Source organism: Rousettus aegyptiacus, unplaced genomic scaffold, assembly GCF_014176215.1.
Source record: "Rousettus aegyptiacus isolate mRouAeg1 unplaced genomic scaffold, mRouAeg1.p scaffold_m13_p_4, whole genome shotgun sequence".
NCBI classification, from domain to species: Eukaryota; Metazoa; Chordata; class Mammalia; order Chiroptera; family Pteropodidae; genus Rousettus; species Rousettus aegyptiacus.
This window is the reverse complement of record NW_023416307.1, coordinates 91797669-91916562: the sequence shown is the minus strand read 5'-3', so window position 1 is coordinate 91916562 and position 118894 is coordinate 91797669. Positions and strand designations below refer to the sequence as shown.

At 45.9% G+C, this 118894-nt stretch overlaps 1 protein-coding gene across 2 annotated transcripts; it reads left to right on the top strand.

Annotated features, from left to right (window-relative positions):
* Positions 1 to 17759: 17759 nt before the first annotated feature.
* Positions 17760 to 109874, top strand: NUP210 (nucleoporin 210). Of its 2 annotated transcripts, XM_016135572.2 has the most exons (40): positions 17760 to 17950; positions 33703 to 33839; positions 35130 to 35261; positions 37791 to 37887; positions 40697 to 40847; positions 42693 to 42825; positions 47963 to 48121; positions 48702 to 48770; positions 50720 to 50826; positions 51878 to 52018; positions 52923 to 53060; positions 53877 to 54032; positions 55582 to 55780; positions 58560 to 58705; positions 66756 to 66977; positions 68764 to 68937; positions 74395 to 74587; positions 75109 to 75215; positions 76284 to 76388; positions 76481 to 76582; positions 80405 to 80533; positions 81600 to 81727; positions 81822 to 81957; positions 83398 to 83460; positions 83688 to 83867; positions 86418 to 86498; positions 87591 to 87722; positions 89008 to 89166; positions 92038 to 92129; positions 93792 to 93966; positions 95370 to 95545; positions 97589 to 97809; positions 99018 to 99154; positions 101199 to 101322; positions 102423 to 102569; positions 104950 to 105200; positions 106151 to 106367; positions 108139 to 108234; positions 108315 to 108398; positions 109621 to 109874. In XM_016135572.2, exons 1-40 carry the CDS (start codon positions 17775 to 17777, stop codon positions 109722 to 109724), a joined length of 5676 nt encoding a protein of 1891 aa, XP_015991058.2. In that variant the 5' UTR covers positions 17760 to 17774; the 3' UTR covers positions 109725 to 109874. The 2 variants fall into 2 exon arrangements, with proteins under 2 accessions (XP_015991058.2, XP_015991060.2); XM_016135574.2 differs by lacking the exons at positions 17760 to 17950; positions 33703 to 33839; positions 35130 to 35261; ... (1 more) ...; positions 40697 to 40847; positions 42693 to 42825 and adding an exon at positions 42839 to 44567 and having other exon boundaries at positions 109621 to 109724.
* Positions 109875 to 118894: the final 9020 nt, after the last annotated feature.

The window sequence follows — 118894 nt, the reverse complement described above, 5'->3', positions numbered from 1 at the left end:
ATATGACTTATCTTTTCAGTATTAGTTCTTCAGCTCTCCACAAATTGACTCAAACACCATATTCAAGTAATTCTAATTTTCAGCAGGTGGACAGTTTGAGTTTATCTTTACAAACTTACCTTCTTTCCCTGAGGTAATAATGGTAGGAGGGAAACTAAGAAATTTCAAATAAGGGTGATTTCTGCCTTTCTAGAGACAAGAAGCATTCAGGGCTCAGTATAAAAATGGCAGAAAAAGATTTATAACTCCCTCCCTTCAACGAATTAAATTTTGAGCTCATTAAAATTTCTAGTGGATGCTAAACCATGAAACCTAAATTATCTAGTCAAGCCAGGTTATGACTTAAAGCAGCGGTCCCCAAATCCCGGCCATGGGCCAGTCCAGTCAGTGGCCTTTTAGGAAATGGGAAGTACAGCAGGAGGTGAGTGGCAAGAAACTGAAGCTTCATCTGTATTTGCAGCCACTTCCCAGTACTAGCATCACTGCCTCAGCTCCCCGTCAGATCATCAGGCATCTTATAGGAGCACTGGTGCCTGGTGCCAAAAAAGTTGGGTACTGCTGACTTCAAGGATTTTACAGTTTGCCAGTCTAACGTATACCTATATGATAAAGATATTGAGACAGTGTCTACAATTTGGCTAAATATATTATTACTTGGCTGATCACTTAACTGTTTAACCTAAGTAAGCATGCTCCATGGGCAGGGAGGGAGACTGGAGCATCTCATAGAAAGAAAGTCATCCTCCCTCTGACGGAAAGTCTCAGCAGGAAGCCAAACCAGGTGCAGGCTGCTGTAAGATCAACAGAAGAAAAACTGCGGCTTCCTCCTTCAGTGAACATAATGGAAAATAATGGGAAACCCAAAGTTCCTCTTGATCACTATGTTGGTGAGGCTGTGCATGAAATGAAAGTTTCCTGATATGTATTTTGTTGCCTGAGAATGAATTTTTATTTATGTTTAATGTATATCTGTTAGTTACATGTAATTACTCACCCTGAATGAAAGAACTACACTCAAAGTGAAGTGAGTAGAGTATTCTGGTTCCATCTTAATCAGAATGATCATTTTCATTTGAAGTTTCCTTTGCTGTTACAAAATGCTTTTATATTAACTATAGCCTTTGGTGTTTTTTATTACCTAAAGTGAAAATTGTTGGTTTCATTTGTCAGTCCAGAAAAGTTATGCTCTGAGAAAAATGATTTTTATTTAATTCGCCTAAAGGGGAGGGCTAGGGAATAGGCAGAAGATAAGTTATAGATGGGTCTTGAACAGGGACTACATTACCTGCCAGGCCCACCAGGTTGGCAGGTAATGGAAACTGGCATGCAATTGAAGCTAGCTGGGAGTCACAATAGGGAGTGGTAAAGACTGTGGCAAACTGAAGAGGTTTTAAAAGGTGGCTGTCACTGATTCTAGCATATCACCGCCATTTGGGAATATGGGCCCCATGTTGCCAGAGCCTCCAATTTTTCTAGAAAAATTATAAATCCAGACTTTATGTAAATACCCTTATTTTTAAATGTTGGTAAATTATTCAAATTAAAGATATCTGAATAGGTGTTTTTGTCTGATGAAAGGTGAGAGTAATAAACTCCTAGTAGAGTGAATACTTGAATGCATATGTTCTAAGGACTGCCCTATGTATTATTAATCAAATCCTTGTCCCAGCTCAGTGAGTTTACATGCCATATGCTGATATCCAAGTTTTAAATGAAAATTTAACTAATTAATTTTCTCAGGGTCACACAGTCAAGAGGTAGCAGAGCCAGGATCTGGCCTTCATTTGCAAGGGCAAATGAACAGCACCCGAGGGTAGATAGTGGGAGCAAACTGCTCTAGGTGCCGGCAGTAAGGGCACATTGCCAACAGAGAATTTTAAAACAGTAATAAAATAGACTGAAGGTTGTCTCTTATTATCACAGGCAATATTAAACAATGTCAGTGTGTATGTATTATTTATCGCATGGTGATAAAATATAAAAATTCTGAAAAGTGTTCGGTAGGTCTGAGTTCTAAGGAATTGCTGTGACTACTGTTGAAGGTTTTTTAAAATCTTTGTTTGTCGTGGTAAAATGCACATAAGATTTACCATCTTAACTATTTTCAAGTGTACAGTTCAGTGGTGTTAAGATATCCACATTATTCTGCAACCAATCTCTAGTTTTTTTCATCTTGAAAAACTGAAATTCTATAGCCATTAAACAATAACTTCCATTTATTCTCCCCTGACCCAGCCCCTGGCAACCACTATTGTATTTTCTGTCTCTATGAATTTGACAACTCTCTAGAGACTCATGTAGTATAATCACATGGTATTTGTCCTTTTACGACTGGATTATTTCACTTAACATAATGTCCTCAAGATTCATTGAGTTGTAGTATGTGTCAGCATTTTTCTCTTTAAGGCTGAATAACATTCCATTATATGTTTACACCACATTTTGCTTATCTGTTCATCCATGGATGGACATTTGGGTTGCTTCCACATTTTGACTATTGCGAATAATGCTGCTATGCTGCATCCAGTAAATGGTAAATCCTGCCATGCCCAATGCGGTTCTGGAAAATATACCTGAGTGGGAATGGTGGGAGATGAAGAAAAGAAAGAAGACAAAAAGCTGGAATCAGGAGGTCCACTGGTGGTGGAGCAATGGCACAGTTTTATTTTTGCAAGCTGCTTTTATACAAGAGCATACAATTGCTGGCTAAGATAAGATCATCTTCTGTACAATCATCCAGCCCACACCCTGCTATGATCTTTTGCAGTTCTATCTGCTTGTGGCTATGAGCATACTTCCCTGTCTCAGAGCAACTCCGCATTGTTCTCTGAACAGTTCATACTTCCCATTCTTAGGAGGATTCGTTGAGGCGAGGCAATCCTTGGATGACTTCAAAGATTGCAAGGACCTTGTCAGCTTACAATCGGCTCTCCACACTGCTATAAACATGGTTGCACCAATATCTATTTAAGATCTTCCTTTAGATTGTTTTGCATATCTACCCAGAAGTGGAATTGCTGGATTATAAGATAATTCTATGTTTAACTTTTTAGAGGAAACACCATATTGTTTTCCACAGTGGCTGTGCCAATTTACCTTCCCACCAACAGTGCACAAGGGTTCCAATTTTCTACATCTTCATCAACACTTGTTTTCTATTTTTGGTGTTCATTTGCTCTTTTTTTGATAGTAGCCATCCCGATGAGTGTGAGATGATATACTGTTGTGGTTTTTCATTTGCATTTCGCTGAATAATGATATTGAACATTATATCATGTGCTCGTTGGCCATCTGTATATCTCCTTTGGAGAAATGTTTATTCAAGTCCTTTGCCCATTAAAAAATTATATATATATATATATATATATATATTTAAATTACTATCGACATACAATATTATATTAGTTTCAGGTATACAACACAGTGATTAGACATTTATATAACCGATGAAGTGATCGCCCAGATAAATCCAGTACCCATCCAACATTGTACATGCCTCTCACAATACTACTGACTATATTACCCATGCTATATACTACATCCCCATGACTATTTTGTAACTACCAATTTTTACCTCTTAACCCTCTTCCCCCTTCACCCATCCTCCCAATCTCCAATCTGACAATCATCGAAATGCTCCCTGTATCTATGAGCCTGTCTCTGTTGTTTAACCTGATCTCTAGATTCCACATATGACATTTGTATTTCTCTGTCTGACTTACTCCACTCAGCACAATACCCTCTAGGTTCATCCTTGTTGTTTCAGATGGCAACATCTCATTCTTTTTTATGGCTGAGTAATATCACTTCTTCTTTATCCATTCATTCATTTATGGACACCCAGGATACCCCCATATCTTGGCTATTGTAAATAATGCTGCAAGGAATATATAGATGCACATGTCCTTTGAGAGATTTTAGGAAAGTCCACAGCATGAGCCAAACAGGCTTTTTTTTTTATGGTAAAAACTCTGGAAGTGGCTTGGGTGGGCCCACTCATTGAGAATGGCAGGGCAGGGTGACCAGTGTTAACCAGGTTGATGGAGTCTCAAATATGGTGATGGCATGGGTCCGCAAGATGGGTGGAGGAAGGTTCAACAAAGGAACAATGCCCTTTTAAACACTTCTGTCTGGGAGAAAGCTGCCTCTCCAGCCCTCACCCTGAAGCCAGACAACTCAGTTCCTCCCCATATGTCCCTGGTGCCTTTCAAGGCACTGCCCCAGAGCTGGAGCTCAGAGCATGTGAGTCTATCACCAAGTAAATTTGTGTGTGGGCCCCTTAAGAGGAAAGTCTGCAACTCTATCAGGCCTCCATCTCACTCTGCCACAATCTCTGCCGGTTTTCACAGCCAGAAGTTGTGGGGACTTCTCTTCCTGGTGCTGGAACCCTGGGCTGAGGAGTGCAGTATGGGGCTGGGACCCCTCACTCTTCCAGGAGGACCTCCACAGCTGAGCTATTTCTCTTGATTATCACACATGGGTGTGGGACCAGCCCATTTCACGTCTTTGCCTCTCCTACTATCTTGAGGTGGCCTTTTCTGTGTGTTACTAGTTCTAGGACTTCTGTTTAGCTAGACTTCAGGTGATCCCAATGATGGCTATTCTGTAGTTTAATTGTAATTTTTATGTGGTTGTGAGAGGAGGCAAGCAGAGCAGTTACCTACTCTGCCATCTTTACCAGAAGCTACCTTTGCCCATTTTTAATCAGTTTTTTAGTTGTATGAATTTATTATATATGCTGGACAGTAACCCTTTATCAGATAAAGGATTTACAAATATTTTATCCCATTCTGTAGGTTGCTTTTTCACACCGTTGATTGCATCCTTTGATGCACAGAAGTTTTTAAGTTTGATGTAGTCTAGTTAATTTGTTTTTATTTTTGTTGCCGGTGCACTGTTAAGTTTTCATAACATATAAGCTTTAAAGTAACACACTTAAAAACTTATGCTTTAATAAACAACTGTTATACATGGATATTAATTCAGAAATCTCCCAGTTACACAGTCTGCCACCTAAACAGTTGGATTAGCTCATGTGTTTGCTTCCACAGTAAGCTTGTAACTTTTCACAATCATTTGAATTGCCTTCAGGGACAGTTCTTTTCTCCAACCACTATGGTATTACACATTCCTGTGTAATACACATTCAAAACAGACAATGATAGCACAGTAATTGTAAAGATAAAGAAAAACAAGAACTATATATGCCAGAGCAAGGGAACTGACTGCCATAAAGCTAACCTGGAACACAGTTTGTGTGCAGTCTGGTTTCAGAAAGGGCCCTTATGACACTAGTACCACAGCAGAAAGTGTCCATAAGTGCTCTACGGAACTGCCGAGGTAGCAGCATTTATTTCTGGAACCTATAAGGGACTTTGTGCTGGATGATGAACAGAAAATCCTATAGAAATTGATGTTGTTGAATCATGCTCTTGAAATTTGAAATATAACTTTGAGGAAAGATGTGCACCAAACATGACAAAAAAGCTGAAGAATTTTTGGACCTGAGGCAGCTTGTGAAGTTGGGCCAGGAGTATCTCAAAGTGTTTAAAAAGACTTTGGGAGTGATGTTATCAAGATGGTGATATAGGTAGTTCATGACTTCGCTCCCCTTACAAAAAAAACTAACAATTATTCATGAACAAGACACCTCTGAGAGAATTCTAGAGCATGGGTGTGAGGCTTAAGCACCACACTGCACCACAGAGACCAAGACAGACTGTATTAAAAAGATAAAGGACAATATAGTACATGAAGCTGAATATAAGAATTGAGATTATCTACGTAAATCACTAATTAAGTGTTGTAGAGATTGGATTAAACGCGGTAAAGTGAGAGATGTCCCTAAATCTCTCCCCTTGAAACAACAATAAGCTGAACATCTAAAATTCAACAACAACAACAAAAAACCCAACTGCACACCAGCACATCTGAGTGTGGGATCTGAGTATAAGAGCTACCACAGGTCAGAACCCCGGGTGTCAGATGGTGGGCTAGGAGAAATAAAGAAGCTGCCTCTCACAGCCAATGGAGCTCCCTGTAGGAGGAGGGGGAGAGGAGAAGGTGTGGAAAGTTCCCTGAACAGCCCTGCATGGGAGTGCTGTGAGCTCCACGGGGCTGACAGTAGGGCCCAGTGAAAAGGGCAGAAAACAGAGAAGTGGAATGGCAGAGAAACAACAATTGATTTTTACCAGCTGCTGTTGCAAAACTGAGGCTGAGCTGCAGCCCCCAAACCCCAAGACAGAGGGCTCCTACTGCCATACCTACTGAGATGGAATGCCATGGAGCCCCAGAGGAATCTGAGCAAATGCTACCAAAACTGTTGTTAACATTGACAGGGACTGGGATTGAGGGTAGCGAGTGTGATTCAATATCTACAAGAAAATAAAAAGGCATTATTAAGCCTTTCTATAAAGCAGAGACTCGAGAGGCTTAGATGCCACCTACAGGAAACCAAAAGAAAAGTGCTTTCTTTGCAACAGGCTAAAGAGAGACCTTTATATAATAAACCTTCTTTCTGGAAAAACAGCGGAACACACTTCCATTAATCCCCAGGTGGAGAAAAAGTCCATTAAACACAATGCACAACCAAAGTGACAAGGCATCTCAGAAAAAAAGAGAAAAGTCTCCAGAAAATATGCAACTTAAATGACAGAGAATTCAGGATGGTACTTCTGAAAAAACTCAATGAGATCCTAAACAAGTCATATCAACAATATCAGGAATTGAAAAAACAACTAGATGAGCAGAGCAAGGAGATTGAAACCCTCAAAAAGAACCAAATAGACCTTCTGGAGATAAAGAACACACTTCAAGAGCTGAAAAATGAAATAACAAGCTTGGGAAATAGAGTCAAACAAATGGAGGAAAGGATAAGTGATATCGAAGACAGAAATCTAGAAATAAATCAGAAGGAAGAAAAGAGAAACCAAAGAATGAAAAATGATAAAAGAGAAATTCAAGAACTAGATGATACCATCAGGAGAGGAAACATTAGAATAATGGGCATTACTGAAGGTGAAGACAAGAAGCAGGGACTAGAAAGCATTTTCAGACAAATAGTGGACAAGAATTTCCCAAATCTAAGGAATGAGCTGGAGCTTGAAATTCAAGAAGTCAATAGAACATCTGATTATTTCAACCTAAAAAGTTCTTCACTGAGAAACATCATGTTAAAATTATCAAAAATCAATGACAAAAAAAAGAATTCTCAGGGCAGAGAAGGAGAAGAAAATGGTACCCTATAAAGGAAAACCAATTAGATTATCATCGAACTTCTCAGCACAAACCTTACAAGCCAGAAAGGAGTAGAATCAAATATTCAAAATATTAAGTGAAAGAAATTACCAGCCAAGAATAATGTATATAGCTAAGCCTTCCTTTAGATATGAAGGAGGAATAAAGACCTTTCCAGACATACAAAAATTGAAGGAATTCTCCACTATGAGGTCTGCACTACAGGAAATACTGAAACAGATGAGCTCACCTAAAAGAAAAAAAAAGACAAAAAATATATACATAATTAGGAGTAAGGTGACTAGCAGGCTGATAAAAGGAGAGGAGTGCTACTCTTACTAGGAGCAGGGCATTATAAGCTTAAAATAAGAAGAGATTTGCTATAGCAAGATAGTAATGAATGTTCAGCACACATAGGGACAAATTGTGACAATAATGACTGAAAAGGGGAGGATTCAAAGATCCAAATCTGCAAAGGTGAATGAGATAAGGCACACACGGAAGAAAAGGGATGACTATCCTTTATATATTCGTAATGGTAACCACCTGCTAAAGATTCAGAACCAAAGTATATAAGATAAAACAAGAAGGACCAGAGGGAAAACCAACAAAAGCCAACCAAAATAAAGAAAACAGAAACACAAGGACAAGGAAGCAATGGAAATTGTGAGCTACCAGAAGACAAAAGATAAAATGGCCATTAAAAGACCTCATATTTCAATAATCACCCTAAATGTAAAGGGACTGAACTCACCAATAAAAAGGCACAGAGTTGCAGAATGGATCAAAAAACAAAATCCAACCATATGCTGCCTCCAGGAGATACATCTCAGTCCAAAGGCATATATAGACTCAAAATGAAGCATTAAAAATGATATTTCAAGCAAATGGCATTCGGAGAAAAGTGGGAGTAGTGGTACTAATATTGGATGAAATGGACTTCAAAGTAAAAAATGAAAGGAAAGATACTGAGGGACACTTCATAATGATAAAGGGAATCATGTACCAAGAATATATAACATTTATTAATATCTATGCTCTCAATCAAGGAGTCCTGAAATATATAAATATATAAAATTAGTAACAGAATAACTAAAGGGATAAACAGACCAAAACATTATCATAGTAGGGGACCTAAATACCCCACTGTCAGTTATGGACAGATCATCCAAACAGAAAATCAATAAGGAAATAACATCCTTAAATGATACATTAGACCAATTGGACATAATTGACATTTACGGAGCTTGTCATCCAAAAACAGCTGCTTATACATTCTTCTCTAGTGCACATGAAATATTCTCAAGGACTGCTGACTACATACTGGGGCACAGAGATAGCCGAAACAAATATGAGAGGGCTGAAATCATACCAACCATGTTCTCTGATCACAACACTTTGAAACTAGAGGTCAACTATAAAAAGAAAGCGGAAAGAACCACAAATACATGGAGATTAAGCAACATGCTACTGAGGAATAACTGGGTCAGACAAGAAGTAAGAAGGAAGCTCAAGAAATACATAGAAACAACTGTAATGATAGTACAACATATCAAATCGTTTGGGACATGGAAAAAGTGGTCATAAGAGGAAAGTTCATGTCATTACAGGTATACCTCCGAAAACAAGAATGAGCCCAAATAAACAACCTAACACTTCATCTTTAAAAACTAGAAAAGGAAGAACAAATGAAGTGTAAAGTCAGAAGAAGGAAAGAAATAATCAAAATTAGAGCAGAAAAAAATGAAATTGAAAACAAAAAAAAATAGAAAAAAAATAAATGCAACAAAGAGCTGGTTCTTTGAAAGATAATAAAATTGTCAAACCCCTGGCTAAACTCACTAAAGAAAAAAGAGAACACAAACAAACAAAATCAAGGATGAAAGAAGGGAGAGTACAACTGACATTGCAGAAATACAAAGGCTCATACAAGAATTCTATTAAAAAGTATGTAATATCAAATTTAATAACCTCAAAGAAATATATCAGTACTTGGAAAAATATAACCTTCCTAGACTGAATCAAGAAGAACTGGAAAATTTAAATAGACTGAATAGCAGTATGGAAATTGAAACAATCATCGAAAACATACCAAAAAGTAAAAGTCCAGGACCAGATGGCTTCACCAGTGAATTCTACCAAACATTCAAAGAAGATTTAATACCTATTCTTCTCAAACTCTTCCAAAAAATCAAAGAGGAGGCAATACTTCCCAACTCATTTTATGAGGCCAATATCACCCTGATACCAAAACCTGGAAATGATAACACACACACACACAAAACTACAGACCAATATATTTCATGAACACATGGAAAAATCCTAAATAAGATACTAGCAAACTGAATACAGCAACATGTTAAAAAGATTATACACCACAATCAAGTAAGCTTTGTCCCAGAGGCACAGGGATGGTTCGACATATGCAAATTGATTAATGTCATACACCATATAAACAAATTAAAAAATAAGAATCATATGAGCATATTAACAGATGCAGAAAAAAGCCTTCGATAAGATATAGCACCTATTTATGATCAAAACACTTAACAAAATCGGTATAGAAGGTAAATACCTTAACATAATAAAGGCCATCTATGACAAGCCCTCAAACAACATTATACTTAATTGTGAAAAACTAAAAACCTCTCTTCTAAGGTCAGGAACAAGGCAAGGCTGTCCACTATCACCACTGTTATTCAATTTAACATTGGAGGTCCCAGCGAGTGCAATCAGGCAAGCGAAAGATATAAAAGGCATTCGAATAGGAAACAAAGATGTCAAACTGTCACTATTTGCAGATGACATAATACTCTACGTAGAAAACCCTAAAGACTCCACAAGAACACTACTAGAAACAGTAAGCAAATACAGTTAAAGTCTCTGGATACAAAAATCAACATTCAAAAACCCATAGCATTCCTATACTCTAATAATAAAGTGTCAGAAAAAGAAGTGGAAAAATAATTCCTTTTGCAATTGCAACAAAAAGAAGAAAATACCTAGGAATAAATCTAATGAAACATGTGAAGGACCTATATAATGAAAACTATAAGACCGTATTAAAAGAAATCGAAGAAGATACAAAGAAATGGAAAGATATTCTAGGTTCTTGGATTGGAAGTATCAACATAGTTAAAATGATCTTATTACCTAAAGCATTATACAGATTTAATGCAATCCCCATCAAAATCCCATCGGCATTTTTTAAAGAAATAGAGCACAAAATCATCAGATTTGTATAGAAGCACAAAAGACCCCAAATTGCCAAAGCTGTCCTGAGAAAAAAGAACGAGGCTGGAGACATCACTCTGCCCGACTTCACATTATACTACAAAGCGACAGTAATCAAAACGGCATGGTATTGGCACAAAAATAGACACACGGACAAGTGGAACGGAATCGAGGGTCCAGAAGTAAACCCATGTGTATATGGGCAAATAATTTTTGACAAAAAAGCCAAAAACATACAGCGGAGAAAGGAAAGCCTCTTCAGTAAATGGTGCTGGGAAAACTGGAAAGCCACCTGCAAAAGAATGAAACTAGACCTTTGTCTATCACCACACGCCAAATTAACTCAAAATGGATTAAGGACCTGAATATAAGACCTGAAACAATAAAATGCATAGAAGAAAACATAGGAACTAAACTCAAGGACCTTGGACTTAAAGAGGATTTTATGAATTTGACCTCAAAGGCAATGGAAGTAAAAGCTAAAATAAATGAATGGGACTACATCGAACTAAAAAGCTTCTGCTCAGCAAAAGAAACCATCAACGAGGTAAAGAGACAACCATTGAATGGGAAAATATATTTGCAAGCAACACCTCCGATAAGGGTCTAATATCCAAAACATACAAAGAACCCATACAACTCAATAACAACAATGACGAAACGAAACAATCCAATCAAAAAATGGGCAGAGGACCTGAACAGGTAATTCTCCCTAGACGACATACAAATGGTCAATGGTTATATGAAAAGATGCTCAACATCGCTAGCTACTAGGGAAATGCAAATCAAAACCACAGTGAGATACTATCTCACACCTGTTAGAATGCCTATAATCAACAGAATAAGTAATAACTAATGTTGGAGAGGATGTGGAACCCTCATACACTGCTGGTGGGACTGCAAATTGGTACAGCAACTATGGAAAACAGTATGGAAGTTTCTCAAAAAACTAAGAAATGACCTACCATATGATCCAGCAATTCCTCTACTGGTTATTTACCCCAAAGACTTGAAAACTCACATTCGAAAAGATATTTGCACACCGATGTTCATAGCAGCATTATTCACAGTGGCCAGGACATGGAAGCAACTGAAGCGTCCTATAATAGATGACTGGCTAAAGAAGCTGTGGTACATATATACAATGGAATATTTCTCAGCCATGAGAAGAGATGAAATACTGCCATTTGCAACAAAATGGGTGGACCTTGAAATAATCATACTAAGCAAAATAAGCCTGACAGAAAAGGTTGAAAATCACATATCACTTATACGTGGGATATAAACCTAAAAGCAACAAATAAACAGGACAAACAAACAGAGATTCGTGGACATGGAAAATGGACTAGTGATTACCAGAGGAGATGGGGCAGGTGGGAAAATAAAAATATAAAATGTTAAAAATAAAACAAAACAAAATATTAAACCTGTTTTACACTGTTGAAAAATAAACAAATAAATAAATAAATAGGTAAAATGTAAGAAAAAAAGAGTAGTAGAGTAGAATCCAGTCTGTCTACTGATCACAAATATTCTCCCTAGTTGATTTGAAGATTTATTTTATCAGATTTGATAACTTTGTTAATATCCTATTTGGATCATTTTAACATTACCAAGTACTCTGTGATTACAGAACATCTAAATAAACTTTGTATTAAGAACACAGGTTTTATGTTCTTAAAACTGTATGTAGTGATAAAGTCGTATACTCCTGCTGTATTCATAATGTATTGAGCCATTAAAAGCATACTTTTTTTGATTAAAAATACAAACCTCTTGTTATTGTGATTCAGCCATTACATGTGACCATATTTGGTTTGAATTCTTATTTGGTTTGAATTTTAAAACACTGAAAGAGAGCAAACTACAAGAATTAATATTTTTGATTGGTAAGTGCAAATCTTACATTCTATATAAACAATTTTAATGAATTTAAATATTAGGTTAAAAATGAAAATTTCTTTCTTATTGTTGTTCTTATTTGTTAAATGGTCTAGTATACTCTTATGTTATTAATTATTGCAACAGGCCAATATATGTTTTTAAAAATATATAATGTAATTAAAAATTATTAATCATTACCTTTCCTTTTTTGGCTAAAATATTTATTTTATTTTTTTATTAAAATGTTTTTGCTGGCTTATATTAAACTTAATCAAATAGTTAAAAAGCTTATTTTTTTTCCCAGCCATTATTATGTTGCACTTAATGTTTATTACTGAAAATAATTTTGTCAAATAACAGAGGAGTGTTAAAGAATGGTCTTCAGTAGGGGGTCAGTTATACTAGGTTCATCACCAGAGGTATGAATTATCGGGGTGTGTTCAGGCTATATCCAGGAGTTAGGAAGCAGAAGTAAGAGGCAACACTATGTAGTAAGCAGGGACACCTCGGAAGGCCTGAGAACCATGGGAAGGAGATTGGAGTCTCTGCCAAAGGCATCTGGGAGGCTCTGGGAGGCCAGCCAGGTGAGGGGCCAGCCAGGTGATCTGTGTTGACCACTCTGGCACCAGTGTGGAGCTACAGTTCTGGGAAGCCAGGAGTAGGACAGGCCTTCCTCCAGTTTTGGTTACCTGGAGATATTCAAGGACTCCCTCTTATGTCATATCCAGACAGGGCTGCCGGTGTCAGGCTTAGCTAGCTGGGATAACACACAAGTGCCTGAGCTTCTGAGGGGGGCTGACAGTGTGAAGTTGTAATCAGTTCATTTTGTTGCCATTTTTCTGTCATGACACCTATGGAGACAAAAGTCAGTGGGTGAGGATGAAGGGGTTCAGCAGCCCATAGGAAGCTAATCGACATTGTCACTGATCCTGGCAATGGATGAACGTGGCAGGTGTGAAAAACTGCCCTTAGAGTAAGCACACAAATAGAAATTGGATCCTGTAAGCAGGCAGCTTATCTGGGCATTGATAAAAAGCAGCAATTTCTATAATTAAATGGCACTGTTATCTTATACATGATAAAGTCTGGGAAAACATTTTGCAAAAACTGAAGCCATTTCAATATTCCCAGTATTTTTATTGTTTTATTTCCTCAAACACCAAGGTTTCTAGCTCAGAGATGGTGCTGAAGGTTCACAGTAGGTCCCTCTTTCTTAAATTCCCAGGGACCATGACCAAAACCTAGCTTCATATTCGTGCAACAGGGAAACCACTGCTGCTGCAGTGGTGCCCACAAATGTGTGGCAGAGGGGAGGCAGGCCTCAGCATGAGGGCACACTAGGATACAAATGTCTTCTCCAAATACAAAGGGGTAACACAGAAATCGCGGGGAGATGGAAGGGGGACTTATAGACTAAAAGCTCATTGCAACCAACTGCAATGTGTGACTCTTACTTGGATCCTGATTCTTAAGACACAAAACTGTATACAATTATGACATTTATGATGGCCGTAAATTTGAACTTCAATTGGCTATTTTATGACTAATTATTTAGATATGATAACAGTATTATGGTTATAGTGTATTTATAAAAGGGCCCTTACCTTTTAGAGATACACACACTGAATTGCAGAGGAAATAAAAGGAAGTCTTGGATTTGTTTCAATATGACATGAGCTGGGAGCTGGGTTTGGCTCAGAAGGAGTCGAACTGGCCATGGGTTATGGTCATGGGACTAGATGGTGATGGGGCTTCATTATACTAATCTGTCTACTATTATGACTATTTGAGATTCTCCACTGTGAAATTGAAAAAATATATTTGTTATAAGAAAAAATGATGGATAGGCTTTATGACAACAGTCCACTATGAAAAACTTCCTTGCTTTTTAAATTCTCACTTAAGCCTCATATGTTCCAGGAGAAAGGCCCAGGTTGGGGTCATCATGTCTTAATATTGTCTGTTCTTGGTCATGCCCAAGTTGAACAGTGAGAACAGGCCTTGGGTTCTAAGCCTTTGGCAGGAAAGTAGAAACCACTTGATAGCATCCCTTTGTTTCATTGTTTCATTATTATCTATTTTATAGTTACTTCTATTTTCTCAACTAATACTATTTTTCTATTTACGGAAGTGACAGAATTTTCTTCTTAAATACATGCAAACATTTTGATTTAAAAACAAATAGGAAGTGATAGTGCATGTGGCACTTAGATACTGTAAGATGTTTAGAGTGGTAGGAAAATGACAGGAGTTTGGGAGGCACTGACATAAGTCACAGGAAACATTTTCCTATCTCACTTTATTCATCAAGTAGACAACCATCTCACACAAACTTGGGGTCCCTTCCATTCCTGAGAGTGACAGGGCATAGATGGTCTGCTCAGGCCACACAGCCCACTGCCTCCCTGAACTTCAGCTAAAGCACTTGACACTCAGAGAAAGGGTTCCAATGGTAGAGACTGGAAACAGACCACGTAGAGAAGGTGGAGTGGCCCACATGAACCCCCAGCTGCATCCCAGACACCATCCCTTATCAATTTATATGAAACTGAAATGAGGGTAAGGGGGAAATGCTTAAGGAAAATATAAAAAGAAAATGTCAAATGGGAAAATGTTTATCCATCATTATTTTGTTGTTTCTTATTGGTTGTCTTTTGCTGAAGAAATTTCCTGACTACCTTAAATTAAATATACAGAAGGTCAGGAAGCTGTGTCCACCCAGATTATTTTATTAGGCTTTTTTGTATGTTTGCTTTTTTGTTTGCATAAACTTTTTTTTTTTTAGATAATTAAAGAATCTCATGCAGTTGTAAGAAATAATACAGAGGATCCCTTTATCCAGTTTCCCCCAATGGTTAACATCTCGCAAAACCATATGGCAATATTGTAAACAGGACACTAACATGAATACAGTCAAAATATAGAACATTTCCACCACCATAAGGATTTTTCAAGCTGTCCTTATATGGCCACACCGCACTCCACCTACACAGGCCTGTCGGTCTCCCGTCAGTCACTTATCTGCTATTTCTATAATTTTGGCATTTCAACAATGTTATATGATGGGATTATACAGTATGGAACCTTTTGGGACTGGCCTTTTATTCACTTAGCATACTTCCCTGGTGATTCATCTGAGTTGTGGCGTTTATCAGGAGCTCTTTTTTTCTTTGTTGCTGAGTAGTATTCCATGTGTGGTGGTGGACCACAGTTTGTTTAACTATCTCTCATTGAAGGACCCCCCGTGCTGTTTCCAGCTTTGGGTTATTATAACTAAAGCTGGTATGAACATTTTAAGTACAGGTTTTTATGCGGATATAAGTTTTCGTTTCTCTGGAATAAATATTCAAGAGTGTGTACATTTGATTTTAATAAATTAATTGCATTTATTTACGATCAGGAAATTTCACCTACAAAGCCATGTTCCTGATTTCTTAATCAGATCTAGAAAGATGGGGCCATAGGAACTCATGATCCTAGTGGGCCAGGGCGCTTCAGTCCTCTAATGCCCCTCTTAGTCCCTTTTATTTACTTATTAACCTGGTTGGCAAGGCTCCTGGTTTGCCAATTTAAGTGGGCAGAACTGGAACATGAGTTATATCTTGATTTTTAAACGTGGATATGTTTGTATATGCATTAACTTTCTTTAGACGTGTACTCAAGTAGAAAACAATACCTATGGAGAAGGTACTGGGTAACGGGAAAGCCAGGGGAACCACTTTCATTATGAGCCCTTTTGAGTCTTTTTAATTTAAACCATCTAACTGTAAATCGATAAAATGTGCAAACAAGCACACAGAAATTTTCTCACAGATTTCCCTTTGAGGCTGCTTTTCCATACAACTCTGTTTCTTCTGAGAAGATAATCCATTGGAATCCTCCCTCCCAGATCATCTGGTTCCACACAGGGAAGACCCCCGAGCTTTGGGATCTCTAGAGGTTCCCCCAACACACACATTCTCTGGTCTGGGGCTTTCAGGCTTTGAGCGTAACCCCAAGATATTCCTCATCAACATCCAAAACACCAATGACCCCCTAAGGGGAAGGTCCAGACCCATCTAGGCCTCTGAAGACCAGCACGGTAGCTATGCACAGTCTAGGGGCCATTGCCTCCAAGAAGCCTTCCCCAGCATGAATGAAATTCAGATTCTCCTTCCTAGTCAAGTGGTGGAATCAGTTATACCTTTCTGTTATACCTCGGTGCACTTCCTGGGTCCTTTACACAAGCTGGGCCTGCGCATGCAGCTCGCTCAGGCCCCTTCCAGACCTCCCACTAGGCTGGGCCCTCCCTGCAAAGATTAACATTTAAGAGGCACTGGTGCACCTGGTGCTCATTGAACCCACTATCATGCAATTCATGACAAAAGCTACAAACCATAGAAAGTAGATTGAATTTAAGATTTGATATTTCTGCGTGCGATGAATTTAATGATGCCGAATGATTCCCCCTTCCCCCATCCCCAACCCGGGGGAGGAGCGGCGAGGCTAAGAGGGTGCTCTGGTAGTGCTGGCGCCCTAAATCTGCCCTTTGGGTAATCTGTCTCCGCCTTCCGGAAGATGGTGCAGCGCAGAGAACAAGGGCTTTGGTACCAGAGAGCCCTACCGTTAATCTTGAATGAGAGATCTTCGGGCCACTCAATTTGTTTCCTCCTTGAGAAATAGGGGTTATAAGCTTTCCTGGCAAGGCTGAGAGGAGGTTGAAGGGGGAGGAAGCACCATAGGGCCCTCAGTGCTGAGGCAGGTCTTCCTTCCCCTTGCCGAACCCAGTGTCCCTCCTGAGAGTATAGACCTGGATAATGCGCACATTGGCGCTTTGCCTGTCCTTTTGCTTGTTGACTGAGCTCAAGGTCAGGGAAGCCTGGCGGCCTACCTTGCGCTCTGCCCAGATCCAGAGTTGCTGAACAGAGCCTAATGAATGACTGCGGTGATGGCTGGAAGGCTCCACATTGGCGTGCGGTATTGTCAGAGAGTTCGAAACTATGGGGTATGAGCAAGGAGGCCAGAAAACCGCTTAGGGCATCCCGCGTGTGCAGGGCGTACGTTCAGTCTCTCCCCACGCTGGCGCGCGCCCCATCCTTTCTTCCTCCCTACCGTGGCTCGGGCACGCGCCGCCTCCCACTGTGTACTGGGGAGCGCCCCCCATCTCATCCCCCGCACTGCGTGGTCGGGGGAGCGCGCCCCAGTCGCTCCGTCCGCCCGCGTGGCCACGGGTGGAGTTACCAGGGGCGCAAACCCCTCAGTTCCCGCGCTCAGGCCCTGTGAGGGCCCAGGAAGCGGCCGCAGGCCCCCGCCCTCGCCCCGCCCCTCTCCCTCCCGCGCTTATCACCTGCTGGCCTGGCGCGCAGGCGGAGACTGAGGGAGGGAGCGAGGGAGGGGGAGCGCGCGGGCGGCCGGGTCGCGGGAGGTGAAGCGCGCAGAGGATGGCGGCGCGGACTCGGGGGCGGGCGCTGCTGCTGCCACTCGCGCTCTCAGTGCTGCTGGCGCTGGGCCCCACCGCCGCGGCGGCCAAGCTCAACATCCCCAAAGTGCTGTTGCCCTTCACGCGGGCCACGCGCGTGAACTTCACGCTGGAAGCCTCAGAGGGTTGCTATCGCTGGTGAGGCGCGGCCGCGGCCAGGAGCGGGGAGGGCCGGGGCAGGGAAGCCGGCCGCTGAACCGCAGGTGCGCTGGCCCTGGGGAGGCGGTGCCGGCTGTTCCGGCGTGACCTGCCGGCGCGCAGCCTTCGGTTCGCGGCTGGCGCCAGGGGGCCCGCGGGGCGGCGGGGAGCGCCCCCAGCGGGCCGGCGCACTGCAGGTGCGGCGGCCAGGAGGCCACGCCTGGGTGGCTGGTCGCGCGTGACCTGATGGCGTACACGCGGGCCGCCACCGCTGCGCATGGCACAGCTGGGGCCTCTGAGTCGCCACGGCGGGAGCTGAGCCCGTTTGAGCCTGGCTGGCCATGACCTGTGTGTTTATGGGATGTGCGGGAGAAGGGAGGCCCCCTGGTCGGCGTGGCTCCCGAAGGCGGTGGGGGGGGGGGGTTCTTCAGGCCTTATCTGGTATGGAGAGGAATGTACCGGAGCTGCAGGGACCTGGACAGAGATCCACATGGTCTTGTGCTAGACTCCAGGGAGCAGTTGGACAAGGCGCTACCAAGCTCTAGTCAGGAGACGCAGGTTTCTTGAGTTTGTCTCGTGACGGGGACTCAACCCTTGCGCCGGACTGGCATGGGAATTGGGTTTGTGGAGAAGTGTGGAAGGCATATGTAGGAGTCATATCATATCTCTTCAGCACCTTTGGGAGGAACTTAAACCTAGGATGAAAGGTCTTTTGGAGGAAACACTAAGGATCCGTTTGAAAGATGAGACACAAGGGAATGGTTGATGATTTCACTCCTAGGTTGCCCACCGTTAGCCTTGATGCTCCCAAACAGTCCTTTTTCCACACCTCCCCTGCTGGCTTCCTGGGGGAACACAGGAATTCGACACTCATTGGGGGGAATATGATCTAGGAAACCCCCAAACTAATGAAACTAGAAATCTCTGTCCCTTCCTCCTCCAATTGGGATCCCCAGCTGGGCCCTTGGCTAGGCAGGGTGATGTGGTCCACCAGGTCTTCCTTACTGCAGATGGAGAAGAATGTAGCTTCTACTCCTAGCAGGGCGGACACAGCCCTTGTTGTGACTGAGGCCTCACTCACACTTCACAGATTGACCTTGCTAGAGATGAAAAAGAGGTAGTCTTCTGCATCCTGGCACCCCTCATGATACACATTTACTAGTCTCTTTCCCTATTTCAAAGCTGGATCAGTATTGAGGCTTTATGAGGTGGGATCACATTACAAAGAATGATGTGTGTGTATGTATTCTGTTTGAATATTAGTCTGTGCAAATATGGTGCCCAGAGCAGCATTATTCTTTACTTGTACCTATTTATTTTCTGAAAGTGGGCCTCCTGAATTAAGGACATGCTACCTCAGCTAATTGCATTTTGGGTTTAGTGCCTTCTGTGCCTGCAGGGTCTTGTTTCTGGCTTGTCATCAGGCTGATCTGCTTTAAGTTTTCTGCATCCCTGTATGCCTTGTGTTGTGTGAGAAGATCGGCTGTTAGTCCATGCTTTGCAAGATAAATGCGTATTCTCTGGTCGAAGTTGTCCTCTTGAATATGGGCAAGACAAAGGAAGTTGGTTATTAAAAACAACTGGCTTCAAATGAATCCCTTTGGATGTAGCTGTATATGCCACTTTCTATGAGATTCTATAGCTGTACTTTTTTTTCTCATGAAGTAATCTTTTTTTTTTTCTAACTGCATTTTCTTTTGAGATGGACTCACGGGATTTTAATTTACTTGTATAGCTTATTAGGAGGAAGGGAAAACACATTCCTAGTCTCTGATGCATCGGAGAAGTGCTAAGTGTTATTTCTTGTTTTGTGTCTGATCCCATAGTTTTTCTTGCAGATGTGTGACTGCTTATCTCATGTGTCTCCTTAGAGGTGGTTGGTGGTTGTGATTTCTTCCTTAACGTCACAGGAAAGTCTTCCATCAATCAAGCACTGAAAATGTTTTATTTTCAGTAGCTCCGTGCCTCGTTTTGTCATTTATTGCTTTAGTTTGAAGACCCTTCTCTGAAGATTTTAAGCGTTGCCATTCAGGCAAGCTGTATGTCCCCAGTAATTTAAACCTGGGAGGAAAATATCCTCTGCATCCAAAGATGCCATTGTTAAGTCTCTGTGATGAAACACAAAGAAAGTGAGCACTCTTCTGTACCTTGGAATTTTTGCTCATCCTTTGAATTTGTGGCCAAGCTCCAAGTTTACTGAAATCACCACATGCCTGAGTCAGTGGCTTTAAGTTTACTTTAACTGTTTCTCGATTTTATAGCATCAAATAATTTGACAATTTTAAGGTCAGAAGAACCATAGAGATCTTCTAATTTAAAGTGCCCATGTTTCAGTCTAAGCCTCAGAATAGGAAGTGCCATATGTGATGTCCTAAAGCGGTGCTGGTCTGTGAGTTAAGCAAGAGCCCATAGGACACCTCTTGACCCACCCCATTCAAGAATTTATAGTCTCTGGCTAATTTGCCAATCTAATTGAATCCCTCCAGTTTCATCCACCATTGCTGGCTATGTGACAAGTTCCTGATTCTTTTCTGATATTTTGTGTTATTGAAAGTGCTCCATAAAATAAATTTCATTAGGTACTCTTTGTAAAAAAAATAATGTTACATAGAAAATTGGGAAAGTAGAAAAAAAGAGAAATAGATCATAACCCTTCAACTGTAATACAATCAGCCACCATTTTGATTTCCTTTTCACCACTTATTTTCCCCCTTGAAGCTCAAACCTGGTATTTGGGCCACTTGGTAACCCCCTTCTTTTCCAACCACCAGCTAACATTAAAGCCCAAGCATTTTTCTGTGTTGTTTCAAAAATTTCCTAAACACTTAGTGTCCGAGCACCATTCTACTCAGTAGATGTTACATTATCTGCTTATTTTTTTATCTGTAGTCCAAGTCCCAGTGTTTCTGGATTCTTCGGTGGGCTGTCCTATCTTGGAGAAAGTGAGTGTTTTAGATGGGTTTCCCAGAAGCAGAGGCTGAGATGAGGATTTGGTGCATGTGGTTTATTGAGAGAGTGCTCTGCTGAGTGAGATAAGTGGGATAAGTGGAATAGGGAAGGGGAGATGAGTGAAGATGTGGTCTCAGAGAAAATGTAGCCTTGGGTTGAACCAAGTGACCCTCTGGAGTTGAATTGCACTGCCAGTTGAGGCAAGGGGGAGACCAGGCTTTTGAGCTTTTTTATTCACTGTCAGTCAATCATCGATTGCTCCTTGGGGGAAAAGTGTTTTTGTAGTCTCCCAAGTCTCTGGATGAATCACCCCAATGGCCAAGGGTGTTTGACTGGACAAGGTTACAAGTGAAAAGTATGAGCAACAGCACTCCCTCTAGCTGAAGTAGGAGGGTACAGTAGACCCGCCTGGTAAAGAGCATCTGGTAGGGGATGCACAGCCTACACTAATCTGAGCTGTGCTCAGACTTCTCCTTTTCTGTGCTGAAAAGCCACCCTAGAGCACCTTGGAGCTGCCTGTTGTGTCTCCCAGGCTTTGTCCTGAACCAGGGTGCACCTGCTCACCATGGCCCTGGGTACTTCTCAGCCGCAAGTATAAGGAATCTCAGAGAGGCCAGTGGGAGCCCTTTCTGCTGCATGGGCCCCACACGGTAGATCTTGTTCTTGGAGCCTGTTATGTCCCAGGCAGCTCAGAGGACCCTTGGAGAATCAGTGGGAGCCAAAGATTCCATAGTCCCTTTGATTTTACTGACCCATGACTGTGGGAGATAAGAGATCTCTTGGAATGCATGTCCCAGGGTCCCTCTGCCTGCCTCTAGTAAGAGGAAATAGCAGCGAGTCACATTTAAGGCCTTTGCTGACTGAAGTTAGGGGAAAAGGATGTGGTGAAGGTTCCCTCTAGCTCCTCCTGAAACCCCTCTACTTTCTGAATCAAATTGGAACATCATCCAGCCAGAGTGTCTTCTGCTGGGCTGACATACTCAGCCTTCAGGACAGAGGCAGTTCATGAGCTGGAAGCTGGACAGGTGAGGTGATAGGACATGAGGGACACTGGAGAATGAAGCTCTGACATTTAACTTAGAAATTTTTCATGTGGAAGCTTAACCAAAAAAGGGGATTTAATTTTACCAGAGGCTCACCAGTTTGCAACTTAAGCACCCCATTCATTGGGCCTTTTCTGACCCATGACTGTACTTCTTATCCCCTAGTCTGTAGTGTTTTTCCCACTGACATCACATTTGTGGGCACTGTTCATCCTTACATACCTAGACCAGTCTCTCTCCTTACTTCTGCCAGGGGTCTTGGAATGGTAGACTTTAGTTGTATGTTCTCACTTGGGGGGCGGGGTTGTATTTGGTGTTATTTCTGGCAATTAGAGGGTGGGGCAGAGATGTACTCACTGAAGAACTGTCCTGCCCAAATGCCCTGGGGATAAACATTGATGACAGCCATATTTCACAGATGAGGGCTGGGGATACACTTAACAGACAGGTGATTAATATGTGTGAGTCTTACTATGAGCCAGGCGCCATACCAGATCCCGGGGCATGTAAACAAGCAGATGAGACCCTGCTTTTCTGGAGCATATGGTAGATTGTGGGAGTTAAATAATAAACTAAGGTGAAATACATGGCTGCATATCTTATGGTAATAACTTTGTGAGGACTTAAAATAACATGCTGTGATAAGGGCTGTAGGAGATAGAGTGCAGTTTTGGATAGGGTGGTCAGGAGAAGCCTCTTTAGAACTGAACCGGGACCTAGGCGGGGACCAGCTGGAAGGAGCAGCACATGCAAAGGCCCTGGGGAGGGACTGAACTTTTGGGAAGAGAACAAATAAGACATGTTTGGTGAGGGGAGGGTGTTAGGAAATGAAGTTAGAGAGGTCAGTAGGGGCGGGACCATCTGGGACCTTCTGGGCTATGGTTAGGAGAAAGGAAGGGGGTTGCTCAAGGTCAGTAGTTGGGTGGCTTAGCCTGGGGCTGGTTCTCTGGGTCGTGCTTTCCCCTCTGCACCCAGCCAGCCAAACCGAGAGCACTGCTTGTAGCTTTGGTTTCTGCAGGACTGGTGGGGCCTTGCTCACCTCCCTTCACCAGACGCACAGAGGAGGGTGCCAGGAAGTGTGTGTTGACTTGAATTGACTTGGTGCCTGGGTTGTTTACTTCCTGCTTCCTTTGTGGGTTCCCCCTTCTGCCTATCTTCTGGCCTGCAGGCCCTGACTCTGCCCAGGAGGGTCTATATCCTGTAGGTGGTTGGAGGGTAGGCTGCAACTTCTACTGCCCCCACCCACCTCCATTCTTTGCACAACTCTCACTTCTCTTTTTTTCGCTGTCATTTTCTGGCCTGACCCTTGTATGTCCTTGGGTTCTTCTGTCCTCTGTCCAGCTTCTCTGCTTGTGTTGTGAAGAGTGGGGAGTGGCTTCTTCAAAAGCAATGCCTCCCAGAGCACTGGACACATTCTGTGTGTCAGTAGGCCTCATGTGACACTGGGAATGGGAAAGGTTCACCCTTTCAAAATTCAGTGTCAGTACTTTAGAGTTCCTCGAGATAAAAGTTTATTTCTGGTTCCAATATATTGTTTACATGTTTTCATTTAAAAAATTATAGTAAAACATACCTATCATAAAATTATTGTCTTAAGCATTTTTAAGTGATTGGTTCAGTGGCATTAAGTACATTCATACTGTTGTGCAGCCATCACCAACATCCATCTCCAGAACTCTTATTAATCCTCACTTTTGAAACTCTGTTCCCCTCAAACACTAACCCCTCATTCCTTTCTTTCCAGCCCCCGACAACTACCATTCTACTTTCCTTCATACCTTTTAATATTTGCCTGTTTCTGGAGAGAGCAGACAGATGGGCTCAGAACCTTTGCAGACAAGTGTTTCCCCAAAATTTAGTAACATTGTTTTGATCCATGTTTGTTTTTATGGTTACCACAGATGTATGGCAAATGATATGACTTTCTTTTTAAACTAGCAATATAAGGTTTCTTGTTAAAATACTTTTTTCATAAAGAAGAATCAATTTCAAGGGAAAAAATAAGGGTCACATGAATGTGACTGGAACTACAGAGGGCAGCATACAGAGAAGGGTCCCAAAGGTGGGGAAGGTGCAGGTGTCCAGGTATCTATCCCTGCAGCCGAACGCATGTCCAGAGATGGGCTTGGAATGTGGCAAGGGGACCAGGACCAATTTTTCTGCCAGTCACTTTGCATGTTATTCTCCACTTCATCCTAAAAGTAGAACAACATTTTTTTGGTAGGAATGACTACCATAGCACAAATTGGGAGCCTTACAGCCAGTTAGTGGCAGAGCCGTGTTCAAAAACAGGTCACTGGCTCTTGAGCCAACTCAGTTCTGGGAGGCAGGAGGAAATGAGCCAGCACTTTTTAGCTAACAGTTGGTTTACCCAGGTCCATCAAGAGTGTTTTAGAAAAGTCAGTGACACTTTAAAAGCTGTATCAAGAATACATGTGGCATAGTGAGTGTTTGAGAAGGAAATTGAGGCCATCTTCTGCCCAGGTTTGGGAGCCGGCCTTTCCATGTGGGCAGCCCCAAGTGGGGTGAGAGGCCTTTGGCCTTGTTTCAGCACAAGGGAGTAGGATATTTTTCTAGGCATATGACTATGGGCAGGTTACTTAACATCCATGCAGAGAATTTCTCATGGACCAAATGGGGATTTTTGGGAGGCAAATAAAATATTTGTGATGTGTTTGTTTCTCTTTGTGCCTGACACATAATAAGCACATAATAAATGAAAGGTCTCCCTTCCCCCCCTTTAAAACAGTACCAGAAGTTTGAATGAAATTGAGATAATAGGCCTTAAAAGAATTCAGTCAGGGGAATTTCATTTGTCTACATTCTTCTGATTATATGTGACAGGAAACTCAAACATCAGTAGTTTAAATGAATAAAAGGAATGTTATTTTGACTCATGAACTTGAAAGCCAGGCAGAATTTGTTTTGGGCTTCTGTGTTGCAGGGGCTTATGTGATGTTTGTAAAGTCAGTGGGACTTGGTCTCTCAGTCCTCGGGTCTTGTCTTCTGCCAGGTGCTCTCCTGGGATAGCAAGATAACAGTTGCACTGCTACAGCCCACAGAGTCAAGTCTAGTGGGGCACATGCTCAGGTCTGAACCCCTCTGGCCAGTGGAACACATGTGGGCTGATTGGCTAGACCCCAGTCACGTGTTTCTCAGGGCCCAGAAGAGTGTCAGTGCTCTGAAGGTGGAGGTCTGAGGGTTGAGAAAGGCAGCAGCCACAGATAAGCTGGGTGCTGCTATTTGAATGGGTGGGTGGAGGCTGGGCTGCTCAAATCTAACATGGGTCCCCTTACAGGAGTGACACTCGTGTGTGGGCTTCACTGATCTGTTTACCGAGCTGTTGAGAAGTGTGTGTGTGTGTGTGTGTGTGTGTGTGTGTGTGTGTGTGTGTGCGCGTGCGTGCATGCATACCTTAGGCTCACCTGGGGTCCTTGAAAGGAACTGCTGTGTGGCTGACACTGAGCCTCAGTATCCCCAACTGTAAGGTGGGCACCTTGGACCCACCTCCTCTGCAGGACTTTGAGATGGTTCTGAAAGCACTTGGAAAGGCATAGAGCCCTCAATGCCTTCCCTTCCATTTAGGATATTTGATAAAATTTAAGTTTGTAATTACAAACCTCATAAAGAAAACTAATCCCAGATGGCCTTACCTGTAAATTCTATAAACATTTAAGGACTAGTACAAGTCTTTTATAAACTTTCAGGCAAGAGAAGGAATCATCATTTCCCAGCTCATTTTTGTGAGGCAAACATTACACTGATTGCAAACCAGGCAAAAACATTACAAGAAATCCAAAGACTAAAAGCACAAAATTCTTGGAAAAAAAAATTCTAGCAAATCAATTCTAGGAAAATATAAAAAGGATCATGTATCATGACCAACTGGGGTAAATCCCACGAATGCAAGTTTGGTTTAACATTGACAAAACAATCAGTGTAATTCACTATATCAACAGAACGAAGAAAAGCCATATAATTGTCTTCTTGATACAGAGCAGCCAAAGCTCATTCATGACAAAAAATTTCCAGCAAAATAGAAATAGAAGAAAATCAATCCATAACTTGATAAAGGGCACTTACAAAAATTGTGCCAGAGTTTTACATTAGTGCAATGGGGGCAAGAAATGAGTAAGTCATAGGTTCTGTCCTCACACTTAGTATCTGAGGGAAGCTGGACAGAGAAAAGGATTACTGCCAAGCCGTTGTCTTGGGGCTTTTGCACTTGCAATCTTTTTTTCCTGAGATACTCTTCTCGCAAGTACCAAAGAGCATACTCCTGCCTCTTCTTCAGAGACACGTGGGTCTGTGCTCACATGTCACCCTCTCTGTGAGGCTTACTCTCACCATCTCACTGAAAACTGCAACCTTTCCCTTCCTTGCCTTATGTTTTCCATAGCCCTGTTGTCTGAGATCACATTCACTCATTTTGTTTATTGTTTTCTTCCCATTAAAATTTAAGCACAAAATTAGGCCCAAGACAGCGTTCTTGGTCCAAGGTCACATTGTTGGCCTGAAGCTTCTGACTTCAAGTCTAACCTCTGCTCAGAGGTGGGTGGAGGCCCTTGAGGAGGCTGCTACACGGGCCCTGGCAACAGGGTTCAGGTTCAGGCTTTATTAAGAGGAGGGGATAGACAGGGTCAAGCATAAATGATCACAATATGGAGGGACCCACATTTCTTTCTTTCTGCAGAAAGCAAAGTTCTTGTGGTTAGAATAATGCCAAACACTGTACGGCTACAAGCCTATCATTTGGGAGCCTCCTCTTGTTTTCTGAACTTGAAGGCTTACTATGTGTGAGGTCCAGTGATAAGAGCTTTATTATTGTATCTAAACCACCCCAATGCTTTGCAGTAGGTCGTATTTTATTTCCTATTGTATAGATGAGGAAATGGAGGCCCAAAGAGGTTAAATCATTTGCTCAAGGTAACAGCTGGTGAGTGGCAGCACCCTGCTGTCTTAGGACTTAAAACTTCCAGCAGATATCAATAGGTGAGAGAACCTTGAAAGGCCATGTTGCCATCACAGAGTGCTACTTACCACGTGGCACCAGGCCTTTCACTGATTGTGTGACACCCATCTACATTAGAGAGGGTAATCTGCTTTACTCAGACTACTGATTGAATTGTTAATCTCGTCCAAATGCCAGGGGTCAAGAGAAAGACCTTGACACTTTCAGATTGAGTGTTGTTGAGTAGGGGAGGGTGGGACAGACATGCTGACCAGCAGCTCAGATGCATGGAAGAGCCCAGCACGTGCATACTGGAGCAGCGTACGTCCTTTTTGAGGAGTAGGAGCTAATCTAAATGGCAGAAAAGTCTTGTGAGCTAGGTAGGACCTGTTTCTTTGGCAGAACATGATGCTGCATCCAAGTAAATTGGACTGTTGGAACAGGACCTGGCTTTGGTGAGGGGCAGGTTACAGTGTGGGTATCTTAGCCCGAGGATTCTGTGAGCTGCTGCATTGGGTGTATGGGGCCCAGCGCCTGCACAGGTTGAGTTAGCTGTTATGGCACGTGGTGCAGTTTTTATCATTTCCTCCATTCCTCACGGTGGGTTCCACCCTGCCAGAGGGCCAACTGTCTGATTTTTAGAGCTCCTGATATCAGTGTGAGAGACTGCTCTGTCCTTTTTTCCCCTTTTTTAACGTACTACCTGTATTAGAATTTACTTACTGTTTCCTTCAAAATGACTCACTTTTTGAACATTGACATTATCTTTAGCATTAACATTTATGTGATCATGATTTTGATTTATTTGTTTTTCTTAAAACACTTTCAAATGAATATGTAATAATTAAAATACATAAAGAATCTGTTAAAAAAACAGTTCATTTGTGCATATCACTCCGTTCTGGTGTTGCGCATCATACCCTGGGAGACACTCGTGAAGTAGGGGGAGTATGTGATTGGGAGTTGCACCGACCTGCCACTTCCAGCTCTGTGGCTTTGGGAAAATTACTCAACCTGCCTGAGCCTCAGGTTGATTTTCCCAGACAGGCCTGCTGGAGGGTTGAGTAATCTGATTGATACATGTATTTATCTCTGGACATACACACACGGTGGACAATTCCCTTTGTTATCTTTTATACCCTCCCTACATTAGTAAGATTAGTAAGGGTTCTCCAGAGAAACAGGACCATTAGCATATTATGTATCTCTAATAGCAGAAAGTGTCTAAATTGGGCATGGGACACCTATATCCTGGCCCTGGCTCTTGGAGTGACTTCAGCCAGTCCTCTCTTCCTTCTAGTGTGTATGTGTGTATGTATATAGAATTGGCTCACATGATTATGGAGGCTGACAAATCCCAGGACTTGCAGGGCGAGTTAACAAGCCGGAGACCTAGGAGAGCTGATGATGTAGTTCCTATTTGAAGGCTGACAGGCTGTAGACTCAGAAGGAGCCAGTGTTTCGGTTTGAGTCTGAAGGCAAGAATAAGCTGGTATACCAATTCAAAGGTACTCAGGCAGGAGGAATTCTCTCTTACTTGGAGGAAGGTCAGCCTTTTTGTTCTATTCAGGCCTTCAGTTGATTGGGTGACACCCATCCACGTTAGAGAGGACAGTCTGCTTTACTCAGTCTATTGGTTTAAATGTTAATCTCACCCAGAATAATGTTTGACCAAATAGCTGGGCACATCGTGGCCCAATCAAGTTGCCACATAAAATTAATCATCACACTGTTCTTTTTTAATCAAAAAATGGTCCCTGGATATCTCCATGCTTATTAGACATGAGGTGCTGACAGGCAGGAGCAATACTTCTCTAAGTTACATTCAATGTTAAGGGGAAAATATTTTTACCTAGAAGTTGGAATAATCCAGAAAAGAACAAAGAATAATATAATGAAAACCTATATTTCTTCTATCAGAATTAGCCATCTTTTGCTAAGAAATAAAACAGGTAAAACTGAAGTCCCCTTTCTGCCCCCTCCCAGTCCCCCACCCCACTGGCTTTTCATTTTGAGTTTGAAGTCCCTGTATACTTTTCCCTTTGTAATTTCCAACAAACACTTTTGAATGTGCTTTTTCAACCACCGTTCCATTGGAACCTCACCGTGTGGGGAACACCGAGGGCCAAGGACACATCATTGCTGGATTCTGGTTTTTTTTTTTTTTTTAAATTTATTTATATCTCTTAGTACAGCCAAAGCAAATAGCTTCAGAGTGTCCCAGAAGGAATCATATAACAACAAAGAACCTGCTGGTGGTAGCAGAAACACTACCCTAAACTGTCCTAAGCCCTCCTGTAGATAGTTGGAATGAGCCCTCCAGCTTCAGATACCACATTTTAGAGCCAGAGAAAATTCCTAGGTGGAGATGGGAGTAAGGGATGTTCACATCCTCTGTTCACATCCTGGTTGTTTGCCACATCTGCTGCTGATGTTTCTCGGCACTTTAGCTTTTAATGTGAAGTGTTTCCAGCCCTCCCAGCAGCCCTGTGAGGAGGGGCCTGGTGTCCATTTCACTGAGCTCAGCCCAAGTGAGTGAGCACAGGGATTCAGGTCCATTCCAGGCCTGTTTTGGAGGCAGTCCTGAGGGTGAGGTTGGTGTCTTCTTCCCAGGCACTTCGTTGTATCTCCAGGCCACACTCAAAATGCTCTTGTGTCAGCCCTAAGTGCAATGAAAAGGGGCTTTCTTAAGTGATAGGAAGGCTCAGCACCTGCCAACCCTCAAGCCAACCCTTGACAGGGATCAGAAGATGTCCATAGGGAGTGGTAAGTTAAGGGAGCCTGACTGGCTCTCCATATGAAGGCCCACCTTCAGTGCTGGCTGTCCAGTCCCAAAGTCATTCATCACTCATGACTTGTGAGGTCTTGAAGTGCAGTGGGGCCACATGTCTGTATGATGATATTTGGGATATGTTGGGTTAATTAATAGGTATATTAAAATTAATTTTACCTATTTTCTTTAATGTGGCTTTTTAATAGAGACCTTAAAAATGTAGGGATGAATTGGTAGAGTTGAGGATTTTTAGGGCACTAAAACTACTTTGTATGATACCACAATGGTGGATGCATGTTGTTATACATTTGACAACACCCATAGTATGTACACCAAAAGTGAACTCTCATGTAAACTGTGGACTCTGGGTGATTATGACATGTAGATTCATTGACTATATCAAATGCACCATCCACTGCTCTGCTGGGGAGGTTGGTTGGGGTCGGGGAGGCTGTGCACACATTGGTGGGTAGGGAATATATGGAAACTCTCTACTTTCCACTCAATGTTGCTGTGAACCTAAAACTGCTCTAAAAACAGTCTATTAAATTAATTTCACCTGTTAATTTTTTTCATACGGCAATTAGAAAATTTTAAATGTGGTTCACCTTGTATTTTATTGGACAGGGCTGTTTTTAGGGGCTGCATCTATACTTAGCAAAGCTCTGAAAACACAGTAGACATAAATGAAAGGTCTGGTGTTTCCAGTCTGGCTCTGAAGGTGACCAGGGCATCTCAGTGGCAGGTTGTGAAAATGGAGGGGGGACTTCAGGCCTCTCCAACTTGAAGTAGGATAGCTCTTTTCTTATCTGTATTAATTTATTAATTCGGATTCTACCTGAGATTAACTCACTGCTGTGCATGAGTGAGAAAAGAGGTGTCCCTAGTTTATTCTTGAGGAGACTGAGTTTAAGAGAGGAGGGTGGAATTTATGGCCCAGCCTTGGAAGTCCATATCTCTAACTCCCAACAGCCATTGAACAAGACAAACCATACTGTTTCTCAAAGTTACAAACAGGAAATCATGAATTGTCTTTTTTATTTTTTTTTCTAATTATTTTTTAGGGCAGTTTTAGGTTCTTAACAAAATCGAGCCAAATGACAGATTTCCTATATAGCACCTCTTCCTCTACCATCTCCCATTACTGAAGAGGAAATTTCAGGATTTTCATTAAAAACTATCCAGCCTTTCTGTTCTGCTTCCGTAAGTATGCCTGCTGCATGCAAGAGCTCACTTGCAGAGTTCACTGGCACCTTGTCCTGCTTGTCTAAGCACCGAAAGTAATTGTTTGTACCCTAGCAGCTCCAGCTTCCTGTAACAATTTATAACTGTCGGTAACCCTTAGCAACTCCCACCTTTCTCCTGTGTTACTGCTTGCAATCTGCATAGCAACTCCCACGTTTGTATTGATTCGGGTTCAAACTGACCAATCAGCTTGAGTAAAATTGTTGTATATAAGGAATGTTGCGACTGAGTGCCTGCCCAAATCTTCAGTGTACTAGCGCTGGGACTGTGTGCGTAATAAACCTGAGTTCCCTCTGAGTTACTGCTTGGTTCTTCACTGGACTGGTTTTGAGATTTTTCCATAGCATTACCAGTTTCCCACATTAGAGAGGCACATATGTTAAAATGGATGAATCTACACTGACACTTTATTGCCCGGAGTCCATAGTTTATTTTACAGTTCATACTTGGTGTTGTTCATTTTGTAGGTTTAGACAAATGTATAATGACTTGTATTATTATAGTCTCATACACAATAATTTCACTGCCCTAAAAATCCTCATACTCTGCCTATTCATCCCTCACCCCCATCTTTTTATTTTGATTTTAAAATTTAGAATAATTTTAGATTCACAGGAAAGTTACAAAGCTAATAAAGAGAGTTCCTATATATCCTTTTTCCAGCTCCCTCTAATGTTAACCTCTTTCATAACCAGGAACATTCATCGAAACAAAGAAATTAACATTGGTATATGATAATTCATTTAACCCTGGACTCCTCAGATCTCCCCAGTTTTTCCACTGAGGTTCTTTTTCTGTCCCTAGATCCTATTCAGAATCCCATATTGCATTTATTTGTCCCGTCTCCTTCATTTCCTCTGATCTGTATGAGTTTTCTAATTTTCTTGTTTCTACAGTTCATTTCGTATATGTGTACATGCATATATGTGCTCATGTGTGTGGGAGGTTTAATGCCCTTTGAAAATGCTCATAGAGTTCCACAGCCGTGACCAATTAAATGGGGTCTGTTTCTAGCATGTGTGAGCATTTTGGTGAGGTCAGGGGCCAAGGTCAAGGAGATGTCAGCCCGTGACATCTCCTCCCTCTTATCTGGGTGTGTGTTCCTGTCCACTTTGTTGTCTGCTGTTTGTCTCTGAAGTCTCTCAAGAAGACTACAAATGCATTTGTACAGGGGTTTGGATTTCTTTCCTTAACTGTAGGTGAGGTTTATTTTCAGAGTACTTTCAGTAGAGGTGTCGATCCATCTCCAGGCTCCTCACCAGAAGCTCAGCCTGTGCCTGTGACATTTGTGTGATCAAAGCATCTGTAGGTGTGTTTTCAGTTGCTGCCGTGCCCACCTGGCTCTGGGGGAGACACTTGGCTCCAAGCTGGAGGACTTGGAGATGTGTGTTTGGGTGTGTTTCATACCATTGTTTTTTTAAACACCGGACAATTTTTGTAAGTTTTCTTCTGAATATCCTAGAATATTGATGTTTCAGTGAGTTTAAGCAAAGCACAGGGAAGGAAGCAAAGACTCAGAGTCCCTGCTCTGTGCTGGGTGCTCTGCTGAATGTAACTCTAGGAATGAGCGTCAGATGCTCTGCACACTAGGTGCCCTTTCCCTGGGTTCTCTGTCACACTGTATATAAAATTAGAATGTTCACCTGCTTAAGATCCCCAGTGATCTGTTTTTGCCCTCTTAGTAAATCTAAGCTCCTTACTGTGGCCTTCAATGCCTTTCTGGCCTCATTACCTCCTGTCTCTTTGACTTTTGCACCTCCCATCTCCTTGACTTCATCCCCTGCCCATCTCCTTGACCTCAGAACCTCCTATCTCCTTGACCTCAGCCCCTGACCCCAGCACATGCCCATTTCCTTGAGCTCAGCATCTTCCATCTTCTAGGACCCGGACTGCACTGGCCCTTTCATTCTTGGAGCACACCTAGCTGCTTCCCACCTCAGGGCATTTGCTGACTGGTCCCCAGTGTTTGCATGGTGTTCATCAGAGAGGCTTCCCTGATCACCCAAACTACAAATAGCTGTAGGGACACATGCTCATCCTGTGCTTTTTGTGCTATATCCACTCTTCTCATTCACTCTCACTTCCACCTCAATTTGACTCAGAACTGTTGTTATCCTCTGTCATAGGGGAGGAAACATGGCACTGACCTTGGGTACCTCCCAGAGTCATGCTGTCCATTCATCCTATTATCTGGAGGCCCATCTATCCACAGGAAGCCATCTCCAGATTTTGCTGATTGTATGGTGATCTGCCTTTCTCACCATGTCACCACGATGTCAGCTCTGTGACATGGGGACTCTTTGTCATTGTTATCATTACAGTTGGCCATCTCCAGGTTTGGTAGAACCTATTTGGGGATGGGAGCTAATCTTGGAGCTAATCTTGTGCCAGGCCCAGCCCAGAGGTAAATGGAGATACTGTGTCTCTTCACTGGAGACCATAGGCAGTTTTCCTTCTGGTGGTAGAATTATTTCCAGGTCTATAAAATAGTCTTATAAGGTGACCATCTAATGAATATTGAGGTAGCTTCCAAGTCTTTGGTCTCTTCTTTGATTATCTCAGTTGGGGAGTATGTGCAGAGGTCCCACATTCTCAAGTTGTTGTCTTTCTATTAGAGGGGCCTTGGCTGGGCCCCATTTCTCCTCTGGGTTTGAAGCTGCTGGAGACTGCCCACCTCTATTCTTTGTTTGACTCTGGGACACAGCCATTTATGGGGAGCTGAGGCTTTGGCTTCTGGTCCCAAATGTGCCTTGTGAGTAGCTCTAAGGAGTAAATTCTTGTCTTATCACAGGTCATCGACCCGGCCGGAGGTAGCCAGCATAGAGCCGTTGGGACTGGACCAGCAGCAGTGCTCCCAAAAGGCAGTGGTTCAGGCCCGCCTGTCCCAGCCTGCTCGCCTGACAAGCATCATCTTTGCAGAGGACATCAGTAAGGGCTTCACCGTGTGGTCACTGGGGAGGATGAAGGGACTACTTCCATTGAGATGCCCAGTCATAGATACTGCTAGAGCCCGTGGCAATGCTTTCTCTTTCTCTTTTTGGGTCAAAGGACACCCACACAGGAGGGGGGGCGCCAAGCCAGCAACACCCACCACAGTCCCTCCTGCCAGTACTTTGTATTGTTTTCCTTCTCATGAAGGCTGGCTTTCATTTCTAAATTGTTTGTTACCCAAATAACTCGTAATGGGTATTGAGTCAAATGAAGAAAGTTGCTGAAATCCTTTCATTTCCCCATATTTAATTTACAATATTATGGTTATAAAATGCTTGGAAAACTGTAATTTTCTGTCATCCTATTTTCCCACCTAACATGATAATGAAAAAATTTCCATCTCATCATAGAATTATTTTAAATGGCTAAATAATATTCTTAACAGGACATTTAGACTGTTTTCAGATGTTTGTTCAGTGTTATATAGAAAAGTAACTTTTTATCCAGAGAACAATTTGGGGTTATTTTAGGTTACTTCTAGTCAGGGATAGATTCCTGGTTTTGCTGGCTCACACGACATATGACTGTTTTTAAGGCTTTTGGTAAATGGGACTGTATTGCTTTCTAACAAAATACCATTAACATTGCACAAGTAGTATATATGGTGGCTGGAGAATGGTTATAATTATTTTATGTCACATGCTGTTATTTTTACACTAGAGAATTCTCCAGGTAATGCCATTTATGTGACTTGTTTATGGAGCAAGTAAAAAATCTATGCATGAGCATAGATATTCTTCTATATAGTTACATGGTCTTATGTAAAACACTAGTATAGATAAACAACACCAGGTGGAATTCCTAATCCCATTGTAGGGACTGATATCAGAACAGTACAATCTTTTTGGTTGCTAACTCATCATACTATAGCCCTTGCCATTTAACATAATGGTTTTATCCTGAACAAAACTAGATTTCCTTAGAGGAGTTTTTGCACACAGCTTTACATGCCAGTGCTCATGTTGGAAAAGCACAAGGTGGGAAATCAACAAGCCTTCCATGTCCTTATTTTCTGAAAGTTCATGTTAACTTTTAGGAGGCTGTGTGCTGGTCAGCTGCGGTTTCTGAGGCTTAATTTGGTGCTTCTAGCCCCTTGTTGTGATTGCTTTGTCAGTTGCTTTTGTCTTTGCCACAGTGTAAGGCCATCTGACCTGCGAGGCCCCAGGAGTGGGGTGGCAGTCAAGTACCACTCTCTAGAGGTCTGACCCCTCTATTTTTGTCCCTCAGCCACGGGCCAAGTCCTGCGCTGTGATGCCATCGTTGACCTCATCCATGGCATTCAGATTGTCTCCACAACCCGTGAACTTTACCTGGAGGACTCACCCCTGGAGCTGAAGATCCAGGCTCTGGACTCTGAAGGTGAGGATGTCTCCCTGGCAGTCATCTTTCTCTTTCGCCTTGTGTCTGGCCCTACTGTTTTCCAAAGAGGACTGCTTCAACCAGGAAGATAAAGTTGATGCAGTGGGGTGGGGGGCTTGGAGAGGTTCAGACCACCTCTGAAGTGGGTCCCAGGCCCTCAGTTGCAGTGGGGCCTTCAAATTGAGAGCTTTTGCAGAGCCCAGAGGCTGGCTCCATGCCTATGCACAGGGATTGTGTTTGCTAAAGCTTATCTTTGAGGAGTGACATCTGGGGGTCTGGGCAGTGATGGGGAGCTGGGAGAGGCCTCTGGGCTACCACACTGTATATAGCTGGAAGCGTTCTCCTTGCTTGGCTTTGAGAGACGGTATTGGCTTCCTGGTCCAGACTGCAGTGTATAAGGGGTAGTAGGGGGAGTGAGCTGGGCCACATCTATGCTGCTGGCCCTGCTCACTGTCCTTCACTGTCTCACTTCACCAGAGTTGGATATAAGCTTATTTTGGGCCGGGACTCTTCTTAGAAGATCTGTTCTGGCAGGAGGCAGACTGTCTGTAGCCTGACCTCTTTGTAAAGGAATAAAGGGAACATTTGTAGGTTAAGATTCTTTTTCCTTTCAAATTTAATTTTTTTAAATTTATTTTTAAATTACAGTTGACGTACAATATTATATTAGTTTCATTTGTACAACATAGTGATTAGACATTTATATACCCTCCTAAGTCTAGCATGTAGGTTAAGATTTTTTTTTTTTGAGGAAAGTTAAGGCAATAGATTTGTTTAAGATGAAGGATATTCCCTAACTTTAAGTCCAAACCAAGTATCACCTTTTCTTTGAGATCTTTCCTTACCACTCTTGCCCCTCTACTCACTTTTTAAAAACTTTTCTGTATCAGCATTTTTCAGCCTGGGTACTATTGACTATCTGGGGTCAGATAATTCTTTGTGGTAGAAGGCCGTCCAGTGCATCATAGGATGTTTAGCAGCATCCCTGGCTTCTACCTACTAGATGTCAGCAGAACTCCCCAAGCCGTGACAACCAAAAATATCTCTAGCCATTGCCAGATGTCCCTTGGAGAGAGCAAAATCACTGTTCTGAAGCATCCTTCCTTCCTCTGTGTGTTCATTCATCCGATAAGCTGCCTAAATTCTGTTTTCTAGTCTGTAAAATCGAGATAGTGATGCTCACCTGGAGGCTGGAAAGACTTGATGAGAAGTGTGTAAAAGGTTTAGCTCTGCATGGCTCATGTGGGTGCTCAAGAAGCCAGGTAGCATCTGAATGCTTTTTATCTATTGGGCATTCTGCCAGGCCCTGGGAATACTGCAGGGAATGGAAGGACCTGGTCTCTGGCCCCAGAATCTCAGGCTGTAGGGGAGGTTCGCATGTAAATAATGCCCACATGCATCTCAGTAGATGCAGTTTATTATCAAATTGGAAGTAAAGTGTGAAGGAACCACAGAATTGGGGAGAGGCAGCCCCTGGGAATGTTAGATGTTGGATGTGGAGAACAGAGGTCAGGACAGTTTCTTAGAAGATATGATATTGAATGAACCTTGAGGACATGGGGTTTGTCAGGCAGGGAAGGCCAGTTTATTCTTGAGACTTAAAGCTCAGATGGGGGTCGGATGCAAGAAGTAAAGGGTTGTGTGTGTCAGATGTTGGATTTGCACTTGTTCTTAGAGCAGAAAGAGCTGGGAAAGGGGTTTGTGTAGTGAAGTGATGGAACATTTTTCATTTTGAAATGAGAACTAATTCAAAAATGTAAATGCAGCGTTGCCTGGGTACAAAAACAAACCAAGAAACCCAGGGTCTCTGACAGATAACCTTTGAGGCACCTGTTTTCATCTTCTGCCCTGTTACAGCGTGTCTATGTGGAACCAGGCATTGGATTTACACTAAGAATGTCTTTACAGAGTGTTTAAAACCTACTCTGAGTCCTATTCCTCCAAGAATTATTATGCAGTCACCCACTGGATTCTGCTTGTTTGACATCCTGTCAAAAGGTGCATAGATGCAAGCCATGATCTCAGAGCCAAGGCTAACTGTGTGTAGCTTTCCATTTCTTCCACCCTGGGGCCCTAGGAGTCTCAGTGTCAAGGTGAAGGGACTAGAATAGTCATGTGAAAATAGATGGTTTGGGGATTCTGCCCCCTCATCTGCAATTTCTTTCCCTATGTAGGGAGGTAGTAGGAATGAATAAATCAGGTCTTGGGGGCATCTACCTAAACTGTAAAATGTTTACAGGTGCTAGGGGTGATGGTGTTATGCACTACACTGAACATATGGTGAACAAAGGCAGGTGGCATGGGGAGAAGGACACAGGGTTCACTTAAGACAGGCCTGGTTTACATCCTGGCTCAGCCCCTCACTATTACATGACCCTGATCCTTTAAGCTTCTGTTTTCCCTTCCTGAAATAGAGGCATGACAGTTGCTTTGCAGGGGGGTGGTGCCGAGTGCTTTTCCCTTCCCTTGGCTCCAGGAGTTAACTCCAGTGCATATTTGACACCTGCCTCCTCCAATTTGCTCTTATAGGGAACACGTTCAGCACCTTGGCAGGGCTGGTCTTTGAGTGGACGATTGTGAAGGACACGGAGGCCAGCAGATTCTCAGACTCCCACAATGCTCTGCGGTGAGAAGCGCCTTGCCTGTGGAGGGAAGGGGGAAGGAGGATGTTGCTTGGCTTTGAATGGGCCAGAGGCTTTCATCATCACTGTCATCATCATTGTTATTCTCAGCGAGGACCCAGGATGATTCCCAGTATGCTGAGTGATGTTCCTCTTGATTGATTTAGAGAAAAATGTTTTGGCCCACACAGTTTAGTGGGAACCTTACTGCTTCTGCAGCCCACCAGGTGTGTTCTGTAGGAAATTGCCAAGGACCTGGGATTGGGGCAGTGGAAGAGTTCTTTGTGGCCTCAGAGGGCAGCTCCTCCATTGGAGGTCAGTTAATGGGGAGACATACTTTGGCTAAGAGGACATCCCAGCAGTGACAGCCCGTCGCAGTTTCAAGAGACTGTGTTCCCCAGCAATGGGGATGCGGATGGACTTTTTGCCTCTCTTGACTCAGTTACTGCTCCCAACAGCCATGTGGGCTTATGTACCATTGTTTTCTCCATTTTTCAGACAGAAACTGAGAAGTTTAAGCCATTTTTTTCAGGTTGGTAAGTGGCAGAGCTACAATTTGTACTCAGATCTGCATAAATTTTCACTTCTGTATATAGCTATTTAGGCAGAATGAGGAGTTCAGTTACTGAGATGCACTAGCTACATTTGCAGTGCTCAATTGCTGTGTGGTTAGTGGTTACCACGTATGGGACAGAGCACATGTGGAGCATGTCTGTCACTACCAAAGTTCTGTTGGCCAGTGTTGGCACAGACTCAAGTCTGGGCTTTGTCCCTTATTACTCTGCATTGACTCATACGTTATCAAATAATTTTTTAAAGGTTATAGTCCCTTTTGGGGGAGGAAAACAATTTTTAAAGAATTTTACAGCCATTTTCAGCCTACAGAAAAGTTCCAAGTAAAGTACAGAATGTGGTTTCCCTAACCTAAACCGTTTAAGAGTAAGTTGCCATCCTGTTGCCCCATTAGCCCTGATTGTTTTAATGTGTTTACTACCACTAACAACATTTTCCTGCGTCTCCACAACATAGTTGTCGAAATTTGGAAGTTAACACATGAATGCAAGACTTCATTCAAGTTTTGTCAACTATTCCAGTTATGTCCTTTGCTGCAAAACCCAGCCCAGAGTTCCTGCATGTTGTCCTGCTTCTTAGTCTCCGTCAGCCTGGGACAATTTCGTGGTCTTTGACTTTTGGGACTTTGACCTTTGTGAAGATTATAGTCTAGTTATTTTGTAGAAGTCCTCATATTTTGGGTTTATATGATGTTCCCTTCTGCTGAGACTCAGAGCTTTGCATCTTTGGCAGGAATAACACAGAGATGAGATTCTGTATTTTTCTAATTGCATCATATCGTGATTTTGTCAGTCCATCATTGATGATGTTCCCTGCCATCACTTGGGTAGGATGTCTGCTAAAGTGCCCCTTACGAAGTCTCTTTCTTATCCTCTTACAATTAGTGTTTTGTAGGGGAGTTAGTCTGGTATTTATTTATGCTTTTAAAAGTCTAGTTTAGAGTTCTTGGAAGTATCCAGACTTGGCTCACAGCCATCTCCATGGTAGACATCCTCACACCCTGACACTGCATGTGAGGCACCCTCTCAGATCAGAGCTCTTCTGGAGTCTGAGACCATCAGCCTCTATTTCCTGGACAAGCGCTGCAATTGCTGGTATCTCACAAAGCCAGAAACATGGGCTTTATCATCAGTGAGACATGGATTCCAGTCCTGCCTTGTTACTTTCTGCTTGTGGCCTTAGTTAAGGAAGGTAGCCCATCTGAGCATCAGCTTCCTCTTATATCACATAGAGGTAATTGTTTTGTCCCGTCTGATAGCAGCCTTGTGAGTCAACACATTGACTGTGTTCAGAGCCCTTCCTGGGCCTGGCTCACGCTAGATACTCAGGGAATGGTGGTCCCTGCTTCTGAGCTTTCAGTCACTCCATAACTGAGCCAGATGTTAACTGAAAAACCAGGTGCTAAAGCACATTGGAACCAATATCCTGGATTTTCAGTAAACTCAGCATATGACACCTAGTAAGATGAGACAAGGAAATCAATCATGGTGTAGGATAGCACCCGGCTGATCTTGGGGAGAATGAAAGTGTGTCTACTTGACAGCTCTTGTTCAGGCAGAAAAATAGATTTATTTGTAAATCACAGGCTGCAAGTGAGAGCCTATGTCAAAAGGGTCTCTTGAGCCAGGTGTGCTTACCAGCCCTACTATAGGGAGGGTCCCTGGCATCCTGACTTCTTTCCCCACCTGGGGCTTCTCCCCACAGCATAACCCCAGGAAGATTAAGATATGATGTGATTCCCTAGTCCTGACCCTTGAGGGGAGTCCTTGAGACTCATTCCCCATAGGCAGGAGCTAGTCCTGGGCTGGACTGGAATGTGGCAGGTGGCCCTGGGAGTCTGATGGACATTGTTGACACCACCCTAGTCTAGTCTGTGGTCCTGGGCCTGCTTCTTAGGCTTCCATGGTCCTCATCTTCCACATCTGTGAGAGTGAAGCTTTTCTAAGTGAGAAGTCCTCAAATTTCAGTGTTTCTCATAAACACATGTAGATTTTGATACAGTGCAGATTGCTAGACTTCATTCAGACAGAGGCCTGGGCCAGAGGCTAAGAGTTTGCATTTTTTATAAGGACACTGGCAATTCTGATATAGGAAGTGTTAGGGACACATTTCTAAACAGCACCAACTAAGGTCATGACACTTATTTCAGCATCTGGTACCTACTAGGAGGTCTTGATAGACAGTGAATATATTAGGTTATTTGGTTTCACACGTCAGGTCTGATGACATGTGCTTTTCCAGAATCCTCCCATTCTTGGAGTCTACATATATACCTCCTTCCTACATCTCAGAGATGGAGAAGTTGGCCAAGCAAGGGGACACCATCCTGGTGTCCGGGATGAAGACTGGGAGCTCCAAGCTCAAGGCACGCATCCAGGAGGCCGTCTACAAGGTGGGCCTTGGGACACAAGATGCTGGGCTTCTGGGGTAGAACCAGGTTAACTGCTCCTGCTCACCCCTGTGTACACATTTAGTAGTGGAAATGAGATGCTCCACTGTGAAAGTTCCACTGTTCATAAAGGGGAAACTTCAGGGTGTGATTTCATATTTTTGTTAATTTGGTTTGGTTTTGGGGGACACAGCCTAGTGAGATGTGGTTGGGGCACCAGAGTGTGCCATCTAGAGTCATAGAGCATTTGCTCCATTCTCAGTTTTGAAGGAGGACCAGGAGCAGTGGTATTTTCATTAACTAGCTTATTTTCAATGATTACCCCCCTGTCCCATTGTAGGGACACATCCAAGCATTTGGGGCTCTGTGAAAAATCCTGAGGGCTCCCAAGTGCCCTCCTTGCTATTACTGCCTCTGCCCAACATGAGTGCTGAGACTAGTGGTCTCGTGTAAATGGCTGGTGCGCCTTACTGCCCCTCCCCCATGCCCACATTGCCCTGGCCTCACCAGCACCTGCTTTTTCATCAATGCCTTGTCTTGAGAGGGGTGGGACAGAGGAAAGGAGCGGGTTTAGCCAAGGTCCTGGTCTTCTCCTGTTCTTATGGGCAAATGTCTACCCTGCCTGTGCTGCTTTTTGAACTGCAAACCTGAGCTCTTTCTTCCTTCTTTGCCTGGCTTCTGGAGAACCGGCAGGAAGGTTATGGCATTTCATCTGCCTTTTAATTTCTAAAGTTATAAACAAGAGAAATCTCTCCAGATTCAGTCTCCTTCGTGGATTAGCAGTAATTTGGAGTCCTGGAGGGTTTTGTAAACATGGGAGGTGCCAGGTCACAGGGCTGACCCGATAGCATAGTTTGCCTCTTCTGATTCTGGGCCCCTGTGCAGTGCTCAGGACTGGGTTGGGGGTCGGCCCACCAATGAGCTGGAAAGGCCCCCGTGTCCAGCCTGTATTGGTAAATGGCTTCCCTTCCTGCCATGCTGGAAGGCACCTGCCACAGAGCCCAGGCCAAGGAAGAGGCTCTGTACGTTTTTTCCTTCTCTAATGAGTCAAGATATTTTTTAACTTACTGTTAAGTGTGGAAACCTGTAAGATCTTACAACCGTGTTAAAGGAGAGGAGAACCCAAAGAATTTACAAATAGATGCAGAGCTAGTCAGTATCCATAGGGCAGTAATTGGCTGTACCTCCACCAGAAAAAATGGGTTTGCATTTCTGTGAATGAGACTCATTTGCTTTGCCATCAGTTTTCTCCAACTTGCAGAGTAACCAGGCAATTCAATGATAAGGGAAGATGCAGGCCCCTACAGAATCTGGTAACACGAGGGTGTACCAGATTCCGTACGGGTGGTCTTTCTCCCACTTCAAAGTCACTCATGATTTTTCCTGATGAGGAGGTCTTGATGAAGAATGAGAAGTGGGCAGGGAGGGCTAAGAAGCAGAGTCTGAGTGCTCCTCAGGGACACATGCCTCCCCTTTTCAGGTTTGCTTTAGAATTCCCAAACCTCACTGGCTTTGGGGGCTTTTGTGGAGAGTGACCCAGAGATCCCCCTGGTGGCCATAGTATCCCTAGATATCACTGCTGGCTCCTCACTTTTTATTCTGTTTAATTATTAAAAATTGTGGTATAACATACATAAAATGACCACTGAACACATGCCTGCCTTACATGCAGTGTTCTCCTGGTGTTTTGGGGGTCTAAAAGTACTGCCTTGTTTTTTTCATCCTTAACTTCCCTGTTCCCACATGAGTATACTGAAAAAGTTCTAAAGATTCCCTTTCTCTTGCCCAACCCACCATCTCTATTCCTTGATACCACCTTACTTTTTCTACTCTCTTCTTTATGCCAAGAACGTCAGTCCTGCAGAGGTCAGGCTGCTGATTTTGGAGAACATCCTTCTGAACCCAGCTTATGATGTCTACCTGTTGGTGGGAACCTCCATTTGCTATAAGGTACAGAAGATCAGGCAAGGGAAGATTACAGGTGGGTCACTGACTCTGGTAAAATATAACATTTACCACTTTAATTATTTTCAAGTGTAAAGTTTAGCAGCATTAAGTACATTCACGTTGTCGTGTGGTCATTGCCACCATCTATCGCTAGAACTCTTTCATCTTGTAAAACTGAAACTCTGTACCTGTTAAACACTAACTCGCCATTCCCTTCCCCTCAGCCCTTAGTAGACAGCATTCTGATTTTTGTCTCTATGAGTCTGACTTCTCTAAGGACCTCAAATAAATGGAATCACAGTATTAGTCCTTTTGTGACTGGCTTATTTCACATAGTATGGTGTCCTCAAGGTTTATCCGTGTTGTAGCATGTGTCAAAATCGTCTTCCTTTTTAAGGCTGAATAACATTCCATTGTGTATATAGGTCACACTTTGTCTACCCATTGATCCGTTAATGGACGCTTGGGTTGTTTCTACCTGTTTAGCTGTTGTGAATAATGCTGTTATGAACATGGGTGTGCAATATCTCTTTGAGGCCCCACTTTCAGTCCTTTGGGATAGATAGCCTATTGTTTAAAGAACATCAGAAGCTGTGAGCTTCACATTGGACTGGACTTTATTCTTGGTTTGTCACTGACTGGTGGACAGCCGTGATAAGCCATCACCTCCCTTTGGGGTTCAGTTTCTCTTTTAGAGCCCTTGAGGCCTTTCTGCCTGTGCTAGGAGGACAAATTGAATTAATGGATGTGGATTTGTTCTAGAAATTCTAAAGTGCTTTATATATGTGATATGTTTTATTTGGTGAGTGTTCTCAGTGCAGCAGCATCAAGCCTAAGCATTATTATCATCATTTTGTTTAAAGCTGACACATGTGTCATGGCCAGAGCACAGGCTGTCAAGAGTCTCTGGTGTAAGAGGCAGCACACTCAAGGCCCCATGTGTCTCCCACAGGCTGGAGGGCTACAAGCCTGTGATGCAGAGTATTGTTTAAGAAGTCATTGATGCTTCAGCTTTCAACCTGCTTGGGTTGTGGTCCTGAAAGACACTGCCTCAGCTGAGAGGCATAGTTTGGTCACTCATTACTGTGTGGCAGAGCACAATGCCCCTTGGAAGGCCACGAAAGGCCAACACAGACCCCTCCTACATCTGGACCCATTTCTTTCCAACATGGTTGGAGGGCAGCAGACTGGTGGTTCCCGAATGTCCCCACGTGCTGGGCAGGCAGTGTCTGGCTCTTCTGCAATGTGTCAGTGTGGAGGTGGTGCGGATGCGTTAGAGTAGGATGTATAGGAAGCCAGGCTGGGGGTCCTGGCCAGAGCCCAGTATTTACCCCTGACTTTAGAGAAGCAGACGGCCCTGCACTTGACCTTCTGAGACTCTAAAAGAGAAGTCAGGTCCTGAGGAGGAGTGTGGTAGGGCACATGTCGAAAGGCTAGAGGGTGCCAACGGGGGCTTCTCAGAAATGGAAATAGAAACTTATACCTGAATGCTGGCAAGAAGTGGTATTGCAACCCGAAAGAAGCTGGTATGGGAAGCCCAGTCACAACTGACAGCATCTGATCACAATGGAGTATTTTTTTAAGTGTTGTTCCTCTCGTGTTATAACCCAACGACTCTATGAGGTAGATTTCATTGACACCCCATTTTTATAGAAGAAGAAACTGAGACATGGAACTCCTGAACATCTCAAAGCTGTCGGGCTCCTTGGCCTTAGTTACTCCTGCAGAATCAAGTGGTCCTGTCCCCACAAAGGAAAATGAGAATAGTTGTTAAAGGTAACACATAGGACTTTACAGTTCTCTCAGTGGCGAGGTGGGGATTATCCCTCTACATGGGGTGGATGAGGGCTGAGCTGTGGCCCAGCCAGAGAGGGCAGAACCAGCATGGTTAAATGTGGAAGGATTTAATAAAGAGTCTTAGTAGCTGACCCCAGCACATCTCAAGGCACCCAGAAAAGTTGTGGATTTGGTCACTGACCTGCTATAGAAGTCAAAGAATGGGAGCACATGAAAGATCCCCAACAGGGAATAGGGAAGTTGCCTCCCTATGTTAGTAGGGTAATGAGATGGAAAATTCCTCCAAAAAGAGAATGCAGCTGCGTGACTGATGGGCCTGGCTGGCATGGGGCCGGAGTGGATCCCAAAGAATGCTTTGGGAGAACTAGCCAGCGAAGGTCTCATGAATAAGACATACAAGGGGAAACTCACTGTCCAGTTTTTTTTTAGATGGATTGTTTTTCTTTTTAATTAAGGTATAATTTATATAAATGTCATTTTTAACAGGCTTACTAGTCAGAGAAGTTGGGGGAATGATATTATTACAGGGGACATGAATTTTAGCAAAGCCCCGTCTTGCTCAGCATCCTGCAGAAGACTCAGAAAATTCCAGGTTAGAGGTTAATTACATGGACTTGGTAACAGGCAGATAATTATAACTCTAAATTAATTATTTATACTCGCTTTTAGATTTTCTTCCTTAAAAATACGCTTTTTCTTCTTTCCTTCCACACTTTTGTTTCCCTTATATCTCCCTTCCTTTATGTGGCAGTTTGCTTTCTTGCGAGCCCATTTACTGAGCATTTATTCTGTGCCAGCTCTCTGATGGGCGTTTCTTATGCAGTGGCCAGCAGAGCTGCCCAGGTCCCTGCTCTCCTGGGGTGCACAGCTCAGTGGGGAGGGGGGACAGTCAGTCCAAGAGGTGGAGGCCGGTGACGGAGGAGAGGGGCTCTTGGAGCTTATAACGGGGGTGTCTGTGTTGCTTGCAAGGCTGTGTTTCTAGTGGGGGCCATAGGTCTTCTCAGTCCTCAGGCCTGTCGGCATTTGGATTTGCTTGTAGACTTAATGGACACAGTAACCAAATTATTAGACAAAACAAAATGTGAGAAGGACATGCTGGCTGATGGAATTAGTATCTGAAAGGAACTTGAGTGATTGGAATGGTAGAAATTTCTGACATGAAATGTGCTGAGGTTTAGAAAACCAGCTGCATGAATGGATATTGGGCTGGGATTCCAGTGTCAAACACTTAGGTGTGGAAGGGACATGGAACCCAAAACACCCTTGATCCATAGCTGCCCAGAACTAAAGCACACTTGGCTGCTTAAGCAGTGGCTAGAGTCAGAGGCAGGGGAGTGAGCTCCCTGTCATCCTGGGCTCAGGCCCACCACCCCGGGAACTCCATGGTCATCCTTGGACCCTGCGTGGGGTGGGGGTTGGAGGACCCTGACAAGTATAAGCACATCTAGAGGGTCACCTGGGGTCTGGAGGGGATCAGAAATTGTGTCTCCTAGAAGAATGTGGGCCACCTTGTCTATAGAACGCTAGCTTTTGGGATGGCCATCTTCTTTCTGCAGATGGCTGGTCTGGGACCCCAAGAACAGCCTTTCTCTTTATGTGGACAGTGACACTTAATATCTACAAAGCCTTCCATATTCAGTACCTTTGACAAGACTGAGCTCTACATTATAAGAGGTATTTAAGGGAGTTAGTCACACAAGCTCCTCATTTTAGGGTTTTGTATCTGTAGCTACATCTGTGTTGTATAAGATCCCTCAAGAGTCAGTATATTAATTTCCCAAAGGGCCATATTCATTTGGAGAACTTTAGACAATGGAGGAAGCTAGTGCTTCATAACATAGCATAAAGTAATACTGCTTTATAGAGCAATGACATTATTCTATTATTTTATTATGACACGTATCTTTAAGGCACTGCTGCCATATTCCGAACACATAATCTGCAAGAATCACAACCCAGCTTGGCTAGGCTTCCCCAAGTCAAAGACAAGGAAATGGGCTGTGTATACAGCAAGAGATTCTTAATCCTAGTGTGCATCAGAATCACCTGGAGGGCCTGTTTATACAGAGTACTCGGCCCACCCTCTGAGTCTGCTTCAGCAGGTCTGGTGTGTGGCCAATTATTGGTGGTCCAATGTGATGCTTTTGGTTCAGTTTGAGAATCCTCTGCTCCAGGGGAGGTTCTTAGTAACTAATGGAATACAACAAAAGATACCCCAGAACAGGAAACGGGCAAGTTGCCTCCCTTTTAGAATTCCCATCATAATTCCTGAGAATTCTGAATGATGCTCTAGCTGAAACTCCTCTGGGATCTTTGCCCAGGGCGTCTCCCATTCTGGACCCTGAGCTGGGACCCAGTGGTGAACGAGAAAGCTGTAATTGGTTCTTTGCATCTTCTTCTTTTTTTTCTGGAGGGCTGGAATGTGGCTTCACCTGTGGGCTCAGTGAGTGGGTTACTTGACAGGAAATTCTCCAGACTGGGGAGAGGACATGTCAAAGTGATCAAGTTCTCTTTGATTTGCGTCCTAGCTCTGTTGCTTACCTGCTATGGGACTACTCCAAACTTCTCATCTTCTTTTCCACATTTACCCCCTTTCCAAGATGTGGGCATCAGGAATGCCTCTTTGAAGGGTTGCTGAGGGACAAAAATGGGGTAATGTGCCTATAAACAGTCCTGCTACATCTTGGTTTCCTGATCAGCAGCAGCCTCTTATATCAAAAGTGCTTGTAGTCTCTACCTACAGTGTGTGGGAGATCAACAGAGGTGGTGGATTGTGTCAGCCTGTTATTTCCCAGGGAAATCGTTTTTCATCCTGGCACTGGTTGAATGAGTTTTCTTCCACAGTGTGACAGAGAGCAGGGGAACATTGATGGATGGTCAGGATAGCAGCAGAGATGATTCTTTGCATATTACAGACTCAGCTTCCAAAACTATGTGAGAGACCATGGACCAGTGTCCTTTTTGGAAACTCCCAAAGGATATACAAATCCAGAGAGCCCCATCCTGGACCTCTTAGTGCAGAAGCAGAGTTCATTTCTGTGATGGTCAGAAAAGGGTTTAATATTGAGATTCTGCAATTCATTTGGTAATTTGATTCAGAGACTGTACTTGATTTCAAAAATCAGTGTATTACAGTCACAAAAAACCGATTGCCTCTGAAAATTCATGGAGAGTGTCAGCTTTATCCACAGGCATGGAAAATAATATCAAAATTTAAAGTGTTGAAAAAAAAAAAAAGGAAAATACGGTAATCATACTGGCAGCAGGGCCCAGGGATTCAGGGTGCAGTGGCATACTGTCATTGGCTCCTAACATTTGCTGTCTTCTCTCTCCGCCCACCCCCCCCTTATTCTCTTTTGTCTTTGGGTGGCCAGAACTCTCAATGCCTTCGGATCAGTATGAGTTGCGGCTTCAGAACAACATCCAGGGTCCTGCAGGAGACCCAGGCCAGCCTGTAGCTGTCTTGGCACAGGACACGTCGACTGTAACTGCAGTGCAGCTGGGACAGAGCAGCCTGGTCCTTGGCCACAGGAATATCCTTTTCTCAGGCCAGATGCATGTCCTGTGCACAAAAGACCTGCTGTTTGGCAGTCAAGCCATTTTTCTCCCTGAAAGCAGGGCAAGGCTAAAAATAACTCTGTTTTCCCTCAAGGTCTTAAAGTGAGAAGGAACCAAAATAGCAGCACAGCTGAGTGGCACTGCTCACCTCTGTCGGTGTCTCACTTGAGAGGCTGCTAGGATGGGAGGTGGTGGCAGGCATGGGGACTCTCTCCTTGCCTCTGGAACCTTCTCTGGCACCTTCAGTCTCATCCGAGGGGCCTGGCTAAAGCTGTTTCCACACTGGTATGTGGGTTATCCCTGTCCCAGACTTGTTGATGTGCCCTGTGTGATCGTCAGTGTCCCTTACAGAGACCCCTTCCCCACCCCCACTCCCTACCCTTTGCTAATGTAGGAAGCGTGATATGGCTCTGCTGCACTTGGCATCAGGCAGGGGAGTTTTACTCCCCTCTTCTATGTGTGTGATATCTTAATGATAAGCCTTCTGAGCCATACTGAAGCTTGCTGGCTGGTTTATTTGCCATCTCGTGTTTCGTTCCTTAATTAAGAATTCAGACATCCGCATGCAGGGTGCTTCGAGGTTACCCAACAGCACCATCTACGTGGTGGATCCCGGATACCTGGGTGAGTGTAGGCATCCTGGGTCCTTGATATTGCTCATTTGTGATTACAAGAGTTAGAAAAATAAAAGTAACAGCTTTCCAGAAACCATTTTACTTTAACCAGCTTCACCAGTGGGAGGTCCAGGGCCATCAGTACCCGCTCTGCCCTTGCCGAGGTTGCTGCTTAGTTCATCCCCTGTCGGAGCCCAGAAACAAGCAGAGAGTAGATGAGGTCAGGCAAGTGTCTGGCTCGGCAGGGGGAGAAATGGAATAGGATAGAGTGGAGAAGGGCTTTGTCTCCTGCTGGTTTTTATACCCAGGCTCTGTCTAGACCTGACCATGGCTATGGACGTTTGGAGGTTGGGGACCAGCTCAGAGAGGCTCCTGCGGTGACATGACAGTTGGTAGATGTCTCGATAAGGAGGAAGGAGAGGCATTTGAAAGAATAGAGGAAGAATCTATAGCCGTGGAGGACCTGAAAGGGCACATTCAGGGCCTGGGATAACAGATGACCACTTGAGAGATGTCCAGGACACACCTTCGGTCATCAATGCAAAGCTTCTTTGGTCTGAGCTTACTCAACCATTGAGTACAATAAAGTGGTTAAGGCAAGAATGTTCAATGTGCAGCAAATCTGTAGGTCCTCTTGTTTGCTGCCATCTAAGATTGCTATTTGGTGTAGACCCAAGTGGACAATGTGGTAACACCAGGTACTGGTGTCTCAGGAACTCCATTTTCTCAGAAATGTTTTCTTAGTACTTTCCATCCATCTGGACCGTGCTGGGCACTGGAGTTCTGGAGGAAGGATGATGGCGTCTTTGTGCTTGGTTTTGCAGGTAGAGACCAGTATAACAGGTAGTGACAGGACAGTGTGAAGGCGTTAATGAATGTGAGTGCAGAGAAAAGCTTCAGGGAGATTATAACTGAGGCAGGCTTTTTCCAGGAAGCTGCTCTTTTGCAGGGAGGTCATCATGGCAGAGGGAACAACTTGAGCAGTAGTGTGGAGATAAGAAAGCACATAGCATCACAGGGCTCAGCTGGTGTGGTGTCCACTGTGGGAGCAGAACAAGACGCTTGAGAACCATGCAGGCTCACAAAGGGAGAGCACTCAGTGCCAGGTCTCACACCTAACTAAGCCTACTGGGCATTTAGAATGTAGACACAGTAGGGATTCAGAGTGTACCCTCACTGCGGATTAAATGTGTAGACCCACTGGGGATTCAGAGTGTAGCTTCACTATGGATTCACAGTGTAGATCAACTGTGGATTAGAACACTGCCTCAGAGTAGACCTACTATGGATTCAGAGGATAGCCTCACTGTGGTTTAGGGTATAGACTCACTGTGGATTCAGAACATAGCTTCAGTATGGATTCAGAGAGTAGAACCAGTGTGGATTCAGAGTTCAGACTCAATGTTCATTCAGAGCGCAGACCTACTGTGTATTCAGGGAGTAGATTCATTGTGCAATCAGAGTGTAGCCTCACTGGATTCAGAGCGGACTAATCTTCAATTCATTGTGAAATGTCACTGTGGATTCAGAGCATAGACCTATTGTGGATTACAGTGTAGACCTATTATGAATTCAGTGTGTAGCTGTACTTTTGGTTCGGAGCCTAGACCTGAGGATTCAGACCATAGACACTGTGGGCTGTCTAGGTGAGCGATTATAGGGCCCTCTTGTGTTGTTTGTTATAGGTCTCTTCAGTTGAGTAGTCTGAGCCCTTCCAGGTAGGTGGTCTTGGGGCCCTCCAGGTAAGCAGTAGTGGGTCCTTCAAGTGAGTGGTTATAGATATCCTTAAGTTGAGCAGTTGTATGTCTCTTCAGGTAAGTGGTCTGGGCCCTTTCAGGTAGGTGGTTGTGGGGCCTCCAGGTAAGCAGTGTGGAGCCATGATGCTTGGGCCCATCCTGTTGCTCAGCTGCATACCTCTGTGGCCTGAGTTGTCAGCACTGCCACTTGTCTGTTTTATAGGGTTCACAGTCTGCCCTGGTGACAGGTGGGTGCTCGAGATTGGCCGCCTGTACGAAATTACCATTGAAGTGCTTGACAAGTCTGGTAACAAGGTCTACCCATCAGACGTGAGTGCCTGCTTTGGGTCCTGATGGGGTGGCAAAGTGGGATGTGTCTCCTGGAGGAGCTGCTGAATAAGCTGCCCCCAAAAGAATAGGAGTCCCCATGCAGGCAGGCTGAGTTCAGGTGTTTCCTAGTGGTGCTGCTGGGTGGATAGGAAGCACTGTTGTGGGATGCCTGGGGCATTTCAAAACACTGTAAATTTGTGTATCTGCATACCACAGCCCCACTCCCTACAGGGCTGAGGTGGGGAGAGGAGGCTGCAGGGTTCAAGGAGGCAGTGATGGGGAGGCAGTATCTGCCAGCTGCCCTTCAATGCCCTTTTCATTAGACCATTCTCACAGCTCTGAGAATCCATCTTTTCCTGCTTTGCAGAGAATCAGCGAGCACTTCCCAACCTTCTCCCTGCATGGTTAGAAATACCTATAACTCTTGAGAAGTCCTGTGTGACAGGCAAACCTCTGTTAGCTTTCTGGCTCTGGAAAGGAACATCAGACAAATAGGCAGATGGAGAGGAGTCTAGGCAATGTTACAGTCCTTTGAGAGAAATTCCTAGGATCGTCATCCTAGACCTTCCTAATGGTATCTGAGGTTTAAGAAGGAGGTGAGGGTTCCCCCTTTGGTTTCTTTGCAGAAGTTATTGCTTTCCTCACGTTATTAAAGACTCGGTCAATCACAAAATTTTGTTTTTTGGGGGGGGGGGGGGCGGAAGTAGCTGTAAGGGATTTTGGTATCCTTTATTATATTTGATGGTTTCCTTTTTGGAACTTCAGGGCCTAGGAAAGCCAAGAGTAGACTTCAAGCTCCCGTGAGCATCACATGAGTAACTACAGCAAGAGCACCAGGTCTTCAGCCTGGTAGGGGTCAAAGACCAAAGCAGTCAGAGCTCGGTTACAGGGCTTTGTCCAGGTCATCTTCTGGCTTTTGGAGGCCTGCAAGCCTCGACGGCCTCTTGGCCTGGCCTGACTGCTTTTTTCTGGTCACATTGCTTCTGTCCTGCATTCTGACTTTCCTAGATTGTCAAGAAGCATCTCTCATTTGTCCTGCCTCACCTTCCAGAACATCCGCATTGAAACTGTGCTTCCCGCTGAGTTCTTTGAGGTGCTCTCTTCATCCCAGAACGGGTCGTACCATCATGTCAAGGCAATAAAGAGGGGACAAACAACCATCACGGCAGCCCTCACCTCCATAGTGGACCAGGCAAGTTGATGCCTCCTTCCTTTGCTTCCTGGGCCCTCTGCAGGCAGAAATGTCAACCCAGGCTGGACATGGGTCCTGGGGAGTTGGGGCCCCAAGCTCTGTCTTTGCGCTGCTCTCACAGGTACTGTGAGAGTTTCTTCTTAGGGTTCACAGGGGGTGTCTGGTGGGCTGGGGTTTGGGCTCTTTCTGTTTCCTGTCCCCACACCAGGCCAGAGCCCCTCTTCCTCTGCTTTTTGCCAGCCCTTATAAAAGTGAGCCTACATTTTCTACTGCAGAGCTCTCGTTGGGGAGCATCGTTGGGCCCCCTACGTCCAACTGTGCACCACCCAGAAGCCACAAACATCCCTTTGGCTGTTTTGTCTGTACATCCTACAAAATCTTTTCATTTTCCCCTGTACTTGAAAAGCCAACAGTTCTAGGTGGGAGCAGATCTTTACTGATTGTAACATTGACATGGGTGTTCTCATCTGCTTACCCAGCACCAAACCTTTCCCAGACCTATAAGAGGGAGCAGGAGGCAGCAGAAGGAAATGGCCTGTGGACCACATAGCGATTCCTACCAAAGTCTGCACTTCAGCTCTGGGGGCTTTGGGCAAGTTGCTTTAGCATTCCATGCCTCAGTTTCCCTGTATGTAAAGCAGGGATAACCACATTCATCCTGTCAGGGGATCTGTGAGGATGAAGTTGAGCAGTGTTTACTTGAGTGGTAAAGAGCCATAGAAAGCCGTCTCCATTGAGATGAGGAGGCTGCAGAATGTCTGGCATCTTACTTCCCCCTCTCCCACAATCATAAAATAGACCTTTGTGACTGATCCCCAGGGAGGGGCAGGGAAACTTGACTGGGAAAACTGTGCTGATGACCTGTTTGTTATGGTGACATCGGGTGGCCTTTACCCCTTTGTAGGACGGAGGGGTCCACTCTTTACGTGTACCTGTGTGGAACCAGCAGGAGGTGGAAATTCATGTTCCCATCACCCTCTTTCCCAGCATCTTGACATTTCCATGGCAACCAAAGACGGGCGCCTATCAGTATATGATAAAGGTAATTGGGAGCTCCCCGCCCCCCCGCCCCCACACACACATCTGGGTACACTCCTTTGGGTGTTTCCATGGGATTGGGGCTTCATCTATTCTGTTTCTTCTAATAATATCTTTAAATACTATTTGAATTTAAAATCAGAGAGTATACTTTCTGTATTTTCTGAGGTTTTTATCACAGCAATGTATTTTGATAATCAGGGAAAAAACCCTGGAAAACAGAAAATAAAGCAAAATAAAGAAAACCTGGAACACAGATTTAACTTCCACATACATTTGTTTTTGTAAAATATTGTTTTTCCAAAGCATTGTAAATATCCTTAGAGAAAAACTTGAAATTCAGGGGAAAATGTCTCCAACCCTGTCATATACCAAGTGTTCTTGGTCTCTGGTATTCATGTGCCCACCTGACATTAGTTGGCATGGACCGATTCCTTTGGGGCTCAAACCCTTATGGCCAACACAACCCAATCAGTTTCTGTTGTATCCCTGGTAGTGGTGACAGGTGTCCTGTCTCTGTAGTGGTACCCACTGCCTGATCAATCAGGTGTGTCACCTTCCTGGCCCCTCTTGGGTTCTGGAAACAGGGCAGGGTAGAGAGAGTAAGAAGTGGAGGCAGCCAGCCTCCAGTCAGGTGTTGGCCCGATGCTATGTTTTCCCATGTGGTGGGTATATGCTGACCTTGTGTGTGTGAGAGAATGAGTGTGAGTAGGTATGTGTGAGAGAGAGTGAGGGTATATGAGTGAATGTGAGTGTGTGAGATACAGAGAGAGAGAGACCAGGCAGGTGGTCTGATTAGATGATAATTTTCTACCCCCAGGCCCAAGGTGGAAGTGGGAACTTCAGTTGGTCTTCATCAAGTTACATGGTTGCCACAGTCACTGTCAAGGGTGTGATGACCACAGGCAGTGACATAGGACTCAGTGTGATCCAGGCACATGATGTTCAGAATCCACTGCATTTTGGGGAGATGAAGGTGAGACATCAGGGGCCAGGATAGCCCACATGGGGGAGGCATGGGATGGTGGTCACTAGCTGGTGCCTCTTAACCAGCCCTCAGGCTCAACTCAGAAACACTTTTTAGCCCTTGGTCTTATATTTGGTGTTGACAGTGGTCTGGGAAGTGGGAGTTCAGGCCCCAGCCCTGCCCTTGAGGTGCTTACGGCTATATCGGGGAGATGGAAATGACACCCCATAAGGCAGGAAATATGGTACCAGAAGGGCCAGGGTTAACATAGCTTATGCAAGGGAGACTGGAGATAAGTAAAGGAGTCATTCTAAAAATTCCTCCAGACCTAAAAGATATAACTGTCTAAATTGGACGGGTCACTGAATGTTGGGCTGTAAATTCACAGTGAAGGATGGCCCCAGACTCCAAGGGACCCGGCCCTGACTCCCTTCTTCTGATTTGTGTTCAGGTACGAAGTCAGGTGTTCCCTGCACCAGGGCCCTGCACTTGGCTTTTGACCCCAAGTGATGTGGGACCAACTCACTTAGCAAAGGCCACAGGTGGGAGTGGTCACCTGCAGCTGAGCCTGTGCGCCCCCCCACCCCCCTACCTGGAGGTCTCCTGACTTTACCACTTTCCTTACTGCCTGACCCTGACCTCAACCTCTTTTATTCATTTAGGGCAGAAATTGAAGGTCCATCCATGGTGTGTCCAATCCTGACCACCTCTTACATTATTTGGGATATTAACAATAGATTATTTAGTCTTTTTTAATTATGATACACATACATACCCTTTTATATGAAAAGGGTTGTAACAGAGACCCTTCAACTACAGAGTAATTGTCAAATATTTGGATAAAGTATAACCATCTTGTCCCTTCTGTCTCCCAAGCTTCTTCATCTCAGTAAATGTGCCACTTTTCAGTAAATGAGCACCCAGGTGCTTAGCCAGAAGCTGGAGGACAGTTCCCCTCAGGCAGTGTTTGTAATGGTTAGAGCCTGGCTTCTGGGGCCGGACTGCTGGGCTGCACGTGACCAATGTCCCGGGTTGGGCAGGTTCTTTAACCTTCCATACTAGTTTCTTCATCAAGTCATGGGGCTGGTAATAGAACCTTCTTAACAAGGAGGCTGAGAGGATTGAGTGAGATAGCAGTGTTCTTAGAACCTGGAGTCTGGTAAATTTTGTTTTATTCTGTATTCGTGTTGTTGATGATGCCTCTCTCCCACCCTGTGCACTGCCTTCTTTACATTCCTTCAGTGTGCTGAGCTGGTACATGACCTTTGCACGGACCATCTCTTTTTCCCTGAATGTTTTTCCCCCAGACTTTTGTCTGCTTCCTCTGATTATGGTTCTCAGGTCTGAGTTTCTACATCACCCTCTCAGAGGAGCCTTCCCTGACAGCTCCATTCCTGAACATCACCCTAGGGCCCAGCACGTACCATGTCCCCCAAGCTCAGTCTTCTTCCCAACACATCTCCAGTACTCAGCACACAGCAGCTCTTAGTAAATTTGAGTAGCAGTCCCTTCTTCTCCCATGGAGCCTGATAACCCTAGTCCATGCTCTGTCCTCCAGGTGTATGTGATTGAACCCAGTGGCATGGAGTTCGCCCCGTGTCAGGTAGAGGCACAAGTGGGCCAGGCCCTGGAGCTGCCCCTAAGGATCAACGGCCTCCTACCCAGCGGAGCTAATGAGGTGGTCACCCTGAGCGACTGCTCCCATTTCGACTTGACAGTTGAGATGGAGAACCAGGGCGTGTTCCAGCCACTGCCAGGTAAACCAGCACTAATAAGTGGGCACCAGACAGTGAGATTGGGGCAGACTGCCTGAGTTTTCAACATGGACTGGCCTAGATTCCTAAATAGAGGGTTTGAGGCAGCAGGGAGTGTCTGGGAGGGCCATTTAAAGGAAGTAATAATTGAGACTTGAAGGATGAGACTGGGGGAAAATGGGGGAAAAGTATTCCGAGGAGCAGGAAGAGTGTGTGGGAGCCTGGAGATAAGAAAGCCTGTGGCATGCTACAGATTCCAGCCAGGCCAGAATAGGCGGGCCTCCCATCGCCAGGGCAGGGGCCTGATGATGTGCAGAGGGTGCTGAAAGTCTTCACACCAGGGAGGCTGGGGTGGCGGAGAATGGTGGCGTGCTACAGGAAGCTTCTCTGCCATGCCGTCGGAGCCAGGGTGTGTCCCTCAGGGCGCCGTTCTTCAGCACCTCATCCCAGCTCTACAAAGGGCCTGTCTCCTGTCTCATAATTCAAGGTCATGTCCAGATAAGCATTTGCCAGACTGTGTACCCAACTGAAAGAGAGTCCCAAGCAGGGTCCACACTCAGACCAGTCATTTTCCTATTCTTTTTGTGTAATCGTGGACACAAATAGGCCCATTTGGCAAAGTTGCTGTTTTCAGGAGCTCCTGAGCTCTGCTTGTGGATGCTGTGGCCCACTGTTCTTGGCAGCGTAGGGTTATGGTGGTGGCCATTGACAAAACAGCATGCATTGAAATGACCTAAGTGAAAATAAAAGTAAAAGGAGTACGGAGAAGATTGTTTATGAATGTCCACAGCAGCTTTGTTCCTAATTATCCCAAACTGGAAACAACCCAAATACCCATCAACTGATAAATGGGTAAGCAAGCTGTGGAACACCCTTGCAATGGAATACTTCTCATTAATCCAAAGGAAGCAATCAGTGATCATGTAACAGCATGGCTGAGTTTCAAAAACGTGCTGCATGAGATGAGACAGACACAAAGCACAGTTCGCCGATGTGTAGTGTAAGGCCAAACTAGTCTGTGCTGAGACCAAAAGCGGAGCAGTGGCTGCAGGGCCGGGGGCTGGGGGCACGGGGGTGGCTGGGCGTGGGTGTGGGGGGGTCTTTCTGGGGGATGAGAAGTTCTAAAATTAGTGGTGATAGTTGCACAACTCTGTGAGTATGTTAAAAAACACTGAATTGTGTATACTTTAAATGGGCAATTCTGAAATATGTGAGTTATATTTCAGTAAAACTTATTTTTTAAGAAACTAAACTGTGGTGGAAAAAATCAGAAAGACATAGCAATGGCCTCCGGGGAAAGAGTGCTTGGGGATTGCCTAGGAAAACCGTTGTGGAACCTGTGGTGGCGGGCATGTTCTACATCATGATGAGGTTGACGTATCATGGGTAGCTGTGTTTGTCAGGATTTGTGGTGTGGTCCACTTAAGATCTGTGCATTTTGTTATGTGTAGATTTGATCTTAAGAAAAAACGTACCATAAGTAAATATTGAACTATAGATAATTATGTTTTTGCTAAACAATGAAGTATACTGATGCCTGCAGCTTACTTTTAGATGCATAAAAAAATAAATCAATTGATGGATGGATAGGAGATGGATGGATAGATAATACAGTAAAAGAAAGCAAGCTGTCGACTATGGAGTCTAGGAAATGGGAATGTAGAGTTTCAAAGTATAATTTTTCTAAATGTTTGGAAAGAAAACAATAAAATTCCACTACACTTCCACTAGAATGGCTTTTTTAAGAAAATGGAAAATACCGAGTGTTGGCAGGGGTCTAGCACAGGTGCTAGTAGCGGTATAAGTTGATATAGCCATTTTGGGAAATATATTTGGCAGTAATGACGAAAGCTGAATGTAGGCATGCTCCTGGGCAATAAGGAGTTGGGGTGCAAACAGGAAACTCTTAAGGACACACTCGACAGAAATGCCAAAACATGTCCACCAAAATAAATGCACTGAAAGAAATGTTCATAGTAGCACTGTGTATCATAGTCCTGCACTGAGAATAAACCAGATCTTCTCAGTAGCATAGAGAAAATGAATTGTGGTTTCTTCACACAACAGAACACCTTAGAAATGTGGATAAGCAAACTACAACTTGCAAAAAATAAAGAGGGATCTCACTACCAACACTGAGTTGAAGAGGGCAGACACAAAAGAGTTGATGTTCAATGATTCCCTTTTTATCAGCAGTCCCCAACTTTTTTAGCACCAGAGACTGGTGCTCCTATGAGAATCCAATGCCTGATGGTCTGAGGTGCAGCTGAGGCAGTGATGCTAGCGCTGGGGAGCAGCTGCAGATACAGATGAAACTTCACTTGCTCTCCTGCCGCTCACCTCCTGCTGTGCCGCCCAGTTCCTAGCAGGCCACGGGCTGGTACTGGTCTGCGGCCCAGGGGTTGTGGACCCCTGCTGTATATAAAAGACAGAAGCCAGCAAAATTATGCTGTGCTGTTAGAAAGTAGCTAACAGTGGTTTTCCTTTGGGGAGGGGAGGAGCCAGCGACTGGAAGGGTCTGTGAAATAGTCCAGTGTACATGTCAAATTGTTTCTTGATCCCAGTCTTAAGTATAGGATATATTAAGTTTGGGGGGGGGAATCATTGTGAATTGTATGTCTATGACAAGTATATATTTTTTGGTATGGAAAGTGTACTTAAAAATGTTAAATTCAAAAATTAGATTGAAGCAAGCCCAGGATGAAAGAGGGACTGTCAGCCTGTCATGTCTTTCTGGCAGAGGCACATTCACTGTGACTATTTGACTTTCCTCTTATTGCAGGGAGGCTGCAGCCGGGGTCTGAGCACTGCAGTGGGGTCAGGGTGAGAGCCGAGGCCCAGGGGTACACCGCGCTCCTTGTGAGCTATAAACACGGCCACATCCACTTGAGCACCCGCATCACCATTGCCGCCTACCTGCCTCTGAAGGTGAGCCTGGGACCTTTGCCCTCCAACCTCTTCACTGATGTGCATCATTGATTTGTTCTGGCAAATTTGGTTAAAACTCTGACTGCTCAAAATAGCTTTTAGAACAGCAATCTCTCCCTGTGATTTTTGAACTGAAATTAAGAAGTATGTAGAAGGAGCAGAGCCTCCCTGATGGCAGACAGTGATTCCTGACATCATGAGGATAAAGTGTTTTCTGCAGGGGTCAGGACAGAGATAGGGATTCTCGTGAACTTAGAGTTACCCTGCAGGGTCTCTTCAAAACCGTGGACTGGGGACAACAGCCCTTGTGTGTGGTGCAGATTCTGGGGCCTTGGAGACCTGAGTCAGCTTTGGACCCCTGCCTGGTGTCAGATGGCCATCGAGTGTCCAAGTCCCCCTTTGTGGTGGGAAATGATGCCAGCAGTTGAAGTCAGAGCACACTGCCTCAGCTTTGACACCAGCCTCCGAGTCTGAGTCCCAGTTTGACAGGAACTCTGTGACTTTGGCTAATTTAATTTCTCAGGAGGCCCAGAGAGAGAGTAAGTTGGCTTTTCCATCAGGGGAGGGTCTCTCCCCTAGCCTCCCAGCCTGGGCCAGTCAGTGCTTACATTTCTCTGACATGCAGCCTCAACCTCTAGGATAGCTCTGGTCCCCTTGGTTTGTGACTCTCACTTGTTAGAAGCAAGCTCAATAACATTAGGATCTATCATCTCTGAACCTCTATCCCTGAGCATAGTGCCTGATACAGAGCAGACAACAAATAAGGGTTTTTTTGTTTTTTATTGAGGTATAATTGACATATAACATTGTATTAATGTCAGGTGTACAACATAATGATTCAATATTTGGATGTATTGGGAAAAGGTCACCACAGTAAGTCTAGTTAACATTCATCACCATACATAGTTACATTTTTTTTTCTTAGAAAAAATCTACTCTCTTAGCAACTTAAAAATACATAGCGCAGTATTAGTGACTATTGTTGCTCTACATCCCCAGGACTTCTTTGTTTTATAACTGGGAGTTTGTACCTTTAGACCACCTTCACCTACACTTCACCTTCCTACCACTCTCCCCTTTTGCAACCACCAATCTGTGCTCTGTATCTACGAGTCTTTTGTTTGTTTGCTTTAGATTCCACAGATGAGTGAGATCATATACTATTTCTTTCTTTGACTGACTTATTTCACTTAGCATAATGACCTTGAAGTCCATCCATGTTGTTGCAAATGGTAGGATTTCCTTCTTTTTATGGCTGAATAATATTCCATCGTGTATATACATACATATGTCAAGACTCCCTCGTTGATCAGGGCACTGGATGAAGTGAGAGGACTCAAGAGAGCAGAGTTGAAGAAAATTGAAATTCCTTAGATGGCAGCAATCATTCTTCAGGAAGCCCTGCCACAGCCTTCCATGAGGTAGAGCATTTCACGGGGATCCTTGGGAGAGATTCTTCAGGACCCTTCCTTTGTGCTTGTTTCAAATGACTAGACAGCCTGATTATCTGGCTGGAGCTTTAGAAGCCAACAGATGAGTTCATGGTCCCAAAGTGAGATTACGGGTAAATATAAGGTGGGCATGTCCCAAGTGAAGGTGGCTTCCTGACTGGACAAATTAAAGAAGAAGAATATGGGTCTCTTCTTTTATCTTTCTTCTGCCTTCATATCAGTTAAGATCAGGTAACAAAACCAAAATAACTGTGGCTTAATAGAGAGTTTATTTCTCTTTCACACAAGAGGTCTCACATAGGGATAGTGTGGCAGCTCCATAGTCATCAGAGACCCAGGTTTCTGTCTTTTCACTTCATCATCTTCAACATCGCCTCATGGTCTAAAATGGGTACTGGAGCTCCAGCCATCCCATCTGCATTTCGCATAGCCAAAAGGGAATGAGCTCACCTCTCAGCTGAGTTAGTTTCCTATAGTAGCCTTGTCAGAAGTTTAAAACAACAGTTTCCACCTTTATCTCACTGGTTAAAACTTAATCTCTTGGTCACACCTAGCTGTAGGAGAGCCTGGGAAATAGTTTAGCTGGGCTGTTTACCACCCCCCAAAAATTGGGGCTCTTTCTAAGAAAGAGAAGAGTGTTGAAACTGGAGAATTCCCTCAATTTTTGTATGTCTGGAAAGGTCTTTATTCCTCCTTCATATCTAAAGGAGAGCTTAGCTGGATACATTGTTCTAGGCTGGTAGTTCCTTTCATTTAATAGTTTGAATATTTGATTCCACTCCTTTCTGGCTTGTAAGGTTTGTGCTGAGAAGTCCAAGGATTATCTAATGGGTTTTCCTTTATAGGTTACCATCTTAATTTCCCTGGCTGCCCTGAGAATTCTGTCTTTGTTGTTGATTTTTGATAATTTTAATATGATGTGTCTCGGTGGAGGCCTTTTGGGTTGAGATAATTGGGTGTTCTATTGACTTCTTGAATTCCAAGCTCCAGCTCATTCCTTAGTTTTGGGAAATTCGCATCAACTCTTTGTCAGAAAATGCTTTCTAAGCCCTGCTCCTTTTCCTCCCCTTCAAGAATTCCCATTATTCTATGTTTCCTCTCCTGATGGTATCAGCTATTTCTTGTATTTCTCTTTCTATTATTTTTCATTCTTCGGTTTCTCTCTTCTTCTTTCTGATTTATTTCTAGATTTCTGTCTTCAATATCACTGATCCTTTCCTCCATTTGGTCGACTCTATTTCCCAAGCTTGTTATTTCATTTTACAACTCTTGCAATGTGCTCTTTATCTACAGAAACTCTATTCCATTCTTTTTGAGTGTTTCAGTCTTCTTGCTAAAGATTTCATTCTGCTCATCTAGTTGATTTTTCAGTTCTTGAAATTATTGATATGATTCGTTTTGGATCTCACTGAATTTTTTCAGAAGTACCATCCTGAATTCTCTGTTATTTAAATTGCATATTTTTATGTCTGTAAGCTTATTTTCTGGAGATTTTTCTCTTTCTTTCTGAGCTGCCTTGTCACCTTGGTTTTTCATGGTGTTTGATGAACTATTTCTCCACCTGGGCATTAATGAAAGTGTGTTCTGCTGCTCCCTCCCCCCTGCCCATCCCCGAAAGAAGATGTATTATATAATGGTCTCTAGTCTGTTGCAAATAAGGTGTTTTTCTTTTGGTTTCCAGTAGATGGTGTCTAAGCCTCTTGGATCTCTGCTTTATATAAAGTGTTGATAATGTCTTTTTTTCCTTATAGATGTTTAATCATGCTCATTACCCTCAATCTCAGTTTCTGTCAGTGTTAGTGACAGTTTCAGTAGCATTTGCTCAGATTCCCCTGGGGCTCCGTGGCATTCTGTCTCTGAGGGTATGGGGGGAGGGGTCCTCTGGGTGGGAGTTGGAGGCTGCGACTCAGCCTCAGTTTTGTAACCGCAGCTGGTAAAAATCAACTGTTGTTTCTCTGCCATCCCACTTTTCTGCCATCCCCGTTTCTCTTCCTTCTGCCCTGATGACTGGGCACTGCTGCTGGCCACGTGGAGCTCACAAGCTCTCCCAGGCAGGGCTGTTCAGGGAAGGCGTGCTGCACCTTCTCCCCACCCCCTCCTCCTACAAGGAGCTCCGGCTGTGAGCGGCAGCTTCTTTGTTTCTCCCAGTCCACCGCCTAGCACTTGGGGTTCTGACCTGTGGTAGCTCTTATGCTCAGATCCCACGCTCAGATGTGCGGGTGTGCAATTTGGGTGTTTTTTTTGTTGTTGAGTTTTAGATGTTCAGCTTATTGTTATTTCAAGGGGAGAGATCTAGGGACTGTCTCTCATGCCACCATGTTTAATCCCGGAGTGTGGAAACTGGGAAGACAGCCATCATTGCTAAAACTTTTGTTTGCTGATTCATCTATCAGTTTACTTTGCAGACAGGCCCTGGGTACTTGGTTGGTATAGGCCCAGGCTGGGGAAACTGAGATCTAGGGAGAAATCCAACACTTTGTGCCTTGGGAGACTACCAGTGTATGGGGAGGGCAGACACTCAGATAATAGTAGACATAATGGAGCATCCGTAGGGGGACAGGTCACTAATGAACACAGAAATAGAGGGCAGGGAGGCAGGAAGTGTGGTTGGTGGGGTTACTAGAAGTAGTATAGTAAGTATATCTTGGGGTGAGATATGAGGCTGTAGTGGGTCAGAAAAAGGCGGTTTTTGAAATCCAGTTAGGAGCTGAATATTCTTATCTAGCAGTGGGCAGCTTGGGAAGGTCAGGGAATGACAAAGTCAGGTCCATGCACAAAACCACTGCTGCTGGTGGGGGTGGTGAATGGGTGTGTCCTGGAAGCACAACATAAGGACTTAGCTCATCCACAGAAGAAAGACCCTTTCCAGATGTTTTGGGCACTGCTCATCTCTGCGTCTGCAACTTATGTGTTATCTTCTCTGTCTGCTTGAACCACAGGGGACTCATGCTCACTAGTGACCTAATTCCCTCCACTGTCCACACTCCAATTGCTCTTCAGCCCTTATCTGCTGCATAAATTTAGAGTTCCTTGTCCCACCTGCAAGTTACTCTCTGAAAGCCCTTAGTGCCTGGGTCTGGGTACCCAACCTGGCTCCTTCATTCTGACAACATCAGCAAAAGACTGAATGCATTGACCCTGGAACCTCTGGGCCAACCAGGTGCATTGAGGGCTTAACCTCCCACCACCCTTCTCCTTGCCTTGTGTTTCTTGATCCTAGACTGAGTGTGAGTATCCTTGTGAAAAGATGCATGGATTCGTCTCCTAGAAATATAGGGTGCCAACACTAAGGGCCTCTTGATGACCAGACCCATTCTCCTGTTTTGCAAACCAGGAAAGAAAGGCCCAGTGAGGAGGTCTCTTTCGAAGTGCTTGGGCTTTGCCTGTTTGAACATATGCACTTTGATGTCCACTGAGGAGCCTGTATGATTTATGAGTATCTTTTATTAGCACTGTTGATTATTAACCTATTTCCCTGGCACAAAATTCTGACACATTTATGCTCAGATGAGAAGTTGATAATTCCTAGTTCTCTAATTGTTAATTATAGGACTTGTGGTGCCTTTGCACAATTTTTCCCTTTGGGCTGGTCATGAAAAAGTTTTTTGGTGAGGTTTGCAATGACCTGCTTTGCCCACAGTGAAATTTTGCTGGTTGCAGCATTAACATGTGGCTAAAAGCAGGGTATTTGGAGTTGGAACAAACCTGGCCCACCAGTTGGGTACACTTGGATATATTTGCTTTGCTTTGCTGGGATTCATGCTTTTTGTCTGTAAAATAAGGGTGATAGTTAATGACAGTTGATAGTAGCAGGACCATTTACTGAGCATGGCCATGTGTTCAGGGCTTTCATTCCTGCCCCCTTGAATCTATAGTAACCCTATAAGGCAAGAGTTCTCCTTATACCTATTTTACAGAATGAGAGACTGAGCTTTGTAGAGGTTAACCTGCTTAGGGTTACACAGCTAACAAGTGGCAGCTTCATTCTAGTTGTGGAGATAGAGAAGCAAAGGGACAAATGAATATATAAAAAGTGATAGCAGGTAGTGATAAGGGTGTTGACCCAGGAAAGGAAGTAACAAGTGATGGGAGGTCCTGCTCTAGACAGAGGTTCAGAGAGGAGGTGATGTTTGAGCAGAAGTCTGAGCCTTGTGACTCTCTTGAGGGGAGGTCTAGGGTAGAAAAGCCAAAGGCCCTGAGCATGCTTAGCAATTTATGTGCAGGAAAAGGACCATTTTGGTTGTTTCAAAACCTGAGTGTGTAGCAAGGTAATGTCTAGGGGTGGGTGTCAGCGGGGGCTCCCCAGGCTCCTTGGAACGATGTGTATGTGCACACCTGTGCACGTGTGCAAGGAAGGGTGCCTGGAGAGTTGATAAGAGATAGCAAATTCAGAAGTGTTCATCTTGCAAAAAATTAAAGTCAAAAGGACAGAATTCTCATTGAAATGTGATGTCCTTTATTTGATAAGTGTTTAGTGTAAGTACTCCACCAAGAGACCCTGAGACCATAGGCCTTAGTAGATCATCACCTTAGCTCCCCACTCTGTCCTTGAGGATGTATGCATCTTAAAGCTATCACTAAGGCGAGAGTCCGTCTCCACACTGAGGTGCATCTGGTTGGGGCACAGCTCCGGGTCCAGGATTGTGGGTGACAGCTGAGTGGTTATCAGCCTGTATCTATAAGGACTTCAGGCTGTTGATAGATCCATATCCAGCTCCTATGGGGGTAAGAGTATGGAAGGAGCTGTTTGAAATAAGAGGCTCTGATGAGTGAGTCAGCATAGACCTCAGACCTGGTGGATAATGCAGAGATAGGATACCATACTGCAGTGAAAGATGCATGTGGTGGGCCAAAATTAATAAATTGATCTTTAAAAAAGAGTACACAATTATCTACATATTCACCAGATACACCAGCAGTGTGTATGCTGGAACATTCAAACTTTTGGATTTTTGCTAATCAGATGGCTGAGACATAATATCATAGTGTAGTTTAAGTTCTTAAATTCTTGTCTTTTTTTTTTTAATATTTTAATTTCTATATGGTGTTTCATTTCTCATGTGTTTGAGATCATGATGTAAGTACAGAAGGAAACAGACATGCCCTCCCTACCTTTAATGAGCTCATAGCCTGATCAGTAGACAGATACCCAAACAAATAATTTCCTTGCAGTGCGATGAGCAACGCTTGAAGCCAGAACCAGAGAATGAGTTGTTGGTCTGGAAGATTGGGTATCACCTGGTGAGGGAGGAATTGGGGGCTTTTTGGAGGAAGGATTAGATGGAGGGCCAGGCAGCCTAGAGACAGGCTATTCTGCAGGTGAGACTAGGGAGAAACCAGGCAAGCTGGGAGAGAGCCCTGTCTTCAGGGCAGAATGCTAGCTCAGCCTTTCTTCTCAGGGCAACTGGCACTGTGGAATCGTTTAATGCAGAGGAGACATGGTCAGATCTGTGTTTTAGGAAGGGACATCTGGAAGCTCTTAGAGGGTAGAGTGGAGGGACTAACAGGAAAGCAGATTGACAAATAAGGACTTGGTGGTAACCTGAGTAGGACCATCTAGAGCAGGAGATCAGCCAAGTGCTGGTGAGGAGTCACAGGGCAGGGCTGCAGGGCACTCTTCTTCCTTGCACCCCAGCTGTGTCTGTAGAGGGAGGTACCCTAGTATGGGGCAAGCCATATCTTCCTGCAGGTGCTGTTCCTCCCCCTGCTGTAGAATAGGAATGATCCCCTTTTCCACAGACCCTAAACACTGCTATCATCCCTGCAGGAACCCCTGGGACCCTCAGCACAGCAATCACCCTAGGCTGGGAAAGTGGATGAGAGCTTTTAGTTAAAAAATGATTTTAATTCTTCCTTTGGTTATCGGGAACTCTCAGGACTTACTGTTCACTCTTTCATTCAACAAATAATGATGGAGCACTTACTATGCACCAGGTATGTTCTGGTGCTTATACATACATTGTAGAAAGTGAGGGAAATGCAGTGGAGTAAAAAATAAAGGAAACAAACCAATAATTATGCCATCAAGGACACATAGTTTGTGTTTTCCTTGGTCATCTGGTGTATTTCCTTTTAGGATTAAAGTTTTTTGCTTTTTAACACAACATGGTTGTGATCAAACTGTATAGTCAGTTTTGTGCCCAGCTCTTTGTAAATACTGCCTTAGGGACCTGCCCAGGTCCCTGTAGATGTACCATGTACTTAAGCAGCCCTGGTGATTTGCTGTTGGACATGACGGTGTGGAAAACATTTCTTTGTGCATGAACTTGTTTCTCTTCTTCGTATTCTATCCTTAGGTTAGATTCCAGAAACGGGTTTCAGGTTCCAGGGGCTTGTGGGTATTTTCAGAGCTTATACTGGATTGTTTTATGAAAGAGGCAGATCAATTTATGCTCATTTTCCCTCAGCAGTATATCAGAAAGGAAGATGGAATTCTCCCCCAGAGCACTCTTGCACCAAGATCCCTGGGAGCATTGCAGACACACTGACTTCCAAAGAAGAAGAGCAGCTTTCGTGACCTGCAGGCGGCAGGGCAAGGCCTCCAACATGCGCCTCTCGGAGGAAGGCTGACTTTTCTCCTTTTTTTTTTCCTCCCATAGGCTGTAGATCCCTCCTCTGTTGCTTTGGTGACCCTTGGCTCCTCAAAGGAGATGCTGTTCGAAGAAGGTCCCAGACCCTGGGTTCTCGAGCCGTCTAAATTCTTCCGGAATGTCACCTCTGAGGACGTGCACAGCATCAGTCTGGCTTTCTTTGGGCCCCCTGCCTCCCGGAATTATCAGCAACACTGGATAATTGTGACTTGCCTGGCCTTGGGCGAACAGGTAAGAGAGCAGCCATCCCCAGACCCACCTTGCCCAGAGGGAAGGGTAGAAAGTTAAATTGTCTGAGTGTCCTGTACTCACAGCATCATTTTATTTAATCTTCAAAGTAACCCTGAGAGATAGCTACTACTGCTGTGGTCCCCATTTCACAGACAGGGGAAATGAGGCTCAGTGAAGTGGAATGACTTAGTGAATACAAGCAGACCAAGCAGGGTGTGGCAGTGGGACCCCTGTCCCCCATTCACGCCTGTTTTGATAGAGCTAGTCATTCCTGTCTCCCTTTCTCCAGGCTTCAGCATTCCCCACTACCAAATTAGGAAGTGAAATGAGATCAAGGGTCACAAAGTCAAATTCCTCCAGGGGCAGGCAGGTATTGTAAATGAGTAAGAACTCAGGCCCAGGCTTGACAGACCTTTTTGGTGTTTTAGAATAAGCTGAGAATCCTAATATTTTTTTCCTAGAATTTTTTCCTATCTCTCAATTTTTGTTTTTTTCAATGCTGAAAACCAAAAAATTAGGGAACTGGGTGAACTGAACGAAACGTGTCTGTGACCTGAACGACCTCAGGGCTAGCATCGGCTGGATTGAGGGGCAGCTTGCAGTCCAGGGGCCCAGCTCTTGGCAGTCTCTAGGCTCAGGGCCCTCATTTTGCTCATAAAAGAAGTATACCCCTTCATTCTCAGGGCGCCCCAAAGCTGGGAAACCAAAAGCAAGGTGAGGGGCCAGCGTGAATCCAGAAAGATAGGAGAGAACCCATTTCTTTGGGGGAAGTGAAGAATATCCTTACATGTTTACTAGTACAAAGAATATCAATTGATGTTAAAACACATAAACACATGCCACCAAGTTGCCCTTGTGAGGTTGGCCACACTGAGACTACGCGTGAGCAGAAAAGATGCACAGTGAAAGGCCACACTTCCCGCTGGCTGGCTGGCTGTGTGTGTGTGTGTGTTTAAACAAAAAATAAGAAAAATAAATGCACAATAATAAATAATACTATGATAAGATTAAACTTAGTTAAGAATTAAGTTAGAGAAGTTTCTTACCCCTGGTTTAGCTTGGTCACCTGCGTCCCTCACAGGCTATTAGAATTGGACCCTTTAGGGCCCCTCCCATTCCAATGGTCTGTGTCTTACTTCCTTAAGATGTCAGTTTGGAGGCAGAAACCCTGTAGGTCAGTGTGGAAACTGCCTTTTGTTTTGCCTTATAGTAAGGGCAAGGGCTTCTGGACTGGACCATTCCTTCCTACAGAAAATGTGTGACACTGAGGGGACCAGGGCATCTCCCTTGGGATGGGCCATGAACCCTCACCCTTTGGAATCCCTATTCTGGTCCATCTCTAAAGGCCTCAGTCTGTTACCGTGCACTCTCTTACATATGCACCTCATTGTGATGTATGTTTTCATGTCAATATGGATTCTTCATTTAAAACCCACGAACTTGTGCATTTGCTTATGTGACCATAGGGTTTTTCATAGGGTGCAGGGAATCCACATGGCACCATTGATCCAGCTCCTCTCTGGGCCAAAGGAGTAGGCAGTGGTTCTGGCCAATGTTTGCAGAGGGCCCTAGGGCTCCCATTAGGTCTCTTTTATGTTTAGAGAATGGTCTCCCTTGCATGTCACTGGACTTTCGAAATCCCCCTGTATATAGATAATCATCATTATTCCCATTCTGCAGAGAGGAAAACTGAGTCCCAGGGAGCTGGGTGGTGAGGCGGGGCTCGTAGAGAATGGAGCAGAGCCTCAAACTTGGGGGTGTCTGACTGCTCCTTCTGCCCTGGCAGGTCATCGCCCTCTCGGTGGGGAACAAGCCCAGCATCACCAACCCCTTCCCTGCATTGGAGCCTGCTGTGGTGAAGTTTGTATGTGCCCCACCCTCTCGGCTCACCCTGATGCCCATCTACGCCAGTCCTCAGCTGGACCTGTCATGTCCACTGTTGCAGCAGAATAAGCAGGTGGTGAGTGGGCCTTTCTCGATGATGGCCATGGCTTGGTGCTATGCCATCTTGATCTCGATTTTACATATGTGGTTCCCAAGACTTGGAGAGGTGACCAGACTCCCCAGTCACAGCTGCTATTAACAGTGCCAGGTAAAAGTGGAGCCTCTCTGATTCCAGATGCAGCTTCCTCTCTCTGTATGGCACTTGGTATTTATAAAAATCTCATTGTTTTCTTCTGTGACTCGAGGATATTAAGGTGTGGGCTTGTCAGTGGGCAGTATGTTTGTGTTCAGAGTGGAGGCTGCTAAGAAGAGGTGATGAACTGCAGCATCCTTCATGGGTGTAGGAGACACTGGGGCCATGTTTTGAACATAAATGCGGGGAGAGGGAAAAAAGTCATTTGGAGGTAAGGTGAAACCCACAGGTCTAGATCTCTTGGGCTTGCAGCCAACTACCTGTCCGCCCTTAAGACCCTTGGAGACCAGATGACTAAAGGCGAAGGATTTGGAAGCCCTCCTGTTCAGGTTCAGGGGTACAAACATGTTTCTGGCTGACCCCAGCCCCCTTCTCAGAGTTGGAGACTAGGTTTCTTTTCACCCATTCCTTCAACATGTATTTGTTGAGCACCTCCTCTGTGCCAGGCACAGTTCTAGGTTCTGGAATGCAAAGTCATCAGGACAGGTGAGGCACCTGCCTCACAGAGGTGGCAGGAGGCCTATAGAGAGACAGATGGATCAGAGGATGGAAAGTGCTGTGGAGGAAGTGAAATAGGGAGCAAGACAGTTGCTGAGAGAGGCCATTGCAAATGGAGCGGGGAAAGGCGTGAGTGAAGGACACACATCACTTCAGGCCCCTTTGCCGAGGAGAGCTGAGGTAAGGGTACCACAGGCAAGGAGAAGAGCAAGGGTCTCTGTGTCCTGTATTCACACTGTAATCAGAACAGTCGTGTGTGCCAGAAACTTTCACCTCTGTACCTCACTCCCTGTCACCAGGAACATCTCTGAGGACAGGGTCTTTGTACCTCTTTTACTAGTTTGCCCACAAGGCTCAGAGGTGGACACAGTTTTCCCGGATATGCCCAACTCTAAGCTCAGTGCTTCCTTGGTGGCCCCTTAAGCTGCTTCCCTTCTCCCAGCACTGCATCTAGCAGCACTTTGCCTTGATGGCCCCCGCCGAGAGCTGTGTATCTCGTGGAGCCATCAGGAGTGGAACCCTCTCAGCTCTCTGCAGTTCTCCAGAGAATGAATGCTCAGTGCATATCTTCTGCATGTCTAATGGAATCTTTCTGTCAGCAGCCTCTCCCGCCCCCGGCCGTGAGATTTGGGAGTTGGCTCTCCACTGGGTGAAGGACAGGGCAGCTTTGTATTATGTCAGAATGCATCTTTTTGAAGCTCTAGAGAAGTCACCAGTCTCTGCCATCTGGCATGTGACTCAGCCTCTATGTACCCTACAGGTTTAATTTAACTTTTACTCCTGTTGCTCTGACAGTTGATGGGTGGGCTTCTGCCTTCTCTCAGGTTTTACTAATTACTCAGCTCTGGGACACATGGATGTATGAGCCCCTCTACTGCCCCCAGTGCTCATCCAATAAGGGTTGGTGCCTCAGTGGCATTGGCTAAAAGTGAAGATTCTTTGTGCTTAGCCTTAAAGACCTAACAAACCCACAGGGACTAAGTAAGGAATATCCCACCTTTGTTCCCCCTTGTCAGGTGAGGAAAACTGGGCGTAGAGCCCCAAGAAGCCAGCATTCACCCTTAGTTCAGGCCTAGGTGTTTGTGGCATGGAGCAGATGACCATCTTTCCCAAGCTGAAAATCTGTATGTATTCAGGAATAGACTTTTTTATTTCCCCGACTTTGAGAACTATTGAGATGAATGTCTTGAAAGTTTTACATTTTAAATCACTTTTATATATTTAGCAAATTATTCCTTGTGGAAAGAATAAAAATAATAAGTCTGGACTTTCTGGAAAACCTGCCTGCTGGGTCTACTGTGTGCAAGGCTGGGAGCTGGATTGCAGCTTGAGTCCCTAGGCTAAGTGTTAGGGGCCAAGCCCTTCCCCACATGCGAGCTGGCCTCCTTTGGATGATTGATCATGGGGTGACAGTGGCCTCCTAGAGTTGTTGCAGGAGAAAAATGTGACTAGACATAAGGTGTTCAGAATGGTAAATGTTAACACTTTTCCGATTATTCTCTGCTTCTATACTATCAGTGGCATTCCACTCACCCAGAGGAAAAGCCAAATCCCCTTCCATGCCCTGCAGGGCCTGGATTCCTGCCCCCATCACTCTTGTTCTCCCACCCACTCCATTCGTGCTTGGAAGCCCTGTCATCCGCGAGCACACTTACTGTGTCCTGCTTGGATCTCTGACTTGCTGTTGCCTATTGCTTGAATCCTCTTCCCTCCCACAGTCCCATGCCTTCCGATTTTGCCTCCTTCAGTTCTTTATTCGAATGTTACCTTCTCAATGAGACCTTCTCTAGCTTTCAGACCTTATCTGAAGTTTTGTCTCCCCAGCATTTCATATTTCAGTACCTTTCTTTCCTTACCCCAAGCACTGAACATTAGCGAATGCTGTAGAATTTACACATTCATTTTTTTCTTTGTGAGCCTCTAGAACAGCCTGGCTAATTATGGTACAAGCTCAGTAAATGTGATAGATGAATGAGTGTGCAAATGAACTCACTGTGTCTGTGTCCCTCTTGTTTTCTGTTCTTGACTCTTACTGGCTCAAATGCCTGGAGAAGCCAAGTGGAGCCAAATGCCTGCTAAAGAAAGGGTATGGAGGGGGATGGTGTAGATCTGGAGAGAGGTACCCCTCCAAAAGACAGCCTGCTCTACTTAGCTCCAGCCCATTCAGCACCAGGAGACCAAAACTCATTTTCAGAGAAAAAAATAATCAGGTTTACCTGCATCTTCTCTGTTCTTAAGTGTCAGCTACTTGCCAAGGAAGCTAGGTCTGGCTGTTGATTGTTGCGACCCCTGAGTAGCCCAGGGTTGTCTCTTGACAGAAAACTTGCATGTGTAGATCCATTCACCATGAAATAATGGACCTCAAACATGAAATTACTGTGTGATACATCAATCCTGGGGTTCCGGAGCTGAGAGCCAATCAGGCGTGGGCCCTGTGATTTATGATCTCACTAGGGGACCTTGAGAAAGCTATATTCTGCCACATGTCCTGGGTGCAGTATCAATTTTATTTTACACCTTTCAAAGCCAGAGACTGCCCAAGACATGTTTGCAGAGTAAATTATTGGTGAGGTCAGATACTAGAATGGAGCTGACCAATTGGAGTGACAAAGTGGAACCATACTATGGCCTGACCCTGGTCCTCTGAGCAGGTCATCCAATGTTCAAGTCCTAGTAGTTGAGCACCAGTTGTGTGTGCCAGGAGACTGATTAGCCAACAGGGTTTTGGAGCTGTGGGGAGAGGCTGCACACTGTTAGGGGAGGACTGCATGCTTTAAAATCAGTTTAGCAGAGTGCCATCCCTAAATCTGTGTGACCTCGGGCAAGTTACTAAGCTCTGTGAGCCTCAGCCTCCCCATTTGTAAATCGGGGGTAATATTGTTGCCTAAAGTAGCCATTGGGAAGATTCAGTACCCTTTCAAGCATACTGAATCACAGTGTTAATGTCCTTCTCTGGGAGAGCAGGACGAAGGAAAGAATATTAGCGTTCCACCTAGGATTGCATCTGGGAGAAGGAGTGGGGCATCCAGAACATGCCCACAGTCATAGCTCCTGACTCGCGTCCAGAACACTTATAAAATCCTTTTATAAGTATCCGCAGATGGCTGTGCAGACCTTCATTTAGAATTTGCAACATGCTTTGGTCCAGTGTTTTCTGGGGGCAAGAGAGCTAGCACTGGGGTAGGAGTCATCCCGGGGAAGGTGGAGAGTTTGGGGTCTGTATCAGTCAGGACAGGCGAGGTGAGGCTGCAGTAATAAGGAACCTCAAGTCCCAGTGGCCTCACACAGCACAGACTCACTTCTGCTCACGCCACCTATGCATCTGGGTGGACTGGAGGACTTTGCTTTGTGTCATTGTTATCTTCTTTCCAAGACTAGATGATGAGCATCTGCCAAGTTGAACATGGCCAGGGGCCACTGTGGAGACAAGGAGAACATGGCAGATCATGTTCTGGCTATTAAAGCATTTGTCTCCTGGAATTGTCTGAGGTTACTTGTCACATTTCACTGGCTGAAGTAAGTGCCATGGTCACTCCTAACCACAAGGGCCAGAGAAGTACAGTCCTTCCTTCTGGACCTGTGCCTGATGGAGAACTGGATACATTTGTGAACATTGCTAAGGAATGCCTTGTTTCCCTTTTTGTGCATTAATTTTGCCAAGCTCTTGAATTATCTCACCTGAGCCTTTTTGAAAACAGAATTTTGAGAGGTGAATTCTGTTGTGATTCCCATTTCACAGTTGGAAAAACTAAGGTTTCAAGAAATTTCAGCAGCTGGTCTGGGTGGAAAGAGGCAGAGCTAGGGTTGGAGTGTAAGCCGTGGGACCCAGATATCTAGGTGGTTGGGGCCCCAGCTTCACTGCCCCTCAGTCTGCCCCTGTGCTGTTCAGGCTTGGAGGGAAGGGGATGAAACGACATCTGGAGAGATGAGGCTAACTCAGCGTGGGTTCTGTGGTACGGGTTTGCTCAGGGAGCTAGCGGTGAGGATAGGTGGTAGGAATTCAGGGTTTGGAACTAAATCCTGAACATGTGCCATTCAGCTCCTGAGTTGCCTTTGATCATTCCTTCCCTTCCCTGGGACTCTACTTTCTCATCCTTAATATGTGGATGATAGCTCCCACATCACTGGGATATTTAGGGGCAGGTGAGAACCTGGCTCTGAAAGCAGCTTTGCAAACCAAGTGGCTCTGGGACATTTGGGGGCTGTAAGTGGCATTCTCATTAAACCACTAGGGGGGACATCCTGGAGGGGCTGAGGTGTGTGGGAGTCAGGGAGGAGCTGGCAAGGATTTGGAAAGATGAGGGCTGAGAGAAAGGAGAGCAGCCTGCTATGGTAGGGAGGTTTAGGGCAGTTGACATTTTGGGCCAGATCCTTCCTTCTCTTGGGGCTGTCCTGTGTATTATAGGGTATTTAGCAGCACCCTTGACCTCTACCCACTAGATGCCAGTTGCACTTGTTGCAGTGCGACAGTCAAAAATGCTTCTAGAAATTGCTAAACCCCTTTTGCCCCCATTGAGTACCATGGGCTAGAGTAAGAGACCAGGTTACATAGGGCTGTGAGTACTTCGACTGCAGGCAAGGTGTAAGAGGAATTGGTTAGTGACTCGTTCCCAGTCCCTTATCAGGACCCCCACGAGCCCACAAGGTAGCTGGCCGAATTTGGAATGTACCATGTGGTCAGGAGTGGCTGAGCCAGTATGGTGTTCTCTTTTCACTCAATGTGAACATCGTGTCCAGTGTGGTCTGGGTGTGGCCATGGCACCTGATCTTGGCTTCTTGCAGGTTCCAGTCTCCAGCCACCGAAACCCCGTGCTGGACCTGGCTGCCTATGACCAGCAGGGCCGCAGATTCAACAACTTCAGCTCTCTGAGTATCCAGTGGGAGTCCACCAGGCCTTTGCTGGCCAGCATTGAGCTTGACCTGCCCATGCAGTTGGTGTCCCAGGATGATGGGAGCGGCCAGAAGAAGCTGCATGGTGAGCTGGGGTAGTGAGCTGGTTGGCCCAGGGCAGGAGCTTGGAGAGCAGTGAAACTTGACAGACAAGAGGTGTGCTGAGGAGTGCTGGCACTGTTGGGAGCTGTTATCTGGGACTCCTCTTTATCCAGGACAAAAATTAAGCACTGTGAGCTCACTACTCTCTTTTAAATCTGCAGACATTCTGCGAGGTAGAAACTAGAATCCCTGTTTTCAGGGCACGTCGCAAATAATCCTCAAGTCCCAGGTTATATATAGGTCAGCCTGGCTCCAGGACTGTGCCCCTCTGAGCCACACTGCCTTCACAATCACCTCAATAGCCAAGAGTTGAGTCTGTCTCCTCCAGCTTGTCTAAGCTGCTTCATGGAACATTAACCCTTCTGGTATATACAGTTTAAACAAACTCAGTCATGTACTTTAGGACTGTGGGAGATTTAAAACTGCGAATCAGGAGGGAGGGGCTGCTTCACAGGCAGCAATGGGACAAAAATATGACATGGGTTTCCCTCTTGCTGGACTTAGCTTTGCAGGCCATTTCTGTTCACAAGGCATCGGGAACCACAGCCGTCTCTGCCACTGTGACTGGCTACCAGCAGTCCCACCTCAATGCAGCCAGAGCGAAGCAGCCGGTATTTCCCAGGGCCCCTGGTGGTGGAGAATCTTCCTGCTTCTGCCCGCACTCTCCTGGTTTCCTAGTGTCCTGAGTTTACTCCGTAGGCCAGGTCTTCAGTTCCCTAACCCTTCCCTGAATAGGGTGTGGTGAGCTCACCTGAATTGGTGAGCCTCCACCCTGGCCTCCTGCCTCTTGTCTCCCCCACCCCACATATCCTGCACTCAGGTGACTGGAGACATCCATTGCCACCTCCCGGCTCGGGCATGCAACTTTGGCAGCCCTCAGACCTTTAGGTGAAGCCATCCTCATTGTCATTCAGGGCTTGTGCATCCAGCTTCTTCTTCAATCGTCCTGACTTGTGGACCCCACCTGGCATGCCCATGCCTTTGAACCCTCAGTTCCTGCTGCCTGGAATGCCATCCTCTCCTTTTACTTTTCTCTGCAAGGAGGCCTCCTGTCCTTTTAGTCCCATTCATAACACCTGGACCTCTGCGGAGAGTTCCCAGAACCCTGGGCATAGAGCAGCTTCTGTTGCCCCAGGTCTCAGAGTCCCTCGTGCTCCCCACTCATGGTGCAGGTCACCCCCCTCCACAAGCACACTGTTGCTGCCATGCATACACATATGGTCCACCTACTGGACCACACCTCCTCAACCCAGCATCTCATGGGGGCCCAGGCAGCAGTGCTGCCAGTAGATGGCAGATGGGTGCATGTGAGGTAAGTGGGAAGGGTTCCCCCATGATCGTCCTGCCTAGATAACACCCACCCCTCGCACATAGCATCCCAGCTGGCTGTTGTGTTCTCTCCGTTTTCCAGGTGTGTATGTGAATTGTCCATTGCATGGTGCTTGGCAGGAAGGATGAGGGCACCTGCCTTGGCAGGATTATGAGATGAGATGTGGCTTCTCAGTTGGGTTGGCATGATGAATTCCCTGGAGCTTGTGTCTTAGACATATCAAGTACCCTGAGGTGACACAAGGAAGAGCTGAGGTCTCTGGGCATACTTCTCCTGTGAGGCGAGCCATGGGCTGCTTAGGGTTGGCCTGTTGCCTCCTGGATCTGATGTGCTGGCCTTACCCCTTCAGCACGACCCTCTCGTGCCTGTGTCAGCCTCCATAGAACTCATCCTGGTGGAAGATGTGAGGGTGAGTCCAGAAGAGGTGACCATCTACAACCACCCTGGAGTGCAGGTACAGCCCTCTCCCTGCCACCGTGCCTCTCGGACATGCCCCATTGGGTTGGTGGCCCTTGCCTCTGAAACCTAGCCTGACCTTCCTTACAGGTGGAACTGCACATCAGAGAAGGTTCTGGCTATTTCTTTCTCAACACCAGCACCACAGATGTTGTCAAGGTGGCCTACCAGGAGGCTAGGGGCAGTGCCATGGTGAGTGTGGGCCCTTCTCCATGATCTGAGAGGTTCATGGATTGATTACTCAAAAGCTGGTGCTTAATCACATCAGCTGCAATTAGTGAGGTCTTTAGATTCTTTGATTTCATTGTTGTGTAGCTTCAGCCATTTGCCTGCTACCTTTGTGATTTTTATTCCAGCTCCACAAACTACCCACACTATTAGCTAGATAATGATTTTCTTTCAATCAGTCTTTAATTAAGATTAAAATATTATTATATAAGTAGCACTATAACAACCATAAAGTTGCTTTTAAAGGGTGTATCAGCTTTTTTTCCCATGTTCCTTTGTTGATCCTCTCCCTATGCAAATTTGACATCTTTGTCCATGGTATGGAAGAATTTAGCATTCCACTTTTAAAAATTATTTTACCTTAAGTTCCCCCCCCCCATGTTGCTGTATAGGCTGGCTGGTTATTTTTATGCAGTAATTTGTACTTAGCCATTCTCTCCTAGTAGAGAATTTGGGTTGTTTAAATCTATTTTTTTTTTTTAAATAGCCCAACACTTATAGCAAAGAGTAAAAAGAATAAAAACAAACAAACACCAATATTCTTAATGCCTGTATATCTGCACAATGAGTTATTATGCAGTCATGAAAACAGAACTTTCTTTAAAAGGAAACTCTTACTACCAAATGTGTCAAACCAGTACCATAAGTCATAAAGGCAGGCAGCCAAATACAAAAATATACCCACACAGTGCCATTAAATTGCAATTGTGGTGTTGCTGGACTGTTCTCAGCCTGAGACCTGTTTTCTCTTCATTCAGAAGTGATTCCTAAGTGTGTGGAGAGGGCTATAGTTGTACCACACCAAACGAGTCTTTCTCCTGGACTTGGAAGAGGGTGGGGTTGAGTCAGTGTCGTTCGTGGTGGGGATTCAGGTAGTACAGCAAAGCAAGACAAGTTAGGGCCTTAACGCTGACCACGGGCTGTCTGCAATCCTGGCTTTTAGTGTTGCCCTGTTCCTATAGGGAGCCCTCACAGGCTAGCAATAGCATAGAATAAACTTCCTAATTCCAGAGAAGGCTAAAATCGGAACGAACCTTCACAGTGACTTACTCCCCAAATTTCTTTTCAGAAATACACCCAGGCTACCCCATCCACTGTTATATAGTAAGTTTGCAGTCTAGTTAGAAATCAGGCATATGTCACCTCAATCTCTGCAGGATATTTTCAACCATACCTCTCTGCAGGTCCATTTCTACATTTACGTCCGCTGACTGTTGACACAGGTCACAAAATCAGTTGCCTCTGGGGTAGAACAGATGTAAAATAAATGAAAGAAATGAGCAGGGTGTGAGGAACATACTTGGGAATGCTATGCTAGATGGCACCTGACGCTTAGCTTCAGTGTGGGGGAATCACAGGCAGGGCTGGGGCCTGGGGCAAGCTGGAGAGGACAGGCCATGTCTAAGGGACAGCCGCTGTGCACCTCTAGCTGACTTTTGTTGGTATTTTTAATAACAGCTCTATTGAGGTATAATTCACATAGATAATGTGTAATCGATGCTGTCTTCCATTTATATCATCTAGAAGGTGATTGGATGTCCAACCTCTGGGGAATCAAGTGGAAGAGAAATTGATTTGCCCACCACCATTTGTCTTAAAATGTGCAAAATGGTCCTTCTGAAGGAGAGAAAAAAGGAGAAAAAGCCTCCGTGCCATCCCCCACATGGGGCTGTTAGCAGTTGGTACAATGTGTAATTTCTTCATGTTGTGCAGGACGTACCAGCTCCTGATGGCAGTAACATTTTCAGGAGGGTCAGATTGGATCCTCACATTATGTTCTCGAAGAAAGCTTTTGTTTCTTTCTTATTTTTAAATGAGTTCTCTCTGGGGGAAATGTAATAAACTAGGGTGAATTGTCCTCAATATAACTGGAGACATGGTGCTCCCAGACCCCATTCCTCAGCCCGTATTTAACACCAGACTGACATGGTGATGGCTCACATTACATTGCCATCATTTTAGAGTACAGATGTTATTTCTACTTTGGGATTCTTATTAATCCATTCTAAGCCATTGTATGGAGTAACACAGGCACACTTCATCTGTGTTGATGTGCCCTGGTGCTCAGTGATACTGGCAGTTTTCAATTTAGCCAAACTTGCTAAGCTTTCACGCCCGCAACTAACTGTGGGCTCGGGTCTGTCTCAGCTCTGGCCTTTTCATGCTAGCCTGGCCTCTTCTTGCCCAACAGTTCTGATTTCTAGAAACGTTGTCCCTGGGAAGTGGCAGAGTGTGGTGAAAGGAGCCAATACTGAGATACCGGGCACCTGACTTCCCTTTCCAGAGCTGCCCCTTCAGGGTTGTGTTCTCAGCCTGCGTGAGCCTCAGTTTCCCCATATGTACACTAAAGGAGTTGGACCAGAATCAGCCCTTCCAGGACTGAATTAGAAGCAGTGTAACTGCACTGAAAGCGAGCAGAAGTGGCAAAAGAATCTGACCTGTATGAGGTCAGGGAAGACTTTGCTGTGTAAGGACATTTAAATGGGGACATGAAGCATGAGAGTGGCCAGCAGGTGAATATCTGGGGAAAGAGTCCCAGATCTTTATTTAAGGTAGACTGTGCAGGCAGACAGGCACAAGCCAGCTTTGAGGAATGGAGAAAAGAACAGCGTGGCTGGAGCATGGTAGTGCTGGGGGAGTGTGGTTTAAAGTGAAATTGAAGCCGTGGGTAGGAGCCAGATCGTACCAGGTTCTTATAGGGTGTGTTAAGGATTTGGGCTTACTCTCTGGGCAGCCCTTGAAGGGTTTTAACCTGTTTATGATATGCTCATATTTGGTTGCTTCCTTGGGATCGGAAACCTGATGTTTTTCTCACAGGCTTTTTATATTGAAATTCTAGTTTTGCAAACACTAAACCATTAAGTGTACATGTTACTGCCCCCGCTACCCCCCAGTGAATGTAAGACATACTGAAGGCAACAAAGCCAGGGCCAGATAGAGATGGAAAGCAGCCCACTGGGTTCACCTACTAGCTCCATGATTCTCCCCTACCTATCCTGCCTCCCAGACCACCCAACTGAGATACACACCTAAGTAATATGACAAGTTGCTGAAAGTCCATCTGCAGCATGAAAGGGTGATTATGATGGAGTATGAGAAGTTCTTTTGAGGTAGGATCCATGGATGTAGTTAGAAAGAGAAGAAGGCTTAAGAAGGGGGGTCTTTGACAGTAAAAAACAGGAAAACAATTCAGATGTGTTCATTCACTCAGAACATTTTACGAGGTTTCTGCTTCAAACAGAGCTAAAGTAAAAATGAATGTAGAGATGAATGAGACTCAGAGAGATTATACTCTGCTTTTATGGTCTGTTCCCAGGTTCTGTGATTTTGTGAGTTCATGTCGAGGCTGCTGAGTGAGGAGCAGCTGTCTCATGCCCTACCAGCTTGTGACTTGCTGGATGCTTTTCTGTTACTGAATCTGCAGGGACAGGTGGCTTGGATAGGAGATATGGAACCCTAGATTTGAATCCTTATTTTACCTCCCACTTGCTATGTGTCCCAAGGCTGCACACTGTCCCCCTTTGAGCAGCTTCCATTTTCTTCTCTTTGTAAAATGTACTAGTTGAAGTAAATGCTTCCTGAGATCCATCCCAGCACATGTCAAGTCTATCCCTTGACTGGCAGTAGGGGCTCATGACGAGGGGTGGACAGGACAACATTTGGGTTAGGGTTTTCCTTGTCCACTACTTCTGAGCCCTGGCTCGGAGGTCTCTGGGAGGTGGTGTCCCATGGGAGATAGGCTGATGCTGTGAGCAGCTGTAACTGAACCCACCTATGATCTGGCAGGTGCACCCTTTGCTCCCGGGCACAGCAACCATCATGATCCACGACTTGTGCCTTGCCTTTCCCGCCCCGGCAAAAGCTGACGTTCATGTCTCAGACATTCAGGAGCTGTATGTCCGCGTGGTAGACAAGGTCAGTTTCATCTTCCAGTTGTGGCTTCCTCGCTGCTGATTCACAGAAACTAGAAAAATGTCATGTCTGTGGGAGATATTTTTCTCCTGTTCACAGATTTTTCTCTTGGTTTCTGTATCCCTCAACTCTCCTTCTGAGTTGCTGAGAGCTTGCATTGCTGTCTCTTCTCCACTGTTTTGTGTATGTGATGCAGAATAACCTCTGAGGTTGTCCTTCAGCCCAGGTGACGTCAGTAAAGTTTGGCTGTAAATTCTCCTTGGAGTTATCTCCTCATCAGCTCTGACTTGGTAATTTCTATCTCTAGCTGGTGTTGATTAGTAATCAGTCAGGCACACACCTTGTTGAACATGAGTTTTTCTCCTCACTGTGCAGGTTTTGGATCCTGGGGAATTTCTGTGGCAAATGAATGAAACTTACTAAGCCCAAGTGCTATTGTAGAATGAATACTTCATAGATCTAGGCTTTTTTTTTTTTTTTTTTTAGTGTAAACAGAAAATTTTTATTACTCCAAATACCTGAAGTAACTGCAGCTAGGCTTACAAATGATTGCTGTCAGTTCCTATTTTCCTAAGTGGAGAGAACAGTTAGTAAAAGGGGAATGTTTGAGCAGCTTAGACTACTTAAAAAGTCAATATTTTGTTACATAGTATTAGATATTCCTCCTATGGTCTCATTTCCACTGGTAATTTGTTGACTAGATTTATTTCCTGACTAAGCATTTTTGACTTCCATTTCCGAAGGCTTTTACTGTATGTTATATGCGTCCAGGTGTGAGCTATTCACAGTATACCTGCTGCTGTTCTAAGCTGTGGCTCATCTCTCTAACTAGATTGTTCTTTAACAGTGGGGAGAGTAATTTGTACATCTAAGTATCCCCAAGGCCTCTTGTACTCAGTTGATTTCATTTGTTGATTGGCCGATTGTCTGGAGGTTAATATAAGTGACTTGTTCTCAATTCCCAGTGTGGGTTTGAGGTTGGTGACACCCTCTCAGAAAGTCTTAGGGTGCCATGTGATGGAATTGTTCATTTGGAGGCACCCCTGAATGTCTGTTCCCCATGATGTAGGTGGAGATTGGGAAGACAGTCAAGGCATATGTCCGCGTACTGGACTTTCACAAGAAGCCTTTCCTGGCCAAATACTTTGCCTTCATGGACCTGAACCTCCGAGCAGCCTCCCAGATTGTTACATTGGTGTGAGTCTCCCAGGGATCAGAATAGGGACAGTACCAATAAGTCTGCCTGGGGGGGAGGCAGAGGGAGAAGTCCCAGCCCTTCCCTCTGTTCCAGCTACCTCAACGAGGCCCTTGACAACTACACTGCTACTTTCCGTGTCAATGGTGCGGCCATTGGCCAGACCAGTCTTACTGCAACTGTGACTGATAAAGCTGGACAGAGAATCAACTCGGCCCCACAACAGATTGAGGTAAAGCTGTTATCCTTCACATCAGATGGGATCAGCCCAGCCCGTACTGCATGCATGGGCGGAGGGAGGAGTATGACAGGCTGGAAACTCCAAGGATAGTCCAGGAAGCCACTGTGGAGAGGATCTGAGGAGATCTGAGGGGCAGCCCCAGCGGGAGGTTGCTGAGTTACTTTAATTTCTCTCTAGGACATAAGGGGCATGATGTGGCTCAGAGGAGAGTGACCTGATACTCGGCCGCGGACTGGCAGGATATTTAAACCATTCAACTGCCAGAAAGCAGTGGCTGGGCAGAGGCCGCAGGCAGATCTAGGCTTGTGTGTGGAAGCTTTTCTTGACTGTCGGTCTGAACATTAGAACAGGCCCTTAGAAGCAGTGAGCTTTCACACTGGGAGCACCTATACCAAGCAATTCCTGGACAAAAGAGCCTTGAGGTCCCCCAGCATCATCTCAGCGTGTGACCTGGGGCTGTCTTATGGCATTTGGTTTTAACCATAGCCTCAGAGTCATCAGGAGCCAAGGCAGCCATGGCCAAGAAGTCATGTCCAAGTTTATCCTTTAGCGGCAGCACTAAACTATTTGGCTCCTGCCTGCACCCTTCAAGGGTCTCAACCACACAGGGGATGGCAGGCTTTATATTAATTAATCTGTGTTCTGAAGTCAGTGGACACAGATTGTGCTACTACATGGAAGTGCACCATCCTTCTCCTGATGAAGTGGAATTCATTTCTGCCTATAAATAGCACAGCCCTACACAAAAAGTAATCCTCACACACAAAGCAGCCCTTTGGCTGACTGGTGTGTTCATTCATCCTCAAGCTCTCCTCATGCTCCTGCCGGGTGGGGGTTGGGGGATGCAGGAACAGGATGTGAGAGCTCTGCCCTGCTGCAAAGATAGCATCCTTGTCCCTTTCCCCAGGGTGCCATTTTCCTTATCTGAAAAGTTTTAAAGGCATTGAAGAAGAGAACTTCTAAGGCAATTCGTTGATAGGAATTTGGAGAAATGTAGTGAAAGAGGCAACCTTTCAAAGATGAGTTGAGGAAATCTTGGAGGCATTGGGTTGGAAACTTTGACACCCATCAGAATTTCCTGGAGGACTTGTTAAGATACAGATCACAGGACCCCACCTCTGCATCTGCAGATCTGGAGTGGCCTGGAGAATGTGCATTTCTTATGGTTCCCAGGTGACAGTCACAAACAGCAGAGCACATCTCACCCAACCACAGATTCTTGGGTCCCTGGGTAGGATGAGATCATGTGGGGGCCACTTGGGCTCCCCCAGAGTTGGCACAGAACCCCAGGCTCTCACTGGCACTTCTTCACAGAGGAGTGATATCCATGCACTGTGTTTCCCTCTCCCTGAAAACGTTACCTATGAATTATGCCTAGCAGCATGAACTTGGAATGCAATGGTCCCTTTCTCTCTTTGTCTCCACATATAGGTCTTTCCCCCATTTAGGCTGATACCCAGAAAGGTGACGCTGATTATCGGGGCCGTGATGCAGGTAAGAGCCAAAGGCCACATCCTTGTTCCACCCCCCACCTGCAGCCAGGCACCAACAAGACAGTAGCCGCCCAACCTGCCTTGGCTCCAGGCATGTCCACCTACCTTGGGTGTTAGATGTGCTAAGATGGAATTCTCTGGGGGTATTGGTGCCCTCATCCTCTGAGGAAGCATGGGCTGGCTGGGAGGATAGGGGCTGACAGGAACTTCTGTTTCTCCCTACTCCAGATCACCTCTGAGGGTGGGCCCCAGCCTCAGTCCAACATCCTCTTCTCCATCAGCAATGAGAGTGTTGCAATGGTGAGCGGTGCTGGGCTTGTGCGGGGGCTCACCGTTGGTAACAGCACTGTGTCGGGGGTTGTGCAGGCCGTGGATGCTGAGACTGGCAAGCTCATCATCGTGTCTCAGGTAACAGGCCTGGGATCCATCAAAGATGGATGCTTTCTGAATTCACCCAGGTCGTGTGGCCCTATAACTCGTCCCCCTGGCAGCTGCTAGGGTGGTCGGCTGGGAAGGGGAAGAAGCCCCGTTTATTGAGTTTGGCTTCTATTCTCGAGAACTACCCCTCTCTGAGAGTCTTGCTTCTGCCCTCTGAATCTGCAGCACCTGTCTATCCCTGTTACCCAGGGCCAGCCTTGCCAGCTTGGGGATACCTAGACCTCCAAGGCTGCCCTTCCCCTCAGCTGCTCCTTAAGAGACAGGGTCTCCAACCCACTGTTCTAGGGACATTCCAGTGCATGATCATGGTAGCGGCTGTGATAGCAGACTCTGCACAGACCGCTTTACATTCCACTCCTTTAGTCCTCTCCTGTGCATTTTGCTGCTGGCTCCATTTGCAGATGAGGGGCCTACGGAACAGCTAGCTAATGGCCCATAGCTACTACAAGGTAGTTTGAGGACCTGATCTGGGACCGCCAACAGCCGAGCTCTTGCTCCTTTTGCTTGTTCATTTCAAGCAGAGCTGGGGAAGTTTTGAGAGAAGAGAAGGGGTTGCTGTTGGCTCTGATACACTTTGTGGATTACAGTGCAAGTTTTCAGAGTCATGCGCGGGCTTGGCTGCTTATAAGTGTAGATAATTGGACACTGATATTTTAGGCCTGGATATGTATTTCTGGGAGAAACAGAAAACATATATCATCCACTAGTATCTTTTGTTCCACTAGAAGTTATCTCCCAAGCCTCTTTGCCAGAGTGGGGAACATTTCCTGATTGCTTTTCTGGGTTAACATGATGCTAGAAGGCTGAGTTAGGGGAGTCTTCTCCTCAGGAGAGACTCCCTATTCCACATCGGTGGGACTGAATCCAAGCATGTGAAAATTGATTTTCCCAAATCTTATAGTTTCCCTTCATTCCAGAGTGTGGGCACCTTGTTGGGCATCTGGAAAGGAGGTGAGAGATCATTTCCACCTTCCTAGAAGGGCACAGGGCTCTTGGACTCTCCCTGGTACCTTGGCCTGTGGTAACCTGCAGAAGCATCTCAGAAGGCTGCTTCGTGGTCATGCCTATGCTGGAAATCTGAGCTTAAGGGCATTTCTTTTTGTGTAACATGATTGTGGACAAGAACCTTTTCAGTCATCCTATTCCTCGTCCAGAACTGGGACCCTAGAAGACAATGCCTGGGAAGCTGGTGCATGTGCTGCCTTGAAGAGGAGAGGCTGGTATCCTCCTTCCCTGAGGCTGACTTTGATCCTACATTCAGTTCATCAATTTACGCATTTTTTCCAGCAGTTTTAGTCTCTCCAAGTATACCAATTAAAGCACACAATCCTTCTGAATTATGAGGGTGAACACCCTGATTCTGCATATTGATTTTATAAAGATAAAGGAAGCCTGTGAATGTGAAAGTCTATCTTATGGCATACAGCAGGCTTCAAATAGATGTCCTGGAGAATAAAGTAAGGATCAAGTGTGAACAAAGTATTGTGGCCTCAGGAACTTGCTCATTTTTTTTTTTTCTCCTGGGGACCTACCTAGGTGGCTGAAATGGCAGCTGACTGGAAATCCAGCCAGAGGGGCACATAGCCATGCATTTTCCTCCTGGCCTCTTTGTGGTCTGACCTCGCTGTCAGTTCTTCTCTGTATCTACCATCTGGTAGGTTAGGGGAAATGCTAGGAGAAGGCCCTGATTCCCCTTGACAGATGAAGGACCTGTGCTACCAGCTCTATCTGAAAGGCATCTCCTTGAGTCTGGGCAGGAGGGAGTTTAGCCTGAGACCAAAGTTGAGGGATGGGCCAGGATGTGCATGAAGTGACTGAACAATGAGAAGGATGAAGGGAAGGAAGGAGATGAATGCTTATTGAGCATCTACTATGTGTTAAGAGATGTTAGTCCAGATCATAAGACATGGGAGATGGGCTCAGCATGAGCACATATAAAAAGGACTTAAAGGTTTAATTAGCCTATGTTCCGGAATCAACAGTACTCTGAAGAAGACAATAAAGTCAATCATTGGCCAGGTTAATAGGAGTATAGAGTTCCGAATGAAGGGGGATGTAAGGTCTTCTCTACTGAGATTTACCTGGCTCTTGATTCATCCATGTACTCTGCTTAGAGAGATCAACAGGCTAGATTTGGGGTTAGAAGGGTCTGGAGCCCTGTCCCTGTGAGGTCTTCCCAGCCTAGAAAAGAACAGTTCTCAGACACTGCTCCCAAGTCTCTGCAGTACTGACTTGGAGCAACTGGATCAGACAGGTCTGTAGGCTCAGAGAGCCAGGTTGGGACCCACAGGGAGATGAGGGAGGCAGTGGCCCTGTCTCTATGAGGTGAGCCACCTATAAGTCCAGGTTACTTCAGGAAGAGAAGCATTGAGCTAGATACCCTTTGGATGCCTTTTAGCCTTGTGACGGAGGTTGCCTCAGCTGGAACTTCCTCTTTTGGAGGGGTCTGTTTCTGAAACACCCATTGCTAGCACATACCCCTACTCCCAGCCAGCCTTAGCCCCAAAACCCTTTTCCTAGGATCTCGTGGAGGTGGAGGTGCTGCTTCTCCAGGCAGTGAGGATCCGTGCCCCCATCACTCGGATGAGAACAGGGACCCAGGTAAGGTGGAACCCTCTCAAGACCCTCTTGTCTGTGCTGTCTGAGCAGCCTCTTGGCAGGTTGGGGGCTCTGAGTTCTGGTTCAGGGTGAGCTTGGGGAGCCACTGCTATGACACTGTCTCTTCTGTTGGAGCACTTCTCCATTGCCCCTTTATCTGCTTAACCCGTGTTTATCTACAGGGTTCAGCTCCACTTCCCAAAAGCAGCCTTCCCTACATTCTCTGCTCCAGACCGCACAAACACTCACAGCTACTCTCTTTCACAGCACAAAGCTCCTTTTACACATGGCATTTATCCCCTTCCACTTCTGTGTTGGTGCAGTTACTGAGTAATGCCTTTGTCTCCACTAGTCTGTCACCTTCCCACCCCTAGAATGGCACCTGGTACATACCAGGAGCTTACCATTGTATAGGGCATACTCTACTAAGTGCGTTCTATGTACTAATTCATTTGGTGTTTATTACAACCCCTTGAGGTAACTACCAATATCATCTCCATATTGCAGATGAGGAAATGAACACATAGAAAGCTTAAGGCTCTGCCCAAGGTCACACAGCTAGTAAGTGATGGAGCTGGGAACTGGCTCAGAGTCTGTTCTTACCTTTTGCTGCATGACCTTCATGTGTGCCCTGCAGTAGACACTCAGTAAATATAGATTGGAGGAAGCTGTGATCACACCCATGCCCAACTATGTGAGCAGGGTGCCCTGCTAGATTGAGAGAGAGGAGTATAGGCAGGGACTTTAGACAGGGCGCATTATGCTCCTGGGGAATGCAGGCATCCTAGAGCTCTAGGGGGTCATTCAGGAATGGAATCTTTAAGACAAGGCGAGACACAGCCCATGGCCCAAGAAGGACAGGGTAGGAAGGAGCTAGTTCTGTCTCCTGCTTGATCATTTGCTATTTTTTTCAGACCTTCCCAAACCTGCGCTGTGCCCTTCTCTGGTTAAAGCAGAAGCGGCACAGTCCATGTTGTGCAAAGGCAGCGCGGACATCCCCGGGCAGTGGAGAGGCAGCTTGGGCCGTGCCCAGGGCTTCCAGGGCTTCCCAGCAGTGGGCCTCTGGTGGTCATGGGCCTAGTTTTTCCCCTGCAGATGCCCATTTACATCACCGGGATCACCAACAACCAGAACCCTTTCTCCTTCGGCAATGCTGTGCCAGGCCTGACCTTCCACTGGTCGGTCACCAAGCGGGACATCCTAGACATCCAGGGACGGCACCATGAGGTAACTACCTGCCCAGAGACCCCTTCATCTCGGGCCAGCATCTGGGGCGGGGAGGGTCCTCCACATGTCTCTGCACATGAAGTCTGCATGTTCACTCTGGGCCAATCCTGGCCCCTTTCTGCTTTTTCTAGGCTCACTGGGACCCCTCCCAAATGCTGCTGCCACTCTCTCTGTCCCCTGGTGCCCTTCTTCAATCTCAGTCTTCATGTCTGGAAACATGGTTCCCTAGTTACCTTTCTCACAGTACCCTGGGACTGTCTGAAACCCTTTTCATTTTAAGCACATTCTTGCTAACCACTACAGAAGAGGCTTTAGGTAGCTTACTAACAGAAGGCAGCAAAAATAACAGGAAAGTCACAAAAATTCCAGAATGCCACAGGGTCTTGGTCGGGATCCCTGGTCTGTAACTTCTACCCACTTTCTGAGATGACACCTGGCAAGCCTGGAGTTTTCTCCTTATTTATCACAGAAGCCAAATTCCTCTCCTGTAGCCCCTCTGTAGGGGGACCTTGGCCCCTTCTCAGATCTCAGAGCTGGAAGGCGTTGGAGAAAACTTACTTAAACTTCTCTTGTGTTAACTGGAGTCCATACATAGGGAGGGGCACACATACAGTTGCCCAATGAGCCAGTGGGGAAAAGGGACTGGCCACCAGCCTTGGTGACTCCAGGCTGCCACCCTAGGAAGGCTTTGGGCATGCAGGACGGAGTGGGAGGTGGTTTGGGGCTATTCCTTCTTGTCTTGCCTTTGGAGAGTGAGGGGGAAGGAATAATAAGGGGAGGGGACCAGGCACAGGAACTGGGTTTCCTAGAGGCTGCCTGAAGTTCATCTGGTATAGGGTAAATGCCTTCCCCGGCCCACCCTATCCTCAGTGCTGGGGGCCTTCCGCAGACTATTCCCATGGTACAGAGGAAGTGTGACTTATTCACAGATATTGTATAACAGAAGGGCTCTGCAGGGAAACACTGCCAAGCCTAGCATCCCTCTTGGTGATTCATAACCTCCTCCACACACCAAAGGCTCTGAGTTCTGCCATTAAAACTCTGACCCTGGTGAGCTGACCCAACATTTTCCACATTTATCTGTGAACATGTAACTCAGCATGGGGTGTGCTGCGCTCCTGCTGGGGTGACTGCAGTCTGCATGCCCGGGGTTAGCAGGCCCTGACCATGGCAGGGAGGCAACAGCCTTTGAGAACAGGCAGGCAGCTCTCAGGAGTCTGGGTTTTCTGTCTGGCTTCTGCCTTTTTGGGACTCTCCCTGAAAACATGTTTGGTGTATGTCCCAGGCATCACTTCAACTCCCGTCGCAGTACAACTTTGCAATGACCGTGCATGGCCGGGTGAAAGGCCGGACTGGCCTGAGAGTGGTGGTCAAGGCTCTGGATCCCACAGCTGGACAGCTTCATGGCTTTGCCAGAGAACTCTCCGATGAGATCCAAATCCAGGTAAAGGACTTTCAAACCACACTTCAAAAGGAGAGTAAGTGCCAGCCCAGTGTCCTTCTCTTGGGCAATGTGGGCACACATCAGTCCTTCCACTGCTCCTGGCCAGGGGCTGTGGGCTCTGCCGCGGAGGAGATCTCAGTCTGCAGGGATCTGAGATCAGGGGTGTATAAGATGCTGTGGGAGCCCGGATGTGTGGCTGACTGAGGGCTTCACAGAGGAGTGACATTTTAGGATGGGAGGAATTGGCCAGCAGGCCAGGTGGAGAGAATGATATGTGCAAGGGTCTGAAGATCTGAAATAGCTTGACATGTTCCCAAAATAGAAAATCATTCTGAACTTGGAGTCTGGGGTACTTTCATGGGAGCAAGAGGCTGAAAATGGTCTGAGCTGACATTAATGTAATTGTTCACATTTATTTCACAAACACTCATAGAGCACCTAACAGAGGCAGATGTGCTTTCTCCATTTCCCAGAGCTCCCGTGAGTCCTAAGGGGCAGGAGCTGCAGGCACTGTTGCTTGACAATGAACCTGTGGCCTCATGGAGGAAGTGCCCCCTCCAGGTCCCAGGAAGTGGTTGGTGGGCCCTTTGGGCAGCCTGGGAGACCATGTGACCCATCAGTTGGTAGATGGAAATCAGGCCTCAGAGAGGGAAGTGGCCTGCTCATAGCCCCAAGAGGGCACACTATCCTTTCAAGACTCAAAGAGCCCAGCAGTCCTCCAGCCCAGGGCTCAGCTCAGCTCTCCATCCCTCCCCTCTATCCCTGCAGCCTGCCCTCCTGCCTCCCCTGCCTCTTGAGGCCCTTGTGTCAAACTAGGGGATTAACAAGTTGTTCTAAAGGGCATTTTTAGTTTCAAAGGCCCCAGTCTGCTGATCTGGGACTCAGTAACTTCTGGGTCTTCCTAAATTGCAAAGAAAAACCAAAAGGAGACCCTAACTATTATGAAAAAAGAAATGGGTTCAAGCCCCCTCTTCGAGAATAAACAATTTCTAACCTAGGCACAGCTTAAGGGGTAAAGAAGCAGATTCTTAAAGAAGAAAATGTCTGTTAGCCAGCCCCCCTCACCTTTGCCTCACATGAACATTGCACACACAAAGACATATATGCATACAGACACAGGTGCATATATATATATATATACATGCACACATAGACACAGACATGCATGTATATGCACCCAAACATTAGTACACAGATGCATAAACACAAATACATGTTCTTGGTTAAAAATAAAATTAAGTTTTGGAACCTCTCATAGAATTAAAGACAGGGCTTTGTCTCTGTGCCTTGGTTTCCTTAGCTGACAGAAGATGGAGTTTTGAGTACATCAGCAACTTAGAGAAGCTGGATCCAGCCTACAAACTGTGTTTTATTTGGCTCACTCAGTGCTTTGAAACAATTCTTTCTGTTGCCAACATTTAAAAATAGGAAGATTTTGTATAGAGATTCCAATATGCAGCTTGTCCTGGAGATATGCATTTGCCACGTGGCAAAATCAGCAGGAGATGAGAAACAGCCTCCCCTTCAGTGAGCTGTGCTCTGCAGTTTGCCAGAGGCCCCACCTTTCCTTGTCGTCTCCCTGGCAGTGAGGCCTAGCATCGGTGCCATGGTACTTGCATTACTACTTTTCTTACAGCTCACAGGAAAATGATATATCTCTTGTACCTTCACCTCCAGCTTAAGAGGGGCAACAAAGAATACAGGCTTAAGAAACATATTTGTATGTATATTTCCTGCACAGTATATGTATCTGAGCTGAGTTAGTGAGACTGCTTTGCTCTGGATGCCACCTGCCTAGCAGGACTCACCTCACGTCAGAACCCCATGCAGCTACCAAAGGCTGTTTATTATTCCCCATTTAGGAAGCACTGCCACTCACATTGTGTCATGCGAATACCACAGCTCTTTGAGACAAGCGTGGCAAGGATTGTTAGTTTTAAACCTATTTTACAGACAAAAAATCTAGGCTTAAGTATCTGGTCAGACGTGATGCTTGAATGGAGAGGAGTCAGCTGGCTTCTTCTTGGAAAATCTCCTTTAATTCAGATGATTTTAAACACAGGCCCTTGAAGAAACCAGATGGTCTAGTCAGCTCAGAAGCTCGTGAGTGGGGAGCTCAAAACTGCTTGGCATCCAGGCTCAGATGACCAGGATGCCAGCCCCAAAGGTCCTTAGAGAAGGGGACTTAGTAGAATGGTGGGGACATTAGGATTTGTGCAGAGAAGGGGTCTAGAGTTCCAGGTAAGTGTTGCCGCTGTGGCTCCAGGAGCCATTCAGGATCCCAGGGCCCCTGGGGAGTGATAGGATCAGATTCAATCTGACCTTACCTGGTTTATTATTATCTGCTGGCCCGAAGTCGCCAACATACCCCAGCACACACTCCTGCTCTGTGCGGATCCAGCGAGAACCTGGAAGGATAGAGTGACATAAGGACCAAGGGATGGGACGAACGTTGTTTTGAGATGGTCATGGTGAGGAGCAGGATGTCTTGCTGAGAGAAAGGAGACTAGATGGTGCTTTCTCCAAACCCAGTCCTGGCAGAGTGAGGGCTGAGCAAGACCCTGGGCCCCATAATTCTGTGTCTTGCCTTCCGAGCACACATCCTGGCAAACGAGTCTCCTCTCTGGGAATTGAAGCAGAGGCTCATGCTCTCTGACTCTGTGAAGCACCTCCCAAAGCGTACAGAGCGTCCACCCCCCTGCTTTTCCTCCTCACACCTCTGGCCTCTTATAGCACCTCACCAGCTATCTGTCAGGTGCTTGCTTGCGGAAGTTTCTCTGGGCCTCTCTTGGCTCTTCCTGCTGAAAAAGAAGCAGATACCTAGACATGATTCTTCTGTATCATAGGAAATAAAATGTACCTCTATTCCAGGTATTTGAAAAGCTGCTGCTGCTGAACCCTGAAATAGAAGCAGAACAAATATTAATGTCACCCAACTCATTTATTAAGCTTCAGACGAACAGGTATGTGACCCGCTGCTAGTTTTCAGCAAGTTTGTGAAATTATACTAGCATTCGATGACTCATTTGTCAAAGTTGTCAGCAGCTTGAAGAAGCCATGGCTGCTTCATCTTTCTTGGTGTTGCCTTTAAAATGAGAGCAGCTTCTGCATTTTTTCTTCTTTTTCTCCGGATGTTCCATGCACTTCTATGTCATTTACCCTTGTGGGGCCCTCTTATCTTTCCTGTAACCTAGAAACTTTTTAATGCTTGCTGCTAAAATGCAGTATGTCATAGGGGGAAAAGTACCAACTTGGAAGTGTTAAATTTTTCAAACGCCCCTGTTTCCTCAGGACTTGCCATTCAAAATGTAGTCCACACACCAGCAGCATGGGTATCACCTGGGAACATGTGAAAATACAAATCTCAGGCTCTACCCCAGACCATACTTTAACAGGATCCCCCCAGCAATGGGGGTGCACATTAACGCTTGAGAAACACAGTTTTTATTCATGTCTACAAAAAAATAAATAAAGCATGTCTACAAACATGATTCCTACCTTGCATTCCAAGGTGATGTCTTTGGTAACAATGACTTGCATTTGAATTACAGTTGCAAAATGGGGGGCTGTAAGGACCATAGGAGCACTAATGTGTTCTGTGAAACACATACACATGATATACATTCAACCAAATTGTGTAAACACCAGACTGTGTGCTAGGCTTCAGGAATAGAGATGGATAACACCTGGTGCTCTTGAGTCTGGTGGGGAAAAGAGGATAGCACAAGAAAGGCTATAATTAAATGAGGTATAATGTTCAAGCCATAGCCCAAAGAAGGGCCTTCCATGTAAGGAGTTAGAGAAGGCATGAGCTGGGTCTTGAAGGATATGCAAGAATTCTTCAGGTTAGGAGAACAGGATTGATGAGGGTGGAGAAAGTTGAGGCAGAGGCAGTAACATTTGTTTAAAATCATCTAAGGAAGGTCTGTAGGTCGAGCACAGAGGCTTCCTATTTCTTTGTGATATTAATATTCACATAGTTGGGGAAAGCATAGTTGTAAGACAGCATAAAATACTGTATAATTTGTCTTTTACTCAGTAGATAATATCAGTAGTTTTACAGACCACTTTCTGAGCAAGTAGCTCATTTTTACCCTGTTATCAGCCCTTGGAAATAGGGCATCACTCCCCATTTACAATTGAGGAAACAGGCCAGGAAAGGGGGCATGATGTGCCTAAAGGTACACAGATGTTTGCAGGGCATTGGGACTGCTTTGGGGTTCTCTCTGACTCAAAACCCATCCTCTCTGCTATGCCAGGCTGCCTTATTTCAATAAATTGAAAACAATTTGCCTCAGAAATGATAGAATAAATGCCCCATGCAGTGGATGACAGAAACTCAGTGCTCATGGTCTTTCCCTCCTTGCTGACCAACCAGGCCCAGTAGGTGCTACTCTCCAAAGAGCCAGAAACATGCTTTCCTTGGAACTTTTTGTTTTCCAAATTAAGTTTTCATTTGGTAACTTGAAGCTGCAGACAAGCTGCCCCCATGGTGTCCTGATACACCGTGGGTCTAAGATTGGTCCTTTTTCTTCTCCCAGGAGCAGTGGGGAACCCCAGAACCCTGGCCCTTTGCTGTGAGCCACTTTTACTGTGTGAAAAGGGCTCTGTTTTGTTTTCCAAAGGATTGGTGCAGCATCCCTGAGCTACCGCGTCCTCGACGGGCCCGAGAAGGTTCCTGTGGTGCACATTGATGAGAAAGGCTTCCTGACATCTGGGTCCACGATTGGGACTTCTACAATTGAAGTGACTGCACAAGAGCCTTTCGGGGCCAACCAAACCATCATCGTTGCAGTAAAAGTAGGATCATATTCTTTTCCTTTTTAGAGTAATGAAGGCAATAGTGTCAAGGTAATATTTTTCCCCCTGCAGGTGTAAGTGAATAAATACATTCACCTTCCAACTTAGAAATCATATGTAAGAATTTATTTCAAAATAACTCAGAGGCAAAAGTCTTAGATAAAAACTACAGAGTCAAGGGTCTTCTGACTATCAAAGTCAAGGGTCCTTAGAGGTTATAGATTATAATGACCTTTTCTCATAGTTGGGGAAACTGAGGCTGAGCAAGTTCTATGACTTGCTGGAATTGGCACCCTACAGTCCTGACTGTCCAGCTGGCACCTGGAATATGCTAGGTGCCATTGAATGCTTGTGTTAGATACCTTACCCACAAATCATTACAGTATATCCATGGCAGCTTGGAGAAATAGTTGACCCATTTTACAGGCAAGGAAACCAAGACTCAGAGTGGAAGTGAGTTGCTCAAGGTCACACAGTGATTGAGAGTCAGAGTTTGGGTTCTAACCCACAGTGGTCTGGCTCGGGTTTGTGTCCTCCAGTCACATCACATTGCCTCCTGTGTCCCTCCTTAGTGATGGGGACTTTCTTTTTGGACATCCTTGAATTGGGTCTGAGGTCTATTTCTTTCCATATCTTATCACAGCCACTTTCTGAATCCTAGATAACAGTGAAAATACATGACCACTTTCATTTTTAGATTTTGCCTGGGTTGCAGGCCTATTTCCTTAATTAATGTCTTTTTGTTCCAAGGTGAGTACCTGGCAAGGAACTGCCACCCTAGTTTATGAGCAAGTGAACGTGACTGACTACCCATCTGATATCAACAAATATGTATTGAGCACCAGCTATGTACCAGTCACTGTACCACTGAACTTTGTTAAAGAAATTACATCTTTTGGGGAGTTAGCTTTCTGTCCAGGGAAGATTTTAATTGGAGTTAGAGAAGGCTGATCTGTATGTAACTCAGGATGTTGGGCTCCTGAAACCCATCACTCCCTCTTTCTCCCTTGTGTTCTTTCCTAAAACAATTGCAAGTATGCAGTGGCCCTAGTTAACGCTGCTTCTATAATCCAAGAGGGCAGTTTTTCTACTTTAAATGCCTGGAGATCTAGGGACTCTGAAGAATCTGAATAGTCAAAGCCCAGAGATATTTTGCAACATGATTCATGATCTAAGTTTTCCAAATGGCAGACTTTGACTCTTGTGAGTTAGGTTGGCTTGCTGTGTAGGGAAGTGGGAATCTTGGCACTAGGGTGAGATATTCTGGGGAGCGAAGCCTTTGTTCTTTATCAGCCCAGCCCCTAGTCCTTCCTGAGATGGGGACCAGCTAGGGACAAGCATCTGCTCCTTGGGAGATGGGTTTTCAGAACAGCCAATTCCTATACCTGCTCATTGTCCTCCAGGTGTCTCCCGTGTCTTACCTGAGGATCTCCATGAGCCCCACTCTGCACACTCAGAACAAGGAGGCCCTGGTGGCCCTGCCTTTGGGAATGACCATGACTTTCACTGTCCACTTCCATGACAACTCTGGAGACATCTTCCATGCTCACAATTCAGTCCTCAACTTTGCAATTAACAGGTAGAGTGTGGGTGATGTTCATTTCCCATGTTAAGGCATGTCTTGATTGTACCCAGATTTAATTTATGGAGTGACTGATGACAACATGGAGAGGCTAATGCCATTGGAAGAAGAGTTTTGTTTCTTAGCATTTCCAAGAGGAGAGGATGTGCCACTCTCAAGAATACTGAAGGAAGCCCCAGGCTTTGTCTGGAAGCTGGAGGAGCAAGGGGAAAGCGTGGCTGGGAGCCTGTGTTTACTCTATAGCAGGATGTCGTTCAGGAGGGACGTCCTCTAATGGTCAGGAAGCAAAACACAGATGTTGGGGTTTGTAGTTAGAGGATTTGTAATAAGATTTTTTTTGCACCTTTGAAAGCTGGACTGAAGGGAGATGTAAACAACCCTGGCCATTGGCCCGGCCCTGTGATCCATGGATGCAAAGCCTCAATTACAGGCTCTACAGAAGTTGGTCAGAGCAAGGCATACACCTTCCAATGCTCAGGTGTTCACTGACCCTCTGCTCTGTGCAGGCCCTTCTGTATGACATCTCGCTCTTCACTGTAGCCCATTTGTTGAGGCCCAGAGAGGTCAAGCCACTTGTCTAGGGCCACACAGCGAGGAAGTCGGGTTTGAATACCAGATCCTACCTGGCTCCAAATGCCATTCCCTTTGGATGACTCTTCTGAAATACAACTGCAACCTCTAGAGCAAAGAAGAGAGCCATGGCTTCAGTCTGGGCCTGCTGAAACTTCTGAGTCCTCTGGAGAGGTTGCTCACAAAAGTGTGGTCCTAGACCAGCATTATCAACATTACTGGGATAGTCTTAGCAATGCACATTCACTGGGCCAAGCAATCTGTATTTTAGCAAGGCTTCCAAATGTGACTAGAGGTTAAAGACCATTGCCCCAAAGGGATGCAACCAAGCCAGGAGGAGTGAGAAGCATCAGATCAGGAGGAGGTGCAGGGCTTAAGAAGTTGTTCTAGGCTGTACTAGGGTAGGGGCACAGAAGATTGTATCCAGGTGTTGGGGACCATTGCAACCTGGCCTTCTCAGGGGCCCTGTAGCAGATGTGTCCCCTATTGTCGAATGCAGTCAAGGCCAGTCACTGGGGGTGTGGCATGGTAGAAGAACCTGGATTTAGAGTGAGACCTTTTATAAGCCCAGCTCTACTCTTTATGGGCACTGTGAACTTAGACAAGGCAGGTCACCACTCCAGGTCTGTGTTTCCACACTTGTCATATGGGGAATGCGGCCTAATCCCCAGGGCCTACAGCTGAGGCTGTGGTTGTGAGGGCTCTGGCCAGCTGTGGAGCTCTGTATGCCCTGCACCAGCTGCCTGTCAGCCTGAGATAAGGCTGCCCTGGAGGAATGGATCCAGGTTGTCACAGCCCTGCCGCTGCCCTGCTGGCCTTTCTGTGGTAGAAACCTCTCTCCAAGAATCCAGTGAGGGTTCAGGAGTCTGAACTCATGGTGGAGGGAAGTGATGACGCCAGGGACCCTAACCCTCAGCCTATCCTGTTCGAGTCTTTCCACCAGACAGCACTGGTTGGTGTGGTTGGAGCTGTCGCCTCACGCCAGGTACATATCTAAGTGCTTACAGCTGCCGATCTGTTTCAGTACTCACATCATGCTTGTGACAAGGATATATTTTTATACCCATTTTACAGATGAGGAAGTGGGCAGAGGCTACCTTGCCCATTCAGGTTACACCACAGTGGGCAGCCTGTGCCTCCCCCGGACATCCTTTTCCATGTTGAGAAGCACCGTGCAAATCACTTTCTTCTATGGACCTCAGCTTTCCCTTCTGCTGCCATGTGGGAGTGGTGATGTCGGCCGTCCTTGGCTGAGGGCCGTGGGTTCCTCTGGGTGATAAGATGAGGGCACTTTTGTGGGGCCTGTGGTACTCTATCTGGAACAGCTGCTGAGTAGTTGTAAGTCGGAGTGACATCTGGGACTAGTCGGCAAAAAGTGTCACCAAGCAGAGGACTCACACTGCATTTCTCCCACCGGAGTCGAGGCCTCTTTCCTGATACTAAGAGCCCTCATCTCCCTCCTGTGTGTAGAGACGAGTTTGTGCAAATCGGGAAGGGCACCACCAACAACACCTGCGTCATCCGTACCGTCAGCGTGGGCCTGACGCTGCTCAGCGTATGGGACATGGAGCACGTGGGCCTCTCCGACTTCGTCCCATTGCCTGTCCTACAGGCCATCTCCCCGGAGATGTCTGGAGTGGTGGTGGTGGGGGATGTCCTCTGTCTGGCCACTGTTCTGGTCAGCCTGGAAGGTAAGAGAGAGACACTGGCTGAGGGAACTCTCCTTTGTGAGGTATGAAAAAAGGATGGGAGTGGGCTCCGCAGGGAGGTATGCAAGTAGAACCTAGACGATGTTCTGGAACAGGAGTCAGAAGACAAACACCCCAGTCAACATCCAGCCTGCTGCCTCTTTTTGAAAATAAGATTTTATTGGAACTCGCCTATACCCGATCATTTACATGTTGTCAGTGGTTGTTTCACCCAGCTGCCAGGTTGAATGGTGGCATCAGAGACTTTTTGGCCCACACAGCCTAAAATATTTACTATCTGGACCTTTGCCAACTCCTGCTCTAAAAGAACTCTGTCCAGTAGAATATTCTGCCATCATGGAAATATCCTGTATTTATACTCTCTGACACGTAGCCACTACCATTGAACACTTGAAATGTGACTAATGCAGCTGAGGAACTGAATGTTTCATGTTAATTAACTTCATGGCTAGGAAACCTAACCAAAGAACAGCTATTGGGCCAGTTTAGTGACTTCCAAATTTCAGTCATTCCCATGCCACCTGTATATCCATGAACTACATGTACCATTATGAATTTTTTTTTCAAATTGGCTCATTTTTTTTTACTTAAATTCATTTAAAAAGGAAATTAAGTATTGCCTTTATAGAAAAGCAAATATGATTTATCATAAACAGAATGTGGTTGAGTTTTATTGTACTATATAATGTGATTGGCTTTTTAACTAACAAAGGCTGTCTAGTGACAGTTCTGAGCCTGACACCTGTTTGTTTGCTAAAAAAAGGATGATAAATAATGACGGGGGACAGGGGTGGTGCTGTGGGGGAGGGCACGTAGAGGGTGGGGGTCCTGGAAGGCCATCACCCAGGTCATCTCAGGATAGCGTAGTGACTGAGGGACACCAAACAGGCATTGGGGGTGGTAGGGGGCCAGATGTTATTCTTGACAGGGCCACAGCTGCGCAGTAAGCAGATGTGGTAGAACCGCAGGTAGTTCCAGGTGTCTGCACCCAGATTCATGATGAGAGCTGGCTGAGCCAGGCTGCAGAAGCAGGCAGAACGTGGACTGTAGCCTGAGAATGATGGGTAATCTCCTTTGGGAAACCATGTGAGTGGTCAGGCAAAGGCTGGCACAGTCATCAGGTGAGATGAGGTTTGATTAGAGTGTCAGATGTGGGAAAGATGGGTGACATCCAGGGCTTCCTCTCTCAGGCCTCTCCGGAACCTGGAGCTCCTCAGCCGACAGCATCCTCCACATAGACCCCAAGACAGGCGTGGCTGTGGCCCGGGATGTGGGATCCGTGACAGTTTACTACGAGGTTGCTGGACAGCTGAGGACCTACAAAGAGGTGGGACTTCAGGACACATGTGGTTCAGTGGCCCAAGAGGCTTCACTGAATTTCTTGGGATGAAATTTTCAGCTTTCTGTACCAGATGATTTCGGTTTTTTTTAAAGAAAGAAGTGTCAGCATCTTGTGAGACAGTCAGGATCTGGGAATCATGAGTCTGGGGTCTGCCACCCACAACCTCTGGGACTGGGACAAGTACCCTTTTCTTCTCAGCCTCTGTCTTCACATGTTAAAATGGAGTGATGATGAAAGGCAATCTTCTGGGATTGATCACAGCTCCCACTCAGTTTGAGCTGTGCCTGAAAGACCAAGAATGTCCTAGGAGTTGAGGCTGTGGACAGACCAGCCCAGTGGTTTGGCGTCACTGGCAAAGTTAAACCTCCCCTATCAAGTTACCTTTTGAGTCTTTCTGGAGGTGAATGAAACTGCTCTCTCTTTTACTTATCTCCAGCTGAGGATGAATCAATGAGCAGAGTCTAGCTATATCACAGATGCATCTCATTTTTAGAGCCATTGTGCCTTCATCAGATCCAGCAGTTTAACCTGAGAGCCTGTGTATTTAGTGCTGCAAAAATGCATTTCAGGCAGCCAGTTGCAGAGAGAGGCACCTTGTGACTAATAAAGCTGTGCTGTCCTGGAAGGAGCTACTTAGAGTGGTCAGGGGCAGGCACCTGGGGGAGGGGTGCTGGCAGAGGGAACATGGTATGGGCAAAGGTGTGCAGGGTTCGAGAGTTGAGACCTTGTGACTAGAATATAGGGTGTGGGGGAAGTGGAGACTGATTTTGTGATCAGATAACGAAACATGTTGATTTTCAGGTACTTAGTTCTATGGAGTGTTTTAAGTATTTAGGCTCATGAGCTTCATGACCCCAAAGTTGGGAGTGAGGGAGAAGGAGGGCCTGGGGATGATTTCTCAGAGTCTGGCTTGGGTGATGAGGTGAATGTCAGTCCTTTGCTCTGAGAAAGGAGCACAGAAGGAGGAGCCAGTGTAGGGGGAATATGACAAGTGAATTTGGGACATGGTGAGTTTGAGTTCCTCCAAGTGAGGCTGGTGGTGGTGATGCAGCTGAATGGGTGTGTCTGGAGCTCCAGGGTGGAAAGCTAGAGATGGCAAGGGTCTATAGCACAGAGATTGTTTTGAAGACCTGGAAGTGAGCAGAAACATGCAGAGCAAGAAGGGAGTGGGGTCAAGGCCTTGGCCCTCTGAGGTGTAGAGGAGAGGGAAGAAGCTGAGAGAGGACCGTAGCATGGCAGACTGGAGTAGAAGAAAAGAGGTGGGAAGTGTGAGCGCAGGGACAGAGGTGATCACTGCGTGTCTGCGGTCTGCCTGCAGCTCTGCGTGGGCCACAACCCTAGGAGCTATGGGCCCTCTTGGGAGGAGTGGGACCCCATCCCCACTTTCAAGGAGATCATGTTCTGGTAGAAATTAGACCTGGGAGAGGCAGGAAGTGCTTCCAGCTGGAGAAGGCTGCTCTGGAGCTGGGCCTGCAGGGCAGAGGGGGCTGGGCTTTGCAGAGGAGGGTGGAAGGCATGCAGCTGGGGTACTTGGGTGTAGCTTGTTGCAGGATGGGCAAGAGGGATGAGCAGGGAGAAATCTGGGAAGATTGGAGTCTGGGACCCTTCACTGCTTGGGCTATGTGAGTATACATTTTGGTCAGGTTTACTTATTTTGAACAAATGATGATAAAGTAAAATGGATTTTTCTCTCTTTGCTGAAAAATTAACCAAATCGATGGATAGAGAATTGATGATAAGTATCACAAGGGCCAAAATCATTGCCCACCCTAGACTGATGAATGAATTCAGGCTTGCTGTGCAACTCCCTGCTCTGGCTCATTACGCAAGCGCTGGGCTGGCAGTCTGACCAGCCTGGGGTCTAATCCCAGTTCTGCCATGTTCCAGCACAGCATTTAGGCTTTAGCCTCAGTTTTGTCACCTGTAAAATTGGCTATACCTGCATCACAGACACAGGGGCAGATCACAGAAATGCACAGGGCCTCTACATGGTCAGTGCTCCATGAAGTTACCTTGGCTTCCTTCCCAGATTGCGATCGGTGTCCCTCAGAGGATCATAGCCCATCATGTCCACCCTGTCCAGACCAGCTTCCAGGAGGTCACAGCTTCCAAAGTGATGGTCACTGTTGGAGACAGAAACTCTAACCTAAAAGGTAGAGAGTAAGGGGGGCTCGGGTGGTCTGGGTAGGGGCCTTGCCAGGCTCAGGGAGTGGGGAGGGGGCTTCTTGTGACCTTCTAATTGGGGTTTAATATGCTCTTCCTACTCAAACTCGTGTCAATTCCAGAGAGAACATTTAACCCCAGTTGGACATCTCCTTCCTGCTCTTTAGAAAGTCGAGTCATGTACAAGCAGAAGCTGTGAAAGGAATCTTCTTAAAAGAGCCTGACACCCAGAAACTGTCTATTTCTGAGCTGGAAATATGACTCTAGGCCTATGGCACCCAAGTAAAGAAAGCCACAACTGACCATCATTAATCACAGAAAGGAATGACTTAGTTGACCCCACTGCTGATTTTTGTTTTTGTAATTACCTCTCCTAAGTCATACATAGAACATTCAACTGCATCCCCAGCCCATGACCGCTCTGGATAGCAGCTGCCAGAAATAAATATGTCAATTTATAAAAAGCCAATATAAGGCTTTTTTAAATAAAAATAGATACAAGGCTTTTTTTAAAAAAAGCCACTGAACTGGTAGAATTAAACAGCACTGTCTTCATTCTGATGCACCTCAGTGCAAGTGAGCAATACTGTGCTGCTGCGGAAATGACATCAGTGTATTAGTGAGGAACAGTCGCCCTCCTGACGTCCAGAAGTAAATTGCCCATTTTTCCCTTGCTGACAGGAATAGACACATTATTCTAGAACTTGTGTCCAGGGGTATGGCAGATAGGTCCGGCCCACTAACGTGTGGGCCGGACCTATCTGCCATACCCCTGGACACAAGTTCTAGAATAAATGCTGAAATTCTGAGGTGAAATTGCCTGGATTCAAAATGACCCCCTCCTCTGTAAAATTTGTCCTCAGCTTTTATAAACTGGGGCACCATCATGAAGCTTTGGGCAGCCCTGGGGGGCTCACATGGAAGGAATTTGGGGTGTAGGTGCCATTTTGTGGCCCAGCCAGCCTCCATGTGACCTGTTCCTGCTCCCTCATCTTGGGGCTTTCCAGGCATGTACAGAGGCCTTGGTTGACTTAGGTGTGGCGGCCGGCAGGCCTGGTCCACATACTTCTTACCGTCTCCCTATTTCTAGGTGAGTGCTCCCCAGCCCAGATGAAAGTCATCGAGACCCTGCGTCCAGAATCCCTGATCAGCTGCCAGCTTCAGTTCAAGCAAGATGTCTATGATTTCCTGGCACGTGACATTTTTACTGCAGAACCAAAGTTTGACACTGCTCTGGGTACGTCTTCAGGGGTTTGAAAATGGAAATTGACTTGCATAGAAGGTTTGCCTTCAGTGGATTTGCCTCACAATGGCTTTCTGTCCAGAGGGTCAGTCTGTCAGGAGCCCAGCCTGGGGACTGATGCTGTCACTCTGGCTTCTGTGGTTCATTGCAGCCTCCAGGAGGGATGAGCATTCCTGTCCGCGGCTCATGGCCATTTTAGGCAACCACCTACTCCAGCAGAAAGGACATGATTCACAGTTAGAAATACTGGGCTTGATCCCTCTTTGGCTATTCCCGGCTTAGAGCCTGCAGGTGTTGAGGTTGCATCCCTCTGTTAAATGGGGAGGGTGGTGCCTTGCTCTGCCTGCAGGTCAGGACTCTGAGAGGAGCAAGCCAGAGAGGGATGGAAGAGTCCTTGTTAAGAGGTCATGTGGTATGCCATTAACTTGTTCTGTGGAACTGAAGGCTGGCATTGTGGGCAAGAGCAATGCCCTGGACCAGTGGTGTGCTGGCTGAGTCACGGCAAGCAGCACCTCCTTGATATCAGGAAAGAGATGCTCCTCCAAGGGTGCTGTGAGGGTTCAGTGAGATAATTCCTGTGATAATGCTTAGCATAGTGTCCAGCACATCTTGAATCCTCAGTGATATCTGCCATTGTTATAATGATGATTATTGATGATCAGTGGATACTTTCTTCATTCCTTTCTAAGTATATGCAGCCCAGTCTTAACTGGGAGAAGTTGGCAGGCCATAAGCCCAGTTTGTAGGTCCCAGTGGCCTAGATAGAGGCCTCCTCTTCCTTTGCTCACTCTGTACCTCTGTCCTTCTGGCAGCAGCACCAGAGCATCTTTAATGCCTAGGCTGCTGTCTGAGAACAAGACATGCATCTGAGGGTACATTGGGTGCAGGGCCCAAGCTCAGGGCTTAGCACAGAGTAGGTACTTGGTGGTCCTGGGGCCAGGTTACTCACTGACACATCCCCAAGGGGGATAATGTAATCTCTACTTGACCAAGAGAAACAGGGCCAGCAAGAAAACTGACTTGCCTAGGGGTACTTGGCTGGCATGGGCATAGATGGGACCCTAACCCAGGAATCCAGATTCCAGGTGTAGGGAGCTTTCCAAGGCACCACTCAACAGTGTTTATTTAGCTCATCTATCTTCTCTGGGTCAGGCATAGAGGATATGAGACACCAAGATAGTCCCAAGTTATGCCTTCACAGAACTTCTTGCTGTATATGGAGCTATAGGCTATCCTGGGAGTCAGCCCTTGCTTGACCTGCAGCCCAGTGTTGCATCATGGAGTTTGTTTACTATTTTCTTACTCTTGTTTTGATCTAGGCTAGCTAGACACTGAGATGCAGAGCTGGACCAGACTTTCCTGCCCCAGAGAGCATCAGTCCAGTGGGGGATGTGCTGACTGGAGGATTCTGAGACAGTAAAAGAGGATGTTGGTCACAGAAAGGGTTTCCAGTAGGCTGAGGACACTGACAAAGGACTTCTCAGGAGACCCCTGGAGGAGGCGATGCCTCACCTGGGTTCTAAAGGGTGAATAAGGATTCTCCAGTTAGAAAGATAGGAGGAAAGCACAGCATCAGGGTATAGATGTGTCGACTGATGGCCACTTCAGCACCAACAGAAATCCCCAACTTGGGGTGTGGTGAAAAAGGAAATTTATTCAGAACAAACAGTTCAGTTGTGATACAGCACAACTGTGACAACAGCTCGATAGTGTTCCAGCTCAGTTAAAAGACCACACGGGCTATGGAGCAGCATGGCTGTGAGGCCGCCACGGGGCGAGGCTCCTCTGGCTACACAGCTCTGCTCTGCCTGCTCTGCTCCACTCTGGTCCAACGAGATGCCTTCAGTGCTTCAGCTCTAGCTGGGGAAACAGTCCTCAGTTTTTGGTGGAAAAGGAAATTGCACTCTCCAAGCCAGAGGGGAGCTGATTTACATACACTGAAGTCCTTGCCGCCCCACCCCCTACCACTGATTCATTCTTCCTCATGCAAATGAAGACTCCAAATCCTTGCAGTTTGATTGTTCCAAAAGACACTCTCTTGATTGATCAGAATGGAGCTGCTCCAATCAGTCAGTGAAGATGCTGATGGGGATATAGCTGCACAGCTCCGATTGTACAGGGAAAGCTTCCGTCCTATTGGAAATACAGTCCCAAGCACTCCTTTCCAAGGGCTGGCTCAGATGGCAGGCAGTTCAGTGCAGGCTTCTCCCAAAGTGTGGTTTGTGTGACCAGCCCCTGTTAAGAAAGAGCTGCTAGGCTCTGCTTTTAAATCTGAGCCCAGTTAGCCACGAGGGACTCTTCTTGGTAGGTATCTTCTTCCTCAGGGCCCACAGGTAGGAGGAGAGGGCAAAGTGGAACACCTTTGTCTCCACAGGCCAGTACCTCTGCTTGGTCACAATGCACAAACTTACGGACAAGCAGCGAAAGAACTTGAGCATGAAGAAGACAGCACTGCTGGTCACTGCCTCCCTCCTGGGCAGCCACTTCTCTGGAGAGCAGGTTGGGGCTGAGGTGACCTTCAGCCCAGGGCTGTACTCTGACCAGGCTGAAATCCTTTTGAGCAACCACTATACCAGCTCAGAAGTTAAAGTCTTTGGTGCTGTGGAGATTCTGGAGAACCTGGAGGTAAGCGGTGGCAACACACAAGCCAAGGGCATCAGAAAGGACCAGGCGGCAGGAGGACTGGGTGGAACATGGAAATCTTGGACCACCTTTTTTTAAAATTAAAAAATAAATTTTAATATTCTTATCCCCACCCCCACTCCCCCACCATAGTACTATTGGTCTCTATTGGCTCATATAGTTGTATTAAGTATTGTGATTTCTGCTGGTCTTCCTCAACTGGAAGTTAGGTATGCCAGAATAGCATTTAGTACAGGACCTCCCTAAAAGAGTTTGCGCTCAGTGAACATTTAATATTTTGAATGAATGAGTTTAGTGCAGGAATACTGCTGACTTGGGGCAAGAAGAAAAGCCCTAATCCATAACCTGTCACCAACTCACACACAACTGGGACATGTCTCTGGACTTCAGTTTCCCTGTCTGCTGAATGGTAGGTGAATGATATCCTGAAGTCCAACAAGTTGGGAAGAGACCAGAGGTGATGTGTGAAGGGATTTTTGGCTTCTCTGCCTGCTCCCTCTCTTGTTTTGCTGCAGCAAATGTCACTGAATAATTTTGGAGTGAGAGAGGGATAAGTGGGTTGCTGGTGATGGGTCTGTCAGGCCCTGAGGTTGGGCTGCTGGCAGTTGGTCCTTAACAGAGCTCCAGGCTGCTTTCTTGAAAGCTGGTGTTTGGTAGATAGTTCACGTCAGTTTACCACTTTTCCAAAGGGCATTCGATTAGAATTTAACAATACTGTTTGTTCTTCCTTAAAAACATCCCAAGTATAGACAGTATGTTCTTGACCTGACTTTGTAGATGGCATGCTATTGTTTAGAAGTTCTTGGGCATCATCACCTGTCTAGGATGTGGCTCCTGAGCAGGGGTCCCCACACCTAGCCTTCAGGCACAGAGATACAACATCTCAGGCAGGAGTGGGAGTGCTCCTCACCTAGCCCTGATGTCTCTCCCAGGTGAAATCTGGGTCCCCAGCCGTGCTGGCCTTTGAGAAGGAGAAGTCTTTGGGGCTGCCCAGCTTCGTCACATACACAGTTGGCATCTCGGACCCTGTGGCTGGCAGCCAGGGACCCCTGTCCACTACCCTGACCTTCTCCAGCCCCGCAACTAGCCAAGCCGTCACCATCCCAGTTACCGTGGCCTTTGTGCTGGATCACCGAGGGACTGGGCCTTGTGAGTCATGGGCTGGTTCACCAGCTGGGACAAACCTGGGCAGGGAGGGATGAGCTATAGTGGCCCTGGATGTTAGTGGAAACCTGGGAACATGGGAATTAGAGGAGTCAGAAATGCAGAATGTCCCACAAAGTGGAAGTTGCCCCTTTGGGCAGTCATGGACACTTTGCTGCCCTCCAGTCCATTCTCAACATGGCAGTGAGAGGGACCTAATTAAAATATAGCTGGATTGTACTCCTCTGCCCTGCACTCTGCCATGTGTCCCATCTCCCTTGGGAGGTAAAGCCCAAGTTTCTCCAAGGTCGCAAAAGGCCCCCACGTGATCTGCCCTTACAATCCATTTATGAATCACCCCCTCTCCTCCTGTGCCCCCTTTCCAGCTAGACTGGCCTCCTTCCTATTTTTGGAATACACACTGTCCTCAACTAGAGCCCTTGGCATTCTCTGTTCCCTCTGCTTAGGAAGCTCTTTTCCTAGACAGCCCCCTGGCCAAAACCCCTCTCTCCTTCAAAGCTTCCCTTAAACATTACCTTCCTCTAGAACCTGAAAATTCAAACTTCAGCCCAAACACTATTACCCTTGTGTTTCTTCTATAGCACTACTGCCTGCTAACCTATGCCATAATTAGTATAACTAATTATTATGATTTCAGCTGGTCTTCTACAACCAGAAGTTAAGTATGTGACAACATTTAGAACAGGGCCTCCCTAACATACCGTGGGTACTCAGTAATGAATGAGTTCATTTATTCTGTCATCATGGGTTAGCACCTGTTGTGTTTCAAACCCTGTGTTGGGTAGATGTCTGATAAGTTCCTGAACCCCAACCCCAAGAGAGGCATGGAATCCCAAACCCAGTCAGAAATGATTCTAGAGACGTGGCTGAGAATGGAGGCAACACCTAGAGGGGGATAGTTTCACCTCTGTTGGGAGCGGTTGCAGTTCAAAGGGGGCTGCTTCAGCTAAAGCTGGAAGAATAGATGACCAGGGAGAGGGTGATACAATCAGAAAGACCCTGGGGTAAAGCGCCAGGGGAGAGGCTGGGCCAAGAGGAGCTGGAAGAAGCCTGGAACACCAGGCCCGAGGCTTGGGCTTTTTTCTTAAGGCAGGGAAGTGACCTGATCGGGCCTGGTTGGGAGTGGACTGAAGGGGTGGGACCAATGTTAGAGATACTTGAGGCCACCACCTTCTTCCTGCCAAGTTCAGGACAGTCCAGTGAGGGTAGAGGGAGGGTCCTTGATAAGGTGCGAGGGTCTAGGATGAGGCCTGGGTGGTGCCAAGGTGGGCCTGAAGGAGTAATGACTTTGGGACAGAAGAAGCTGGGCCCCCTTAGCACATGTGGCCTCAGTTCTGAGAGTGGTGGGGTCCCTGTCCAATGCTTTTCCCCCCTGACTTCCGTTTTTATGATTTTAATTCATAACTTGGCATTTTCAATACTACCTTGCCTTTGGGGCAATATGACTGACTCCTGGGCAGCCCACATCCTCAGATAGGCGTATTCTACCCTCAAACCTTAAAGAAACAGCCTTCCTGCTGAGCATTGCTGAGCCTTTCCATGAGGAGAGCATCTCCTCCAAGGAAGCAGGCTGTCGGGTAGAACAGGGTCGGATCAAGTGGCCCAAATAAAAGGGAACAAAGCACTGGGGTGACAGACCCACAGGACCGGACACTGTCCTGGGCCTCAAGCAGGCCACTTCATCCTCTGACCATGCACAGAGGCACAAGGGGACTCCACCTGGCGGTTTGGTAAGTCATCTTTCCATTGATCACAGATGGAGCCAGTCTCTTCCAGCACTTCCTGGATTCCTACCAAGTCATGTTCTTCACACTTTTTGCCCTGTTGGCTGGGACCGCTGTCATGATCATAGGTGAGGCAGACTACATTATGTCCCTTGGATTGCTCCCTGTCCTCACCCTGCTCTAACCAGCCACCTTTGTGGTCCTGCAGCCTACCACACAGTCTACACCCCCCAGGAGCTCACCACATCACCAGCCCTCTCCCCACGAGCCAGCCCTCGGCACAGCCCCCACTGTGAGTAGTCACCCTGAGGACATAGCCAAGCAGAACTGGAATGAAAGAGTTGTTCTGGGGGAAGAGGTGGGGGTTGAGGCCCTGAACCCCAAGTCTCAGCAGACATGGCTCTGGTCAAAAAGGAGTAGCCAGGCATGAGGCTCAGAGAGCAGGTCTGGGAACTAGTGGAAATCACAAGGCCCTGATGCCAGCCCTAGGTTCTGGGTCTTTGGTTAGGAGAGCTTTCCCCAGACAGTTGGCAGCAGGGAGCTCTGTCCCTGCAGGTGTGTGTGCTGGGACTGGTTTCCATTTGCTGGGGCTACTGTCTAAGGTGGTACTGGAATGTTGACTCAGATGAGGATTCTACGCAGTCTTGATGAGGGCGAAGAATGGCAAGGCTCATTCCTCATAATAGTTCTGTTGTCTCTGGTGGCCCCCAGTCCTTGGAGACAACTGTGCAACTCCAGGGGTCACCTCTCTCTGTGAGTCGTGTCCTCTGAAACTGTACTGCCTAACCTATACAGCTATACATGGCAGGCTTTATGTCTCCTGATTCCCATTCAAATGTTATCTCCCCCAAACAAAGAATCCTTGAGCTGGTGTCTACTGACCCTATGGGGTGTATGACCAGGCCTCAAGGGGTCTGTGAATATTTTAGAAGAGAACACAGTTTTGTATATAGATGCATTTTCCAAGGTGGCAAGTTCCCACCTTCACCCTGGATCCCTAGAATCATAGCCTTCTACGAGGCTGCCTCTAAGGCCTGTGAACTAACGCCCAGTGAAAACTGTGGAATGCTCATAGCTGATTTCCCGTGTAACTCTGATAAGTTAACTAGCAGTCGTCACAGAGGCACTCACACTTTCTGACTACATCTCGCCACTCATCCCTTCCCATGTTCATTGGAGCCACACCAGTTTTCTCTGCCCTAAAGGCTGTTCCTGCCAGTTAGATAGCCCCCTTCTTGTGTGCCTCTTGGAACGTATGCTTCCATGCCATCCTGAGACTCGCTGTTCAAGCTCAGGGAGGTCAGGGGTCACATACCAGGGCTTTCTGCATGTTCAGCCTTTGCTCCTTCCCTCTGATGGCCAGCTCAGCAAGCCCCTTGAGTATCCCCTCTGATGGCCCAGGGGTGCCTGGAGGCATAGTTAGGAAGGCATCTAATAAACATTTGTTCAGAGGAAGCTCTGAGAAATGTCCCTGTCCCTTGTGCTCTTATTCACTTCATCTCTTTCTACCCTAGATTTTGCTGCTCCATCACCTCCGTCGCCTTTCAGTGCACTGCCTCCTGGTCGCAGAGCCAGCCCTCCCTCAAGGTTGTGGAGCCCTGCATACACCTCTCACTAGTGAGCACACTGCAGAGGCCCTCCTGCTCGTGTGCCTCCGGCAGGTCCAGCCTGAAGCAAGCCCTCTAAGCCTGGTCCCAGACCAATCTCACTGCCTCCTGTGTTCTTACAGACCTTTAGTTTAGAATTAGCTCATTACCTTATTCTTATATATTGGAGTTTGTTTGTTTTACTTCAGTCTTGCAAAGGCTAAGACTTTCTGATTCATTCCTTTATGCCTGGTTGTCTAGGGTTTCTGGACAATGTGCAGTTAGTTATGCTTTTATTTTCTTAGAGTCTCTAAAATTACTCCCTTCTCAAGACTTGGAGCAAGCTCTGTTTAGAAATTGTCTGTAGATGATACCACTGCAGTGGTCTCAGGGAAAGGACGTGTGTGTGTGTGTGTGTGTGTGTGTGTGTGTGTGTGTGTGTGTGTGTGTGTGTGTGTGTGTGTGTGTGTGTGTGTGTGTGTGTGTGTGTGTGTGTGTGTGTGTGTGTGTGTGTGTGTGTGTGTGTGTGTGTGTGTGTGTAAGGGAGGGTCCCTGTGGGAACTTTGCCTTACCCCTGATTGGGCTTCTGCTAGGAAACGAGGGCAAGAGAAGGGCAAGTGTGTGATGCTGCCCCATTACTGCATGAGAAGCCTCAGGGCCACAGCGGCCAGGCCTCATGGGAGATGCTGAGACACTGCGGGAGCTCCCAGCCAGGCTTCTTCTTGCCCCTCTTCAGGCCACTGCGAAAAGACTGCTGGCCTCTGTGTTTCTTTATTTCCTAAGCTGTGGAAACATCTCCTGGACTTGGCCTCGGCCCCATGGCGACGTCTCATCTTCTCTATCAGCACAGTGACATTGGAATGCCCTTGAGCCAGAGTCAGGAATCCTCTTTCTGTTTGTTTAGAGAAGCTACTGTGTTTTGCCCAAGCACAAAGACCCAGTATTATTTGTCCCTCCTATGTGACAGTCGCATCTCAGCAGATCTGAGCCTCTCTCCTGCCCTGAGCAGGAGATGCTTCCCAGGCAGCCGCTTATGCGCCCAGAGCCCTCCAGGCAGCTCCCCAGTAGGCAGAGCCCAGTGGGGTTAGTGAGGAAGGTGGGTCAAGCTGGGTCCTGCAGACCCATCAAGGAGGGACTGGAGAGAAGACAACTAGGAAAAGTCCTCCCTCCTTCCCACCTCCTTGCTGCCTTAGCAATTGAGGCCTGTAGCACGCGGCCCTCTGCCCGAGGTCAGAAGCCCTGCCGCTGTCAGGAAGACCTGGAGACACGCCCCATGGTCCACGCATGAACGAATGTCTGGGGAGTCCCGTTTGACTGAGCCACAAGTGTGAATCTACTTCAGTCCTTTTGGGCTAGTCCATGTGATTTATTTTTATAAAGCTGGAGACAAGAATTGTGCCTTGCATATTACTTGAGCTCGAACTGACAACTTGGATATAAATAGGCATATTTCTACTTGGTTTGTTTAATAAAGCTCACTATAATTTCTTAAGAGGTGCATGATCATTGCCAGAATTGCATGTGTCCTGCCTGGAAGTGACCCAAGCACTGGTGACTTTGCTTCTGGTTACGTGGATTTGGGGAGGAGGTCTCTTCTGCCAGCCCTTGAACCTTCTGCACCACACCTCCCTTCCACCACTAGCCATCAAGGCCTTCCTCTCATCTCTGAGAGACCAGCCAGTGGCTAGGGCAGGTGGTCATGGTATCTTCCCAGGACTGTCAGTCCAGGGCCCCCACAGGTGCCTTCCCTGTATGAGAAGAACATATAGGTGCCCAGTCATTCACATATCACCAGATGTCAACTCAGCCTTCGCTCTTGGGTACCTCTCCCTCTGCCAGGCCCACTCTCTTTTGAGGCTGATCTCCCCCGTCACCAGCACCTCTGCTAGGCTGCTCCTCTCACTGACCTCTACAGCCTGGACACTCTTCCTTGTTATTAACTCTCCCCGCCTTGTGGGAAACTCCTCTTCTGCTGCCCTACCTTACCTTCCCAGACCCTTACCCTCTGTCTGTTCAATTGCTCATGGCCCACAGGGTTGGTCCTTTGCCGGCCCGCCCACCCCCACTTGGCCCCCTAGTGCCCCTTTCTGCCTTCGCAGAGCAGTCACACAGACATCCCGAGAGGCCCATGAGCCAGCTACTTCTGGTGTCCTTGTCTCAGATGTGGGAACGAATGCTTAGAGAAATGAGGTAGCTGCCCAAGGTCATCAGCCACCCAGAGTCACCTGTGATGGAGACCAGTTGTCTCTGACATCACTGCCATCTTCCTTAGGATCCAAACCCCTGACTGAGAGTGGGGCAAAGAGTGGCTAGAATATACACTACATTTCTTAGCCCCTTTTGCTGCTAGAAGCAACGTGCCACTATGTTTTAGGCACCAAACGAGCAGTAGTGTGAAATAGTCTCCTGAAGAGAGGCAGTGCCCTCCTCACCTCTGTCCCTTCCCCTGAATGAGCAGACCAGGTGGGGGTTCTACCTAGCAAGGACAGTAAAAGGCCACCAGAATCACTGGGCCATTGTGACCGTGGAGTCTGCATCCCAACCGAGGATGGCCTTCCTTGACAGGAAGAGTACTCTCATTAGCTTCATGATTGAGTGGGTCTTCCATCACAGCCAAACCTAATCCCACTGATTCAACGGCAGCGCCCAAATGCAAGCACAGACAGCCCAGCCCTCACTGCTCTGTGCCCTACTCCTACAGGTCACACCCATTCGTTCAGCTACCTCTTGGTCAGAGCTTTCCTTTCAACACAATGGACACACTTGCTTCTGCACTACTGAGGTCCCCTCCTCACATCTTCTTTGCCCCATTCCCTATATCCAGCCAGTTTCCAAGTTCCCATGAACCCATCCTCTCCTTATCTCCTCATCTGTTTGGCCTTTCATTGCCCTCTTCTCAGCCCAGAGACCCTCCCCAGGGGATAAGGTACTGGCCTCCCTATACCAGCCTCTTATTTCAACAGCCCTCATACCCTCTGTCCTACTGCTGCATTTTGACTGTTGAACCCCACCCTCTAAACTCCATAGCCCTGCCTACGGGCTGGGTGTGACTCCTTCAGATCTGACCCTTTGTATACTCCTAATAAACAACAGTTTCCCAAATAGGCTCTGCCCACTTTATCTCTGCTATTTGTCCTCAGGTAGAAACTGCCTTCAAGGCCTAACCCATCCTCCCATACCCCCTCAACACACACCCAGCTTTGACATCAGACAGAGCTGGGGGACAGGTCCTGGAGCCACCCTTTCCTGCCTCTGCATTCCTGCTCTGGTCTCTCCCACTTCAGGCTCATTGAAATGGGCATAGCAGCCCCTACAGAGTTACTGTAAAAATAAGCCAGGTACCTTATGTTAGGCCTTTCTTTTGGGCAATGGGTTGGTGAGTGGGAGTGTCCTTTTCTGGTGGAAGTGGCTGATCTGACTCTCAAGAGAGGAAGGTGGGAGAGGGTGAGGAAGAGGCCTCAGCTCCATGTGAAAGGCTCTGTGGGTCAGGGAGGAGGCCAAATCCTGCTCTGAGAACCCTGGGGAATGGGAGATAAGGGGGGGGGGGGGCAGAAGTGCTTGGGGAACAAGCAATAACTTTAGGATGCATAAGCCCTGCCACGCTCAGAAGCTAAATGCAGAATCTAAAAAGCCCCCTAGGCATTGTCACTGCCCTGGCCCTGGTTTCCTTGACTGGAAGGAGGGGACGACACTTTTCTCATGAGGATTCTGTGGGGACAAAATGAGCTAATAAATGGAAGGTGCTGCTTCCACATATGCCACTGTCACTGTTGTTGGGGGAAGCTGGCACAGGGGCCCATGAGTCCAGATGGAGAGAGAGCGTTTGATCATATGATGATGAGATGGAGAGACAGCAGGTGAGTGGGAGGGAGGGCACTCCTCCAGCCCCCTGGACCTCTTGTCATTCCCTATGCTGTGCTGCCACATCTGACCCTACTTCCCACCCTCAGCTGGGACCTTCTTGAGGAAAAAGGAACAGGCTTTATTCTACCATGTCCCTCGGATCTGGTACACAGGAAGACATTCAACCAATGTCACATATTCAGCACAGGGCCTGCCTGGTACACAGTTGTTTTGCTGCTCTTGAGTCATCTCCAACTCCAGGAGACTCTAAATGAGTGATGTCCACAATGTGCTGTCCTCAACATCCCTGCTCAGCTCCTGTAGACTCATGCCTATGGCGTTTTTTATGGAATCAATCCATCTCATATTTGGTCTTCCTCTTTTCTTGCGACTTTTATTTTTCTAGCAATATTGTCTTTTCCAAAGAACCTCGCCTTCTCATGATATGCCTGAAGTAGGGCAGCCCCAGTTTTGTCATTTTTATCTCCATGATGTTCCAGGCTTAATTTGCTCTAGGACTCAGAGTATTTGTAGAGCTCTCCTCCAACCCCATATTTCAAATGAATCAATTTTTGTTTTCTATCAGCCTTTTTCACTAACTTTCTCATCCATACATAGTAATTGAAAATACAAGGGTGTGGATAATTTAAGCCTTGGCATCTAATGACACATCTTTGCTCTTGGTGATCTTTCCTAATTCTTCCATTGTTGCCCTTCTAAGTCTCAGCCTTGTCTTGATTTCTTGGCTCTAGTATCCATTTGAATTGATGACTGAACTAAGGTAAGCAACATCTTTAACAACTTCATACTGACCACACAGCACTCAATAAATGTCAGCATTGTCTTCAGGCATGCCCCCTCAGTGACACAAGATGGCTGCAAGGATCCAGACATCACATCGCATCACATCAATACATGGCAGTGTCCATAAGAAAAGAAGCATAGAGCCAAAGCTCTCTGTTTCCTTCTAGGGACTAATGACTTCTTTGCCAGAAGGCTCCTTAGTAGACAGCTCTCATCATATCCATAGCCATGGTTGGGTCATGTTCATTTCTAGCCCATGGCTGGTAAGGGTAATGGGAAAACCATGTCTATGTTTATAATGCTTCAGGGTTGACTAGATGTCAAGATATCGACCCCCTCTACTTTCAGATAAAAATAGGTCTCAGCATCTACCCAGTTTGTTTTCTCTCTAATGATAACATTTTCTCTTCTACCTGTCTTGGATATTCTGGGGCTCAACAGAGCTCAAGAGATAACCAGCTGCAAGATGAGAGGTCTGGGCTTTCTTCTCCCCAGAGGTGACCATTATTTTAAAGTACATTTGGGGATGGCAAATGCACATGCTGCCAAAGGTAGCCAGACCTTCCCCAAAAGGAGTGCATTGATAAAACCAAGTAACTTGCAGCATGGTTCAGCTTTCTATTCCCAAACTAACCAAGCAACTTTCACTCTCTAAAGGATGCCAAAAAATGCTTTTAGCACCATTTAGTGCTAAAAATATAATATTGCGTATGGATTTTTTTTTCTTCAGAATTCCTAAGTTTAGCCAAAATTTAACTCTCTCTCTTGCTTTCTCATTCTGGAAATGTTACATCTCAGAGTCTGATGATATACCAGCAAGGACAGAGGCCAGAGCCTGGGGCATCCAGGATGGGTGGCAAAGGTCTAGTCTGGTGGGAAATTAAAATCATTTTAACTCTCTTGGCCTTAGTAGTTCTCTTATTTGCAAAGAGGCCAAGCTAACATCTGTCCTGCCCCCCACTCAGAGTAGCTCCCATTATTATTCCAGCCCTTACCCTCCCTACATGTGACTTTGCAGTACCTCCCACTGGAGGCTGAGTGTATTCCCCCCAACCCATGAAAGTTGGCTGTGATCATATCACTTGCTTTGACTGACAGAGTGAACATGGGAGTGACAGTGTCATTCAGAGCCTAGGCTTAAAGTGGCCTCATAAGTTTCCACACACATTTCTTGTGCTTCTGCCATTGACAATAATAAAAAAGCCTAGGTGGATGCTCGTCCAAGGAGGAGGAAAGACACCTAAAAGGGGCCTGAAATGATCCATGCCCATCCTAGGTCAACTGACCTATGGACCCACAACCATGGAAATAAATGATGTTGTTAAAAACCACTGACTTGGGGGATGGTTTGTTAGGCAATGTTATTATGACAGTCAGTGACTAATACAAAGTGTGATATGGATTCCTTTCTGTCTGAACCCATGGAAGGCAAGTTTTCTGCCACTTGTCACAGAGTCTGATTGACAGCTTGGCCCTGGGGTGGGCCCCATCCCTTCAGCCTGTTCAGTCCTGAGCCTTGCTGGGTGCTGCCCCCTCAAGCCCATTCTTTTGGGTTAGGATTTCCTAGGTGACCCTAGCAGAGGCTGCAAGGGCACTGGGTGCTCAGAGCCCAGGTTAGATGCTCAGGCAAGAGCCTCTGAGGACAAAGGGCACAGGAACACTGTCTGATGCAGGGTATTCCCCTTCTTGAGCTCCAATTTCTTTCTTCTTGGAAAAGGGCACAGTCAGCACATACTTGAAGCTTCCATGAGTGAGGGTTGATGGAAATGCAGTTCTAAAATACTCCTTGCTCCATTGCTACTGAGACAAACCATCCCCACTCCAGCCTCACCTTTTATCGTATCCTTCCTGGCGAGGACCACACAGGAAAGGATGTTCTCAGGATGGTTTGTCGAATGAATACCAGAATGAGTCCCCATGAAGCAATAAGTGATTGTGGGTTTTCCTCCATCACAGGGCTCTAGTTTTTTAGAACACTTGAGATTCAGGTCAGTGGGGAGAAGAGCAGGACCTGGAGAGACAGATGGCAGCTGAAAAATCTTAAGTTCATTTCACCCCAAATACCTGTCCCAGCTTCCTCTAAATCACCCCCACCCCCAGCAGCCTGGAAGTTTGGAAGCCACTTGGATCAGGGCCAACCAAATACAGCCACCACCTCCCACAGCCAGCCACAGCTCCCTGTGGCTGGTGTAGATAGTTGGAAGTAGCCTGGTAGCAGGGTGAGCAATCAACACAGCTGACATTTATTGCACTCCTCTATGAGGCACTTGCAGAGCAGTTTCCAGTCTCTAGTTTCCTTCATCCTCAGCTCAGCCCTATGAGGTAGGTACAACTATTTACAGATAGGGAAACAAGCACACAAGGATAAGCCATCTTTCTGGCATCACACAGTTGGCGAGTGGCAGAAACAGGATTTGAATACACACAGAGACTTATGTCAGGGTTTACTGTTTACACCTGTTCTTGTCTCTGCCCACCTGGTGTGAGTAGTTGGGGGACCCACACTGGAGTGGGAGGCTGTGCTGGCAGGGAGCCAGGGCCTATACCCACTCCCCTCAGAGTAGTTCAGCTTCAGGCTGTCTCATGGATCATTTTTCATAAGAAAAAATATTTGACATAGCAGAGTACAAAGAATGATATAATAACCCTCCCCTATGCCTCCACTCAGTGTGGGCACCCGTTACCATGGTCTTTCAGGCTTCCAGGCTATAGCAGTGGTATTGTTTTTTAAAAAATAAACAACAAAAAAACCCCTACAAATATAACAAGTTTCATTTAACCTCTGTCTTCTATCCCTTCTCCTCCTTTCTTAGAGGCAACTACTTTTATAAATTTTCAGCTTATTTTTTCAAAGCAACTTTGGTTGTTAATAATAAGCATCAGTAAATAATATTATTGTTTTGTGTGTACTTTTATGATTTTACATAACTGTGGTCACATTCAGCATTTTGCTTTTGTGGGAATTCAGAACAAGTCACCCCCAGATGTGCTTTTGTGATTAAGATTGTTTTTAGCTAAGGGCAATTTAAACTTCATGCTCAAGAGGAATGTCTGCCCCTCCCTTTAACTACCTAGAAGAATTTGAATTAGGGGCTTAATTCCTTAATAAGAGATTATCAGCAATAATCTCTTTTTGACCCTACTATATGGCAAGGCAAACTTCGATTTACTAAGCGTCTGCTCTTCATATCATGCTACAATGAACTTTTGAAGCCCCCAAGGCACCTTAGCTCATCCCTAGCTCAAGATGTCTTATATACCTATGTTTCCTCTCTATCTCTGAACCTTTAGTGCATGTGGGGTCTCTGACTCTTATATATGCAGGGTTCCCATACACATGTATGTATTAAATTAAGTTATTTTCTCTTGCTAATTTGTCTTGTGTCCATTTGATTAGTTAGACCAGCCAGAAAAATCATGAGGGTAGAAGGAAATTTGTTCCTTCCCCACACTTTTTTCTCTTAGGTGTCCTGTATTATTCCATCCTATAGCTTCATTTCAACCTAATTCTTCATTTCCCTATCGGACAGAAGGTTGTTTCAGATTATTGCTATACTGAACAGTGCTGCAATGAACATTTCTGTAATAAGTCTCCATGGGCCCAGGGGCCAGAGTTTCTCTAGGGTAGATATCTGGGGCAAAGAGTATGCACATTATCAATTTGGTTAGATGTCACTAAATTATTTTCCAAAGCATTGTACCAGTTTTCACATACACTATCTAGATATGAGGGATTCTATTTCCCCTACCCTTGCCAACACATTATATTGTCATCTGTATATAGTGGTCCCCTTTTATCCAGGAGGGATAAGTTCCAAGATCTCCAGTGGGTGGCTGAAACCATGAGTAGTACAGAACTCTATATATGGTATGTTTTTTCCCCATACATACATACACTTCGCAACTTTTCTTTGGCATATTGAATTGCAAGCATTGTTGCAAAACTGTTGCAAAAATCAGAGTGGGGAGAAACCAAGCAGCACTCAGAGAGTTGAAGAACTCATGTTTATTACGCCAGTGGTCCCAGAGGAGCTAGGGCTCTGAAGAGCTGGGCCGGGAGCTCAGTTGCAACTTTGCCTTCTTAAGGCTTATTTGACATGGGCTGATTGGTTGATTTGTTCTCAGATGGTTACTAATCACGAGAGTTGCTATGGGTTGTAGGTACTTAGACAGAATAAGCAAAAGAGAGAATGAGTCTTTAGTTAATTTCTAGGTCATCCTGCACCATGGTCTATACAGCAAGCATAGCTACAGAAGCAGAACAAAGAGCTGATTAGCATTTTGAGTGAAAATTCTTCATTCCTCCCTTTTGATGCCCTATAAAAATTTTAAGGGCATCAAACTCTTGATCTTCCTGGTTCAGAGGCTGGTATTTCCACAGCATGAGGATCTTTGCTGTAGTTTTTCTTTCTACTATAGCCTCTATGAGGGAGGTAGTTGACCAGATAACAAGAGGCAATAGGCAAGGGAGGAGGAGGCAGGCCCCGAGGAAGAGGAGTACTATCCCAACTAAGGTCTTAAAGCCCCCGAAAGCAGAGAACCAACAACCTCCAAA

Excerpts from the sequence above, each read along its gene's own strand:
- NUP210 (XM_016135572.2), top strand. The coding sequence starts at position 17,775 with ATGGCGGCGCGGACTCGGGGGCGGGCGCTGCTGCTGCCACTCGCGCTC. Across the intron at positions 76,389-76,480 it reads ACAACCACCCTGGAGTGCAG|GTGGAACTGCACATCAGAGA; the intron begins GTACAGCCCTCT and ends CCTTCCTTACAG. Across the intron at positions 97,810-99,017 it reads TGTTCTGGTCAGCCTGGAAG|GCCTCTCCGGAACCTGGAGC; the intron begins GTAAGAGAGAGA and ends TTCCTCTCTCAG.